The 131,275-nt window shown below is 34.3% G+C and overlaps 3 protein-coding genes and 1 long non-coding RNA gene across 6 annotated transcripts; 3 read left to right on the plus strand and 1 right to left on the minus strand.

The window, feature by feature from the left end:
- Positions 1-5,223: 5,223 nt before the first annotated feature.
- LOC132740665 (uncharacterized) lies at positions 5,224-106,905 on the plus strand. Of its 3 annotated transcripts, none has more exons than XR_009627187.1 (6): positions 5,224-5,464; positions 26,489-26,640; positions 31,193-31,308; positions 34,093-34,219; positions 94,182-94,267; positions 106,871-106,905. It is a non-coding gene; the product is annotated as an uncharacterized LOC132740665 (long non-coding RNA). The 3 variants fall into 3 exon arrangements; XR_009627188.1 differs by lacking the exon at positions 5,224-5,464 and adding an exon at positions 23,867-24,080; XR_009627186.1 differs by lacking the exon at positions 5,224-5,464 and having other exon boundaries at positions 25,927-26,640.
- Positions 52,380-61,050, minus strand: LOC132740663 (uncharacterized). The gene is made up of 10 exons (XM_060728609.1): positions 60,729-61,050; positions 60,054-60,152; positions 59,470-59,589; positions 59,012-59,212; positions 58,506-58,562; positions 57,459-57,718; positions 57,040-57,132; positions 56,315-56,495; positions 55,269-55,361; positions 52,380-54,461 (listed from the first exon to the last, which is right to left on the minus strand). Exons 1-10 carry the CDS (start codon positions 60,925-60,927, stop codon positions 54,430-54,432), a joined length of 1,335 nt encoding a protein of 444 aa, XP_060584592.1. The 5' UTR covers positions 60,928-61,050; the 3' UTR covers positions 52,380-54,429.
- Positions 61,162-66,762, plus strand: LOC132740664 (uncharacterized). The gene is made up of 3 exons (XM_060728610.1): positions 61,162-61,268; positions 63,322-63,453; positions 64,163-66,762. Exons 1-3 carry the CDS (start codon positions 61,259-61,261, stop codon positions 64,420-64,422), a joined length of 402 nt encoding a protein of 133 aa, XP_060584593.1. The 5' UTR covers positions 61,162-61,258; the 3' UTR covers positions 64,423-66,762.
- Positions 106,906-121,623: 14,718 nt separating the features above from the next.
- On the plus strand, positions 121,624-130,366 carry LOC132740666 (uncharacterized). The gene is made up of 4 exons (XM_060728611.1): positions 121,624-121,899; positions 126,594-126,754; positions 127,143-127,329; positions 128,783-130,366. The coding sequence occupies exons 2-4, from the start codon at positions 126,749-126,751 to the stop codon at positions 130,174-130,176; spliced, it is 1,587 nt and encodes a 528-aa protein (XP_060584594.1). The 5' UTR covers positions 121,624-121,899; positions 126,594-126,748; the 3' UTR covers positions 130,177-130,366.
- Positions 130,367-131,275: the final 909 nt, after the last annotated feature.

Raw genomic sequence — 131,275 nt, forward strand, 5'->3', positions numbered from 1 at the left:
CTTAAACAAGGGGAAATTTCCTTTGTTCAGTACATATATTATTAAGCCACGTAAAACACTTTTGAACAGTGAACAAAAAAATTAGATATTTTGTAATTTCTACTTTACATTATAGGGGCAAACATTCAGATGAACCAGTCTCTTGCATTACAACTATATAGACATGCGCCCCCTTCTTCCTGTGTGGTACTTAGCTGGACACTATTCCTATGTATCATAATTAATTTTGTATTGCATTACGAGTAATTGGACCTTAAATTACTATCTTTAAGCGATCATAAATACGGCATTTATCAGATTAACCACTTTATGGAGCAATTTGAAAGTTATCAGAAATTAAAAGCGGTAAAAACGGGATGGGAAGTTAAACACAGATGTTTTGATCACGTTATATGTTTATGATTAAATCGAACACATCGCGTTCTAGTATTCTCTTTCCAGGACAGAATCGATATTATATATATTATATAGCAACTGTTTTTTAACATACATGCACTGGTGTATACTCTAGGAGCTATAATATAAAGAAAATACATTTACAAGAGTACATTTAATTTATATTTAATGGGGAGACCAGTCAACCTCATGCTCCCCCATCGGCGGGGAGGAGTGTGGGACTCCAAAGATCATGTACAAGGCATTTGGAGCAGGGTATCAAAACATATCCTTTTATAAATATGCATTTATCAACATTTAAAGCCTACTATCTTCCTTTTTATGTTCATATAAAGAATCTAATATTTTTCTATATCTTTATTTAGTATCTTTTGGTAATTCCATGCTGTGCCAGTACTGGTCGCCAAAGTAAACTACCTCTCGCTACTCCAAATAAACAAATGTAGCAAGTAGTCTTTGGGCCCTGAATGTGAACACAGAGAACACTTTCACACTCATGAGATCTGAAAATGATTGTCTGCCTTGTCCCAAAATATGGTCTGCCCTGTATCGATCTACGTTTTTTTCTCTCTAAATGATACCACCTGGACTTTTTCCCAAAACCTACAAGAAATCATTTGAAACCACATAAACTACATCATGACTAAAACATATAGATAATAAGAAAAATCATTTATAACAGTACATTTAACTTAAACAATGTACTTGTAACATGATGAACATCGACACTGTCCTAGAAAAATATCATTCACCCTGTCCTTTCCTAGAACGCGATGTGATCGATTTAATCATATACATTCAACGTGATCAAAACATCTGTATTTAATATCCAGTATTTTTTTCTAACTTTTTATTTCTCATAACTTTCAAATTGCTTCATAAAGTTGTTAATGTGGTAAATCGCTAATAGAGAGTAAGTTCCAATTTATGCGGTCCGAAATAAATGATGAGTCATAGGGATAATGACCAGTTGGGTACCACAAGGGAGAAGCATGTCTATATTCATTATATTGTTGTAACGCATGCGAAAAGGGTGCATTATTGTTCTTATTTCCTTTGTTCATCTGATTGTTCGTCCAAACCTACAGTAGAAATTGCAAATTATCTACATGTATTTATTCTGTGTACTTTAATCGTAAATTTGGTAAATTATTTTCATAAATGCCACTGTATTGTTGAAGTATAAACTACAATGATGAATAAAGTATATGTAACATTTGCTACCCTTATGTTATTTTTCACATCTATTTAACCTATGAATAAATTAATCTAAATTAACAGATGTTAATTAATGTTTGTTGAAATTCGATTTTATGGACAAGTTATTCACTGATCAGAGGGATTTAAACTAAATGTATTTCCTAATTTGAATATCATTTCAGTGAAACTCCACCACTTAATCGACGAGTATAAAGATTACTAAATATGGTAAAGTTTTTTCGCTACAAAGTATAAACAATCCACAATGCAGCGAGCGTCCTTGTTATGTCCTAGCGTATGTGGTACGCATATTGAAACAGGTAGCCGACCAAGCAGGACATGCGTATTTTACATCAATACAATCAAGCAGGGCATGCGTTTTCTACATCAATAAATTAAGCAGGGCATGTGTATTCTACATCAATACAATCAAGCAGGGCATGCGTATTCTACATCAGTGCAATCACGCAGGGCATGCGTTTTCTACATCAATACAATCAAGCAAGGCATGGGTTTTCTACATTAGTACAATCAAAGAAAGTATCAAACTGTCTCAATAATTAGCTTTTATTTGAAATAAATGTTGAAAAGTTTAAGTATTGAATATTTTCGAAAATTGCATGTAAAAGAGCAATTAACAAACTTTCTTTACCGTTTAAAGCACAAAAAGTTTGTCTATAGTCGAGGTTTGCATAGAATTTTGTAAACACGGGGATTTAATATTTAAAAAAAAACATTATCCGTGTCATTTTATTTTCCCAACACGTGTATATCATATGTTGACAGCTATACAGTTTTATAATTTTGCCTTATTGTACTTTTAAACTAGTAGCTGTGTCAACTTGACACAGCTACTAGTTTAAAAGTACAATAAGGCAAAATTATAAAACGGTATACTATCGTTATCATTATTTTTTCAGGCCCCATATGGGGTAACTCCATTAATTCTTCTCCGTCACATAAACACGCCCGTTTAACTCACAACGAGTGAAAAATGTCCATCGGTAAAAATGTTGTGAGCAACTTCCGTTCCTCGTTGTGAGCACCCATCTTTGACGTGTGACACGATAAACAAGGTGAGTTTTTCATAATTTTTGAAGATTACAGACATTTATGTAAAAATATCGGAATGCAGTTAGCTAGCGATGTGTTTTCCGAGTATGCACATGTAAAGATATTGCCTGTTGGTGGACAATTTGATGGAAATACCGTGCGACGCAGTCACTCGGGATAGCTGGAAAATGGAGACAACTTCTCTTTGGACCTAATTTAACATTGAAAACGTCGATTCTGGTGACGTTTTGTGCATTCTAACATAAAACAGATGCCCACAAGTCTTCAGCGTAAATTATTATCAGAAAGTCTTCGTAGAAACGAAGATATACTCTTTTTTGCTTCAATCCTCGTTGTGAGCACCATAACCTCGTTGTGAGCAAGACAAGCGCAGTGCTTGTCTGGTTTTTATATGTAATTCAAATGGCAAGAATACAATTTTCAATTTACCAAAAGCAATCAAAACGTTTTAGTACAATAGTTTTTCTTTGTAATAGTTCTTCTTTTTCTTTTTTTGAAAATTATTCTTCATATTTACAAGTCATCAGATTAACAGAAGAACTAATCAGTGGAGGTAAATCAGGTATTTTATTTCGTATACTCTAGTGTGGCACGAGTGAACATCACGGGGTGTTTATGAATATTTCAACAATTTCACAATCTGTGTGATACACACATACATGTGTTTATCCTGAGCTGAAGACTGACCAAGTTATGTAAAACAAGAACTATCACGGTAAGTTGACAATGCCCCTGAAGTGGTGCTTTGTCCTTTGATTTATAGACCAGATAGATTATTTGTTTTTGGACAATTAGATCTTCAATGTGAAGGTAATTCAAGGTCAAGGTGTAATAAATATAGGCCAGTTGGAAGGTCTTGTCCAAAGGGGCATTGTGTCCAAATATGAATTAATTCCACTTACTTATAAAGAAGTTATGACCAATGTTAAAGATTTTGGATGTTCTAGAAGGTCATTCACGGTATAAGGTAAAAAAATACAGATCAGTTTGAAGGTCTTGCCTAAAGGGGTGTCGTTTCAAAATATGAGTAGAGTCCGTATACTTATAAGTTATGACCAATTTTTAAGTTTTTGGACAATTTGACCTTCAAGGTGAAGGTCATTCAGGGGTCAAGGTCAAAAGAATATAGGATATTTGAAAGGCCTTGTCCAAAGATGTGTTGTGCCTAAACATTATGCCAGGACATTATGGCCAATCTTAAATGTTTTTGGACAATTTGACCTTCAAGGTAAAGGCCATTCAGGGGTTAGGGTAAAAAAATACAGGTCCGTAGGAAGGTGCTAATGGATGTTGTGTTCAAATATGAATCAAATCCGTTTACTAATAAGGAAGTTATGGTCAATGTTAAAGTTTCTTCGGACAGATTGACGGACTGACAGACGGACAGTTCAAAACTAATATGCCTCCCTTTAGGGTATGCACAACGTCTTGCAAAGAAATGCTGCTGCGCAATAAACATTTTAATTGCTGTGGTAGATTGAAAATTATATTTTCACCATCTGAATTACATATTAAAACTATACACGCACTGCGCTTGTCTTGCTCACAGCGAGGTTATGGTGCTCACAACGAGGATTAAAGCAAAAAAGGGTATATCTTCGTTTCTATGAAGACTTTCAGATAATAATTTACGCTGAAGACTTGTGGGCATCTGTTTTATGTTAGAATGCACAAAACGTCACCAGAATCGACGTTTTAAATGTAAATTAGGTCCAAAGAGAAGTTGTCTCCAGTTTTCCAACTACCCCGAGTGACTGCGTCGCACGGTATTTCCATCAAATTGTCCACCAACAGGCAATATCTTTACATGTGCATACTCGGAAAACACATCGCTAGCTAACTGCATTCCGATATTTTTACATAAATGTCTGTAATCTTCAAAAATTATGAAAAAATCAACTTGTTTATCGTGTCAAACGTCAAAGATGGGTGCTTACAACGAGGAACGGAAGTTGCTCACAACATTTTTACCGATGGACATTTTTCACTCGTTGTGAGTTAAACGGGCGTGATAAACATAAGGGAAAAAACACATGCTCTTTAAGTTGGAATTATTTCTTAATACATAAACTCAAAACATTTTTTTTCAGTGTAGAAAAAGGATTTTCTCAGCTTAAAAATGTGGCTTTTTTCCAAAAAAAGGCATACATTTTCTAATAAAAACTCTAAAATTTATTAATATCATCTTTATTACTATCGTTATCATTACCAAGTTTACAACCGTTATCATCATAATCATTTGAGCCGCGTCATGACAAAATCAACATAATGCGTTTGCGACCAGCATGGATCCAGACCAGCCTGTGCATCCGCGCAGTCTGATCAGGATCCACAAGTTTACAACCGTTATCATCATAATCATTTGAGCCGCGTCATGACAAAATCAACATAATGCGTTTGCGACCAGCATGGATCCAGACCAGCCTGTGCATCCGCGCAGTCTGATCAGGATCCATGCTGTTCGCTATCAGTTTCTCTACTTGTTATAGAGTTTGTAAGGGAACAGCATGGATCCTGATCAGACTGCGCGGATGCGCAGGCTGGTCTGGATCCATTCAATTTCCTTATTATTTTCAGCGAGTTTCAAAAATCATTTCTGTGTCTAGTTATGCCAACTATCCTTGTATTTATACTATTAATAAGGGTCTTAATTTAAACAATTTTATTATTTACATTTTATATATTAAATTTTGATTCAGGGTTGTTGCGAAACTTTTCGTTTTATTTTGTTGAACAAATATTTGGTTGTAATCGGCAAAGAAAGGAGGAGAAGGAAATCTTTACTTGGTTTGAAGTAAGATTAAATGTCCTGGCTTTAAAAGAATTCTAGCTTTGATGTGTGAATAAAACTGATACAAGTATTATACTTACATGTAGGAATGTGATTATAATGTAACTGCATGAAAATATTAAATGTGGAAAGAGGGACGACCCCCCCCCCCCCTCCCCCCCCAAAAAAAAGAAAAACGAACAAAAAAAAACAAAATAAGTTTAAAAAAAAAAATACCCTACATTAAAAGCATTGTATAATCAAAATATTATATACTTATCTGGTGCCCTGCCTAAAGTAGTAAATGTAGGCAGAGAAAAAGACTATATATAAGAACCTAATAGTATAATAATGTAGTTTAAGGGGAAGTAACTCTAAGGACTATAATGCTGTTTGATTTAAGACAAAAGCATTATAGATTTGCTTCCATTGATTATCATCCTTTTACTAAAAATATTTATATTCTGCCTGGACAGGCTTATCTCATTAGGAACAGTGATAGGTTACAAAACTTATATTAGTATATCAGGGGTTGACAAGAAAACTGCAGTAACAATATATGAAATAAAAAAAGGGCTTACAACAGTCTTGTGGTTAACCCTTGTTAATATACTTTATAAGTGGTTAATTTTGGGATGTGGAAATATTTGCGGTTTTTGAGAATTGAAATTATTCACAAATATTTGATTGCGCAAAAATTATTTCTGTTTTAGGTAAATTTTCTTCTATCATTTGACAACAGGATTTCATACAGCATCTTACAATGAATAAATTTGACTGTAAAAATTATATTTTCGCAAATATTCCCACAAGCAGAAAGTCCACTTTTTTGACATTCGCAAATTTTTGTGATGCAAAATTAAATATCCACTTATACAGTAGATAAAGCATGCTCTGTTTACATGTATGATTTGCTTGTTTGCTGCTTTTAATATAACACCTTCTTTAAACTGATTACTGTACTTGTATTAATTGAGCCGCGTCATGACAAAACCAACAAAATAATGGGTTTGCGACCAGCATGGATCCAGACCAGCCTGCGCATCCGTGCAGTCTGATCAGGATCCATGCTGTTCGCTTACAAACCCTATTACAAGTAGACAAACTGATATGTCAAACAGCACCAGGATCCTGATTTTTCAGACTGCGCGGCATGGGCAGGCTGGTCTGGATTCCATGCTGGTCGCAAACCCAATTATGTTGGGGTTTGTGTCGTGACGATGGGCTCGAAGTGTAAGATTTTTATGCATGCATGTTTGTTATGTTTGACGTGTAGTATAATCAGCTACTGGACAGAGGCAGTTAAAGAGCGGTCGGAGATTTTTAACACTGATCCGGTAGCTGGAGTGCTCTACAGGAAGATTAAAAGTGATTAACTTTTGCCACCAGTATAAAGCCACTGGGTCAGCTCCAAAAAAAAAAGAAACGATCATGTGTGTAGCGAGTGAAATTTTATAGCTAAAACCATTCTGAGGGATCGTGGTTGCTTAGAGGTGGTTACACAGTATTTTCATTGTGCTGGCAGAGAGTTTTAGGACTGGCGCATGTAGACTGTACAAAGATTGGAGTATTTAGCTGGATAAAAGGGAGGGTGGAAAAATACAAAAGAGAGAGAAGACGAGACTGGAAATCAGTGGATTTAAGGGAGCTCATAATAATGTTAAGCTACTTCATTTAAAGGCCCATTATGCATCAGATGGAGTGGCGTGGGGGTAATTTTTAGTTCGTATAAAACTTTTTATTTTGGGGTTGGTATTTTGTAACTTTTGCCAAAAAAAGAAGAAAAGTAGCTCAGTTTGCCATATGACAGTGTAGGCATCGCTACGTTTGCGTCACACGGCTTTAATGGGTAAGCGACTGTTTGTTAGGTGGTAAGCGAAAGCGCAGTGGAAACCCTGCCCGATGATTTTGTAGCTATGATGAAGTGTGAATGTCCATTGAAAAACGACGATTTTGAATATCGACGGCCGAGCGGCACTAAAATGTCCGGGCCGCAAATGTACAAAAGTTTGCAGTTGATAAAGTATCTTATTAAGAGCGGGCGGGTGAGGCAGGAGGAACCAGAGTCATCCCCTACGGGCGATTCGTCACATGTGTAGATCAGCGAGTAGGTTTGATGTGTAAACAAGCAAAACAAACACATATTTTTCATGGTACATATAGTCTTAAAAGTAATCTATTAAATGACCGATCAATATAGGACCGTTCCCACAAATAATTGTCGTTTAAAAACGAATTGAATAACAATTGCAATCATTTCAAAATCGGAAAGAAAGAAACAGTTTTCCGATCGTAATATTTATTGTGACATATTTTGTCAGAGCAATAACGTATCACATGCGGTACGTTACGATACCGAAATCAACTTGATTTCTGTAAAGTTACTGAAATCAACTTTTCATTACCGAAATCAACTTGTAAAATCACAATTAAGCGTTTTATTATATTTTTTTCCATTATCACTGCGGTATACCGTACCCCGGATATTGCTCGATATTATGAGGACTTTGACATCCCATTTCGCGACTTTGAACGGGGAACGAAGGTAAGTTCAGCGACGATATTTTCCAAACTAATGGCTATTTCATTTATCTAAACGGGTTAAAATATATCTAGAGGTATTTTTGTAGCTCTAAAAAGACGTAAAAGTATTACAGGTATTTGTAAAATTGATTAAACTACCCCTAAACGATCCGCTGCTCACTAGAAAATACTGACCGCGATACTGTAGAATCGTTAGAAATTTATTACATTACCAATATAAAAAAAAAATGGAATCGAGCAATTTTTTTTTATTCACAATCCAAGTATGCCTTGTCCAAATTTCAGGCAAAAAGTGTGAAAGTACAAAAAGATACAGGCCAAAAAAGATACAAGACAGTGTACCGAGTATTGATTTTAAGTGTACAGAGTATTGCAAAATAGCCCAACTTTAGTGTATAGAGTATTGCAAAACAGAATGAGCACATTAGTATGGAAACTCGATTTTTGTCTAATTTTAACGTCTGTTTATCGATTTCAATTTCATTTTTGATAATGTAACTGTTTATATGATATTTATTCAAATATTTCAGATTCAACAGTTGCATTTTCAGTGTTATTACTGTTCTTTTCCTACGGGCAAATACAGAGATTAATTTTCAATTTGGTTGAAAAATCACACTATGGATTGAAAATAAGTGTGTGCAGGGTCGGAAGCAGGGTAGAACCATCAAAATTGATGATAAAAAAAAACTTTAAATACATGTCTCAAGACACTTTGATCAAGGAGACCCATCTCTGAAATGGACAAGAATAAAAACAAATATTTAGATGACATTAATAATAGGTTTTTACAGGGCAAGTTTGCCTTAAAAAACATATCGACGCCACTTTTATAAAATACTGGCCCGAGGGCTTTATTGCCGTCTAAGCATGCCGGTATCGTCTTAACCTTTTACTGCATGAGCATAATGCGGAAAAAATTGCTGTTTTCATTGAATTATAATTATTGCCTCTTGTTACAAGTTCAAACTGCTATGAAACTATAAAAAATGCCTCAATACTGATCAAACTGTGGCACAAATGTTGACTTGGACCATAGCCAGTGGAATAGCATGCTCAATTTTTAAATTTCCAATTATCATGGCAACGGGGTGGGGGCGTCTCAAAATTGCCAAAAAACCTATTTTGCGTTGTTTTTTACCCATCAAAAACTGATTTTCAAGGTGCACCAACTTCTCAATTGATTGAGAGATTAAGTTCTTAGGTTTTTTTTTTCGGCGTTTAATTATACGGTACCTTAAAATCTAACTGAGGCCATTTTAGCCCCCCAACAAGTCCCAAGTCTTCTCGGCGATTAGAGGGGCTACTGTCCCACTTCAAACCCCCAAACAGAAGGGGGCACATCCCCCCCCCCCCCCTGCGTAACCCCCCTTGATGTACCCTTTTTAATGGGGGTGGCGCCGAAAATTTGATCACTCTTTTGAACAACATTTCTCAAACGAAAAAACCGTGTTTGGGGCCTAAATAGCGCATGTTTTACACTATTTGAGGCCTCAAAAAGGGGTGGGGAATGTAAAGCCTTCAAAAACACGCCTTTATGAGGTAAAAAGGTTATAAGGAACATAACCTTTTTATTGCATCTGCTTGCCCTTTATCATAATCTTTATCAAAATCTATTATTCGTTTTTTTTTAGCTGTACCCGCTCGGCAGTCATACGGTAACTCATTGCTAATGGCGTAACAAAATTTCACGTGCAGACGCGTGGTCTGCCGTTTGCTAGAGTGCGGGTTAAAAAAATTCCCGAAAGTTAAACCTTTTATTTGGGTTTTTTTGGGCAAAGTGGAACCTGTTTATTGGGATATTGGAAACATTTTAAATACCTTCAATTTAATTGGAAAAATCTTGAGCCAGTTTTAATGCACTTTGGTTTCCTTTTTTTTAAAAATTTAAATTTAAAGTTTTGGTCAAAATTTATTAAAAAACGGGAAAAGGGTTTGATCCTTAAATTTTTAGAAACGAGAACTTTTTTAAATTCAAAAAATTGTTTGATTTCTTCGGCTTGGGGATTTTTCACGGGGCAAATAAAATCGGATTATTCGCAAAATTTTCCATAAAGTACCTCCGAACGCATAATTCGCCCCCAATAGTGTTAAATAAGTATAACAGTAAAAAAATATTTAAAAAAATTTAAATTGGGTAAAATACTTTGTTTTTTTACTACTTGCTTTTTACCTTAAATTGAATCAATACTCTTTACACAAAACCCAAAAACTCGGGGAAAACCGGCGGGAAAAACTCCAACGCAAAAAACTCGGTCCCCACTGACAGGGTTGTTTTTTATTTTTAAATAAAATTGCACTGTCATCTGGGGTTCTTTTGGAAAGTTTGAACATTTCCAAACTAAAACAAAATAAATCATTACCCACATTTCACCCCGATTAAAATTTTTTCTTTTAAGGAAGAGGGGAAAATGCCCCAAAAAAAAAATTCAAAATTTTGGGAAACCTAAATTCCGAGCCCCCTTTTTATCACGTGACCCCCAAAAAGGAAAAAAAATTTCCCCCAAATTTTAAACATTTTTTTAAAGCAAATTTCCCAAAAATTTTTGGGGGTTTTTCAGTTAACTAGGGGAAAATTATCGTAGTATTTGTTTTTCTCAAAATTTATTTTCAAACCAATTAAAAATTAAAAATTTCGCCCACTAAACATCCCCTTTTTTTCCCTTTTCTTTCAAGTCTCCCGAAATGGGATAAAAGCCCTTCAAAAAATTTTGGGGCAAAATCCGGGGAAAAGGGTTATACCGAAAAATTTTGATTTTAAAAAAAAATTATATTCCCAAATGGGTTTAAAAGTTTTGATTTTTAAAAAATGCAAAAAAATCAGTTCGAAAAAAAAATAAATAATTTAAAAATGTTTTAAAAAAAACAAAAATTAACCTTAAATTTTTAAAAAAATTATTTTCCCGATTTGGCCACGAACCGAAAATAATGTTTAACAATACCGAAATCGGGTTAAAATAAAACAATTAAAGGGGTTTTATTTTATTTTTTTCCATTATAAAAAAATTTCAAAAAAAAAGGTTTTTAAGTTTAAACTTTTTTTTAAAAAACCCCAATTCGAAATAAATAATAATTTTTTAAATTTTAAAAAAAAAAATTATTCCTTAATTTTTCAAAATTTCTTTGAAATTTTTTTTCCCGGGATTTGGTCCCCCCGGCCCCCCCGAAAAAAAAATTATTGTTATTCCCAAAAAGGGAAATCGGGCTTTTTTAAAATTTAAAAAAAACATTTAAAATTTTGTTTTAAAAATAATATAAAATTTCATTAAAACGGGAAAAATTTAAAAAAAAGGGGAAAAAATATTTAAATTTTAATTTTTTTTGGTTTTTTGGGGGTTTTATTGAGATTTTTTGGAAAATTTAATTGGTATTTTCACTGTGAAAAATATAAAATATAATTTTCCTTTTTTTTCCCAAGAAAATTTTACTTTAAATAAAACCCCCCCTTTGGGATGCCCAAATGAAATTTTTTAACAAACTTATTCCCCTTTTGGAACCAAATTTTAGATTTACTTCCCCTACATTTTTTTATATTTAACCAAAATAAAATTAAAATTTTTTGGCCCGGGGTTTTCGTCTGCAAAATTAATTAAAATTTGGCTGAACCCAGAAAAAAATTTCCGTTTTTTCCTCAGAAATAACTGAAAAATTTTTAATGAAAAAGAGCCCTTTTGGGGATTTTAAACGGGTTTGAAATAAAAATGAGAGTTTATTCAGAAATTTAAGATAATTTCCTTAAAAAATTTAAAATGAAAGGGCAACACTAGAAAAAAAAAGACCCAATTTAATGACAGGGAAACTTGTTAATCCCTTTCCCTTTTATTTTTCAAAAAAAATTAAAGCCCGGACTGTACAGTTTTTCCCTCCGAGGGGAAAAACGGCCATCTTCTTTTAATTTTTCTTTCCCGGGATTACCAAAAAATAGGGTTCTCAATTTTGGGGATAAAATTTTTTCTAAAACAAGGGGAGCTTTTTAAAAAAAGGAAAACCAAAAAGATTTTAAAAAGGGAATTGGAAAACAAAAGGGAAAAACCAAAAGAAAACAGAAACGTTTTGGGTTTTAAAAATGGATAAATTTGCCAAAATGAAATTGAAACCCCCGGAACCCCCTTGGGGAAACAACAAATCCCAAGAGTTTCTTCTCCACCTTCCTTGGTTGGTTTATATGTACTAAAAAATACTTGGGAAAATGGAAAAAAAGAAACCGGGAAAAAAAAAAGAAATTTCCATCAACTTTTGGCTGGGGGATTGTAAAATTTCCTTTTGGGAAATAAAAATTTCAATGGAAATTAAAAATACAAAATTTCCTCGGACCCCAAAGGAAAAAAACCAAACCAAGACCAAAGAACTGGGGGAAAAATTCCCAGAAATATAGGGGTTTAATTTAAAATTTTTTGTTCAGTTAAAAAATTTAAAACTTCCCCAATATTGATTGTCAGTTTAAATCATTGATCAAGCTGACAAACATGATATTCATTAAAAAAAAATTGATCTATAGACTATACTGTACAGTATATAAACAGGAGGAGTATTCTGTTTTTTTTTTTTTCTTTAAATATTTTGACCAGAAGTGCAGCAAATGAGAAATAATAATAAAAAACAGCTTGTGTCCAAGGTTAAATTATTTTTCCATCAAACAAATAATCTATTAAATTTAGACTTTTTAGTGGTCTTCAGTCATTTAGATCTGCATAACATCATGCTTTCTTCTTCATGATGTCATTCAAAACATGACAAAAACATTGTTGTTTTTTTAATTTTGGTACTGTAATACAGTAGATTCTAGTTTTAAATTTTACAAGATGTTGGTAAAGCAAAATGTCCCATTATTCTTTTCATCGGCAATTTTAAAAAAGTTCTAAGAGACTATCAAAAAAGTTGATTAAAGTGTTAATTCTTTCCTGTTTTTTCACCAATATTCAGGGCTGTGAAACCAAGGGCTTATGAAAAACCAAGAGAATCCAGAGAGCAATCCTGTATATATTTACAAGGTTTTCGCTTCTAAAAGGCCAGTTGAGATGTGCACTGATGACAGTCCATTTTTCTTAACACCTGGAACTAAGGCTACCAAATGTTGGTTTAAGAAGTGTGCCATGGGTATCAACTCCATATACAATATCATGAATGAAATGAAAAAAGATGCAGGAATTTGATAACCCTAGAATCACACCATACAGGTATGTAACAGTCTTACAGGTAAAACAAACCAATTGGTTTAGAAAATATTATAAATGAGTGTAGATTTACTACTGACTTTAATGAACAAATTGAAAAAAAAATATATTAGGCTAGGGCCGCTAGCCTCTGGCAAGCATAATAATTTTTTTATTTATTCAACAAGTTAGTGAAATATGAACTTTTGGTGTTCACAAGGTGAAATATATTTCGATCTTACACTAAACTAAACAAATTTTCTTTTTATTATAATTGTGCAAAGAAACGTTTTTTAAAAATATATTAAACCTAATACTCAATGAAAAGCGCGCCAAATAATAATACAACTTGACGTCATTTACGACGTCACGTCATGAAGTTGGTACCCAGTTTCTGTGCACGCAGGTATTTCACTGAAACAACGAAAGGGGCTAAAATTCAAAACAGTGAAATTATCAAAGTGGTAATTTCACTGTTTCAAACAGTGAAATTACCAGTTTTATATCACTGATATATTTCTATAAACCACCCCGGAAAGCATGTAATAAATTCTATTTATTACATACCTTAAATAAGAACAGTTAAACATTAACAGAGTGATATTGTTTTTTATTAGTCACACAATTGCCAAACACTTTGTGATGCATGTAAAGTGGTTTCTTCATTTCGAAGTGTTATGTTGTGGCTCTCCCAAGTGATTGGCATAAAATCATGATATTCATTAATTGTCAACAATGAAAAAAAGTTCTTTTCTGTTGAATTCATATTAAAGTTTGGCTACAGTGAAAGTATATTTGATTTATTCTTGCATATAAACACAGGATTATCTACCGTTTTACACCGGTGCTAGAAAAACCTGTCTTGCACCCCCATGTAAGACATTAGTTGCGTGCTTTTAAATGCTGTCATTCACATTGCTTGGCACCATTTATGAATGAATTGTGTTCTTAGGATGACTTCATTTTACCGTTACTTATAAAGTTCATAAGCTACTATAAGAAAAAAGTGCGTAATACTAATGAAAATATCAGTTTTCGCAATTTCTGTTCTGAAAATAATTGATATGTAATATGCAAGAAAAATAATCAAAACATGCGGCTGTTTGGTACAGTCGGGAATATCTGCAGTCTAAGCTTCGTTACCACCGTAAACAGTTACCCTCAAGCTAGATATTCCCATCTGTACCGGCAGCCAATGTAAAAACTTATTGTATTCTTATTATATATTATATACTTGAATTAAATATTGATGAAATAAAAAGCTTATTTTCATTTCCCATAAATTTATTTTTTCACTGTAATGAAACATATTTTTTCCGTACATGTATTTCACTGGTGTCTTGCCAGACTACTTTCTTCTTAATTCAGGCAATAAACAAAATTTAATGGAAAGTTTTTTTCAAATTGTAATGTCATAAAGGGGAAAAATGCTATACTGTATAATAAACAGAAAAATTCAAATTTTTTTTCTAAAAGTTTATGAAATACAGTTTTTATTTTCATCTTGTGGTATGAAAATTATCATATTTCACTTGTGGCTACTGTCACTCATATTTTATTTAAAATTTTTCATACCACTCAATGAAAATAAATCCTGTATTTATAGAAAAAACTTTAATATCCTCTATATACCGGTATTCACTGTGAAAAAATATCAATTATCAACTTACTGTCCACTGGATAGTATGTAATGAGTTCAAAAAAATTCTTTCCCTGTAAAATTATTCTTCATCTTGTATTTTTTTACAGTAAAATAATGGAAACAAATGACCCCTTAAAACTATTTTTAAAACTGAAAAAATGTCAATTTTATTGTATTTCCTGTTTAACAATTTAGGTAATAAAGCTTGACAAGTCAATTAAAATCACTTTCATTTTTAAGCACAATTTAGAGATTCAAATACATGTACCAAGTTATTAAGTGACTATAGGCCTACAATACAAATTTTATGATTATTTATAAACTATAAATTCTTTTTTATAATTTCAGTTCAAGAAAGCGACTTATTCAGAAATTAAGTGATGATGGTGTTTCCAGCAAACCAAAATAAATCAGATATCAGGGCATAAGAATGTAAATAGTTAAAAAAAAAAAATCAAAAAAACAGTAAACTTAACCCAGATCAAGCAGACAAATATCAGACATCCTGTCCAACAAATCTACATGTACCAATGCAATCAGTTTTGGTAAGAACCTGCCACAGCTACAGCGAGCAATCCAGCCTCAGCCGTTAGAACTTACTCATGGTGCTGCAACTAATTCGAATGGAAATTCCCAAAACCCGGTTTCTTCATAAATTCAAAATATACATGGAAATGTTATTATAAATATGGGGAAGCAAGACGGAAAGTCAACAGCTATCGCAAACAAATCATCTTCAATATTCAGGTCATCACACCCTACCCAGCATCATCAAATATTGAAAGTCCACGCCAGAGGCCATTTAAACGAATTAGATATGTTGTTAGATAGTGATAGTGACAGTGACTGAGCAGGCTTAATTATTTAATAACCCACAGTCATGACAGTTGTTTGAATAAAAGACTGACTGACAAGTTACATGTATTACTATATTCATCTGGTTACTAATTGCATAACTTGAAAGTGCTTCATGGTATGACTGTTGTAAAATGATGACTGAAAACAGTTGTTGGTTTTGTTAATAAGTTAAATTTTGTTAATTTTCATGTTTCATTGTTCAGAGAAAAATTATTAATTAAACACATTTACAGTGGAATTTTAATAAACTTTTAAATATTTAATATAACTTTCAAAAATGTTATTTAAAAAAATTAATGATCTCAGATCACAATTATATGATAAATTAAAATACTTCATATACGTTGTAAATAATATACAAAGAGAAGAAAACTATTAAAATTTTGTGCAATTGTTGAAATTGATTTGTTTGTTTTTGTGAGTTCCAGTTCAACTGTTGCAACCCTTTGGTGTTAAATAGAGAGTATTTGTTTGTTTTGCATGTAAGATTAAAATATATTTGACAAAGTGAACATCGGATGAATGCAACATTTTCACAAAAAGTGTTTCTCCCCCATATTCATGAATTTGGAAAACTTCGCCCAAAAAAACATTTTTCTAGTAGATCTAATTTCTGTAAATTCCAGAGTTAATTTGTCTTATTGTCGGTAAATTATATTTTATTCATGTTTTTATTTAAAATAAAATTGAACAATAGTTCTTCTTGAATAAATGATAGACAAAAATCATTGTCATGATGCTCTAGAGTTTGAAAGTAAAATAAAATTTAATTATTTTCACAGTGAAAAAGTGAAATTATGAAATATAATTTTCACTATTGTCATGATTGTTGGACTTTATCTAAATGCAAATGAAATGAATTATATCATTTATTACTAAAATGGAATTATCCAAAAGAAATAAATTTGTAAATATTGCTTCTTTAGAAAAAAGCAAGTAAATATCATCATACAATGTAAATTATGTTAAAAATGATATTCCAACTTTGATACTCATACTGTATGTAACGAAATCAAAATGTTTGACATGGCGCAGCAAATTCAGTAAAAATGTTAAAAATCACTGAAAAAAGCGTAAAATACTGCAGTAAATAGAAAATGTGTTTGTTTTACATGTAATATTGAAATATACTATTATTTCACTGAGTGAACACCATTGCAATATTTTCACAAGTGTGTCAGGGATTTTTTTGGCTTATTTTTATAGCCGTTTGGACCATATTCCCAATTGATTTGAAAAATACTATGTTATTTTTCCCAATCCATAGGAAAAGTTACAAAATTAAAATATTGAAAAAAAAAATTTACAACTGTGAAAATAAGGGCTTCCAAAAGGAAGTGGCTTAACCGTATGGGCCGGTACGGCTAGCTAAAAGTTCTAGATGTTATGTGAGTCACGTACGACTAGCCTAGACACACACTGTATTGGCTAGCCATATGGCACTTTTTCAAAATTATATGGAAGTCGAAAATGCATATGTTATTTTGTGTCTCTAAACGATGATTTTAAGCAAATCTCCGCATTTGTCCTAGTGTGTTTCACTTTAATAAAGATCCTCGCAATTTTGCAAAAAAAATAATATGAATACGAACAAGAGTTGTATAATCTATCTTAATAAAGTGTCAAAGTTGCATGTTATAACGTCCTTGATTTTCATGCTTATGATTTGTATGAAAGATGAATTGTTAAATCTGCTTAATTAAGCACATGGATCGAATAAATAATGATCGGAGTGGAATAAATAAATAAATAAAAAGAATATTAAAAAAAAACGGTGAAAAGGAATTTTAAGTAATTTAATAATGCAAACTTTCCTTAATGATGGACGATGGACAAACTTCTATACCGTCGGTAATTGACGCAATTATCAGAGCCCAACAACAATTATTTTCAGTGTTTTTTTTGTTTGTTTTTTTTTTTCAATTTTTAATAATTAAACTTAATGAAACAAAAAAAGGATTATTATGAAAAATTTTGTAAACTATTTCAATTGATGTTATTTAACTGCAACAAGCGCTATTTTTTTCTCGACGTCTTGAGATGACAAAGTACATTCTTTACTGTAGCCAACATGTCGATTAATCTCTAAAAAACTTTTTTTTTTAAAAGTAAACATTCTTCATGATTCTTGACTAAAATCCTCGCTTAAAGTCATAAAATAACATACGCACTTTCGCCTTCCATATATTTTTGAAAAGTGCCGTACGGCTAGCCAATACAGTGTGTCCTGGCTAGTCGTACGTGACTCACGTACGGCTAGAACTTTTGCAAGTTTTGGCTAGCCGTACGGTTAGCCACTTTCTTTTCAATATAGGTGTCAACACAAATTGTCTTTCATACATGTACATGTGTCTTCTTAAATATATGGATAAATAAACTACTTAAAAGTAAACTACTACGTAAATAAACTTACTGTCTGTTGACTGATAAGTGTTGTCCAAACAAATACAATACATGTATGATGGCACAGTCCCGCTCTAGCACTGAATTTGATTGATTTTAGGTATATTCAAGTACAGCCAAGCAAAAACTGTCAAGTACCAAATACTTCACATAACAGTATATTGCTCGGCAAGTAAACAAATACCCTAATTCTACATTCAGTGCATGAGCTACATGTATTCAACCACATGTCACGTATACTACTACAGTCGAACTTTCGGCTATCCGGTTTTAGGAACACTTTCACTTGCTAGAAATATTATAAATAGTTCAATAGATTCATGTTGACAACCAACGGGTTGTAATAGAATGCGAAATGGACTCCATTTCGCGAAATGGACTTATCGTCTACGAAATGGACATTTGTTTGCAAGTTACAGTTTAATAGAGAGAAATAATATCATTTTTAATAACTAACGTTTAACATATGACATAAAACTACAGACTGAACTATTTTTAATAGAACAGCTTTCCTTATAATTCTAAAAAAATAATCGTATCTAGTATCTACGAAATGGAGTTTTCGCATACGAAATGGACATTTGTAGGTTAAAATATGGTTTAATTGCAATAGTTAATATCATTTTTTTAAAAAAGAACATGCATTTCAAGACATAGAAATTAGGATTACAAATAATTTTTACAACTTATTTATACTCGTTAATTTAAAAATAATCGTATCTAGTATCTACGAAATGGAGTTTTCGTCTACGAAATGGACATTTGTAGGATTAAATATGGCTTAATTGCAATAGTTAATATCATTTTCTTTTCGTAGGCGAAAACTCCATTTCGTAGATACTAGATACGATTATATTTAAATATACGAGTATAAATAAGTTTTAAAAAAATTATAAATGATATAATTTCTCTCTGTTAAACCGTAACTTGCGAAACAAATGTCCATTTCGTAGACGATATGTCCATTTCGCGAAATGGAGTCCATTTCGCATTCTATTACTACCGACAACCAACCGCTCCATAACGCTAAAATCCTCCTAATTCCGTGAATTCAGTTAAAATCGCCACAGAACTTCAAATTACACTAGACTTTGACATTTAACAGTTTTTAATTTTCCATCGCTTCACTTATTTCAATATGGCGGCCGATTTTTTTTTTTTTAAGAATGGACATCCGTAAATTAATTCGCAAAATATGATTTTAAAAAGACGATTAAAACGGTACAAAACTACTGCCTATTCATATGCATACATGTATTACACAATATTTTTTCTAAAATAAATGACTATGATGGTGTTTAATTAAACCGTGGGGTAATTCTTGTCTGCTCTATTTTGTTTAGCGTATATGTAATATTTTGTTAAGTGGAAGTCAAATTTGGGGCTCCCAATGGGAGGAAATATGCAAATAAAACCCGGAAAAAGCATTTACTTCGGTAAAATAAACCGAAAAAGCATAAAATAAAAAGAAAATTTGTGTTTATTCTGTGTAAGATTGAATTTTATTTCATCTCGTGAGAATCAAAAACAGTATTCTCACTCGTGGCTTCGCCACTCGTGAGAATACTGTTTTTGATTCTCACTCGATGAAATAAAATTCAATCTTACACAGAAAAACACAAATATCCTCTATATAAAAAATGATGATGTTATAGACGGATAATTATGTATATCATATCATGATTACTTCCCTTGTTATTAATGTGTTTTATTACCGAAATCAAATCCGATTTCATTTAAAAGATGAGAATAATCCCTAAATAATTTGCATGAATTTCAGAAGTCTATTTAAAAAGGTATTTGAGTGAGTTTTAAACTTTGAATTCATATCGCTTATTTTCAATGTTTAAATTTTCCCTTTAGTCAGATAACATATAGCAGCGTATCATCTCTTTGATGTTTCTTAATGATTTCAAAATACAAGATTAAACAAAACTGTGTTTGAAGTTATCCGCCTAATTTAGATCACTATTAAAATAGTTGATTGAAAATTATCACAGTATTTAATTTAAATCCAATGATTATGATTTGATTAAATTAAAAAGACGTAGCGGTTGCCATTTATCATGTAATCATAACACCTTTTTTATAAAGAGCAAACATACACGTGCTCAGACAATCGAGGTGCTAGTTGACATTACATACTCGTTAACCGCAATTCTTTAATATACATTGGCGCATGGAAACTTTAGAAAGACTTTTTATGCCCCCGCCATATAATGGCAGGGGCATATAGTGTTACCCTGTTCCGTCATTCCGTCATTCCGTCCTTCCGTCCTTCCGTCCTTCCGTCATCATCAGTTTCCGTTCATTATCTTAATAACCCTTGCACATATTGAACTCAAATTTGACATATGGATATGTCATGAGAAAATACAGGTCAAGTTCGAAAATTGGTCATGGTTCGATGATTTTTGGCAGAGTTATGCCCCTTTTACATTGAAAATAATATGAAATTTTCAGTTTCCGTTCATTATCTCCCAAACGGTTCAAAACATTCAATTCAAAATTGACATATGGATATGTCATGAGAAAATACAGGTCAAGTTCGAAATTGGTCATGGTTCGATGATTTTTGGCAGAGTTATGCCCCTTTTACTTTGAAAATAATATGAAATTTTCAGTTTCCGTTCATTATCTCCCCAACGGTACAACACATTCAACTCAAACGTGACATATTGATATGTCATGAGAAAAATACAGGTCAAGTTCAAATTTGGTCATGGTTCAATGATTTTTGGCAGAGTTATGCCCCTTTTACTTTGAAAATAATATGAAATTTTCAGTTTCCATTCATTAACTCCCCAATGGTACAACACATTCAACTCAAACGTGACATATTGATATGTCATGAGAGAAAATACAGGTCAAGTTCAAATTTGGTCATGGTTCAATGATTTTTGGCAGAGTTATGCCCCTTTCACTTTGAAAATAATATGAATTTTTCAGTTTCCGTTCATTATCTCCCCAATCGTACAACAATTAAGCTCAAACTTGACATATCGATATGTCTAAGGAATGCGCAGGTCAAGTTCAAATTTGGTCATGGTTCAATGATTTTTGGCAGAGTTTATGCCCCTTTTACTTTGAAAATAATATGAAATTTTTCAGTTTCTGTTTATTATCTCCCCAACAGTATTAAACATTCAACTCAAATTTGACATATTGATACGTCAAAGAAATGCGCAGGTCAATTTCAAATTTGGTCATGGTTCGATGATTTTTGGCAGAGTTATGCCCCTTTCACTTTTAAAAATAATATGAAATTTTCAGTTTCCGTTTATTATCTCCCAAACAATATTACACATTCAACTCAAAATTTGACATATGGATATGATTTTGGAATGCGCAGACCAAGTTCGAATCTGGTCATGGTTCAATGATTTTTGGCAGAGAAATGCCCCTTTCACTTTGAAAATGATATGAAATTTACAGTTTCTGTTTATTATCAACCCAACAGTGTTACATATTCAACTCAAAATTGACATATGGATATGTCAAAGGAATGCGCAGGTCAAGTTGGAATTTGGTCATGGTTCGATGATTTTTTGGCAGAGTTATGTCCCTTTCACTTAAATAATATAGATACATCTTAGGAATAAGCAGTTTAAGTTTGAATTTGGTCGTGGTTCAATGATTTTAGACAAACTTATCTTTCCTGAATGTTGGAAAAAATTTTAACTTTCAGTTTCAGCACTCATACTTTTGTGGAAATGTATATAGCCATTATGTTGGCTACAAATATGCAATATGCTATTTTTAAAAGGTTAAGACTGAATTATAATTTCAGTGCCTTGAACATTACATATAAAAATGGTTTGTGTTAACATTGAAAAGTTTTAAGGGCTTTGAACTTAGAATGAAAAAAATAATTTGTGCAAACAAATTTGGAACTAAATATTATAACATTTGAAATTTTGGCTGCATGCGGGGGCATCCGTGGCATGATGACACATTTCTAGTTTTTTATAGTTTTATACTATAAATATTTCAGATCTATATTAAGCTGGTAAAAATATAATGTTATATTAAATAAATTGTCAAAAGATCTGTTTTAACTAACATGTAGGGGTGGTCGCTATACGTTTCTGTAGAAAACATTTCGGTATATGAGACAGGGTGCCTTGATATTATTATTACCAAATTGCATATCAGTTGTTCCAAAAATGTATGCATTTTTTTGATGTCCCGGATACTTTATAATATATTAATACCTACATATTCTACTTATTGAAAAAGTTGTTAAGTCATGATTTTATGTTGATCGATTCATAATCATTTTAAATTTCATATCTGTAAACAGCATACATTTATGGAATGACTGATATATAATTATTTATATGATGGAAAAAAAAGGAACACTTTATACTGACAAATTTCAATTATGAAATGTTGTAACTTGTGCGATATGACATGTTGTTTATTACTGTATATGTAAGGTGTGAAGTAATTAAGACAGGAGGTACAGTTGACATACAATGTATGTTAAAGATAAAAGATTATAATGAACCATCGATTTATTTCGCAATAAACATTTAAATAAATACTAAAATATAAAAATATTATAATAAAGAGTCCCCATAACATATGATAGCGATTTGTTAATATATAGTTTAACTGTTCAATAAAAGAAAGAGACAAACTTTCCGATTTCCAATTTTACTGCCTCATACATTATACAATGTTTATGGAAATTTTTTTAGAGCAGTTGAATTATACATCTGTATCCAAATCATAAAACATAAACATGTACAAAATTTATAATTAGATTTAACTCATATTACAGAGTATTATATTTTTCCATCATAGCTTTTTAAAAATACGATTTGATTAGAAAATTATTATGCACGATAATCACGTGCAGATTTATCACATGCTTGTAATAAATGGTTGCTGAACATACATAATTTGGGTACCAAATATCTCTAAACCTGCAATATATTTTATTGCATAATGACTTAAAGTGAATCAAACCCTGTTCGAAAGTATTAAAATCATTTCATAGGTTAGAGAAAAAAATCTTACTTCGTTCATTAATATTGTACCGTGTTAAATGAATATATATCTTTTTTTTTCATATTCATGTTCCATATTCTATTAATAATTGGTGGAAATAGAAGATAATGTTCTGTTCGTTATAAATATCGGCAAGTTCTTATGTGCCGGAATAACATTTATTTTATTGTTGTTTCCTTGTCTATAAATGCTTTACACGCATCATTGTTCTTTTAAACTCAAATAATGTACAATAATTAAACATAAGTTAACATTTTATTTACCCCTGTTCGTGCCTGTATATTGAAATTATAGCACGTGTATTTAAGCATCAGTGAGAGCGCACGTTTAGTATTTATTTAGTTATTTATTTATTTATTTATTTGTTTATTTATTACAATGTTACTTAAAAAAAAAAAAAGAAAAAGAAAAGAAAAAAAGATGGGCCATGAAGAGAGCGCCTCCCCGTGGTGTGGCCTGGATGCACTGAACAGATATTACACGCGATATCTATTCTGTTGCAACTGAACGCTATCATCAATGCAGTCGGGTTTTCTTAAATTTCAAAAACATAAATTATCTTAAATAATCACTATATATGTATTATACATGTACTCATATACATAATTTAAACTTAACAGCTGATTACGGTAATGCTAAACATTTAGAACAAAGGGAAGTAACTCAATAATTACATTTTTGTTAATAACATCATTAAAATAAAATATTTTCAAAAGATTTTTTAACTGAAAGCCTATTACACTAATTGTCATCAAATAATGAAGAAATAATAGCAATATTTTAACTAGGTTGGTTTTTACGAGTTGATTTCGGTAATGAAAAGTTGATTTCGGTAACTTTACCGAAATCAAGTTGATTTCGGTATCGTAACGTACCCTATCACAACACCGCATTGGCACAGTTTTGTCATGTGCTCAGAGTGACCTCCCTTCCAGAAAAGACGTCGGAACGAGCGAAAAAATGACAGACAACTAATAATACCGGATAAATTGAATGAGGAAATCGTGCATTGAATTGAGTCTGAGTAAATAGCAAATGTCATCGTTTGTAGTCGAAATAAAATCGTGAAACGTAGTGGACTATACATTACAGAACCGAGCCTTTCATTGCTGCATCTGATGCTTCATAAAATACATGTAGTACCCTATTAAATATGGCCTTCCGACAAATAAAAAAAAAAATTCAAGATCTCTAAAAACTTTATTGAATTTGAAATCGGGTAGTGTGAAAACTAATTGCTGCAATAAAACTCATTGCATGAAAATTATCTTGCTGATGATTTGAAAGTATGTTCAGCAGGAGATGTGTATGAACATATTAACAATATAAGACAATATGCTTTGTTTCATGGTCAAAATGACCTGTTGATAGTATTATGAGTGTAGATCACATTTGTACACAAATTTCTACTAAAAAAAACAAACACATATTGATAACTTTTTTAAAAGAAAGGCATAAATGTAAAATGAAACTGTAATACATACATAATATTGTACAGTTTTTGTTTTTATAAAAAGATGTTATTATATCTATGACTTGTAATATAAAAAAGTCTCGAATTTTCAAGAATTCTATTGAGAGACCACTTTTTGGCAGTCCCTTGAGTGGTCTCTTAATACAATGTCGACTGTAGATGAATTTTCTTTGTTCCTTTGGCTTTGTTGGCAATTGGTATAATTATGGTGAATTAGTATTTTGTATGGAAGTAAAAAATACTACATTGTTTACATTTTGCTTCCTTTATGACACTTAAGTACATAATTATTCAGGCTATCCCCATCTAACGTACCTAAATCCATTATCAAAATATTATCAAACAAATGTTTGACATTTCTGTAGAATTTAATAACTATGGATTTCTGAGGCATAATGTGCCTTTAATTATAGTCTCAGGAATTATCATAAAAATTTTATTTATTTACTTATCAAACTCTTTCTTTGAATGCCTTATTAAGCCATATAAAGTATAAAGCCTGAACAAATTGTAAACTTGTAGTGTCTAGTCCATTGTATTTTTAAAATTGCTTTTGCTAATGGTTATTAAAATGGCTGTGTAAATAACTATATACATGTTTCCAACACGTAATATGAACGTTAGTCAAATGTTGTAAGTAATTTGTATGCCAGGAATATTTGGGGGAGGATATAAAAAGTTTATAAAGTAAGTGTTTGGCTTTACTTTGTTACTTTGGTTTGGTTTTTCTAACACACTAATATATGTATACTTACATTATGTTATTTATAGCACCTTCATTTGAGCCGTGTCATGACAAAACCAACATAATAATAATAAGGAAATTGAATGGATAAGGAAATTGAATGGATCCAGACCAGCCTGCGCATCCGCGCAGTCTGATCAGGATCCATGCTGTTCGCTTACCAACTCTATAACAAGTAGAGAAACTGATAGCAAACAGCATGGATCCTGATCAGACTGCGCGGATGCGCAGGCTGGTCTGGATCCATTCAATTTCCTTATCCAGCATTATGTTGGTTTTGTGGTGACGTGGCTCATTTATTGATCTAAGCTTGATCTCTACCTTTATATTAAGATTATTGGGGTTTCCAAAGATCACTCAGAGTGAAAATTATTTTTCTTAACTTTTCCTCATGACAATTGTATTCTTAGATGCGTCAAAGCAGTAACCAACCTTATTTGAGCTTTTTGTTCTAACTTTTAATTACCTGATTTAGATATCATAGTCATTATCAAGGCCTAAGTAATTTAATGTATCAATGATTTACATGAGATGCAGGAGTAATGGGGAGTTTTATTAACTGTTAAACTATTAGTTGCATTATATGAGCCACGTCACGACTAAACCAGCATAGTGCGTTTGCAAACAGCATGGATCCAGACCAGCCTGTGCATCCGTGCAGCCTAATCAGGATCCATGCTGTTCGCTATCAGTTTCTCTACTAATACGGTTGGTAAGCAAACAGCATGGATCCTGATCAGACTGCGCGGATGCGCAGGCTGGTCTGGATCCATGCTGGTCGCAACGCACTATGTTGGTTTTGGCGTGACGCGGCTTTTATATTATCACAGATTGCTTGTAAAAATTACTGTGCCCTATACTTTACAAGGCAATCCTGCACATAAGCGTTAAATTATATCAGATATTTTATTAAGTAAAAGCTCTCATATTGTGCAAAATTACGGAGAGAAAAAAAAATTCTTATCTTTAAATGAATAAAAAAAAGAAATCTTTTATTTTTAAGGTATATAGATTTGATAAAAAGAAATGATTATTAGATATTTGTTGCTTCACACTATTATGTCCTACTTTAAGTATAGGAATCAAGATTTAGTAAGTAGTAAGTAAGTAACAACTTTATTTAATGAGGCTAACACATTCAGTTTCCTGATCTTCCATGCGGGCCTCAGTTAATTTTCTTTTTTCAACAACAGTAATTCTGTTTTTGAAACAGGGACCAAGATGCAGCGAATTCGGAGAGGTTTACGTACAAATGGCATCAGCGGTTACAAGATCTCGAACTCACCACGTCGGCTATCACTCCTAATATGCAGACAACTGTAAATATAGGGAGTACAAGCTCAACTATTATGTCCCCTAAAACAGGTACGTACACAAGAATTTTGTGTTGGGAGTTATTTATTGAACATATTTCGCAGTTAACAAGAAAAATTCCATATAAATTTCAACCATTTTAAGAAACATTTTAAGAAAAATCACTGTCATGATTAAATGAAAATTTAAGGATGTCCACCACCCAGTGGTAAAAAATGTTGCCCCTCACTGCTGTGGGTTTGAATTATGGCAGGGAGTTTGGATTCTAATTTCTGTCAAGCTAGAGTATGAAATGTCGAAGATTATACTCACCTAGTTGTCTGTTTGGCCTCAGATAATGCACAGACAAGCACCTGAGGTCTTCGTCCACCAGTAAAGCTAGAAATTTGCCATATGATATCTGCTCTGTTGGGGCTATATAACTCCAACCCCACCCACCCACCTTTGAAAAAAAAAAAAGAGAAAAATTATGGCTTTAGATTGAATATATATTGAATTTATTTTTGTAATTCTCTAACAATGGCCAGTGACAATTAGGTCAGGCCAGTGAAAATTTTAAGAAAATTTAGTTAACCCATTACTTCATATACACGCCTTTTAACGCCTTTTTCACCCCCCCCCCCCCTTTTTGTTGTCTGAAATGATGAAAAAATGCCTTATTTAGGCCCCAAACACTTGTTTTTGTTTGAGAAATGTTGTTAAAAAAAGTGACCTCTTTTTCGGCGCGGCCCCCCAACCAAAAGATACATCAGGGGGTTGCCAGAAGGGGGATGTGCCCCCTTCTGTTTGGGGGGTTTGAAGGGGGGCGGAGTCCCCCTCATCGCCAAGAAAATTTTGGACTTGTGAGAGGCTGTAAATGACCCCAGATTGATCATAAGGTAACGTGTAACCAACGCTGAAAAGCATTTGACTCTATCTCAATCCATTGAGAAGTTGCAGCACTTTGAAATCAATTTTGATGGAAAAAATCAACGCAAAATAGTGATTTTTGGCAATTTTGAGATGTCCCCTCGTTGCCATGGTAACAGAAAATTTAAGCCTGAGCATGTTGTTGCAAGGCAATGGTCCAGTCAACATTTTTGCCAAGTTTGATTAGTGTTGAAGCAGTTTTTATAGTATTATAGCAATTTGAACTTGTAACGGGAGACTTTTCAATGTAAAAAGCCATTTTTCACAAAATGCTCATGAAGTAATGGGTTAATGAAAAAAATAAAAAAATCTACAAAACAACAATTTTTCTTCAAATTTATATGACAGGCCATGTTTAAATATGAAAAAACGCGATTTAGGGTAATTTCAAGTATTTTCATCATTTTCTGTTAACCCATTACTTCATATACACGCCTTTTAACGCCTTTTTCACCCCCCCCCTTTTTGTTGTCTGAAATGATGAAAAAATGCCTTATTTAGGCCCCAAACACTTGTTTTTTGTTTGAGAAATGTTGTTAAAAAAAGTGACCTCTTTTTCGGCGCGGCCCCCCAACCAAAAGATACATCAGGGGGTTGCCAGAAGGGGGATGTGCCCCCTTCTGTTTGGGGGTTTGAAGGGGGCGGCAGTCCCCCTCATCGCCAAGAACATTTTGGACTTATGAGAGGCTAAAAATGACCCCAGATTGATCATAAGGTAACGTGTAACCAACGCTGAAAAGCATTTGACTCTATCTCAATCCATTGAGATGTTGCAGCACTTTGAAATCAATTTTGATGGAAAAATCAACGCAAAGAAGTGATTTTTGGCAATTTTGAGATTTCCCCTCGTTGCCATGGTAACAGAAAATGTTGTTGCAAAGGCAATAGTCCAGTCAACATTTGTGCCAAGTTTGATTAGTATTGAAGCAGTTTTTATAGTATTAGAGCAATTTGAACTTGTAACGGGAGACTTTTCAGTGAAAACAGCCATTTTCCACAAAATGCTCATGAAGAAATGGGTTAATGAAAAAAAATAAAAAAATCTACAAAACAACAATTTTTCTTCAAATTTATATGACAGGCGATGTTTAAACATGAAAAAACGCGATTTAGGGTAATTTCAAGTATTTTCATCATTTTCTGTTAACCCATTACTTCATATACACGCCTTTTAACGCCTTTTTCACCCCCCCCCCTTTTTGTTGTCTGAAATGATGAAAAAATGCCTTATTTAGGCCCCAAACACTTGTTTTTGTTTGAGAAATGTTGTTAAAAAAAGTGACCTCTTTTTCGGCGCGGCCCCCCAACCAAAAGATACATCAGGGGGTTGCCAGAAGGGGGATGCCCCCTTCTGTTTGGGGGGTTTGAAGGGGGGCGGAGTCCCCCTCATCGCCAAGAAAATTTTGGACTTGTGAGAGGCTGTAAATGACCCCAGATTGATCATAAGGTAACGTGTAACCAACGCTGAAAAGCATTTGACTCTATCTCAATCCATTGAGAAGTTGCAGCACTTTGAAATCAATTTTGATGGAAAAAATCAACGCAAAATAGTGATTTTTGGCAATTTTGAGATGTCCCCTCGTTGCCATGGTAACAGAAAATTTAAGCCTGAGCATGTTGTTGCAAGGGCAATGGTCCAGTCAACATTTGTGCCAAGTTTGATTAGTGTTGAAGCAGTTTTTATAGTATTATAGCAATTTGAACTTGTAACGGGAGACTTTTCAATGAAAAACAGCCATTTTTCACAAAATGCTCATGAAGCAATGGTTAATGAAAAAAATAAAAAAATCTACAAAACAACAATTTTTCTTCAAATTTATATGACAGGCGATGTTTGAACATGAAAAAAACGCGATTTAGGGTAATTTCAAGTATTTTCATCATTTTCTGTTAACCCATTACTTCATATACACGCCTTTTAACGCCTTTTTCACCCCCCCCCCCTTTTTGTTGTCTGAAATGATGAAAAAATGCCTTATTTAGGCCCCAAACACTTGTTTTTGTTTGAGAAATGTTGTTAAAAAAAGTGACCTCTTTTTCGGCGCGGCCCCCCAACCAAAAGATACATCAGGGGGTTGCCAGAAGGGGGATGTGCCCCCTTCTGTTTGGGGGGTTTGAAGGGGGGCGGAGTCCCCCTCATCGCCAAGAAAATTTTGGACTTGTGAGAGGCTGTAAATGACCCCAGATTGATCATAAGGTAACGTGTAACCAACGCTGAAAAGCATTTGACTCTATCTCAATCCATTGAGAAGTTGCAGCACTTTGAAATCAATTTTGATGGAAAAAATCAACGCAAAATAGTGATTTTTGGCAATTTTGAGATGTCCCCTCGTTGCCATGGTAACAGAAAATTTAAGCCTGAGCATGTTGTTGCAAGGGCAATGGTCCAGTCAACATTTGTGCCAAGTTTGATTAGTGTTGAAGCAGTTTTTATAGTATTATAGCAATTTGAACTTGTAACGGGAGACTTTTCAATGAAAACAGCCATTTTTCACAAAATGCTCATGAAGCAATGGGTTAAATATATAGTAGAAACTATATTAGTAGAATAAATTCAAAACTGAAATTCAAAATCTTAAACTCATTGACTGTAAACTGGTGCCAATCTTTTTTTCAGTTCCACTAGGTTAACAGTTAAAATGAAGTTTTAACACTGAATTATTTTGTTATACCGGTTTTTATTTAAAAATTTTTACATTAAAGCAACAGCAATGCAGGTAATTTACATGATATTATATTTGAGCCGTGTCATGACAAAACCAACATAGTGGGTTTGGGACCAGCATGGATCCAGACCAGTCTGCACATCCACGCAGTCTGATCAGGATCCATGCTGTTCCCTTACAAACTCTATAACAAGTAGAGAAACTGATAGCGAACAGCATGGATCCTGATCAGACTGCGCGGATGCGCAGGCTAGTCTGGATCCATGCTGGTCGGAAACCCATTATGTTGGTTTTGTCATGACAAGGCTCATTTTATTTCCCAATAGCATGACAACATCACTTAACATAGTCTAGTACAGGATCAATCTGGTTTTACAATCCTATCTATATTAAAAGTAAAGAGACTTACATTATATTAGTAGAGCATGCATATAATTATGTTTAGTATCATGTTATTTATAAGCCTCTTTCCCAGAAATGGGGATATATTGCTTTGCCCATTGACCAAACCCGTTGTCTTATCAATATGTAGAGAATGCTTTAGCCTGAAGTCCTTCTTTTTTGGAAGTTGGTCATTTAATGTAGATAAACCTTTGATATAAACTGGGTTAAAGGTCAAGGTTATAACATTCACATTGTCGTTCAGTATTAAGAGAATTTTTTTTTTTTTTTGGTTCAAACATCAAATTTGATACAGATACTGGTCATGATTTGAAGATGACCTATAGCACATTGATCTTGAGGTCAGTATTTTATAAGTTCAAGGTCACATTGATAATCGCAAACTCTTCAGAAAACGTGATTAACTTGTTGACGTCAGTGGACATGCATGCTTCTCATCAATGTCTTGTTATTTTAGTGGGGGCAGAGTCACTAATGTCGTGTTATTTTAGAGAGGCCAAAGTCATCAATGTCTTGTTATTTTAGAGAGGTCAAAGTCATCAATGTCTTGTTATTTTAAAGAGGTAGAGTCATCAATGCCTTGTTATTTTAGAGAGGTCAGAGTTATCAATGTCCTATTATTTTAGAGAGGTCGGAAGAGGATCCATATGATGTAGCGTCAGAACTTACAGACATGATGCATGACATATCAGTGCTAGCAAAGATAAACCAGATGGTCTCTACCCTAAAACTTTCCTATCCAGTAAGTTAAAACCTATTACGCAAGTATCCTGTAAGTTCTATCATATTATGTTAGTAACCTGTAAGTTATAGCCTGTTATGTAAGTAACCTGTAAGTTATAGCCTGTTATGTAGTATCCTGTAAGTTATATCCTGTAATGTTAGTTTCCTGTAAGTTATATCCTATTATGTTAGTTTCCTGTAAATTATATCATGTTATGTTAGTATCCTGTAAGTTATATCCTGTTATGTTTATTCCTGTAAGTAATATCCTGTTATGTTAGTATCCTGTAAGTTATATCCTGTTATGTTAGTTTCCTGTAAGTTATATCATGTTATTTAAGTATCCTGTAAGTTATATCCTGTTATGTTAGTATCCTGTAAGTAATATCCTGTTATGTTAGTATCCTGTAAGTTATATCCTGTTATCCTGTTATGTTAGTTTCCTGTCAGTTATATCATGTTATTTAAGTATCCTGTAAGTTATAGCCTGTTATGTTAGTATCCTGTAAGTAATATCCTGTTATGTTAGTATCCTGTAAGTAATATCCTGTTATGTTAGTATCCTGTAAGCTATATTCTGTTATGTAAGTATCCTTTAAGTTATATCCTGTTATGTTAGTTTCCTGTAAGTAATATCATGTTATTTTAGTATCCAGTAAGATATATCCTGTAATGTTATTATCCTGTGATTTATAAAATTTTATGTAATATTCTATAATTATTCATTTTAAAATTTTAAGTACCTTTAATTATTCATTTTACTTAGTTTTCCCCTGAAAGTAATTTTTTTGGTTTTTATGTTATATCCTTAATTAAAATTTTGAGGTTTAAATTTTGACCCAAAGTAAGGAATGTCCGGGAATTTTAAAATTTTATCCTGTAACTATATAAGTTTTTTATACCCCTGTTAAAAAAATCCGAAAAAATTTAAACCCTGTGTTCCTCTATCCTTTTAAAAATTTTTAAGTATCCTTTTAATTTTATAATTTCCTTGGGTTTTTTTTGTTTGGGTATCCTGAAAAGGGTTTTTTTTTTAAAATTTTTATTTAACCCTCTTATTTTCTATAAATATTATGTTAGTCCCCTTAAAAGATGTATGATTTTAAATGAAAATTTATCCTGAAAATTTTGTACCCATGATATGTTAGTAACCTGTAAGTTCTATCATGTTATGTTAGTAACCTGTAATGTAAGTAAGTATAACCTGTAAGTTATATCCTGTGATGTTAGTATCCTGTAAGTTATATCCTGTTATGTTAGTATCCTGTAAGTTATATCCTGATATGTTAGTATCTTGTAAGTTATACCCTGTTATGTTAGTATCCTGTAAGTTATACCCTGTTATGTTAGTATCCTGTAAGTTATACCCTGTTATGTTAGTATCCTGTAAGTTATACCCTGTTATGTTAGTATCCTGTTAGTTATATCCTGTTATGTTAGTATCCTGTAAGTTATATCATGTTATATTAGTATCCTGTAAGTAATATCCTGTTATGTTAGTATCCTGTAAGTTCTTTAATGTTATGTAAGTATCCTGTAAGTTGTATCCTGTTATGTTAGTATCCTGTAAGTTCTTAAATGTTATGTTAGTAACCTCTAAATTCTATCATATTATGTTAGTAACCCTTAAGATGTATGATGTTATGTAAGTAACCTGTAAGTTATACCCTGTTATGTTAGTATCCTAATTCCTTTAAATTATTCTGTTATTTTAGTATCCTGTAAGTTATATCATGTTGTTTTAGTATCCTGTAAGTTTTATCCTGTTATATTAGTATCCTGCAAGTTATATCCTATTATATCAGTTTCCAGATGAGTGTTAATTATAATCTGTAAATCCTATTTCTAAGGTTCATAAACTTTCCAGGGTCTGTGTAAGATCAGATAGTATGAAACAGAATTGTTTGTATATATATATTTGAGCATATTATGCTTAAGGTAAGCTGTTGGCATCACCCTGTGTCCATTATCCTTTTTTGTCTTTTTTCAACTTTTTTTGAGATTTATTGTTTATTTTTTCACAAATTATAGTTTATTTTTAAAAGCATTCATTAAACGTTTTAAAAATCATAATGTTTGATTATTCTAAAATGTATATATTTAATTATATATTGTAACATTCATAATTTGATAAACAATATGATTTAACAAGTGTTAGATATTTTAGAAACTAATTTTTTGTTTCTCAGTTGTTATAATAGGTATGGAAAAGTACCAAAATTTGCTGAACTTTATTAAATCTATTAATGGACAGGGTTCATACAGACCTGGAAAATTAATAATGGAAAATGAATTTTGACTCGAAAAATCATGGAATCTTGGTAAAGGGAATTTTATCATGTTATGCATCAAATTGTTATGGAATCAAGAAAAGATAACTCTTTGATTATTTTTCCATACTGGTGGTTATATTACTTCCCTTTACTTGTCATATGTAAATTGCTATGTAGTGCAATCTACTCGGTCTCTCTGATATCTGCCTTCTTACTTGAATGAATAGGACCGATTTTAATGCTTACCTATATGGTAATTATTGTAGTGGGAGGGTAAACAAACCTTAAGACACAGTTCTAGAAGTAGCATTTAATCATTTGATGCCAAGGAAGATGTAACCAAAGGCTTAAACTCTAGACATTGAAACTTAAATCTACTGTTAAGGTATCATGAAAAGTTTTATAGAATGATTGAAAAGACATGGAAATTTGGTTCCAGAACTTTGTATGAACCCTGATGGATCAAGTTCGGTAATTAAGAATGAATGACTATTTAATTGACTTTATGTGTCTACATTAATTTAATTCAGGGTTTGACAGAAGATAATTTACATAGCATAATTGCAAAGCTTCTGATAATAAGAAAGAGATACAGAGTAAAGACTATCAACTTCAGATGTTAAACTCTAGTACTATAATACTTCAGGATAAAGTCAGGTAAATATACAAAAAGGTTTTAGAAAGAGCATCAAAATGGGAGGCTATCTGATTTGTACGATAGGGCAAATCCCCACCCTCAGTATAAATAAGATTGCCAAGTGTTTTGATGTTCTTCATCTGTTATATCATAGACAAAAATAAAAAGTAATCATACTGTAGGGAAAACAAGAAATTGCAGAAATCAGCCACCATAAAGCATGTGTATATGTTTTAGCTCTAACACATTTTCAAAAGAAATGTCACCAAACTATGATACAATGATAACCTTGTGGGCCGAGATATTTGGTATCAATAAAAACCTTGTGGGTTGAGATATTTGATATCAATGATAACCTTGAGGGCCGAGATATTTGGTTTAGAAATAATGCTTTTAAAATGATAACCTTGTGGTCCAAGATATTTGGTATCAATGATAACCTTGTGGTCCAAGATATTTGGCTTACAAATAATGCTTTTAAAATGATAACCTTGTGGTCCAAGATATTTGGTATTTATGATAAGCTCATGGTCCAAGTTATTTGGTATGAATGATAACCTTATGGTTCAAGATATTTGGTTTCAATGTCAACCTCCTGGTCCAAAATATTTGGTATAAATGTTAAACTCGTGGTCCAGGATATTTGGTATCAATAATAACCTTGTGTTTCTTTGATATCTGGTGTAAATGTTAACCTTGTGGTCCATGATATTTGGTACCAATGTTAACCTCCTGGTCTAAGATATTTGGTATGTATGATGAGCTTGTGGTCAAAGATATTTGGTATAAATGTTAACTTCGTGGTCCAAGATATTTGGTATCTATGTTAACCTCATGTTCCAAGATATTTGATATCAATGTTAACCTCATGGTCCAAGATATTTGTTTTACAAATAATGCTTTTTAAATGATAACCTTGTGGTCCAAGATATTTGGTATTTATGATAAGCTCATGGTCCAAGATATATGGTATATATGATAACCTTGTGGTCCAAGATATTTGGTATCAATGATATAACGTTGTGGTAAAAAAAAATTGGTATGTAAGATAACCTTGTAGGCTGAGATATTTGGTATAAACGTTTACCTTGTGGTCCAAAATATTTGGTATGTATGATAACCTTGTAGGCTGAGATATTTGGTATAAATGTTTACCTTGTGGTCCAAAAAATTTGGTATGTAAGATAACCTTGTAGGCTGAGATATTTGGTATAAACGTTTAACTTGTGGTCCAAAATATTTGGTATGTAAGATAACCTTGTAGGCTGAGATATTTGGTATAAACGTTTACCTTGTGGTCCAAAATATTTGGTATGTATGATAACCTTGTGGTCCAAGATATTTGGTTTAAATGTTTACCATGTGGTCCAAGATATTTGGTATCAGTGATAACCTCATAGTCGAAGATATTTGGTATGGATTTTAATGTCCTGGTCCGAGCTATTTGGTATGTATGATTAACTTGTGGTACAAGATATTTGGTTTCAATGTTAACCTCATGGTCCAAGATATTTTGTGTGATTGATAATCTTGTTGTCTTATACAAAATGTTATTTATTATTCCTCTTTGGTAACTTGGGATAACTATTTTTATTATAGACTTTTATAAATAAGGTATTCATTTAGATACACCTATCTTGAGTTACATATGGCTTAGCTCATAATTTTATGCCTCAAGTTAGGTGGATATTTCATCATTCCTACCTTAGATTTATTAGATACCTAACTGTAATCACTTAATTTATCATTAGATATTTTATCCAAAGTTAGGTGAATATTATAGACATCATCATTTGATTTGAATGCAATCTGTTGATAAAACTCGTGAATTTCTTGCTTTTTTGTGATCATTAAATTAGCAAATAATGTTTCTTTTGCCTGATGAATGACGTTTGCTTGTTATCGGTGATCATGTCAATGACAGCTTGCCCTGCAAAAATGAGTTTCAAATGCTGACAATAATCAACCAAGTAATTGTACATTATGATCTCAAATGTATTGATTTCATATATGCAGGTTTCTGATATACATGTTGTTAAGCCAGATATAATGTACAAAATGCTAACATCTGGCTAAATAGGTTTTTTTTTTAGCCATATTCTAATCAAATTGTATTTTATAGAGAAAATGATGAAATATTCATATATAATAAAGTATACAATTTATTTAGTATATTTTGCATTGTTTTGGCAGTCTACATTTAATCTGAGAATAACATTTGAATTGAAGTTAAAATAAACATAGGTTGTCCCCGATAGCTAAAATTATAAGGAAGAGGATCAAAATTGTATCCAAGATTCCCTAGTGTGATCCTCTGTTGAGGCAGATTTTCTCTCTGACAACTGATCTCATGGCATCAAGTCATTTATGGCTATTTGTTTCTCACCGCTGATTAAGAAATGACGTGAGATAAGTAGTTGGTTACTAGCAAAGAAATAATTAATTACACGCTAGTTGACCAGGAATATTTCCAATTAAAAGTGGACAACTGCCAGGATCAAATAAAAAAATGTATATTTAGAGTGAAAGAAAAAGCAACAATTTTAATTTGATAATCTTTTGCAAAATAAACAACACTATTATCATCATGTTGTTGAGAAAATATAAAAAGCTATAGAAATCAGTGTGTGAAGAGTCTCTGGCATCCATTTCCGTGTTGTTATCCTTTTAGGAAAAAATAATCATGATAAATGTATAAATCTGTTTACAAAACTTTGATATTATTGCAGCTGTTGTTGAACATTCATAATGTATTTCTTGAGCCCATTTATTTGGCTGCAGCATTGTTCCCTTTGAAAACATTGTAAGAAATAAACTTAGGACTGATATTTAGGAAGCTGCAAATTTTGTTACAATTGACCTGGAGTTATTATCATCACATTTGTGAAAATGTTCATCATGTACAAAACCAAGATCAAAATCGATTGTAATATAATTATAACGTAACATCTGCCATTTCACTTGTGATATTATTTAGATACATGTTATACAATTATCTGTGAGGAGAAATTGCGTTTTAGATAAACAATTCAACATCAACATCATCTGTCGTTGATGAATAATCACATAAAACATAGAAGTTAATATATGAGCCGCATAACGACAAAACCAACGTAATGCATTTGTGACCAGTATGGATCCAGACCAGCCTGCGCATCCGCGCAGTCTGATCAGGATCCATGCTGTTCACTATCAGTTTCTCTACTTGTAATAGGGTTTGTAAGCAAACAGCATGGATCCTGATCAGACTGCACGGATGCGCAGGCTGGTCTGGATCCATGCTGGTCGCAAACGCATTACATTGGTTTTGTGGTGACGGGGCTCATATATATTATAGCTCATAACCATTTAAACCATCAAAATTTTTATAATTATCAAAACTTAATTGGGACCAGTCATTTAATGGTAGACAGAGCAAATACTGGAACAGCAATTCTTTATTCTGTTACTAAATTATAGCCCATAAGCATTTATATTTTAAATATTTTGATAATTATCATCCCTTGATAATTATTAAGAAGGTTGAAATTGAAATGGCAAAATCCATGTTGTCCATCCAGGCCATTTTTGTACTTGAGTCATTTAATGGTAGACAAAGCAAATAATTTATATACATACGTTCATCATGTACAAAAGCAAGATCAAAATCGATTGTAATATAATTAAAAAGTAACATCTGCATTACATTTCACTTAGATCATTGTACAATTCAGTGATATTATATAGATACATTTTATACATTTATCTGTGTGGAGAAATTGCGTTTTAAATTAACAATTCAACATCAACATCAACATCATTTTTTGCTTAGGGTTAGCTTTTAGGATATAAGTTGAATGTCTGTCGTCCGTCCACATTTGTTCGTTAACTCTCTAGCGGTCACATTTTTGCCTTAATCATCATCAAACTTTGTCAGGATGCTTGTCTTGGTAATTGCTCGGATGCGTTGGAACATGGGTCATCTCAGATGAAAAACTAAGTCACAGGATATAAAAACAGAAAAACCTTGTTAACACTCTAGTGGTCACATTTTTGACTCAATTGTCATCAAACTTGGTCAGCTTGCTTGTCTAGGTAATTGCTCAGATGAGTTCAAACATGGGTCATCTCGGATGAAAACTTAGGTCACAGGAGCTAAAAATACAAAAAACCTTGTTTACACTCTAGTGGTCACATTTTTGACTCAGTTATCATCAACCTTGGTCAGAATGCTTGTCTAGGTAATTGCTCAGATGAGTTCTCTAACATGGGTCATCTAAGATGAAAAACTAGATCACAGGAGTTAAAAATAGAAAAATCTTGTTAACACTCTAATGGCTACTGTTCAAATCCAAAATCCTTGTCCGCGTCCAGATTTCAGATTAAAGTTTTGGTGCAGTAAATATTTTTTCACTATAACATTGTCATTTCTTCAACTTTAAACTTCAAATATATGTTCCTTATCTTCAACCACATCTTATGTGACAAGGTTCATAACTCTAGCACCAATATTTTCAGATTTAGCTCCCCTTGAACGTAGAATTTTCCTTAATAAATACTATTTTTTACTGCCACTTCTTTATATCTTAAGGGATCAATTTCATACGTCAAATATATGTACCTTATCATCAACCACATCTTATGTGATAAGGTTTATAACTCTAGCACCAATATTTTCAGATTTATCTCCCCTCAAACTTAGAATTTTCCTCAATAAATACTATTTTTTACTGCCACTTCTTTATTTCTTAAGGGATCAACTTCATACTTCAAATATATGTACCTTATCATTAACCACATGTTACGTCGTAAGGTTTATAACTCTAGCACCAATATTGAGCTGTAAACTTGGGATAACTATTTTTATTATAGACTTTTATAATTAAGGAAATTCATTTAGATACACCTATCTAGAGTTACATATGGTTAGCTCATAATTTTATGCCTCAAGTTAGGTGGATATTTCATCATTCCTACCTTAGATTTATTAGATACCTAACTGTAATCACTTAATTTATCATTAGATATTTTATCCAAAGTTACTATGTGAATATTTTAGGTATCATTAATAATAATTTTTTTTAATGCAATCTGTTGATAAAACGCTTGAATTTCTTGCTTTTGTTTGAATATTAGATTAGCAAAAAATGTTTCTTTTGCATTACATATGGCCATATGCTGCTTATCAGTGATCTAGTCAATGATCACATGTCAATCAAATGCTGGAAATATCAACCTTGTTTTTATATTTCATGATCTCATTTACTGGGAAGGAACCAGTTCCACCCAAGACCAGTTTCTGGACAAGACAGCCGTCGAAGTATTATAACCGCTTGATTTCGGCTTTATTGATGACAATCCGTATTATGTGTCATGAAGATAGGTGGTTTGATTGTGAAAATAAACTTCCTTCCAAGTTGATACATCATTTACTTTTCTTGAGGATATCTTACCTGTGTTATAAAAACAGCCTTGCATCCCTTTGGGGCATGTAATTGTTCTGCGCATGTGCAATATTTTGTTTATTTCGGGATATAATTTGGGGTAGCAATTAATGCACAATGTACTTCATTGGGTGAAATTCCCCAGAGCTAAATACGTAATGTACCGGAAAACGGTGTTTAGCTAGTTTTACTCCACTTTCGCACTTCGTTCAGCTGCCGGTTAACAAAAGATATCTGTTTCGCTTTTGAGTCATTCTGAGACCCATCATGTGATCTTTCATCATTATTTTTCCAATTATAAACATTTTTCAGTAAAGCAGCTTAACCTTTTCCCTTATATAAGCCTGTTTCGACGGCTTTTTGCCCCCCCCCCCCTTTTTTGAGGCCTCAAACAGTGAAAAAATGACCTATTTAGGCCCCAAATACTGTTTTTCATTTGAGAAATGTTGTTAAAAAAAGTGACCACTTTTTCGGCGCCGTCCCCCATCCAAATATTACATCAGGGGGTTGCCAGAAGGGGGATGTGCCCCCTTCTGTTTGGGGGGTTTGAAGGGGGGCGGAGTCCCCCTCATCGCCAAGAAAATTTTGGACATGTGACAGGCTAAAAATGGCCTCAGTCAATCTTAGGGTAACTAGTAACCGACGCTGAAAAGCCTTTAACTCTATCTCAATTCATTGAGAAGTTGCAGCACTTTGAAATCAGTTTTAATGGAAAAAACAATGCAAAATAGTGATTTTTGGCAATTTTGAGACGTCCCCCCGTTGCCATGGTAACAGGAAATTTACCATTGAGCATGCTGTTACAGAGGCTATGGTGTAGTCAACATTTGTGCCAAGTTTCATTAGTATTAAAGCATTTTTCATAGTTTCATAGCAGTTTGAACTTGTTACAGGAGGCTTTTCAATGAAAACGGCCATTTTTCGCAATATGCTCATGGGGTAAAAGGTTAAATTATAAAGGAAAGCCAATATGTGACACAGACACTTGGGTTGAGGAGCTTAAAACACATTTAAAATCCGAATTAAATGTATATTTGTCAATCCCAGCACATGTACTGATCATATATATCAAAAAAACTTAATATAAGCTGTTTTGAAAAAAATTCATATTTCAACATCTATAATAATTTAGTATATAGAAGTTGGGTTATGAAATTCTTTCAAATATACATTTTATTAGGATTTTAAAAGCGTTTTAAGCTCCACACCCCAAGAGTCTATGATATGTGAGAAGAAATTGTGTGTTATATTAGAATAATTAACAGTTAAAAACAAATATAAAAAGCAGCTTAATGTATATCCGGAAACTGGTTCTGCAAGAGTGAACAATTTACACTTTTTATGGCCTAATTTAACCCTTCAGTTTGTACATTGCTTACGTCACCAGGTAGTATTATAAATGTGTTTTCGGACGTAGTTAGAGCTCAGGTTTTTTGTATGTTAGTTTTATTAATGTTAGTTGATGTTTATTATTAAAAAATAGACAATTAAAAAAACTTGAATTCTGTCCGGAAACTGGTTCCTGCCCAGTATATCGATTTCATACAATCACGGTTACTGATACATGGCAATCCGGTCAACTCGTCCTGTGGTCAATTCGTCACCTTTTGGGTCAAGTTGTCTCGTCCCCTACTTTTGGTCATTTAATGTCCTCACATAGTCAACTTATTCCTAATATGGTCAACTCGTCCCCTACTTTTGATTAATTCGTCATTATTATGTTATAAATCAATGTCTTTAAATAGTTCTTTTATGGAACATGTTAATGAATTTGATTGAAATTGAATTATTAATAAAATAATGTCTTTTTTATGTGCATTTTAATGTTCTTCAATATCTAAGCGCTCGTGTATTTGCCTCATAAACATCAAAAGTTGGTAAGTCCATCCGTCTGTCCATACAACGTTAACCTAGAACGGCAAGTTGGATTTTTCTTGAGTTCTACCTGTACCAATGGCTTCTAAGTTTAAACACTAACTAATCAATACAAAGTACATGATCTGGGCAAGTGACAAAACTATGGCTTTTATATTTACCAAGTTATTGCCCTTTTCAGCACTTAGAAAATGAATAATGGTTAACCTAAAACGGCAAGTTGGAAATATCTTAAGTTCCATCTATACTAATGGCTTTGTAATTTCCACACTTACTCATCAATACAAAGTACATGATATTGCCAAGTTATATAACTGTGTCATCCATATTTCCCAGTTATTTCCCTTTTTTCACTTTGAAAATAGGGCATTTCCGTCCATCTGTCCGTACGAGGTTAAACTAGAACTGCAAGTTGGATTTTTCTTAAGTTCTACCAGTCCTGTACCAATGGCTTCTAAGTTTACACACTTACTAATCAATACAAAGTACATGATCTGGGCAAGTTACATAACTATGACTTTCATATTTACCAAGTAATTGCCCTTTTCAGCACTTAGAAAATTAATAATGGTTAACCTAAAACGGCAAGTTGGAAAAAATCTTAAGTTCCATCTATACTAATGGCTTTATAATTTCCACACTTATCAATACAAAGTACATGATATTGCCAAGTTATATAACTGTGTCATCCATATTTCCCAGTTATTTCCCTTTTTTCACTTTGAAAATAGGGCCTTGTCTGGTTAACCTATTTCGGCAAGTTGGATTTATCTTAAATTTCTCCTAATTGCTTAATTTCTTTAATGATATCTTTCATATTTAGTAGGTGGATACCTTTGATGGTCCTCTAATTTTTTGTGGAGTAAGCGGTCTCTTAGTAGGGTCAAGGTCACTGGTTAAAAAAAAAACATTTTTGCTGATACAGCCTTTATTTTCTAGCTCGACTTTTTTTTTTCTTTTTTTTTAGCTCACCTGTCACAAAGTGACGGGGTGAGCTTTTGTGATCGCTTTTCGTCCGGCGTCCGGCCGTCCGTCGTCCGTCCGTAAACTTTTACTTTAAATGACATCTCCTCGTAAACCACTAAGCCAATTTCATCCAAATGTTCCTTTGGTGGTCACCTTTAAAAATTGTTCAAAGAATTTAATTCCATGCAGAACTCTGGTTGCCATGGCAACCAAAGAAAAAACTTTAAATATCTTCTTTTAAAAAACCCAAATAGCTAGAGCTTAGATATTTGGCATGAAACATCTTCTAGTGAGTGTCTACCAAGTTTGTTCAAATAAAAGCCCTAGGGTCAAAATTGGCCCGCCCCAGGAGGTCATTGATTTTCCCTATATGCATATAGTAAAAACTTAAAAAATCTTCTTTTAAAAAACCAATAGAGCTAGAGCTAAGATATTTAGCATGAAACATCTTCTAATGGGTGTCTACCAAGTTTGTTCAAATAAAAGCCCTGGGGTCAAAATTGGCCCCGCCCCGGGGGGTCATTGATTTTCCCTATATGCATATAGTAAAAACTTAAAAATCTTCTTTTAAAGAACCCAAAAAGCTAGAGCTAAGATATTTAGCATGAAACATGTTCTAATGGGTGTCTACAAAGTTTGTTCAAATAAAAGCCCTGGGGTCAAAATTGCCCCGCCCCGGGGGTCATTGATTTTCCTTATATGTGTATAGCAAAAACTTAAAAAAATCTTCTTTGAAAAAACCCATATAGCTAGAGTTAAGATATTAAGCATGAAACATCTTCTAGTGAGTGTCTACAAAGTTTGTTCAAATAAAAAACCTGGGCTCAAAATTGGCCCCGTCCCAGGGCGTCATTGATTTTCCCTATATGCATAAATTAGTAAAAACTTAAAAAATCTTCTTTTAAAGAACCCAAAGAGCTAGAGCTAAGATATTTAGCATGAAACATGTTCTAATGGGTGTCTACCAAGTTTGTTCAAATAAAAGCCCTGGGGTCAAAATTGGCCCCGCCCCGGGGGTCATTGATTTTCCTTATATGTGTATGGCAAAAAGTTAAAAATCTTCTTTGAAAAAACCCAAATAGCTAGAGTTTAGATATTAAGAATGAAACATCTTCTAGTAAGTGTCTACAAAGTTTGTTCAAATAAAAGCCTTGGGGTTAAAACTGGCCCCGCCCCAGAGGTGTCATTGTTTTTAACTATATGTGAATAGTAAAAACTTAAAAAAAAATCTTCTTTTAAAAGAGCCAATAAGCTAGAGGTTAGATTTTAAGCAGGAAACATCTTTTTGTTGGTGTCTACCAAGTTTGTCCAAATAAAAGCCCTTGGGTTTAAATTGGCCCTGCCAAAGGGGGGGGGGGGGGCGGAGGTCATTGTTTTTCATTATATGTGTGTAGTAAAATCTTAACATCATGAAACATCTTCTAATGGGTGTCTTCCAAGTTTGCTCAAATAAAAGCCCTGAGGTTTAAACTGGCCCCGCTCCGGGGGCCTATATACAGGTGAGCGACCTCAGGGCCATCATGGCCCTCTTGTTTTAAAGTAGAGGTATTGCTAAAGTTGTGGCGGCGTTGCCGTTGCCGTTCCCTTTCCCGTTCCCATCCGCAAACTTGTACCTGGATCATAACTTTTTTATTTCTTGGTGTATTGTGTTCATACTTGGCCACAACAACCCTTGGGATAAGACCTTTCAGTAGACCACACTAACCTTGACCTGCATCCATAAATGACCTTGACCTTCAAGGTTAAAAGTCCAAATTTTGCTTGTTCATGCTGTTATTGGCTGTAACTTTGTTATTTTTGAATGGATTGTCTTCAAACTTGAACAAAATAATCTTCAAGGATATCCCTTAAAAATAACCAGACAGACCTTGACCTTCACTCATAAATGACCTTGACTTTGAAGGTCAAATTATTGAAATTTTCATATTTTGTCTATTATTGGCTGTAACTTTGTTATTTTTGAATGGATTGTCTTCAAAGTTGAACATAATAATCTTCAAGGATAACCCTTAAAAATAACCAGACAGACCTTGACCTTCACTCATTAATGACCTTGACTTTGAAGTTCAAATTATTGAAATTTTCATTGTTTTGGCTGAGACTGGCTGTAACTTTGCTATTATTGAAGGGATCAACTTCATATTATAACAGAACATACTTAAGGACAAGACAAGCACTTGGGCTCTTTAATGACCTTGACCTTAAAGTTTAAATTACTGAATTTTCTCAGATTTGATGACCATATATATTTTTTGGTGTGTGTGTGTCTGTATGTATATATATCATCATCATCATCAACAACAACAACTCATGACACCATGTGACTTCACCATGCGACACCACCAAGTGACACCACCATGTGACTTCACCACGTGCATCCACCTAGTGACTCCACCACATGAATCCCCCACGTGACTCCACCACGTGACTCCACTACGTGACACCACCATGTGACTCCACCACGTGACTCCACCATGTGACTCCATCATGTGAATCCACCACTTGACTCCACCACATAACTACCATATGACACTCACGACTCCACCAAGCGACACCACCACTTGACTACCTCGTGACTCCATCACGTGACTCCATCAAGTGACTACCACGTGACACTGACTCCACCACGCAACACCGCCACATGACTCCATCACGTGACTCCACCACGTGACTTCACCACATGACAACCACTTGACACTGACTCCACCACGTGAGTTCATCACATGACTACCATGTGACATTGACTCCACCACAGGACACCACCACGTGACTACCATGTGACTCCATCACGGGACTCCACCATGTGACTTCATCGTGACACTGACTCCACCACATGACACCACAAGGTGACTGCACCACTTGACTCCACCATGTGACTCCACCACTTGACAACCATGTGACACTGACTCCAGCATGTGATTCCACCATGTGACTCCACCATGTGACTCCACCACGTGACACCACCACGTGACACTACCATGTGACACCACTTTGCTATTATTGAAGGGATCAACTTCATATTATAACAGAACATACTTAAGGACAAGACAAGCACTTGGGCTCTTTAATGACCTTGACCTTAAAGTTTAAATTACTGAATTTTCTCAGATTTGATGACCATATATATTTATTGGTGTGTGTGTGTATCTGTATGTATATATATCATCATCATCATCAACAACAACAACAACGACAACTCATGACACCATGTGACTTCACCATGTGACACCACCACGTGACACCACCACGTGACTTCACCACGTGCATCCACCATGTGCATCTACCTAGTGACTGCACCACATGAATCCCCCACATGACTCCACCACGTGACTCCAATATATGACACCACCATGTGACTCCATCACGTGACTCCACCACGTGACTTTACCACATGACTACCACGTGACACTGACTCCACCATGTGACTCCACCACATGTCTTCACAGCATGACTACCAGGTGACACTGACTCCACCACGGGACACCACCATGTGACTACCACGTGACTCCATCAGTGGACTCCACCACGTGACTTCCACGTGACACTGACTCCAACACGTGACTCCACCACCTGACTCCAACACGTGATTTCACCACTGACTACCACGTGACACTGACTTCACCACATGACTCCACGACGTGACTACCACATGACACTGACTCCACCACATGACACCACCACATCACTAACACGTGACTCCACTATGTGACTCCACAACGTGACACCACAACGTGACTGCACCACGTGACTCCAGCACTTGACTCCACCACCTGACTACCACGTGACACTGACTCCACAATGTGACTCCACCATGTGACTCCACCACGTGACACCACCACATGACACCACCAAGTGACACCACCATGTGACTTCACCCGTGACTTCACCATGTGACTCCACCACGTGATTTCACCACGTGACATCATGTGTCAACTACGTGTATTTATTTATAGAATTTTCTATTTATAGAATTGCATGTTTCTATTGAAATAATTGTATGTTTCTATTTATAGAATTTTCTATTTGTAGAATTGCGTGTTTCTATTTAAAATATATATAGACAAAATTAATGTGACAAGACAGACTGATTTATTTTATAAAAAGGAAAGTTAAGATTTTGTTCAAACATTTTTTTGTTTGCTTTCTGTAAAAAAGTAAAAAGTCTAGCATTGCCCCTGCCTGGCGGTGGCTCTTGTTAGTTGATGTCTTAGTTTAATACAAACATGCCAAGAAAAGTCCTCCTTCTTTGGGTGTAGTAAGGGGTCATTTGGGTGAAGGTCAATGTTGCCAATGTCAAGGTCACCAATGTTAAAAATAGATTTTTACATTTTTACAGGTGTATTGACCTTATTCTAAAGACAGATGTTATTTATAATTGATAGAAACATAAACTTTCATGGAGTTAGTGGTCAGTTGGGTCAAGGTCACCAGTGCTAAAAATAGATTTTTACACTTTTTTCCCATACAGCCTTTATTTATTGACAAATGTATTTTATGTTTGGTAGGTAGATAACTTATATGGTACTCTTCTTTTGGATAGAGTTAGGGGTCAGTTTGGTCAAGGTCACCAGTGCTCAAAATAGATTTTTACACTTTTGCCCATACAGCCTTTATTTGATGACAGATGTATTTCATATTTGGTAGGAATATAACTTGCATGAAGTTGAATATTTTTAAATTTCACAAGTCAGAGCAATGACTTGGCAACTTATATTTTTCACAATTACAAAATGCCATGACTTTGTCAAGCTATATAACTTGTGTTTACAATTTTTTGGCAATTTTTCTGTCCATAACTAAGTGATTATAGGTAAACATTTTTTGAAATATTGCTACTGACAAGAATCTGAGCCGGGGGCATTTGTGTTTAACAAACACGTTCTTGTTTTGTTAGCTCACCAGAGCCAAAGGCTCAGGGTGAGCTATTAGTATCAAAGGGGGATGCTCCAGCGTCCGTCGTCCATCGCCATGTGTCAACAATCGTCTTCTTCTCTGAAACTACAAGGCAGATTTACTTTAAATTTGGTCTGTAGCATCCTTGTGACAGTCACACTTGGATTTGCTTATGTCATTCAAATTGGCCCCTTTTAGGGGTCAGCAGAGCTAAAAATAGAAAAACCTTTAAACATTTTTCTACTAAACTAATTGATGGATGATCACCAAACTTTGTCTGTAGCATTCTTAGGTAGTCTTTTATCAAGTTTGCTCATATTAATTTGATTGGCCCCTTTTAGGGGTCACTAGGGCTTAAAATAGAAAAACCTTTAAACATGTTCTTCTACAGAACTAATGGATGGATGATCACCAAACTTTGTCTGTAGCATTCTTTGGTAGTCTTTTATCAAGTTTGCTCATATGAATTTGATTGGCCCCTTTTAAGGGCCGCTTAAGCTAAAAATAGAAATACCTTTAAATGTCTACTTCTACAGAACTAATTGATGGATGATCACCAAACTTTGTCTGTAGCATTATTAGGTAGTCTTTTATCAAATTTGCTAATATTATTTTGATTGGCCCCTTTAAGGGGTCAGTAGGGATAAAAATAGAAAAACTTTTAAACATCTTCTTCTACAGAACTAATGGATGGATGATCACCAAACTATGTCTGTAGCATTCTTGGGTACTCTTTTATCAAGTTTGCTCATATAAATTTGATTGGCCCCTTTTAGGGGCCGCTTAAGCTTGAAATAGAAATACCTTTAAATGTGTCTGAAATTTAAAAATTTGTCTGTAGCATTCTTGGGTAGTCGTTTATCAAGTTTGCTCATATCAATTTGATTGGACCCTTTTAGGGACCGCTAAAGCTAAAAATAGAAATACCTTTAAATGTCTATTTCTACAGAACTAATTGATGGATGATCACCAAACTTTGTAGCATTCTCGGGTAGTGTTTTATCAAGTTTGCTCATATTCATTTGATTAGCCCCTTTTAGGGGCCGCTAAAGCTAAAAATAGAAATACCGTTACATGTCTGTTTCTAGAGAACTAATGATGGATGATCGCCAAACTTTGTCTGTAGCATGCTTGGGTAGGTTTTAATCAAGTTTGATAATATTATTTTGATTGGTCCCTTTAAAGGGCCACAAAAGCTAAAAATAGAAATACCTTTAAATGTCTTTTTCTACAGAAATAATTGATGAATGATCACCAAACTTTGTCTGTAGCATTTTTGGGTAGTTGTTTATCAAGTTTGCTCATATGAATTTGATTGGCCCCTTTTAGGGGTCGCTTAAGCTAAAATTAGAAATACCTTTAAATTTCTATTGCTACAGAACTAATTGATGGATGATCACCAAACTTCGTCTGTAGCCTTCTCAGGTAGTGTTTTCTCAAGTTGCTCATATTAATTTGATTGGCCCCTTTTAGTGGCCGCTAAAGCTAAAAATAGAAATATCGTTAAATGTCCACTTCTAGAGAACTAATTGATGGATGATCACCAAACTTTGTCTGAAGCATGCTTAGGTTGTCTTTTATCAAGTTTGCAAATATTATTTTGATTGGCCCCTTTTTGGGGCCGCAAAAGCTAAAAATAGAAATTCTTTTAAATGTCTATTTCTACAGAACTAATTGATGGATGATCACCAAACTTTGTCTGTAGCATTCTTGGGTAGTCGTTTATCAAGTTTGCTCATATCAATTTGATTGGACCCTTTTAGGGACCGCTAAAGCTAAAAATAGAAATACCTTTAAATGTCTATTTCTAGAGAACTAATTGATGGATGATCACCAAACTTTGTCTGAAGCATGCTTGGGTAGTCTTTTATCAAGTTTGCTAATATTATTTTGATTGGCCTCTTTTAGGGGCTGCAAAAGCTAAAAATAGAAATACCTTTAAATGTCTATTTCTACAGAACTAATTCATGGATGATCACCAAACTTTGTCTGTAGCAGTCTTGGGTAGTAGTTTATCAAGTTTGCTCATATGAATTTGATTGGCCCCTTTTAGGGACCGCTTAAGGTAAAAATAGAAATACCTTTAAATGTCTATTCTACAGAACTAATGGGTGGATGATCACCAAACTTTGTCCGTTGCATTCTCAGGTAGTGTTTTATCAAGTTTGCTCATATTAATTTGATTGGCCCCTTTTAGGGGCCGCTGAAGCTAAAAATAGAAATACATTGTACCTTTAAATGTCTATTTCTACAGAACTAATTGATGGATGATCACCAAACTTTGTCTGTAGCATTGTTCGGTAATCTTTTATCAAGTTTGCTCATATGAATTTGATTGGCCCCTTATAGGGGCCGCTAGGGGTGTAACAATACAGCAAAAACCGTATTGCAATATATTGCCATTTTGCTGAAGCGTATTGCAATATATTGCAATACGTATTGTCGTGTATATGTTTTGATGTAAAGATGGAGTAACATTTATATATTATTATTATATGTATATATTTTTAGTAGAAACTTAATAAAAATGTCAGGAATAAATAGAAAGTAGTGTCACACAATTTGATAAACAAAACTAGTCGCGTGTGACCTTTCACATATGGGCCGCTTATGTAAATTATGCGGCCGCTTATTGACTTTCAAGTGTACTAGTTGTCGGATACTTTTATCTTACGTTGGCGCCAACAAAATTTGCCAATCAAAGATTTTATGTGAAATTTATACAAAATTAGAAGGCAATTAATTGAAAATGATGATTTTTATAAAATACCGGTTTTCCAAAAATCGTACCGCGATTCGAAATTTATTTTTTCATATTGCAATATATCGGTATACCGGTAAACCGTTACACCCTTAGGGGCCGCTAAAATTAAAAATAGAAATACTGTAACCCAACGAATATTCGCGACCAATTAATATTCGCTTTATTGCGGATGGCCACGAAGCGCGAATATTTGTTTGCGCGAATAAGTCCGCATGATTTCGCGAATAAATTGGAGAGAAATTTTTATTTTAGACGTTGTTCATGCAAAGCTACTTGACCGGATATATTCGAATTTTACGGCACCTGCTAGGAAGTAATGAATTGTTATGAATATTGCCATAAAGCAATAAAAACACAAACTAAGTAAACTACTACTATTTTATAAATATCAAAAGAACTCTATGTTAATATAGCAATCAAAATAAACAAGTGCAGTAATCTGCCTTTTGTCCTCAAGTCCAGTGACCTCGACCTGTTTGGACGCTATAAAATAAATGTTTGAATAAATCGTCTGACAAAAGTGGAAAAACTATCGAGCATCACAAAAGGCTATTGTTTTTTGGATCCTATAAGATAATTGTTTGAGTGAATTGTTAAGACAAAGGTGGTATAAACCTATCGAGCACCACAAAAGGGATTGGGTGTACATAATTACAAACAGTGAAATACAAGATGGTTTCATACTAGCATCGAATTTTACCCGTCAAACTTAACAGCCTGTATAGCTCAGTTGGTTAGATTGCGGACTCATTTAACATAATTTTCTCAGCGTGGGTTCGATCCCCGATTGGAGAAGGTATTTTTTTATGAAACGCTTAAATAACATGTTTAGAAATGAAGACGAACGATGCGTACATGTACATATATAGAGAAAATGTTTTGCTGAATTGTGATCACAATTCACTTACCAATACAATATAACAAAAATGACTTCAATTATTGAAGATTAATAGTCGACTAATGGATTTTACGGCCCAATCGGACTTTCCAATCCGCGAATATTTTTTTTTCGAAAATCAAGAAAACGCGGAAATTAATATTCGCGAATATGTCCGACCTCGGCAAAACGCGAAAATTTGTATTCGCGAATATAAATTGGGTTACAGTACGTTTAAACGTCTATTTCTACAGACTACAGAACTAACTGATAGATGATCACCAAACTTTGTCTGTAGCATTATTTGGTAGTATTTTATCAAGTTTGCTCATATTAATTATACCCCCGCACAACAAAGTTGTAAGGGGGGTATACTGGAATCAGCTTGTCCGTCTGACTGTCCGTCCGTCCGGCCGTCTGTCGGTTTTTTCTTGTCCGCCCAATAACTTAAGATATCTTTGACCCTTAGTCTTCATATTTGGCATGGAGGTTAGTCATGATTAGTAGATGACCCCCAGTCTATGCGAAAGTCAATTTTTTTTTCAGGCCACAAGGACCGAGACCCTTAGATTTATTTCCGGCCCGGATGATATTTTTCCGGCCCAGACATTTCAAGCATTATTTTATAATAACTCAGTTGAATGTAAAAATGGTTGTCTTTCTTTTAATAAGTGTGACTATCATTAGTGTGACCATCATAAGAAGATGCTGACCATATGAAATAACTTAAGCAGGGTTCTCACTAGAATTTTCAAAGTAAGAGTCCTGGGACTCCCAAGCACAAAAATGTAGGAGTTCTAGATCACTTTGAATTGTTAAGACATCTTTGCTGCACTTATGCAGTTGACGATTATGATGTATATGAGCAGAGTAAGGGGTTGGGGAGTTGGAGTTTGACCAACAAAGAAAAATCTTATTCAGGAAAAATGGTAATATGTCCCAACACTGTACCATAAAAGTGATTGAAAAGATTTGAAATATAATTTCAAAAACCTTACATCATCAGACCATTAATGCTCTTTTCTTCCAGATTCACTCGACCCCCCCCCCCCTTCCATAAGAAAATATTCATTGTATGTGACAAACACATACAGGTAAATACCTCCATTTCAACTAGAGTAAACAATATCTTTAGTAATTTCAATTCCTAAACTACATTTTAAGTGTTATGACACACATTTTAACAAAACATATCTTCCTTTTGGTTACGATTTTTTTTAATTATAAAAAGCGGCATCGCGAAAACATGTGACAATTGAAAATTTGTCTGTTTCCTGCAGAAACATTCACAAATCCACTTGTTGTTGATTTTGATTATATTAAATTTAATATTTTTTCATTATTTTAAGATTGTTACTCATCGGCTATTTCAACAGCCCTTGCAGAATTTTAGTTGGATTTCCTTAGAATTGTTAAGTTTTCTAATGTTTTCTATGTAATAAAGCCTTAAGATTTCCTTAGAATTTCTAAGAAATCCTAGGAATTCTTTGTTGGAAAACTTTGGAAAACAATGGCGGTATTGGCACCAAATTTTCCCAAGAATTCCAAAGTAATCCAAACCTGAAACTTCATCCAGTTCCTAACAAATCCATAGCTTTTCAAGTGAGAAAACAATGGAAATCCTAGGAATTCTCAGTTAGAATAATTTGGAAAACAATGGCGGTATTGGCATCAAATTTCCCAAGAATTCCATAGTAGTCCAAACTTGAAACTTCATTATATCCTAAGAAATCCATACTTTTGCAAGTGAGAATACACTGGAATACCTAAGTAATCCAAAGTGGACCAATAGCAGTATAATTAATTCATAATTCATTCAAACCAAACAAATCCATACATTTCTGATTATGAAAACAATGGAATACTTGGGAAATATGTTAAATAAAATCCAGTTTGTTTGTTCCGAATATCTGTCATAAAAAACAATGAAATGTCAATTTTACAGATGCAGAATATATTTGTTACTTTTGCCATGCATGAACTCAATAAATGTATATGCCAACAGTATTTTAAAAATGTCCAAAACTTATAATACAACATGAGGTAAGTATAGCAGGCTCAACTATTCACAATGCTCTTTGTAACTGTTATGTAAATCAAGTGGTGAAGTTGACATGGTCATTTTGACTATATATTTCAAAGAAAAACCCTTGAGCTAATAGAGGCTGGAAATGCTGCTTAGTGAAATGAAATTCACAATTGAGCTCAAATAAATTAGTATTAACCAAATCAAATTCCTGCACTTTATTTGAATAGTTGAGCCTAAAATAATTCAAAGATGATTATAATGTTACAATATGGTTGAAAATCACAGCAAAACATTTAATAAACTGTTAAGTACATGTAATCATTAAAAAAGTTGATCTTGTATTTAATCTTCTCTGAAAGACCATACAGTGGCAGAACATAAAACATATTAATAGAATACGACTTAAGACAGTATAATACAAACAAATCAATATCAAGTGTTCTTGATAATTATTAAATTATATAACTGAGAAAAAGGGTCATTTTACTTCTGACAAACTTGGAAAATAAAAACTTTGCCTGTACACTCCTGATAGAGTGTGTGCGAGAATTGAAAAATGATTGGCATAATCCTTGACTGGCATAATCCTTGACAAGGTTGACTAAACTCTTCCAGTCTTCATGATGGTAAATGGGTCTTTGATTTTTTTTTTAAAGAAAATGAAGACACACTTCAATAGTTGAAATGTAACAGAATGTACTCTCAAAACATTCAACAGTACCTTTATAGAAAATAACAAATATCACAATAATCGGTATTTGGCAAAAATATGTTAATCAAAAACATAACACTGATAATTGACATTTTCAGACAGAAAATAAAAACAATAAAAAATACTAGTGAGTAAACACAATCAATTATTTGGCACAATGAAACATATAACTAAGTTGTAATCTCATTTCAAATTGACCTGAGAAAAAAGAAGACCACAAAAAGGTATCCGCAACAATCAAGTCTTAACAAATATCACTTGTGAGTTAACACAATTCACTTTTTTGGCACAAAGAAACATATAACTGGGTTGTAATCTCATTTCAAATTGACCTGAGAAAATAATATCACAAAAAATCAAGTCTTAAAAAAAATACTAGTGAGTAATCACAATCAATTATTTGGCACAATGAAACATATAACTGGGTTGTAATCTCATTTCAAATTGACCTGTGAAAATAATAACACAAAAAATCAAGTCTTAAAAAAATACTAGTGAGTAATCACAATCAATTATTTGGCACAATGAAACATATAACAAGGTTGTAATCTCATTTCAAATTGACCTGAGAAAATAATAAGAACACAAAAAGGTATCTGGAACAATAAAGTCTTTAAAAAACAACATATCATTAATTTTCGTTATCCAAAATTCCATTCTATTGGGGCCCATCTGACAGGTGTTGTGAAAACTATGGTGTATTCTCACTGTTCTGTACAGCAACTGAAATATATAAATTGTATATGAAACAAGAAACCTTCCAACTTCTCTTAAACTTCATAGTAATTTAGTCAACACTATATAATCAAAGCAGAGTTTGAATCCCGAGCAGAGACCTTCACGTTTGTTATGATTCTTGACCAAGCAAGCATAGCCGGTTTCAAATCCTGAAATCGCGAGTTTGATTCTGAGCCAACCTGCACTCTCTGTGACAATCTGATCATGTCTTATCATCTCCCACCTCTAATTCATGTGGGAAGGTTGTCAGTTACTTGCTGAGAGAAGTTAATGATTAAAAAAACCCAGAAAAACTGGAACAGACATTATATATATTGTTGTACTACAGCTGAAAAACAGGTGTAAAACACAAACAAACAACTATTTCATAACTAGCTATATTTAAGCAAACTTATTTAAAAGAAGGAATATAAATGCGTATAAAGACAAGATTTTGAAATTTTCATTTTTAAATCTCCTTTTTTTGTCTCTGTGACCTACTTATGCAACAGACCGAAACGAACTTAACAACTTTGATATATGGAACCACCCAAGGATCATACCTGTGGAGTTTGGTCAATATCCAGTCATTTGTTGCAAAGAGATTGTTGTTTAAAGAAATTGATAAAGGCAGACGACGCAAGACAAACACAGGGCAATCACAATAGCTCACCCAGAGCATAACTTAAGTGAGCCAAGTTGGTGTAGGATAAAAAAAAAAAAAGATTTAATACATTCAATGTGTTTTAATAGAATGACATGAATCGACTACCTGTGTACCTTGTCAATAATTAAAAAAACAAACTTTCTTACTATTAGCATATTGATTTCTGAGGATCTTCAGCCGATTCCTCATCTTCATTTGTACCGCTTGCTCGCTCGCGTCGAACTTCTTCATAAGTAACACTGAAAATGAATAATGGAGCTAAGTTACAAAATAATAAAAGGATATCTTTTATGGTATGGTACCAATAAAATAGCAATATTCTGACATAAACCAAAGTTAAATCTGCAACATACAGTTTTGGAACAGTTCATTTCAAACAGACCAAAGCTCAGCAAATTTTCCGATAAATATTTTTAGTGAAATACTTGTGACGAGGTTTTATCTGACAAAGGAATTGGGCTTGACTAAAGATGCCATTTAATTACTGCAACTGCTTGATAAAATCACAAACAGCACAAAAATACAAGATGACAAGAGTTTAAACAGCAGAATCCCACTTAAACATGGTTCATACAGAACTACAAAAAAAATTCAAACACTTTTCAACCATTTTCAAGGAGTGCATCAATGTATCAAGTTTGCTTAAGAACTGCAATTTATATCTTTTAAATTGAATGCATAATTAAACACAGAATTGTAAGTTTCGTGCATCATTTAAGTTTTGCAAACCTATAACATAAGACAGCGCGAGAATATGCATGAAGCTGACACATTAAGCCCATACTTTTTAGTATAAACACACTATTGCCTTCTCCATGGTAGGTCTTGTCAAAGGTAGCACTGTCAATTTGCTATTTTTTTTCCATAGTTTTTTATTCATTTATTTGCTGTTTTCCTAGGATATATATTGGAAACAGAACAACAAATTTGCAATTTTACAAAATTTATATTTTTTCCTCGAAATTCAACAACTTTTTAAGGATGTTTTGTCCGTTAAAAATTCAAGTACTTTTAAAGGTCTGGGCATCATATCGAGGGCTTTTCAAAACCTAGCAAACCATGTTAAAAGCAGCACAATCCACTAACCAGACAATGCTTCAACAAACAGAATGGCATTTAACCTCAATTCTCAATACTGAGACCTTCCCAGCTAAACAAATTTTCTCTACCAGTATTCCTTTTAATGTAATACCTATTAAATAATCTTTCCTGGCTGATTCAAAGGGAGGCCTCTGGTATCCAGAGGACTTGCCACTTTTTTGACCTTTTAGTGTGCAAGTGGTCAGTTCCTCAATTGTAAAGACAAGTGGCATCATCTCCTTCACAGCAACAGTAAGGGACTGGCAAGTCTCTGATCTACGCTCAACTTCAGCCTGAAATTTAGAAGAAAAAGTCTGAACTGTAAAAAGATAGTGTGCTTGCACTATGAATGAAAATACTTGTTCTTGTATATTACTCTTCTCCTATATAAAATGTAAGGGTGTTTCTTCTAAGAATATATACGTATAATAATATATAATGTAACTCCATCTGTATATCAAAACATATACACGAAAATACGTATTGAAATATAATTGCAATACGCTTCGGCAAAATGGCAATTATTGCAATACGTTTTTTTCTGTATTGTTACACCCCTAATAAAAGGCGCGCTAGAAACAAAATAAAATCAATTAAAAATTTCAGGTATGAAAAAAAAAATCTTTCACATATAAGCAAGGTTCAGAAAGGAAAAGCCAGCTATCGGAAAGCTGTTTCTGCAGGGCCTCATTATACCCTTCCCTTGGCTGTATTTTCCTGTCTGAACCTGTAATATTTGTAAGATACTATAACACTGGTGGAATTTTCAATAACTGCAGCTTTAAAAAACTGACTGTGTACTGTTTGATAACCTATTAATACTTATAATCAATTTACCTTGGACTTTCCTGTTGGAAAGATTTCCTCTTCTTTCTGCATAATTGAAGCAGCTTCCGCAGAAACAGAACAATTTGCACCATCTTTAAGGGACTATGTATTAAAATAAAGTTTTAAAACTCAGTGTTAAGGTTAAATGCAACAACAAAGTGCAGGTAAACTGATGTTTTTTTTTCAGTTTATGAATATGAACTTATGTGGGATTTATGATGATGCTTAAGAACTGATTATTTAAGATTGTTTAAACAATTTCTTAAAATACTTTATTTTTCAACTTGATTGATGTTATGATTCCATCTGATAGGCACATTTCAGGCACATTTCTAATATGATTTTATTATTTAATAATTTTAAACTTTCAAAAAAAATAAAAAAAAAAATATGAAAAAATACACATCTTTTGACTGTAATCAGAATACCTTGTATGCCTTCTTTAGGGCTTTAACTTCTGCTGTCAATTGGTTTACAGTCCCTTTTAAGGTCTGAACCTCCTCATGACAAGAGCACTGTGTGGGGTACTGGGTAGGGGCCTGGCGGTATTCAAAATACTCTTGATCCCCTCCATATAGTGATGATCTTGCTGTGGAAAGCATGTCACTGAAGCTGCCATATTGTGGCGATGGCCTGTGAGGTGTCTGGGATCTAATCCATGGACTGAAGGCTGCTGCATGACTGGTCCCTATAAAGTGTTTTAAAAATAGTGTCAGGAAGAAAATAGCCTGAAAGTGACCCAAGATTTTAATAAAAAAATGTTTCTTATCAATAATTTGCTATGTAAGGGTTGCGTTTGTTTTAAATGTGTTCAAAAGCTGAACTTTTTTCTTCCTAAAACTATCACATAAATAGGTCAATGAATATCAGTCACATTGGCTGTAAATGAAAGTTACATAAACTGTTTAGCTACCAAGACCAACTGCATTGACATGTTACAATATCCATAAATGACTTTAACCTTCAGCCAACCTTATCTGTCAAAGTGTAGATTTTATATTGCAAAAATGAAAGAAAAGCAAAATTTCTTGTCCTGCGTATTTTAATGAACTAAAATATTTTGTCAAGTATCAAATTTCAAATCTTTATCAAATGCCATCCTTTTACTAGAAAAATAAAGTTTTTCTTAGCAATCATTTGGAGTAGTCACTTTAAAGTGACAATACTTGATCTTTGTTTATATATTATTTTACAACATTATGTCTCTGATGTCTCTACTATGTATCAAAATATGTAAAAAGAAAAAAATGTAAAACTAGAACTCCGCGAGTCGGATGTGTCACCTTGTGAACAATATAGTTTAGGAGAAATGGCCAGGACAAATTTTTTTTTTCAAGGCGACACAAAAATTAGCATTACTGATTTTGATAACAGATCAAAGCAGACATAAAGGCCATACCCCAGCAATCAAGCTTATGCGCTTTTCAGGTATCAAAAATTATATATTATCATATAAATATCATGGACCAACAAACCAGGATAATTCCAATTCTGCATGTGATCCTGTGTTGTTGAGAAGTTTCCATTTCCTGCTGGAATGTCCAAAACAAGGTGTCTCAATAGTCATTAAGGACATTGGAACCAAATTTTACAAATAATCTCTGGAAATGTTACAGTATGAGTAAAAATGACCAAGGTATATAAATTCTTACAAGATCCCTGCAATAAAACTTAAGGTCTGCACTTTAAATAGTTTTCAAAAGCACATTTAAGATTGTTTGTTATCGCTTTAAGCCCACTTTCAACAGAAGTACAATACTATTTTTTACCCCTCACTTTTTACGTAATGTTTATTTCCCATTTGACCTAGCCTGGACTCAGGGCCAGTGGGTATGTCCAGCCCTGGCTACACAGCACATGCTGTAAAGTAACACCCATTCACATAACCCAATTCTTTATGATAGCTACTTTTATGCAGTCTTTAATTTGTGAAAAAATTTTATGCTGTCTTTAATTTGTGAACAAAATGGAAGTTTCTTACCATTGTTTGAGACAACCAACTCTTCAGTTCCAGTTGAACATGTAGGTGTTTCTACACTTCCAGTGCTTATATCTGAGACCACATTGGTTGTGCTTATATCTGAGACCACATTGGTTGTGCTTATATCTGTGACCACATTGGTTGTGCTTATATCTGAGACCACATTGGTTGTGCTTATATCTGAGACCACATTGGTTGTGCCTAAAATACATGTTAGGAATGTTACAATATATGTTGAAAATATCGGTCAGCTTAGTGGTAGAACTTCTCACTGAACCAATCTACGGATATGATGTCATTTAAAATACGAAGAAAATTATTTTGAAATACACACCTAGTTTTAAAGCAAATGAGTCAAGTGAATTATCACAATGAAAGGCAGAGTGGCATCATTTTGAAGCCTGGCCAATTACACAAACAATATATTTTTTAACACAAGGCAAAACTATATGGTTTACCTCTTGATTTCAAGATGGCTGTATTTGCAGCCTGTCTGGATTGTAAAAGGAGCTTTTTAGGTGCTGGTGGCTGGACATCTTCATCTGTTTCAACAAACATTGAACAATTGCTCTCACTCTCTAAAAATGTATTATTTATAACTTAGGACATGATGTACCATTTCATTTTATTTATTAAAGGGCCAGTGTGTTTTATTGTTTAAAGATGGAATCCTACATTAGCAAAAGATATATATGTGAATGAAGTAACATCAAAACTATTTGACTCAACATAAATCTTCACTAAGTTGAATAGTTAATGTTGCCCATGTTTGTTTATTTATGTGAACACTTCATTCATCAACTTTGGAAAAAACTGAACAGCATTTCTTTGATCTTTACAGCCGCTATAATCCCAGTTATTATTCCTGTTAATCGATTGAACATCACGTCTTCCAATTTTATTTCAAAAGTTTTACAAAAACAAATTTTTTCTAGACTTGAGGAATGAAGTGTTTACATAATATGACAAAACCTGTGTACTGAGTTTCATTTTGCATTAATTTCAGAAATGATACCCTTTAAGAAATCAGCAACAGCCTTACCATTTGTGGCGTCTTCATTGGAATTGATAGGATGTGGGATTTCCTTTGTTTTCTTTCTTACATAATCACTAAGCTCCTTTTCAAGTACTTTTTTGCTAGCTGAAAGAAAAACATTTATAATAAAAAATTTTGCAGTAATATGGAAAAAAATAGAAAAATGTTGTCACACGTGGCCACGGATGCCCCCACATGCAGCCAAATTTTCACATTAATTATACAGATTTTTCATTTTAAGTAATGTTGGCGCAATGAATTAGATCATAAAGAAGTTATTTAACCTATTTTTTTCATATGTAACATATTTTTTAAGAACTTAGAAAATAATGTGTTATATAAACATGAAAAAGAAATAATTCTCACCAAATGGACAGTCACCAAATATTTTTCTTTCTGTTTATGTTAAACATTATCCTCAATAAAAAAACACAGGTTTCATTATTTTTCTAGAAATATGTTTTTTATGTCATAAGCCCAATCGGGCATTTTCACCAGCCTGTTTATATTTGGTGCGAAGTCTCCAAGTAGGTGGTACGAAATTTCTTGGTACGAGTTCGATTATTCCCTTATTTACAGTCGAACCATGCACAAAAAAATAGCATACTCCTAGATTATTTGAAATAAATAGCATGATAATATTAATGTGATAATGTGTGTTGTACTATCAAAAATACTTACAATTCACTGACAATATTTCAAAAGCCCACGTTCCGTCTCCATCTGGACCTTTTTTGCCGGGATACACTGCTCGACCCTTCTCTCCAGGTTTGTAGTCCGACCACAGCTTAATCGGACTTCTAATGTGCTTTAAATGATGCACCGACACGGTGTTTGCGTCCGTGGGCCATCTAAATAGTCCATATTGAATTTGAGTCATGTCTGGAGCGTTGTTTTCGTTTTCGAAATTGGCGGAATATTTTTACTCTCGCATCGTCACGTATCCGCGACCTCGTTAAACGAGATTTAGCCATATCGGCGATTATTATTATAATGTTATATAATAACTATCTAGATATATGCTTTTTAAAACAAAACAAACGAATCATTTTTATTTTTATGAAAAAATTTAAGTTTGAAACTGTCTTTTACTTATAACAATAATAATAACAATATCTTCGGTAAGCTTCGGATTTTGTCGTCGATGAAAACGAAATTGTAAACAGAAAATTATTTTGAGTATATTTCAGTAACCTCAGCCGAGCCATGAAATGGAAAAACGTAAGTTGGTCAATCTGATTTGTTTCAAGCAACATCTTCCGTAAATATGGACATTCTTTTTTGTTTATAGGCTTAGGAAATGTATATTAGCAAACAGGACCTTTCGGCCCCAAACCAAATCGGCCCTAGACGTTTCGGCCCTTTACGCGAGACGTTTCGGTAACGTCCTGATTGAAAATCTGTCACTTTTATTGTATAAAAAAATTATTTATAAAAAAATTCTGTATTGTTTGTTAGTTAGGACCAGTCTTGAAATGTGATTTTAATTGAAGGATATTGACTTATTATTAATTTATGAATGACAGACTATTCTCTCCCTTACCAGTTCCTCTCCCTGACGGTTCTCTCCCAAACCGTTTCCTCCCCTGACGGTTCTCTCCCAAATCTGAAATATGCAGACAGTTCTCCCCCCAATTTTTTATAGATCTATATAAGTTATCATTTTAGTTTTGACTTAATCTAATAATTAATATTTTTTAATGAAGATTTTTGAAAGAATGTGTTTGATATTAAGTGCATTTTATGCTTATCTGAAAAGTGTTTGTTAACACCTTTTTCAGGCATTTAATGCTATCAACACCTTCATTATTAGAGATTAAGATAATTGGACAGTGACTGATATACACCTGTAATTGTGTTAAGGTCTAGTGATATTCATGTATTTGTTAAATAGTGAATAAAGTATGTTCTAGGAAATAAATAAGCATAAACTGGTATGCAATCGCATTTCACACTTACTTTTTATACAAAATTGATTAAAGAACATGTATTAATAACGTGAAACAGTATACACATGTAATACCAAATAACTAATAAAAAAACTTATTCATCAACATCTTTTCACAGCTATTTTAATCTAATCAACACCTTGATTCTTTAGTAATGAATTAATAAAAACCTCAATTATCTCTGACAGCAAACCTAACTAACATGTGTATTGAACTCCTTTCTTCATTATACAAAAGTATGAAATTTAGCAATTAAAATTCATTAATATTTTTTCATATAAATTTCATTCTTATTTATTTAAAAACCAACAATAATTAATATCTAATGATTATTCTAATCAAGTAAATTATTCATTAATTATTTTCAATGACTAAACACATTAAAAAGTTTACATAAGATCTAATAAAAAAATCAGAATAATTAACTAATAAAGTAATAGGCTAAAAATATTTTTCTTCAATAAAATTTAAAAAAACAGCTCTAATTTATATCAATTAATAATAAACTTATCTACTTATTAAACAGCTAACTAGTTCAATGAATTTTTTTTTTCTAATTTCTATCAATTAATAATAAACTTACCAATTTATTAAACATCTAAATACTTCAATAAAATGTATAAATAAAAATGGGGAGGAACTGTCTGCTCATTTGCAAATATGCAGACGGTTCTCCCCCAAAACAGGGAGAGAACCGTCAGGGAGGAAACGTCAGGGGAGGAACTGGTAAGGGAGAGAATAGTCTGACTACCTTAATTTATTTATATATTAAAAACATTGTTAAAAAAGAATCTATAATATTTATATTTATACAAAACATTTATATTTGATACTTATTAATATATTTATTCTAAAAAATAACAAAGACAGAATGATTAAAAAAGAAGAACTATTTCAACAAACTCTTTAAAAAAACACTTTAATTTTTATGGTGAGCAATGCAATATAAGATTTTTTAGATTTACACAATAGGAGAAATGATATCAACATATAGCAGAAATTTCTGAATTTATAGAAAGTCATAGAAATCTTAAAATTCTGAACTTTTTATCATATATTATAAGGTACAAATTTATACAAATTAATGTGCTGAGGTGACCAGTGCCATGTTAACTATGGCTAGGTTTGTATAGGTCTGAGTTGACTCTTTATCTTTTCCATGTTACGATTTAAATTCAAAATTACAGTAATGTTATGGAATATGAAGACTTGATAAGGATCAAATGTAGAAACAGTTTCTCTTGACATTACTGTAATTAAGCAGCAGCATAGTTGTAATCTTATTCAATAATTTATTTTAATGTAATCATTTGCTTATCTTGCAGAAATGGTAGATGCAGATCTGGAGAAAAATTCTGGCTGTTGCAATGTTAATTATGAGTGTAATGTATGTGGGAAACAGCTCAGTAGAAAACAGCGATTGCAGTCACACTTATCAACAGTACATGGAATAAATGGTTTGTATTTCACAATGCCGTAAATACTATTTTTCTAATTTATAATCATGAATATAGACATACATTAATTTTATAAGTGTTTACAGTACAACATGCAGCTCAAATGGACCTTTTTAGATCACACAGTAGCTGAGTACTGTTAATTTAGCTCAATTTGTTCATATTAAATTTTATTCTATTCAGGCAATCATTCCCTTAGTGCACTTAACACTTGATTAAATAAATTTACATGAATATGTCATGATATCATCCTCAAACACATTATTAGAAAAAAGTTCCACTCCTCTAAACAGTGTGGCCACTAGAGCTAATGGCACTGAAACTGGGGTAAGCTAGTTATGTCTTAATACCTCAGTACATTTAGCAGGGCCCAGTTATGCAGTACAGGATAAGTTGCTGGCTTTATAAATCCGGAGGTCGTGAGTTCAACGCTCAGCCCCGCCACACACTGATTTTGGTCTCGGACAGAGTGCCTTATGTTCATTTGTCTCCTACCTCTGATTTACGTTGGGAAGTTGTCAGTTACATGCAAAGAGGGGTAAGTACTGGCTCAGAAAAACAGGAAAACTGACTGCCAGTATATAGCGATGTAGTTTAGTACTGATAAAAAAATGGTGTTACTTTAAAAACCTAACAAAAACAAACTTTTACATTTAACACTTGTTTATCTGTAGTATATTAAATTTAATAGCTCTTTTTTCTTTTCTAGATGAAAATACAGGACGCTATAAGAAGTATGTAGCTGATCCCAATTACCCAATACCAAAGCGGACATTGATAAGAATGAAAAAGGTGAAAGAACTTAAAAACACAGAATCAGCATGCTTTTCAAATGATTCACCACAATTAGTATCCACAGTAATTCAAGAGGCAGGTACTAGTACTTCAGACGAATATGATCAACTGTTAAACCATCAATATCTTGACTGTGGCAGTTCTAGTGATTCTAGTGATTCTAGTAATGTCTAAACTACTCCAAAGTATTCCAAAATCATACAACAGGGATATTTCTTATGTCCTAACTTTTCCAAAGACTTTGGAATTCAACATTGAAACAAGTAGTCATTTCCTAAGTAATCCAATGTTTTCAGATTTTGAATACATAGCAATTCTTTGGAATATCTATTTCAAAGATTTCCATACTTTTCTAATAAAATAATACATAGAAATCTTAGGAATACCTTTGAATATTCTATGCAATGTATTCTAATCTAATCCAATATGGAAAAGTTTGGAATTAATAGGAATTCATAGGAAATCAATGGAAGAAAAACAACATTGAAATAATTTTTGCAGGGGAGGCATCGTAAAACAAAATTTTCAAATTTGTATTTTACGGCAAAATTTACCATTGTTGACAGAGTTGACTGGTATTTATTTGACATGTACAAAATAGAGTTAAGGTTGGTCAATATCTTTTAGTAAATTCTTTGCATCACGGGATACTTGTTATCTATCAGGTCATTAATATTTTTAACTTTTTGAAATGTTATCTCGGACCGCATGATTTTTTTTCGGTCAGGACCGAGGACCGACGGACTTTCGCACAGACTGGACCCCTATTGATTTTGAGGTCACTAGGTCAAAGGTCAAGGTCACAGGGGCCTTGACTTCAAAAAGCTTGTCTGCCCAATAACTTAAGATTCCTTTGACCTACAGTCTTCATATTTGGCATGGAGGTTAGTCATGATTAGTAGATGACCCCTATTGATTTTGAGGTCACCAGGTTAAAGGTCAAGGTCACAGGGGCCTTGACTTCAAAAAGCTTGTCCGCCCAATAACTTAAGATTCCTTTGACCTACAGTCGTCATATTTGGCATGGAGGTTAGTCATGATTATTAGATGACCCCTATTGATTTTGAGGTCACCAGGTCAAAGGTCAAGGTCACAGGGGCCTTGACTTCAAAAAGATTGTCCGCCCAATAACTTAAGATTCCTATGACCCATCGTCTTCATATTTGGCATGGAGGTTAGTCATGATTGGTAGATGACCCCTATTGATTTTGAGGTCATCAGGTCAAAGGTCAAGGTCACAGGGGCCTTGACTTCAAAAAGCTTGTCCGCCCAATAACTTAAGATTCCTATGACCCATAGTCTTCATATTTGGCATGGAGGTTAGAAATGATTAGTAAATGACCCTTATTGATTTTGAGGTCACCAGGTCAAAGGTCAAGGTCACAGGGGCCTTGACTTCAACAAGCTTGTCCGCCCAATAACTTAAGATTCCTTTGACCCATAGTCTTCATATTTGGCATTGAGGTTAGTCATGATTAGTAGATGACCCCTATTGACTTTGAGGTCACCAGGTCAAAGGTCACAGGGGCCTTGACTTCAAAAAGCTTGTCCGCCAAATAACTTAAGATTCCTTTGACCCACAGTCTTCATATTTGGCATGGAGGTTAGTCATGATTAGTAGATGACCCCTATTGAATTTGAGGTCAAAGGTCAAGGTCACAGGGGCCTTGACTTCAAAAAGCTTGTCCGCCCTATAACTTAAGATTCCTTTGACCCACAGTCTTCATGTTTGGCATGGAGGTTAGTCATGATTAGTAGATGACCCCTCTTGATTTTGAGGTTACTGGATCAAAGGTCAAGGTCACAGGGACTTTGACTTCAAAAAGTTTGTCTGCCCAATAACTTTACATTCCTTTGACCAACAGTCTTCATATTTGGCATGGATGTTGATCATGATAAGTAGATGACCCCTTGTGATTTTGAGGTCACTGGATCAAAGGTCAAGGTCATAGGAACTTTGACTTCAAAAAGTTTGTCCACCCATTTACTTAAGATTCCTTTGACCCACAGTCTTCATATTTGGCATGGATGTTGATCATGACTATAAGGTGACCCCTATTTACTTTAAGGTCACTGGGTCAAAGGTCAAGGTCACAGGGACCTTGACAATAAAAAGCTTTTCTTCTCAATTGCTAAAGAATGTCCTGTCCGCAATGTATTGATTTTGACATTTTCACATTTGAATCATGTAGTATACATAACTTAGCAATGCACTGGCTTAGTAACCTCAGATTTGGCAGGGAGGTTGTCCTTGAGCTCTAAATGGCCACTGTTGATTCTGACAAAATGGTATGCGGGGGTATTCACGCCACGATAGTGGCAGTTCTAGTTTGATAAGCCCCTTTTAGGGGCCGCTAAAATTAAAAATAGAAATAATTTTAAACATCTTCTCCTACAGAACTAATTGATGGATGATCACCAAACTTTGTTTGTAGCATTTTGGGGTAATCTTTAATCAAGTTTGCTCACATTAATTTGATTGGCCCCTTTTCGGGGCCACTCAAGCTAAAAATAGAAAAAAACCTTTAAACATCTACTTTTAAACCAAATGATGGATGATCACCAAACTTTGTCTGTAGCATTCTTGTGTACTCTTTTATCAAATTTGCTATATTAATTTGATTAGCCCCTTTTAGGGGCCACTAAAGCTAAAAATTGAAAAAAATCTTCACTGAAATAATTGATAGATGAAACTTTGTAGCATTCTTAGGTTGTTTTTTATCAAGTTTGCTCATATTAATTTGATAAGCCCCGTTTAAGCTAAAGCTTAAATGTCCCAGGTCATGGCATTTCTTCAATTTATTGTTTAAACATATTTTATACTTAAATCTTATATTAGGAAATATTAACATTCCAACACTGAAAAGCAGTTGTTTCTAGTGAGCGACTCAGGGCCATCATGGCCCTCTTGTATTATTTTCTATACAAAAATCCGTACAATGATATTTGCAGTGGATAGTAACTGAACATTTAGCGATAAAGTAATTACCAAATATTCAATTGCTTTGTAATAATTAGTAAAGATTAATATTAAATTTCCATAAATAAATCTTTACATTGATCACAATGAGGAGCTGTAATGAACCAAGTTCTAGAATTTTTTGTATAATACAAGTCAACGTATTGAATTAAATCAACCTTTTTTCATATATTTAACCATACACCATCATAAACAAATTCGACATTTAACTGGAGAATAAAAACTTATAAAAACCTTTCGCACGATTTTCACGCGTTTGGTATAATTTCCATATTCGCATATGAAAAGCGTAAAAAATGTCCAATTCAATAATTTTATATAAAGTTTTTTAAATAGAGGATATTTGTTTAGTTCAGTGTAAGATCGAAATATATTTCACCGAGTGAGCACCAAAAGGTATATTTCACGAGTGGCGCAGCCACGAGTGAAATATGAACTTTTGGTGTTCACGAGGTGAAATATATTTCGATCTTACACTAAACTAAACAAATTTTCTTTTTATTATATGCAAAGAAACGTTTAAAAAGACATTTTAACATAGTACTAAATGAAAAGGGCGCCAAATAATAATACAACGTGACGTCATTTACGACGTCACGTCATTAAGTTGGTTTCCAGTACTGTGCACGCTTGTATTTTACTGAAACAACGTACCGGGCGCAAATATTCAAAACAGTGAAATTATCAAATTGATAATTTCACTGTTTAAAACAGTGAATTATCAGTTTTTATTTCACTGATATATTTCTATAAACCACCGAAAAGCATGTAATAAAAGTCTATAATAATTTATGAAATACTGTATATGAAAAACAATAATAATAAGATATAGGGGACGAGTTAGGGATGAGTTAACCACGGGACGAGTTGTCAACAGGACGAGTTGACCACAGGACGAGTTGACCATGGGACGAGTTGACTCTGAATCGATACACGTCAGTATCCCAGATATAATCTACAAAATGCTAACATCTAGCTAAATAGGTTTTTTAGCCGTCTTCTAATCAAACTGTATTTTATAGAGAAAATGATAAAATATTCATATATAATACAGTGTACAACATATGCTGCTTATCAGTGATGAAGTACACGATGACATGGCCTAGTTGGGAGAGTGCGTTTAAAATACTGGCAATATCAACCTAGTTATAATATATTATGATCTCATTTATATCGATCTCATATAATCAGGTTACTGATACACGTTGGTAACCCATGTTTGAAGTACAAAATGCTAAAATTAACATCTGGCCAAATAGGTTTTTTAGCCATCTTCTATCAAATTGTATTTTATAGAGAAAATGATGAAATATTCATATATAATAAAGTATACACTTTATTTATTATATTTTGCATTGTTTTGGCAGTCTACATTTAATCTGAGAATAATATTTAATTTGAAGTTTAAATAAATATACTTTGCCCCAAATAGCTAAAATAGGAAGAGGATCAAAATTGAATCCAAGATTCCCTAGTGTGATCCTCGGATGAGGCAGATTTTCTCTTTGACAATTGATGTCATGGCATCAAGTGCAATGGTTATTTGTTTCTCACCGCTGATTAAGAAATCAGGCGAGATAAGTAGCTGGTTTCTAGCAAAGAAATTATTAATTACTCCCTAGTTGACCAGGAATATTTCCAGTTAAAAGTGGACATTTACTGCCAAGATCAAATAAAAAAATGTATATTTCGAGTAAAAGAAAAAGCAACAATTTTAATTTGATAATCTTTGCAAAACAAACAACACTATTATCATCATGTTGTTGAGAAGTATAAAAAGCTACACAAGTCAGTGTGTGAAGTCAGTCTCTGGCATCCATTTATGAGTTTTTATCCTTATAGAAAAAAATAATCATGATACATGTATAAATCTGTTTACAAAACTTTGATATTATTGCAGCTGTTGTTGAACATTCATAATGTATTTCTTGAGCCCATTTATTTGGCTGCAGCATTGTTCCCTTTGAAAACATTGTAAGAAATAAACTTAGGACTAATATTTACATGTAGGAAGTTGCAAACTTTGTTACAATTGACCTGGAGTACGAAACTAGGATCAAAATAGATTGTAATATAATTATAATGTAACATCTGTCTGACATTTTACTTAGATTATTGTAAAATTCAGTGATATTATAAAGATACATGTTATACATTTATCTCTGTGGAGAAATTGCGTTTTAGATAAACAATTCAACATGAAAATCATCTGTCGTTGATGAATAATCACATAAAACATAGAAGTTAATATATATATTATAGCTCATAAGCATTTAAACCATAAATATTTTTATGCCCGCTAATGGTGGCATATTAAAATCGAACTGTCAGTCCGTCCGTCCCGCTTTATACATATAGCAGTGGTGGTCGTGCCCGCTCTAAAACTTCAGTATGCATGACAGGATTTTAATTTTTCTTTCATATATGAAATCCTCATAGATGTATGGTGTGTTGTGAACAAGACTTGGGTTCCTATGATTAAGGTCAAGGTCACTGTGGGCGTTCAAACTTTGTCATTTTTATGTTATATAAATATAGATGGTGGTGGTCGTGTCCACTCTGAAACTTCACTATGCATGGAAGGATTGTAATTTTTCTTTCACATATGAAATCACCAAAGATGTATGGTGTGTCGCGAACAAGACTTAGGTTTCTACGACTAAGGTCAAAGTCACTGTGGAGGTTCAAACTTTGTCATTTTTGGCCAGGTTGCATTGGTGCAAATCCGGGTTATAGTATGGTGAATGTCAGGCGGCGGACAGGCAGGCGGGCAGGCAGGCGGGCAGGCGGGCAGGCAGGCGGGCGGGCGGGCGGGGAAAACATTTTCGTAACAGTTTTCTCAGCAACTACTTATCACAGCCTCTCGATATTTGGCATACAGCATAGACACATGGTCCCATGCCGTGGGAATTGAATTTCAGGTCTGTTGCTCATCCACTTCCTGTTTAACCACTTAGTTAAATTAGTTAATTTTTTTTACATTAATGGTCAATGGTAGGAAATTTCCGTAACAGTTTTCTCAGCAACTACTTATCACAGCCTCTTGATATTTGGAATACAGCATAGACACATGGTCCCATGCCGTGGGAATTGATTTCAGGTCTGTTGCTCATCCACTTCCTGTTTAACCACTTAGTTAAATTAGTTAAATTTTTTTACATTAATGGTCAATGGTAGAAAATTTCCGTAACAGTTTTCTCAGCAACTACTTATCACAGCCTCTTGATATTTGGCATACAGCATAGATAGATGGTCCCATACCGTGGGATTTGATTTCAGGTCTGTTGCTCATCCACTTCCTTTTTATCCACTTAGTTAAATTAGTTAAATTTTCGACATTAATAGTCAATGGTAGGAAATTTTCGTAACAGTTTTCTAAGCAACTTAACTTATCACAGCCTCTTGATATTTGGCATACAGCATTGACACATGGTCCCATAGCGTGGGATTCGTTTTTTGATGTGTAGCTCATCCACTCCCTGTTTATCCACTTAGTTAAATTAGTTAAATTAAATTTTCGACATTAATGGGTCAATGGTAAATTTTTATGCCACTGCAGCATCTGCGATGCGGTGGCATATAGCGATTCACCTGTGTGTATGTGTGTGTGTTTGTGTGTGTGTTATATAGATTATATAGTGAACTTAAAAAATCTTCTTGTGAAAAACCACTAGTCCAATTTCAACCAAACTTGGCAGGATTGTTCCTTGGGTAAAGGGCTTCCAAAGTTGTTCAAAGAATTTCATTCCATGCAGAAATCTGGTTGCCATGGCAACCAAAAGGAATTATAAGAATAAATTAAAAAAATCTTCTTGTAAAGACCCAAAAGGCCTAGAGCTTAGATATTTTGCATAAGGCATTGTCTGGTAGACCTCTAACAAGATTGTTCAAATTATAGCCCTGGAGTCAAAATTGGCCCCGCCCCGGGGTCATTGATTTTCACTATGTACATATAGTAAAAACTTAAAATACCTTCTTGTAAAAACCTTAAGGCCTAGAGCTTCGATATTTTGCATAAGGCATCATCTGGTAGATCCTTACCAAGATTGTTCAAATTATAGCCCTTGGGTCAAAATCGGCCCGCCCCGGGGTCATTGATTTTCGCTTTATGTACATATAGTAAAAACTTAAAACACCTTTTAAAGACCCGTCCCATGGGTAATTGGTTTTCCTTATATATATATAGAGTAAAAACTTAAAAAAAATTCTTCTAGCAATTGACAAATGCTAAAGGTTAGATATTTTGCATGAAACATTGTGTTGTAAAACTCTAGCAAGAGTGTTCAAATTATAGCCCTGGGGTCAAAATTGTCCCGCCCTGGGGGTCATTGATTTCAATATATACATATAGTAAAAAATAAAAAAATCTTATTGTCTGAAGGTACAAGGCTTAGAGCTTTAATATTTGTTAAATAATATCATCTAAAGGTACTTTACCAAAGTTGTTCAAATTTTGCCTCTTGTGTCAAAATTAGCCCCGCCCCTGGGAGCCATAGGTTTATCCTATATGTATATAGTTAAAACTTAAAAAATCATCTTCTCTAAATTTACAAAGGATAAAGTTAAGATATTTTGCATGAAACATTGTGAAGTGAACCTCTAGCAAGATTGTTCAAATTATCGCCCTGGGGTCAAAATTGGTTCCGCCCCGGGGGTCATTGATTTTCATTATGTACATATAGTGAAAAAAAAAATTTTGTCTGAAGGTTCAAGGCATAGAGCTTTGATGTTTGATATATAATATCATCTATAGGTCCTCTACCAAAGTTGTTCAAATGTCAATAATTGGCCCTGCCCGGGGGCAGTGATTCTCATTATGTACACGTAGTAAAAACAGAAAATAAAACAAATGTTTTCTGAATGGGAGAAAGCTATAGCTTAGATATTTGACTTGAAATGTTGTTTGGTGGACCTGTATCAAGATTGTTATTAAACCCTTGGGTCAAAATTATGCCTTGCCCAAGGGGACAGTGACCTACTTTCTTGTCCTTTGATGCCCAGCAATGACATTTTGACCATGTGCACAGTTTTAGTTGTAAAATTGAACTTTGACCTAGAATTTGATGATGTGACCTACTTTCTTGTCCTTTGATGTACAGCTATGAAATTTGAACCATGCGGTGGCATAGAATTTTTCTCAAATGCAATCTTGTTTTCGTAACATCACAGCCTTATGATATTTGGTGTACAAATGCAACCCAGCCTTTTCTGTCTTTGACCCATTTTTAGCTCACCTGTCACAAAGTGACAGGGTGAGCTTTTGTGATCGCTTTTCGTCCGGCGTCCGGCCGGCGTCCGTCCGTCGTCCGTCTGTCCGTAAACTTTTACTTTAAATGACATCTCCTCATAAACCACTAAACCAATTTCATCCAAACTTCACAGGAATGTTCCTTTGGTGGTCACCTTTAAAAATTGTTCAAAGAATTTAATTCCATGCAGAACTCTGGTTGCCATGGCAACCAAAAGAAAAAACTTTAAATATCTTCTTTTAAAAAACCTAAAGAGCTAGAGCTTAGATATTTGGCATGAAACATCTTCTAGTGAGTGTCTACCAAGATTGTTCAAATAAAAGCCCTGGGGTCAAAATTGGCCCCACCCGAGGGGGTCATTGATTTTCCCTATATGTATATAGTAAAAACTTAAAAAATCTTTTTTTAAAGAACTCAAAGAGCAAGAGCTAAGATATTTAGCATGAAACATGTTCTAATGGGTGTCTACCAAGTTTGTTCAAATAAAAGCCCTGGGGTCAAAATTGGCCCTGCCCCGGGGGGTCATTGATTTTCCCTATATGCATATAGTAAAAACTTAAAAAATCTTTTTTTAAAGAACCCAAAGAGCTAGAGCTAAGATATTTAGCATGAAACATCTTCTAGTGAGTGTCTACCAAGATTGTTCAAATAAAAGCCCTGGGGTCAAAATTGGCTCTGCCCCAGGGTGTCATTGATTTTCCCTATATGCATAATTATAGTAAAAACTTAAAAAATCTTTTTTTAAAGAACCCAAAGAGCTAGAGCTAAGATATTTAGCATGAAACATCTTCTAATGAGTGTCTACCAAGTTTGTTCAAATAAAAGCCCTGGAGTCAAAATTGGCCTCGCCCCAGGGGGTCATTGATTTTCCCTGTATGCATATAGTAAAAATTTAAAAATCTTCTTTTAAAGAACTCATGGAGCTAGAGCTAAAATATTTAGCATGAAACATGTTCTAATGGTTGTCTACCAAGTTTGTTCAAATAAAAGCCCTTGGGTCAAAATTGCCCCGCCCCAGGGGGTCATTGATTTTCCCTATATGTATATAGTAAAACTTAAAAAATCTTCTTTTAAAGAACCAAAAGAGCTAGAGCTAAGATATTTAGCATGAAACATGTTCTAATGGGTGTCTACCAAGTTTGTTCAAATAAAAGCCTTGGGGTCAAAATTGGCCCCGCCCCAGGGGGTCATTGATTTTCCCTATATGTATAAAATAAAAACTTAAAAAATCTTCTTTTAAAGAACTCAAAGAGCTAGAGCTAAGATATTTAGCATGAAACATGTTCTAATGGGTGTCTACCAAGTTTGTTCAAATAAGAGCCCTGGGGTCAAAATTGGCCCCGCCCCGGGGGTCATTGATTTTCCTTATATATGTGTATATCAAAAACTTAAAAAGTATTCTTTGAAAAAACCTAAATAGCTAGAGTTAAGATATTAAGCTTGAAACATCTTCTAGTGAGTGTCTACAAAGTTTGTTCAAATAAAAGCCCTGGGGTCAAAATTGGCCCTGCCCTGATGGTCATTGATTTTCCTTATATGTGTATAGGAAAAACTTAAAAAAACATCTTTGAAAAAACCCAAATAGCTAGAGTTTAGATATTAAGCATGAAACATGTTCTAGTAAGTGTCTACAAAGTTTGTTCAAATAAAAGCCCTGGGGTCAAAACTGGCCCCGCCCCAGGGGTGTCATTGTTTTTAACTATATGTGTATAGTTAAAACTTAAAAAATCTTGTTTAAAAAAACACAATGAGCTACAGCTTAGATGTTTAGCATGAAACATCTTCTTATGGGTGTCTACCAAGTTTGTTCAAATAAAAGCCCTTGGTTAAAATTGGCCCTGCCGGGGGTAGGGGAGGGCAGATCATTGTTTTTCATTATAAGTGTGTACATCATGAAACATCTTTTTATAGGTGTCTTCAAAGTTTGTTCAAATAAAAGCCCTAGGGTTTAAACTGGCCCCGCTCCGGGGGCCTACATACAGGTGAGCGAGCTTAGGGCCATCATGGCCCTCTTGTTTATGTTAATATATAAATATATATGGTGGTGGTCATGTCCTCTCTGAAACTTCAGTATGCATGAAGGATTTTAGTTTTCTTTTACATATGAAATAACCATAGATATATGGTGTGTCTCAAACAAGATTTCAGTTTCTATGAGTAAGGTCAAGGTCACTGTGGGTGTTCAAACTTTGTCATTTTTTATGTTATAAAAATATAGAAGATGGTGGTTGTGTCCGCTCTGAAACTTCGGTATTCATGAATGGAATTTTGATTTTTCTTTTACATATGAATTTACTATAGAAGTATGGTGTGTCGCGAACAAGACTGGGGTTTCTACGACTAAGGTCAAGGTCACTGTGGGGGTTCAAACTTTGTCAGTTTTTTGTTATATAATTATAGAAGGTGGTGGTAATGTCCACTCTGAAACTTCAACATGCATGAAAGAATTTTAATTTTTCTTTCATTTATGAAATAACCATAGATGTATGGTGTGTGGCGTACAAGACTCGGGTTTCTACGACTAAGGTCAAGGTCACTCTGGGCGTTCAAACTTTGTCATTTTTTATGTAATATAAATATAGGTGGTGGTCGTGTCTGCTCAGAAACTTCAGTATGCATGAAAGGACTTTAATTTTTCTTTCACATATGATATAATCGTAGATGTATGGTGTGTGGCGAACAAGTTCTGTGTTTCTTTGACTTAAGGTCACTCTAAGGGTTCAAACTTTGTCATTTTTAATTTTTATGTTTTTAGCTCACCTTGCACATAGTGCAGGTGAGCTTTTAGGATGGCCAATCAAATGTGTCCGGCGTCTGCCACATTTTATTCAAACGACATCTTCTATAATACCGCTTGGCCAATATTAATGAAACTTGGCGGGATTACTCTTTGTATGAAGCTCTATCAAGATTGTTCAAAGAATGCCATTCCATGCTAAACTGTGGTTGCTATAAGAAAAAACTTAAAAGTTCTTATACTTCAAAATGGAAAGGGCTAGAGCTTAGATATTTCTCACAAGGCATTAGCTTGTTCAGGTTTCTACAAAGTATATTCAAATTATGGTCTAGAGTTGAAAATTGGTCTCTGTTTTGGGGGTTAAAGAGGTTTTTTATTGCAAGGTTATATAGACTTTCTTTGTAGGGATAAATTGAGATAGTGTATCTTGTATTTTTTGTCTCAACAGACATTGTTACGAAGATTTTTCTGTTAAAGCATTAGAAAGATGAAAAGGTTGTTGAATGTGACTGTTCATTCAAAACAGTCAATCAGAATAGCACAAATTTGAGAGCTACAGTGAAGTTGATTTCCCCATTTAATAATGGATTCTTCCATTAATGTCATCAACACCATCAGAAAGGAGACTGTGTCATTTCCGAAATACAAAGTAAAATATTTTGGTTCTTGACATTGACTTGCACATTTTATTGTGTAAGATATTGCACAAAGAAACGAAAGTGAACAAAAAATGTTGTATTTTTTTCACAGAAATTAGCTGATTAAGATAAAAGTTTAATTTACAGTACGGATATTACTTTTATTATTCCTTCCCGTCTGCTTCAACATTGTGTACACCGGTCTTACTGATGAACTATTATGTCATAATATTTCATTCTGAGAACAAACATACAATTCAAATCATTAAATTATGCATATCAATTTCAATATCAACCATTTTTAACTCAGAAAACATCTGTATCAATCTGACCTCGAGTTGAGATTATAAATTATACTAAACCGGAAGTACATGACGAAACGTCCGCCAATCAAGTAAATTGAGAAATTTTGTAACATAAACTCGTATTTCATAACAAAGAAGTGAAGATGAATACAATTATCGGTGTGCGTCGTTGAAATAGGTATTTTGTTAACTATTTGTGAAGTATTAATTAAGGCATGACATTCAGTATTTATGTAAATATCACCTCCTGACGTCCCGTGTTATGATTTCTAAAATTATACATGTACACGTGTTATTGACCTCAATAAATGTAAGTTAAAATGGAACAATAATTATGGTAATTATCCATGGTGCTGGTAATACTTAATTATTTTTATCATATTGTTAACTAAGCTAGAAGCTTACGTGATTTAAAAATTACCTAACCTCACAATATTATGCCGGCTCGCCACGGCGAGCCGGTATTACGATAGGATTTTACTTAGAAACAACCTAAAACTCCGAATCCATCCAAAAATTTAATCTAAGCTTGGCTTCCAGCTTTCTACAAAATTTATCTGTCTGGGCTGGAATCCAAAATAATTAAGCCAATCAAATTTGATCTTACATAGCGTCAAAAAACCTTCAATTTTCACGCCATTTTTAAAAAGGAACAAGTATTGCTTTGAGCGCAAAGATGATAATGATGATAAAATATTTGTTTTCATGAATTCTTTTCAATAAATCATATTTACACTGACTTTTGATTTAGCGATTTCACCTGTTTTCTCTGTAGTAAGTTAAATAATTAACAATTAATTGGTTAATTAACATAAGTGTACATCTGGTTCTGTGCATATTTTCTTTTTCTTTTTTTCCGGTAATTTTATCCTTTCCGGTATTTTGTGTATGTATTTACTGGGATATACTATTCTCCGGTCCGGTCGCTTCCGGTCTCTCCCGGTCTATTTTGACCGGGATTTACGAGACTTGAGAACTTGTACAAATCAAATAATCATGCCCCATGAATCTAAATTCGCCCACACCCAAGAGAGTTCTTCAGTAATATATTCCTGTATAGGACTTGTGTCTGTCACTCATTCAAATACTAAATAACATATTACAACTTTGTATAAAGAGACATCTTTATGAAGTCTACCTATCTAACATTTTTTGGTCAAGGTCAACAGGCCATATAGAAAATGTGCATAGACATAGGGACTTCATTCTATCTGTTTACATGCATCTTCATATATACTCATATTCCCCTTTGTTAAACTGAGAGAACTGGCTTCCGTAACTTTATATGTCACTTTTATTTTGATGTTCGCTGAAGTCTCTTCAGGTACAGAACTGTCATTTTACATTTAAACACACCCCTGTAATAAAATTACGAAGCGAGTCGCTACTAGCTTTTTTAAAAGCTAACCTTGTCAATTTAAACTTGAAAATCTACTCAAAAATGACTTCCCAAACAGTTATTTTTGAAACATGAAAATGATTCATGTGGAAAAATAACACAAGAAAAAAACTGTTTTGACTCATGAAAATTTTGGCCAAACAGTCTGCCACATGAAATTCTGACCCTCCTGAGATCCCTGCTGTTTGTTGTTGTTTTTTTTATAACATTTTACAAGATTTAATTTTACAATTTACATATTTAGAATACAAATTTACACATTGTCCCATACCATGGGATTTGATTTCAGGTCTGTCGCTAATCCACTTCATTAAGGGTGTAACGGTATACGGTACTCCTGGTATACCGTACTGTTTTCACTTGGTACGGTTCACAGTACGACAAGATTCACCGGTACGGGATGGTACAGCATTTTAAACAGCATTTTAAAAAATTTTCAAGGGGAGTAATTAGTTCAGTGAAAATTAAAGATGAATTTAAATCAGGGTCAGTGTCTTTTTAGTCAAAATATAGAAGCATTTTGGATTTAAGGTGAAAAAATAATTGGGAAAATGTCTTCTTTGACTGCTATTTCAATGTGCTGAATTTATATTTCTGATATTGTTATTTTGTTAAAACTGACCATCGGCTGAAACTGCCATTTCGGAAACACTTTTTGGCAAGCTGAAATTTGTGAATAAATGATAATACGATATCTTGACACATTTGCAAGTAAACCCCACATTGTTGAATCCAAAATATTGTCAAAATACTGCAATAGACGACTAGTTGTGTAGAGTTATGGCTAGGCTATTTTGTTGGATATTTTCCATATGTTCCATATTGTCAACAGATATATATATGTAACTGTTAGTAAATACGTTATAACGGTTATGAATGTGTTATAAGTGAGTAAAGTAAAATAATTTTTGTGTTCAGCTTATGCTCATTATTACACGTAGTCCGCAAATTGTCTCATCCAGTACATCTAACTGTTGAACATTTTAATTTTTTAGCTCACCTGTCACAAAGTGACAGGGTGAGCTTTTGTGATCGCTTTTCGTCCGGCGTCCGTCCGTCCGTCCGTCCGTCGTCCGTCCGTCGTCCGTCGTCCGTCCGTAAACTTTTGCTTTAAATGACATCTCCTCATAAACCACTGAGCCAATTTCATCCAAACTTCACAGGAATGTTCCTTTGGTGGTCACCTTTAAAAATTGTTCAAAGAATTTAATTCCATGCAGAACTCTGGTTGCCATGGCAACCGAAAGAAAAATCTTTAAATATCTTCTTTTAAACAACCCTAGGAGCTAGAGCTTAGATATTTGGCATGAAACATCTTCTAATGAGTGTCTACCAAGTTTGTTCAAATAAAAGCCCTGGGGTCAAAATTGGCCCCGCCCCGGGGGGTCATTGATTTTCCCTATATGCATATAGAAAAAACTTAAAAAATCTTCTTTTAAAGAACTGTAAGAGCTAGAGCTAAGATATTTGGCATAGAACATCTTCTAGTGAGTGTCTACCAAGTTTGTTCAAATAAAAGCCCTGGGGTCAAAATTGGCCCCGCCCCGGGGGGGTCATTGATTTTCCCTATATGCATATAGTAAACACTTAAAAAATCTTCTTTTAAAGAACTGTAAGAGCTAGAGCTTAGATTTTTGGCATGAAACATCTTCTAGTGAATGTCTACCAAGTTTGTTCAAATAAAAGCCCTGTGGTCAAAATTGGCCCCGCCCCAGGGGGTCATTGATTTTCCCTATATGCATAAAGTAAAAACTTAAAAAATCTTCTTTTAAAGAACCCAAAGAGCTAGAGCTTAGATATTTGGCATGAAACATCTTCTAGTGAATGTCTACCAAGTTTGTTCAAATAAAAGCCCTGGGGTCAAAATTGGCCCCGCCCTGGGGGGTAATTGATTTTCCCTATATGCATATAGTAAAAACTTAAAAAATCTTCTTTTAAAGAACCGTAAGAGCTAGAGCTTAGATATTTGGCATAAAACATCTTCTAGTGAGTGTCTACCAAATTTGTTCAAATAAAAGCCCAGGGGTCAAAATTGGCCCTGCCGGGGGGGGGGGGGGTCATTGATTTATCCTTTATGCATATAGTAAAAACTTAAAAAATCTTCTTTTAAAGAACTGTAAGAGCTAGAGCTTAGATATTTGGCATGAAACATCTTCTAGTGAAATTCTACCAAGTTTGTTCAAATAAAAGCCCTGGGGTCCAAATTGGCCCCGCCCCGGGGGGTCATTGATTTTCCTTATATGCATATAGTAAAAACTTATAAAATCTTCTTTTAAAGAACCCAAAGAGCTAGAGCTAAGATATTTAGCATAAGACATGTTCTAATGGGTGTCTACCAAGTATGTTCAAATAAATGCCCTGGGGTCAAAACTGGCCCCGCCCCGGGGGTCATTGATTTTCCTTATATACATAGCAAAAACTTAAAAATCTTCTTTGAAAAAACCCAAATAACTAGAGTTTAGATATTAAGCATGAAACATCTTTAAGTAAATATCTACAAAGTTTGTTCAAATAAAAGCCCAGGGGTCAAAACTGGCCCTGCCCGAGGGGTGTCATTGTTTTTAACTATATGTGTATAGTAAAAACTTAAAAAATCTTCTTTTAAAAAACCCAATGAGCTAGAACTTAGATGTTTTGCATGAAACATCTTCTTATGGGTGTCTACCAAGTCTGTTCAAATAAACAAATAAAAGCCCTTGGGTAAAAATTGGGCCGGGGGGGGGCTATATACAGGTGAGCGACCTCAGGGCCATCATGGCCCTCTTGTTTAGTTAAACTTGAGTAATTTATCCAAAATAGTTATCACCTTACATATGACAATACAAATGTGATGTTTCTATCTCCTGTGCTTCTATATTGAATGATATTTTTATTGTAGGTATTTTACTTCTCCAAGCTTCAGTAAATATTAATTTAAATCTTTTAGCGTTTTACTTGAAGTTTAACTATCAAAATGTCAATAGAAAACATAATGTTGTTACATCACACCTTTAAATTAATTTTGCTGAATACATCTTTGTGAAAATATAAAGTTTAAATGGATAAAAATACAGACAATTTTCTTTAGTCAACCCGTATGGTGATATGTATCGTATCATGGGCACTGTGAGGTGAGCGTATCGTTACACCCTTACACTTCATGTTTACTGACTTTAAGTTCAATTCATAATAATGGTCAATGGTAGGAATATTTCATAATAATTTTCTCAGCAACTCACAGCCTCTTGATATTTGGTATACAGCATTAACATGTAGTCACATACCATGGGATATGATTTCAGGTATGTGGCTCATCCACTTCCTGTTTTCTGACTTAGTTAAATTTTCGACATTAATTGTAAATGGAAGGAAATTTCCGTAACAGTTTTCTCAGCAACTACATATCACAGCCTCCTGATATTTGGTATTGTGACTGCATTTACACGTGGTCCCAAGTTCAGGACTGTCGCTTATCCACTTCCTGTTTACCGACTTAGTTAAATGTTCGACATTAATGGTCAATAGTAGCAAATTTTTGTAACATCACAGCCTCATGAGTCATGTTATTTGGTATAAAAATGCAACCCAGCCATTTTTGTCTTTGACCCATTTTTATTGAAGTATTATCCAAATTTGTACTTCGTCTTGTTAATTATGATGTCATTGTTAAAATTTTTATGATGTAAACACACTACAGGGAGTGTATTTTTAGCAACCTGTACTTTAAAGAAAAGAAAAAAGAGGTTTCTATACACTTAATTGCATTCCTGTTGCTGTTGGCCAAAAATACTTTACATTTGACACTAACCTTTAAATGACACTAAAGAATTTTATAAACCAAAAAGAAAAGTACTTTTAAGATCTATTCCTTAAGGTGAGCGCTAAGGGCCATCATGGCCCTCTTGTTTAAATATAGAAGGTGGTGATTATGTCAGCTCTGAAACTTTGGTATGCATGAAAGGATTTTAATTTTTCTTTCACATATGAATTAATCATAGATGTATGGTGTGTCGCGAACTAGACTCGGGTTTCTACGACTCAGGTCAAGGTCACTGTGGGGTTCAAACTTTGTCAATTTTGATGTTAATATACATATAGGCAGAGATGGTCGTGTCTGCTCTGAAACTAATATGCATGAAAGGATTATATTTTTCATTTCACATATGAAATAATCATAAATATATGATGTGTTGCCCTTAAGACCCGTGTTCGAATGCCTTAGTTCAAGGTCACTGCTGGGGTTTAAACTTTTTCAATATTTATATTATATACATATAAATGGTGGTTGTTGTGTCCGCTCTGTAACTTCCATGAAAGTTTCAATTTTTATTTAAAAATATGAAGTCACCATAGATGGACATTGTGTTGTGAATAAGACCCAGGTTTCTTTATCTAACTTAAAGGTCATTGCTGGGGTTCGAACTTTGTCAATATTTACCACCACACTTAACATGTAATAGGTGGTTTATAGCTAGAATTCTTTGGGGGCATTTGTCACTTTCTGTGACAGCTCTTGTTATTATAAATTATCAAAATGAATTGGGACCAGTCATTTAATGGTAGACAGTTTAAATACTGGAACAGTAATTCTTTATTCTTTTACTAAATTATAGCCATAAGCAATTTATATTTTAAATATTTTGTGAATTATCACCGCTTGATAATTATAAAGAAGGTTGATATTGAAATGGCAAAATCCATGTTGTCCATCCAGCCAATTTTTGTACTTAACTGAATTTGGACCTAAGTCATTTAATGGTAGACAAAGCAAATATATACATACCTCAATCATGTACAAAACCTGGATCAAAATCGATTGTAACATAATTAAAAAGTAACATCTGCATGACATTTCACTTAGATTATTGTAAAATTCAGTGATATTATATAGATACATGTTATACATTTATCTGTATGGAGAAATTGCGTTTTAAATTAAAAATTCAACATCTGAACATCATCAAGGATCGTTGAATTTAACGTCCGTCGTCCGTCCACATTTGTTCGTTAACGCTCTAGCGGTCACATTTTTGCCTCAATCATCATCCAACTTTGTCAGGTATTATGCTTGTCTTGGTAATTGCTCAGATGAGTTCAAACATAGATCACAGGAGCTAAAAATAGAAAAACCTTGTTAACACTATAGTGGTCACATTTTTGACTCAATTGTCATCAAACTTGGTCAGATTGCTTGTCTAGGTAATTACTCAGATAAGTTTGAACATGGGTCATTTCGGATGAAAAGCTAGGTCACAGGAGCTAAAAATAGATAAATCTTGTTAACACTCTAGTGGTCACATTTTTTACTCAATTGTCATCAAACTAGGTCAGGATGCTTTTTAGCTCACCTGAGCTTGCTCAGGGTGAGCTTTTAGGATCGATGAATGTCCGTCGTCCGTCCGGCCGTCCACAATTGCTTGTGAACACTCTAGCGGTCGCATTTTTTGCCTCAATCATCATCAAACTTGGTCAGGATGCTTATCTAGTTGAAAGCTCGGATGAGTTCGAACATGGGTCATCTCAGATGAAGAACTAGGTCACAAGAGCTAAAAATAGAAAAACCTTGTGAACACTCTAGAGGTCACATTTTTGACCCAATCATCATCAAACTTGGTCAGGATGTTTGTCTAGGTGATAGCTCGGATGAGTTCGAACATGGGTCATCTCGGATGAAAAAGTAGGTCACAGGAGCTATAAATAGAAAAACCTTGTGAACACTCTAGTGGTCACATTTTGAACCAATCATCATCAAACTTGGTCAGAATGCTTGTCTAGTCAATTGCTTGGATGAGTTCGAACATGGGTCATCTCTGATGAAAAAACTAGGTCACAGGAGCTAAAAATAGAAAAACCTTGTGACCACTCTAGTGGTCACATTTTTGACCCAATCATCATCAAACTTTGTCAGGATGCTTGTTTAGATAATAGCTCGGATGAGTTCGAATATGGGTCATCTCGATGAAAAACTAGGTCACCGGAGCTATAAATAGAAAAACCTTGTTAACACTCTAGCGGTCACATTTTTGCATCAATCATCATCAAACTTGGTCAGGATGCTTATCTAGTTGATAGCTTGGATGAGTTCGAACATGGGTCATCTCGGATGAAAAAGTAGGTCACCGGAGCTAAAAATAGAAAAACCTTGTTAACACTTTAGCGGTCACATTTTTGCATCAATCATCATCAAACTTGATCAAGATGCTTGTCTAGGTAATAACTCCGATGAGTTCGAACATGGGTCATCTCGGATGAAAAACTAGGTCACAGGAGCTAAAAATAGAAAAACCTTGTTAACACTCTAGTGGTCACAATTTTGACTCAATTGTCATCAAACTTGGTCAGGAAACTTGTCTAGGTCATTGCTGGGAATAAATCGAACATGGGACATCTCGGATGAAAAACTAGGTCACAGGAGCTAAAAATAGAAAAATCTTGTTAACACTCTAGTGGCTACTGTTGTGATCCAAATATTCTGTTAATTGGTCTGAAAGTTTGTTTTGATGATTTCTAAGTCAAGATCGAACATGGGTCATCTTGGATGAAAAACTAGGTCACACCGCCCAAATATGGAAAAACCTTGTTAACATTCTAGTGGTCACATTTTCGACTCCATTATCATCAAACTTGGTCAGAATGCTTGTCTAGGTAATTGCTTGGATGAGTTCGAAATCGCATGTGAAACTAGGTCACCGGAGCTAAAAATAGAAAAATCTTGTTAACACTCTAGTTGCTACTGTTTTGATCCAAGTATCCTGGAAATTGGTCTGAAAGTTTGTTTTGATGATTTCTAGGTCAAGTTTGAATATGTGTCACCTGGGTAAAAAACTAGGTCGCACTGCTCAAATATGGATAATCCTTGTTAACACTGTAGTGGTCACATTTTTGACTCACCTGTCATGAGACTTGGTCAAAATGCTTGTCTAGGTAATTGTTTGGATGAGTTTGATAATTCAGGTGAGCGATCTAGGGCCATCATGGCCCTCTTGTTTAGGTAATTGCTCGGATGAGTTTGAACATGGGTCATATTTGATGGAAAACTAGGTCAAAGGAGCTCAAAGTAGAAAAATCTTGTGGCTACTGTTTTAATCCAAATATCCTTGAAATTGGTCTGAAAGTTTCTTTTAATGATTTCTATGTCAAATTTGAATATGGGTCACCTACGGTCAAAAACTAGGTCACACGGCCCAAATTTGGAAAAACTTTGTTAACACTCTATTGGTCACATTTTTGACTTAGTTGTCATTAAACTAAATTAAGTTGTCAGGATGCTTGTCTATGTAATTGTTGGGATGAGTTCAAACATTGGTCATCTTGGTTGAAAAACTAGGTCACAGGAGCTAAAAATATAAAAAAATTTATAATCACTCTAGTGGCTACTGTTTTGATCCAAATATCCTTTAAGTGGCGGCATGGCCGAGTGGTTAACCGTCGGACAAGTAATCTAATGATGGCTTGAGTTCAGACCCCGTCAGAAATATAGAAGAACCTTGTTAACACTCTAGTGGTCACATTTTTTCACTCAATTGTCATCAAACTTGGTCAGGATGCTTGTCTATAGGTAATTGCTTGGATGAGTCCAAACATTTGTTATCTTGGATGAAAAACAAGGTCACAGGAGATAAAAATAGAAAGATCTTGTTAACACTCTACTGGCTAATGTTTTGATCCAAATATCCTGGAAATTGTTCTGAAAGTTTGTTTTGATGATTTGTAAGTCAAGTTCGAATATCGAACACTTCGGGTCAAAAACTAGGTCTCGCTGCCCAAATATGGAAAAACCTTGTAAACACTCTAGTGGTCACTTTTTTTACTCAATTGTCATCAAACTTGGTCAGGATGCATGTCTATGTAAATGCTTTAAAGAGTATGAACATGGGTCATCTTGGATGAAAATCTAGGTCACAGGAGCTAAAAATAGAAAAATATTGTTAAGTCTCTAGTGGCTACTGTTATTATTCAAATATCCTAAAAATTGATCTGCAACTTTTTTAGCTCACCTGTCACAAAGTGACATGGTGAGCTTTTGTGATTGCTTTTGGTCCGGCGTCCATCCATCCGTCGTCCGTAAACTTTTACTGTGAACGACATCTCCTCATAAACCACTAAGTCAATTTCATGCAAACTTCACAGGAATGTTCTTTTGGTAGTCAACTTTAAAAATTGTTCAAAGAATTTAATTCCAAGTATAACTCTGGTTGCCATGGCAACCGAAAGAAAAAACTTAAAATATGTTCTTTTGGAAAACCATAAGTGCTAGAGCTTAAATATTTGGCATGAAACATCATCTAGTCAGTATCTACCAAGTTTGTCCAAATAAATGCCCAGGGGTCAAAATTGGCCCTGCCCGGGGGTCATTGATTTTCCTTATTTGTTTTATACAGTATATAGTAAAAGCTTAAAAAATCTTCTTTAAAAAAACCCAAATAGCTAGAGCTTACCTATTAAGCCTGAAACATCTTCTAGTGGGTGTCTACCAAGTTTATTCAAACAAAAGCCCTGGGGTCAAAATTGGCCCCACCCTAGGGGGTCATTGTTTTTCCCTTTATGTATTAATTAAAAATCTTTTTTTAAAAAACCTTTAGAGCTAGAGCTTAGATATTTAGCATGAAACATTTTCTAATGGGTGTCTACCATTTTTGTTCAAAAAGGGCCCTGGGATTAAAATTGGCGCCCCAGGGATCATTGATTTTCCTTATACACATGTATGTATATAGTAAAAACTTAAAAAATCTTCTGTTAAAAAACCCAAAGAGCTAGAGTTTAGATATTAAGCATGAATTATCTTCCAGTGAGTCAGTATACCAAGTTTGTTCAAATAAAAGCCCTGGGGACAAAATTGGCCCTGCCCAGAGGGGAGGGGAGGTCATTGTTTTTCCTTATATGTGCATAGTATAAAAAATCTTCTTAGAGCTGCTAGAGCTTAGATATTTATTATGAAACATCTTTAAATGGGTGTCTACCAAGTTTGTTCAAATAAAAGCGCCTGGGTTAAAATTTGCCCCGCCCCGGGGCCTATATACAGATGAGCGATTTCAGGGCCATCATGGCCCTCTTGTTATGATTTCTAGGCCAGTTTAGAATGTGGGTCACCTGGGGTCAAAAACTAGGTCACACTGCCAAATATGGAAAATTCTTGTTAACACTCTATTGGTCACATTTTTACTCAGTTGTCTTCAAACCTGGTGAGGATGCTTGTCTAGGTTAGATGCTTGTGGGATGAGTTTGAACATTGGTCATCTCCGATGAAAAACTTCATTGTATGTGACAAAGTTTATAACTTTAGCACCAATATTGTCAGATTATCTCCCCTTAAACTTAGAATTTTACTTAAAAATATAATTTCTTACTGTTACTTCTTTATTTCTTAAGGGGTCAACTTCATACTTCAAATTTATGTTCCTTATCATCAACCACATCTTATGTGATAATGTTTATAACTCTACTGGTTGGGGACCATCAACCGGACACTTTTTGAACATTTTTCCGTACAGATTTCATAATGCCAAACCTAGAAACCTACAAATTTGACACAGTACAGCTAGGTTCTTCTCCAAACTAACAAACTAGTTTGTTAATTTTTAATTTTATTGACACTTATATCTAAGGCTCGTCAAGGAGAGTATCAAAATTACCTAAATTGTCTACACTACAGTACCATGTGTCCGGACAGATATGTACATGATGTGATTTAATTCAGATAAAAGCTTGGGTGTTTTAATTTTTTATTTTTAAGATGATATACAATATTTCAGCAACAAATGCTGAAGTTTTGAATATTCTTTTGTTTACTCTGCAAATGATTACAGCTTGTATATGAGGTCAGGCATTGCTTTCTTGATGCCTAAATTTATTTTAACGTCACCGTTTATGAAAATTAATAGACATTAAAAAATTATCATTTACGAAGGTTGAAATAAATTTATTTACACAATTATGGAAGAAACATGCATTTATCGTTGATAAAATAGTGACTGACAACCACTAAACATAAAAAAATACTAAATTAAGCATTTTGGCGATCATGGTTTTGGTGGTCCCCAACCAGTAGCACCAATATTTTCAGATTTGTTGCCCCCTCTTGAACATTTTCCTTAAAAAATATTATTTTTTACTGTTACTTCTTTATTTCTTCATTCTTCAACTATATGTTTCTTATCATTAACCACATCTTATGCGGCAAGTTTCATAACTCTAGCACCAATATTTCAAGAATTATCTCCCCATTTACTTAGATTTTTTACTTGAAAATGTTATTTTTATGCTCCCCACCTCTTGTTTACTAGAACTTCTTTAGTTTGAAAGGTATCTACCTCAAACTTCAAATACATATTCCCTATTATCAACCAGACCTTAAATGCAAAGGTTCATAACTCTTGAAGCAATATTTTCAGATTTATCTCCCTTTAAAAATATTAAAACTTCTTTACTTTTTAGCTCGACTATTCGCAGAATAATCGAGCTAATGCAGTCACCCATTTGTCGGCGTTGGCGTCCCTGTGGTTAAGTTTTTGTATGTAAGCTGGTATCTCCATAACTACTGAAGGGAATGGATTGAAACTTCACACACTTGTTCTCTGTGATTATCTAAGATGATTGGCACAAGTCCCATAACTCTGATTTGCTTTTTTTCATAATTATGCCCCTTTTTCGACTTAGAAATTCTTGGTTAAGTTTTTTAGTGTAAGCTGGTATCTCCATAACTACTGAAGGGAATGGATTGAAACTTCCCACACTTGTTGTCTGTGATTATCTAAGATGATTGGCACAAGTCCCATAACTCTGATTTGCTTTTTTTCATAATTATGCCCCTTTTTCGACTTAGAAATTCTTGGTTAAGTTTTTGTATGTAAGCTGGTATCTCCATAACTACTGAAGGGAATGGATTGAAACTTCCCACACTTGTTCTCTGTGATTATCTAAGATGATTGGCACAAGTCCCATAACTCTGATTTGCTTTTTTCATAATTATGCCCCTTTTTTGACTTAGAAATTTCTTGGTTAAGTTTTTGTATGTAAGCTGGTATCTCCATAACTACTGAAGGGAATGGATTGAAACTTCACACACTTGTTCTCTGTGATTATCTAAGATGATTGGCACAAGCCCTATAACTCTGATTTGCTTTTTTTCATAATTATGCCCCTTTTTCGGCTTAGAAATTCTTGGTTAAGTTTTTGTATGTAATCTGGTATCTCCATAACTACTGAAGGGAATGGATTGAAACTTCACACACTTGTTCTCTGTGATTATCTAAGATGATTGGCACAAGTCCCATAACTCTGATTTGCTTTTTTTCATAATTATGCCCCTTTTTTGACTTAGAAATTCTTGGTTAAGTTTTTGCGTGTAAGCTGGTATCTCCATAACTACTGAAGGGAATGGATTGAAACTTCACACACTTGTTCTCTGTGATTATCTAAGATGATTGGCACAAGTTCCATAACTCTGATTTGCTTTTTACATAATTATGCCCCTTTTTCGACTTCGAAATTCTTTTTAAGTTTTTGCGTGTAAGCTGGTATCTCCATAACTACTGAAGGGAATGGATTGAAACTTCACACACTTGTTCTCTGTGATTATCTAAGATGATTGGCACAAGTCCCATAACTCTGATTTGCTTTTTTTCATAATTATGCCCCTTTTTCGACTTAGAAATTCTTGGTTAAGTTTTTTAGTGTAAGCTAGTATCTCCATAACTACTGAAGGGAATGGATTGAAACTTCACACTCTTGTTGTCTGTAATTATCTAAGATGATTGGCACAAGTCCCATAACTCTGATTTACTTTTTTGCATAATTATGCCTCTTTTTCAATTCATAAATTCTTGGTTAAGTTTTTGTTTGTAAGCTTGTATCTCCATAACTACTAAGTTATGTAGTAAAAAATTGCATAAAATGATGGAGTAAAAATCATTTCCGCACTACTCCTCTGCAACTACTGGCTGGAATTCAAGAGGAGATGCGCATATCGTCGACTTGTACCGGTCAGACTCTTTAACTCAGAGTTATGGCCCTTGATTAGTTATGCAGTATGCATATGGAGAAAAAAATCGTTTCCACGCTACTCTTCTGCAACTACTGGCTGGAATTCAACAAAACTTTATTGCAACCTTTAATACCAAGAGGAGATGCGCATATCGTCGGCTTGTTCCTGTCAGATACTTTAACTCAGAGTTATGGCCCTTTATTAGTTATGCAGTATGCATATAGAGTAAAATTTGTTTCCGTGCTACTTCTCTGCAGCTACTGGCTGGAATTCAATGAAACTTTATGGGAACCTTCAATACCAAGAGAAGATGCGCATATCATCGACTTGTTCCGGTCAGACACTTAAACTTAGAGTTATGGCCCTTGATTAGTTATGCAGTATGCATATAGAGTAAAAATTGTTTCCGTGCTACTTCTCTGCAACTACTGGCTGGAATTTAACGAAACTTTATGGGAACCTTCAATCCCAAGAGAAGATGCACATATCATTGCCTTGTTGGGGTCAGACACTTTAACTTAGAGTTATGGCCCTTGATTATTTATGCAGTATCCATATAGAAAAATACTCGTTTCCTCGCTTACTTCTCTGCAATTACTGGCTCAGGAATTCAATGAAACTTTATTGGAACCTTCAATACCAAGAGGAGATGCGCATATTGGTGCCTTGTTGGGGTCAGACATTTTAACTTAGAGTTATGACCCTTGATAACTTAGGCAGTATACAACCAGAGCAATATTCGTTTCTGTGCTACTTCTCTGTAACTACTGGCTGGAATTCAATGAAACTTTATGGGATACTAAGAGGAGATGTGCATACTATCGTCGCCTTGTTCCGGTCAGATACTTACAACTCAGATTTATGGCCCTTGATTTAGTTATGTAGTATGCATACATTTCATTGGCATTTCCAGATATTACTATTTAACACAAAGTTATGGCTTTGTTATTGCCCTGAATATTCATCAAGTTCAAAGATTATTACTGTTTATGCCATGATAAATAAAGCCTTATGTCTTTTAGTTGTTGTGTTAATAATAACCAGTACTCGGCGGGGGATATAAATTCAACGAATTTGCTTGTTCTATTCGTTTTCATACTTTAGTCTTCCTAACTGAGTCCAGTATTTAATTAGTTGAGCTTCACTGTCTCCTGTGACAGCTTTTGTTGACTCATTTGTCACCAGACTTGGTCAGGATGCTAAGTAATTGCTCAGATGAATTTCAACATGGGTCATAATGAATGAAAAACTAGGTCACAGGAGCTAAAAATAGAACAAGAGGGGCAAGATGGCCTTAGATCGCTCATCTGACTCATCAAACTCATCTGAGCAATTATCCAGACAATCATCTTGAAGTTTCATGACAGTTGAATCAAAAATGTGGCCTTTAGAGTGTTAACTAGGTTTTTCCATATTTTAGCAAACAAACAAAAATTACCTAGACAACCATCCTGACCAACTGAGTCAAAAATGTGACCACTATCTAGAGTGTTAACAAGGGTTTTCCATATTTGAGCAGTGTGATCCAGTTTTTGACCACAGGTGACCCATAGTTGAATCGTCAATTTGCTTTCCCGAGCATAACTTAAGTTCCATTTGGCCCACAATATTCAAACTTCATAGGATGATTGTCCGTATTGAGTAGAAGACCCCTTTTGATTTTTGGTCACAAGGTCAAAGTCACTCTACCTTAAAACTGAAAACAGTTTCTGCTCAACAATTTAAGTATTAATAACCTTCAGCTGTCAAATTTTATAGAATGAGCAGCCAGTCCAATACATAACCCCTATAGATTTTAGAGTCATAAGGACAAAGATGAAGGTCACAATGATCTTTACACTGAAAATTGTGGTTTCTGGAGCAAAACTTAAGTTCCATTTGGCCCACAGTGTTCAAACTTCATAGGGTGTCAGTCAATATTGAGTAGAAAACCCCTATTGATTTTTGGGTCACAAGGTCTAAGGTCAAGGTCATAATTACCTTAAAACTGAAAACAGTTTCCACTCAATAACTTCAGTATTAATCAACCTACAGCTGTAAAATATGGACCAACAAATGATCATAATTCTACAATTGATCTTGTATTCACTAACATAGAGACCTACAGCTGTGGTACCTTAGAAACATATTACACTTACCACAAGATGTGCTGGATTGTCTGGAACAAAATGCATTCTCAAACAGAAGATCCTTTAGAATCTGTCCGTCCAACACCACTTACATTTATACATTATACATTACAACTGAGTGACAAAGTTATGCTCATCAGGAATAAAAGGAAGCATTCTAAATGGTATCTTTTATCTCTACTTCATTTTCCACAGTTATTCATAATATGATATTCTTATGAAATATTCCCATGTCTTACAAAATGCTTCATCGACCTTACTTAAAAAAACCAACACTTTTCGGGCATATAATGCTCCACCTGGCAGTGCGCTTATTTTAACACAGTTGTTGCCCCTTTATAGTATCTTGATTTTCTGCTTGATTTTTGTTTTTTGCACAGTTTAATGATGGCCCCTTCATGTTCAATTTGCGTGTGAAATAAGCTTGTCAGTGCTCCATTTCTAAAACCTCTGGGGGGGGGGGGGATTTTTAGTGAAACTTCACAGGAATGTTTGTCACCAAGCATAGTTTGTGCATACTCTTGATATTCTGCTTGATTATTTTTTTTGGGGGGGGGGGGGCAAAAATATGGCCTTTTAATGGTTTATTCTGAGTAAAATAATATGTCCATGATAGATCTCCAAAATTGCGTTTAAGGTAAACTTATTGAGTAAAATAAGATTTTCCGTCCTTCATCACCAAAACTGTTGGGGGTTTTTAAAAGGGGAAAATTTGAAAAGATTTTTTTTGACCCCCAACCCTATTTTGGTGCATACTTTTTAAATTTTTTCCCTTGTTTTTCGGGCAAAAAGTTAGGGACCTTTTTTTCTCTTTTTGGTAAAAAAAGTTTTAAACCCCAATCCCAAACTCCCCAAGGCCTTGTTATGAAATTATTTTACCTTGTTTTTTTTTGCTTGTTTATTTTTTTTGGCACGTAAAACCCCTTAATGTTAAAATTTTTTGTGTAAAGAAAAATTTTGTTGGGGGCTAATAAAAAAACCCATGTGGGATTTCAGTGACATTTTAAACAGGATTGTTTTTCCCCAACCCTAGTTGTGTATACTTTTTGTTTTTTCCTGCTTGTTTTTTTTTGGGCACTGCCTTTTTTATGGACTTAAAAATTTTTCTTTTTTTTGAGTAAAAAAAAGGTTTGGGCCACAGTACATCTCCAAAACGGCTGCAGGGATTTCAGTAAAGCTTCACAGGATTGTTTGTCACCATGCCTAGTTGTGCATAGTATCTTCATTATCCACTTGAATATTTTTTGCACAGATATGGCCCCTTTATGGTTCATGAGTAAAATAAGATTTTCCGTCCTTCATCACCAAAACTGTTGGGGGATTTTAGTGAAACTTCACAGGATTGTTTGTCATCAAGCCTAGTTGTGCATTGTAAGTCTCTTGATTTTCTGTTTTGAATATTTGTGGCACAATAATATGGCTCCTAAATTAACTATTTTCGAGAAAAATAACCTAGTCCATGCTACATCTCTGGAACCAATGGTGGATTTCACTTAAACTTCACAGGATTATTTGTCACAGTGTGTAATTGTGCAAAGTGTCTTGATTTGTCCATATATTTTTGACACAGTTATGGCTCCTAAATACTGGTCAATCTTTAAGTAAAATAAGCTTGTCCACCTTAATGGTCAGTTTACAAGTAAAATACGTTTGCTCACACGTCATCTCCAATAGCTGGGGAATGGGGAAATTTCAGGAAAAGTAAACAGTACTTGTTTGTCACCAAGTTGTGCATAGTATCTTGATTTTCTACTTGAATTTTTGGGCACAGTTATAAACCCTCCATGGTAAATTTTCGGGTAAAGTTAGCTTGTACATGCTTCATCTCCAAAGCGGCTGTGAGGAGGTGGGAGGCATTTCAGTGAAACTTCACAGGATTGTTTGTCACCAAGCCTAATTATGTATAGTATCATGATTTTTCAGTAAATTAACTAACTTTGTCCATCCTTCACCTCCAAAACCAGTAAGGAAATTTCAGTGAATCTTTATGAAATTGTTTGCATAATGGTGTCATGTATTGTCCAAGCCTAGTTGTGCATAATGTGCCATGATTTTGTGCAGGATTTATTTTCACACAGTTATGGACCTATGATGATGAATTTTGTTAGTAAAATCTGTTAAGACTATTTCTCCTACACTACTAATGGAATTGTATTGAAATTTTAGGAATGATATTTATCAAAGGCAGTCTGGTTTATATTATATATTGCTGATTTTATGTCAAAGTTTCCTTTTGTGAAGTCTTTTTTCAGTGACAGCTCTTGTTCATTGATGGATAAATTTTGAAACAATTCTGCATATTATGTCAGCCACATTTAGACAATGTGCCACTTGCTAGACACTGGTTTAAAGGTCAAGGTCACACCTCTAACATAATATTTTTTCTTAAAGGGCATGAATGGTTTTTCTTCCGTGAAAATCTTACTTATTGGGTGTTGATGTCAAAATTGAATGTGAACCAAGCAAGATCACATAATTTAATGACCTTGGTTCTCTTTGAAATGAGTTATAAAAGTTTATTTACTGTTTTACAGGAAGAGGAAGTATGTGTTCAGTGCATCCAGTGCTAGTGTGAAACAAGAATGGTGTGTAGACTTCCTACTGGCAAAATATGCTCAAGGTGATTAATCTTACTTTAATTTGCTAGCTTATTTGACATTTTTACACACATTCAGTTCCTTTGACCTCAAAGTATTTTTTCTTTCTTCATTTTATGTATTTCTTTTTATGCCACTGAAGGGCAGCATATAATATGATAATTGCACTGTCTGTCCGTCCTACAAACCCATAGGCACTTGTGTGACTAAGAAAACAATAGGTAAAGTTACATTTTTGTGCCCCCACTATAGGGGGTGGGGGGCATTTAGATTTACCCTTGTCTGTCCCTCCATCCATCTGTCCGTCTGTTCTCTTTTTGTGTCGCACGTAGCTCAAAAAGTAATTAACCTAGATTCATGAAACCTTACAGGAATGTTGATCAGCATGTGTAGTTGTGCACCTGGGTATTTTTGTGTGGATATTTTAAGAGTTATTGCCCTTGACTTAGTAAAAATTTACAATTTTCAACTTGTGTCGCATGTAACTCAAAAAGTTTATGACCTCAGCAGTAGGCCTGAAAGTTTACGAGAATGTTAGTCAGTCAGTTAAGAGGGGGAATATAGGAGTCACTCGGTGATCTGTTGGTCGGTAGGTCCAGTGGTTCATTGCATTTTCCTGGTCCAGAGCATAACTTGAAGACTAATGGTTGGAATTCAATACAACTTCATACAATGGTCAAGCACATTTAGAGGAAGTTCAGTGCATAAGAACCATAAGTCCATCTTGACTAATTACAGAGTTATTGCCCTTTGTTACTTTTCCTTGTCTGGAGCATAACATGAAAATTACTGGTTGGAATTCAAAACAACTTCATAAAATTGGTCAAGCACAATAAGAGGAAGTGCAGTGCACAAGAACCATAACTCCATCTAAAGTAATAACAGAGTTTTTGCCCTTTGATACTTTCCATTGCTTTTTCTTGTCCGTAGCATTACTTGAAAACCACTGGTTTGAATTCAATACAACTTCATACAACGGTCAAACACATTGAGAGGAAGTGCAATGCACAAGAACCATAACTTCATTTGGACTAATTACAGAGTTACTGTATTCCTAGAAAAGATTTCACGCATTTTAAGTTAGCGTTTTTCGCGGTAGGCATGATTCCGCGAATCTTTATAGCCGCGAAATATGTCAGTTATAACAAATCCGGGAACGTTTCTAGCTTCAACCAAATATAAACAAAAACATGCAGAATTTTTATTATAACATAACATAACCTAACATATTCTTTATTTGGCATAAAATGACAATATACATTTATAGCCAATACAGTAAACAATCATGTAATGTAAGAACATGATATACAATATAAATACCTTAACGAATTTTAATGCTTTACAGAGAAAGTTCTTGTTGCTACAAAATTTGAATAAATTTAAGTTCCTGTTATCTTACAATGGAAGAACATCATTAATAATAATATAAAGACCTTGACATTTATGATTATAATCTTGCTTGTGGATACATACGGGGTTTAATATGCAATGACAAAATTACAATACCAATAATGCACATAACAAAAAGACCCTGAAAGAAAAAATGTCAATTATAAGTAATTATCATGTTTATTGACGTTATTCGCTAGTCACGGCGTATTCAAAAGCATTTACAGTTTGCGTACATTGAATGACTTGGATTTAATTTGCTTGAAGTAGGTGTAATCCTTTGTTAAAAATACAAAAGCGATCAAGTGCAAAATTGATAAATTATAATGAGAGCGATGTACAGTCGGATACTGTTAAAGTAGCACGACATTACCGTTATATAAATCCAGACGTCTGGACCGAAAAATAAACCGGTAAATTTCCAGCTACTTTTAAGTAATACACTCGTTCTAGTTTATAGATTTTAAGGTCAATCATGAATTGCATGAATTGCTGAATCATTAATGTGACATTCATAATTGGAAAATAGGCTATACTGCATGCGCATATACCAGGGCGGAGACCGGGAATAATTTTATTTTGATATTATTTGTTTATGTTTTGGACATAATATACATGAAGGTTTATACCTTAGCCTCCAAAAGCTGTAATTTAGGCCGTAGCGACTTAATATTCGCGGAATTCACGTTAACTACAAATCCGCGAAAGTTTGTCTCCGCGAAAATGCCGATGTTGTGAAAAACGTGAAATATTGTATCCGCGAACATTTCTAGGAATACGGTATTGCTCTTTGATACTTTTCCTTATTCCGAGCATAACTTGAAAAGTACTGGTTGGAATTAAAAACAATTTCATACAATAGTCAAGCACAATAAGAGTAAGTGCAGTGCACAAAAAGCATAACTCTATCTAGAGTAATTACATAATTATTGCCCTTTGTTACTTTTCCATTGTTTTTTCTTGTCCACAGCATAACTTGAACACCACTTTTTGGAATTCAATACAACTTCATACAGTGCAGTGCACAAAAAAACATCACTCCATCTTGACTAATTAAGGAGTCATTGCCCTTTTCCTTGTCAGAAGCATAACTTGAAAAGTACTGGTTGGAATTCAATGGTCAAGCACAATAAGAGGAAGTGCAGTGAATAAGAACCATAATTGTTTCTAAAGAAATTACAGAGTTATTGCCCTTTGTTACTTTTTCATTGCATTTTTTTTTGTGTTCCCTGTACGTATGTCCTGAATTCATGTTGACCCATAACTTTGTGAGATTTTAAACTGTTTCACAGAAATAATATCCATATTGAGACAAGGTGTTGTGGGCAACATTTGGGTCGCTACCTTGAAGGTCAAGGTCACAGCATGATCTTGAAGCAAAATCGTGTCCGGCCCATTACTTATTTGAAGTCGGATTTTACAACTATTTCACAGAAATGATCACCATATTGAGACAATGTGTCTCAAGCACTATTTGGGTCGCTACCTTGAAGGTCAAGGCCACAGTATGACCTTGAAGAAAAATTGTGTCCAGCTCTTAACTTGGTTATTTGAAGTTGGATTTTACAACTTTTTCAAAGAAATGATCACCATATTGAGACAACTTGCGCACACAACATTTGAGTCGCTACCTTGAAGGTCAAGGTCACAGCATAACCTTGCAGCAAAATTATGTCTGGCCCATATCTTTGTTATTTTGTTACGAGCCAGGCGTAACGAGAAAGAAAAGCCAGCAACAAACTTGTAACAAGTAACAATAACAAATTTATTACAGAAAAATTATCAAAGAAAAATAAAATAACAAATTACGTTTACAAATACCTGAAGTCCAAATAAAAATGAAATCTTAAATGTCTAGTCTGATCCTGGAATGATCCTTTTTTGAATAGCACACTTAAATCCAAGTAAAATCCAAGAACACTTTAGAATAGATTCCCACAATAAAATCCACAAGAATAATTTAAACTATTTTAAAAATAATCCAAGCTCCAATAAATCACTTAATATCCAAGTTGAAAAATACTCCAAATATACTGATGACTTAAAAGGGTAACTGATGACTTAAAAGGTAACTGATGACTTAAAAGGTCCCCCAAATGAAAAATATCCCGTATTATATAATAAACTAGGAACATTCCAGAAAAGTCTATTATGTTCTATCATAATCTAGCAACTTCAACAATAAAGACCACTCCGGTCAAATTTCTATCTTAAAATAATGCATGAGTTTTCTACAACAGTCAAGAAAGCTCTAGCACACACATGTAGTTTACGTTCTTAAAACAGAACAACGACAATACTGGAAACACCAACTGGTCAGATATAAATTATATACATGCAATATGCTGCATACATAACACTTCCCCTCTTCAAGAAAAAGAAATATGAATGAAATGAATATTTCTTTTACATAAATCCAAACAATGTAACTTACAAATAACATAGGAGAAATGTTAAACAATTTTATACATTCATATATATGTGTATTACAAACAATAGCAAACAACAACAAAAAAAAATAATCAATCATATCATATAAATGTTAAATTTAAAATACTGCAAATAACAGTTTTAGACACGTGAAAGTGCATCAGGGATCAAATTATCTTTCCCTTTAATGTGTCTAATGTCAAGACTATATTCTTGCAAAAATAAGCTCCACCTCAACAACCTTTGATTTTTGTTTTTAAGTTTATGCAAGAAAGTGAGGGGATTGTGATCACTAAAGACAACAACAGGCAACTTTGAAGAAGTTAGATAAACTTCAAAATGCTGAATAGCAAGAATAAGAGCAAGGCACTCTTTCTCTATAGTAGAGTAATTTTTCTGATGTTCATTAAACTTTTTAGAAAAGTAACAAACAGGATGGTCAACACCATTCTTGGATCAATACACTTCCAGCACCTATGTCACTAGCATCTACAGCTAACTTAAAGTTTTTATTAAAATCTGGTGCCAAGAGAACTGGTGCACTCTTAAGTATGGCTTTAAGGCTGTCAAATGCCATTTGACACTTGTCATTCCAAATGAATTTGTTTCTTTTCTTTAGCAAATTTGTCAATGGTTCTGCAATAACCGAAAAATTATTACAAAATTTACGATAATACCCTGCCATACCAAGAAATCGCATCAGTTGTCTTTTACAAGTTGGTATAGGAAATTCAGAGATAGCTTTGACCTTAGCTGCTATTGGTTTTACTTTACCCTGTCCCACTACATGTCCTAAAAATGTTAAAATTGCATGACAAAATTCACTTTTTGCAAGATTAACTGTCAATTTAGCATCACTAAGTCAGTCGAAGAATGCTCTTATTGTTTTGAGATGTTCCTCCCATTCATCAGAGTAGATGATTGCGTCATCAATGTATGCGTCACATCCGTGTAGACCAGATATTACCATGTTTATAAGCCTCTGAAAAGTTGCTGGTGAGTTTTTCATACCAAATGGCATGACTTTATATTGATACAAGCCGTCTGGTGTTACAAATGCTGATATTTCTTTAGCTCTATCAGTAAGTGGAACTTGCCAGAATCCTTTTAGAAGATCAAACTTTGTTACATACTTTGCTTTTCCAATTTTGTCAATACAGTCATCAATTCTTGGTATAGGAAATGAATCAGTTTTTGTTACAGAGTTCACTTTACGATAATCTGTACACATTCTATATTTTCCATTTGATTTCGGTACAAGAATACATGGAGAGCTGTAACTGCTTTGACTTGGTTCAATAAAGTCATTATCCAATAAATACTGAACTTCTTGTCTTAGGTACTTTTGTTTTACAGGATTTGTTCTATATGGATGTTGTTTAATTGGTTCAGAGTTTTCAAGAATGACGTCATGATGTATTTTATCAGTCCGTGTGGGAATATCAGGAAATAAGTGTTCATATTCATAAATAAGCTGTTTCAGTTCATCTCGTTTTGACGGTTCTAAGTGAGCAAGTTTTTCATCCAGATTTTTCAGAATATCAGAGTTTTCAAGCTTTGCTGAACCAGGATCAGACTTTTCAAAACTTTCATAACTATTAGATTCAACTGAACATTGATTTTGTGGAACAGAGTTTACAACAGATATAGGTTTACTAATTGTGCTATCTCTGTCAAAATATTCTTTTAACATATTTATGTGACACATTTGTTTTTGCTTTCGCCTCCCAGGAGTATTAATAATATAATTAAGGTCACTGACTTTCTTTTCAATAGTATAAGGACCAAAGTATCTTGCCTGTAATGGTTTTCCAGGTATAGGTAAAAGAGCAAGTACTCTATCACCAGGGTTAAAACTTCTTTCCTGAGCATTCTCATCATACCTTGATTTCATTTTACTTTGTGTTGATTTTAAATTAAGCCTAGCTAACTCACATGCATTAGTCAACCTATTTCGAAAATCTGATACATACTGAAGCAAATTTAAAGATATGTTATCTTCAGACAGGAATTTCTCTTTTAGAAGTTTTAAGGGTCCTCGGACAGTGTGACCAAATACTAATCCAAAAGGGCTGAAGCCAAGAGATTCCTGAACAGATTCTCTTACAGCAAATAACAATAAATGGATGCCTTCATCCCAGTCTTTTTCAGTGTCAAAACAATATGACCTTATCATATTTTTCAGAGTCTGATGAAATCTCTCTAATGCACCTTGACTTTCAGGGTGATAGGCTGAAGACCTATATTGAGTAATTCCTAACTCATGCATGACCTGCTGGAAAATACCAGACATAAAATTTGACCCTTGATCAGACTGTACTGATTTAGGTAAACCAACAAATGTGATTTCACAAGAGCCTTGACAATAGTTTTGGCTTTAATATTTCTTAAAAGGAATAGCTTCAGGAAGCGCGTAGAAGCACACATTATAGTTAATAAGTACTTGAGAACCTGATTTAGTTTTTGGTAATGGACCTACACAGTCAATAATATCTACTAAAAGGTTCATCAAATGCAGGAATAGGCCGTAAATGAGCTTTAGGTATTGTCTGGTTTGGTTTTCCAACCATCTGACAAGTATGACAAGGTTTACAGTACCTAGATACATCGGTGCTTTAAGGCCAGGCCAATAAAAATGATTGAGAATTTTATGGTAGGTTTTATTAACACCTAAATGACCTGCCATGGGTGTTTCATGAGCCAAGCTTAATATTTCCTGGCGATATGATTTAGGGACCACAATTTGGTGATTAACAGTCCACTCCTCTTCAGCAGGGACATCGGGCGGTCGCCATTTCTCATTAAATCCCATTCTTTTCATAATAGCCAAACAGGGACTTGTAAAGCTTCATCTTCACTAAAAGCCTTTTGATAAAGGACTGAAATCTCAGGATCATTTTTTGTTGTTCCTGGATAAGCTGTGACCTTGACAGCGTATCATGACCTTGATCTTTAGATCTTGGTGTAGAGAAGTCAGATATTGAAAAATCTGTCTGAGTTTCAGGCAGAGTAGGAGTGAGAGAGAAATTTATTTCATTATCAAAAGACTGACCTATAAAAGTATCAGCTAAGTCAATATCTGAACAAAAATTGTCTTCTAGAATGGCCTTCTTAGCCATAGCTCGAGTAACTGCACATGAAAGGTAAAGGTCAGGAATTTCCTGCTCAATGGGGTCAGGTATCTGATCCACACAAGGAGTGTCAGTTACAATTGGATTAACCACTACCTTATCTCCAGCTAAGTCATTACCTAGCAATAAATGAACACCTTTAAAGGGTAAGAAAGATCTTATACCTACAGCCACTGGCCCCGGTTACCAAATCTGAGGACAAATATATATTATGGAGAGGGACATTAGAAAAACCACACTCTATACCCTGAATAAGGACACTAGATCCAGAAGAAGTCTTCTCAGAAAAAGGCAGTGTATCTGCTAAAATAAGAGATTGAGAAGCTCCTGTGTCTCTTAAAATTTTAATAGGAGTAGGTGGGCAAGTATCACCGATAAGTGACACGGAACCTTCCGAAAGGACAATGGTTCATAAATCTCCATTATAGAATCAGACTTTGGTTCTTTGACCTTCAAAATTGCATTATTATCAATACAAGACTGAGGTTCAGACCTTTGAAGTGGTAAAGACCTGTGGGTTTGGCTCATCACGTTGCTGTTGCCTCCTTTTTAAGGTAAAGCAATCAGAAATAAGATGTCCAGTTTCTTTGCAATAATTGCCATGTAGGACGAGATAAAGGATTATGACCTTTATGTTCATCAGATGACTTTGGTTTGGGAGTATTTGACTGACTAGATAAGCCAGATATATTACTAGAAATGAACTTGGAATTAAAATGTGAGGGTGTGGACTTCCCTTTATTTATAAATGAGACTTTGTGGGTTAAAGAATAATCAGCTAGACGGGCAGCTTCTTCTAAAGTTTCTACCTGTTTTTCATCTAAAAAAGATTTAACATCAGAGTGAATACAACGTTTAAACTCTTCAACTAACATGAGCTGTCTGAGCTTTTCATGATTTTTATTTATTTTCTTAGATAGACACCACCGATCAAAAAGTTGTTCTTTTTCTCTTGCAAATTCGACATGGGTTTGACCAGTTTCTTTCTTAGAATTTCTGAATTTTTGCCTGAAGGCCTCTGGTACTAACTCATAACCTTTCAGAATTAATTCTTTTACATTATCATAATTAGAGCTTTGTTCAACAGTAAGTTGTGTATAGATCTCACGAGCTTTACCAATTAAGACGCTCTGTAAAAGTAATGTCCAGTGCTCTCTTGGCCATTTTAAATTTTCAGCAACCTTTTCAAAATGAAGAAAATACTTATCAACTTCTTTTTCTTGGAAAGGTGGAACAAGCCTAATGTTTTTAGTGACATCAAATTTTGAATTTATTCTATGTTCAAACTGATTTGCTCTCTCTTTGATTTCTAATTCTCTCATTTTCTTAACTGAAATTCTCTCTCTTCTGCTTTCTTTTTCTAATTTTCTCTCTTCCCTTTCTTTTTCAAAACTGCCTTTCCCTTTCTTTTTTCTTCCCTTTCTTTTTTCTAACAGTAACTGCGCTTTCTTCCCTTTCTTTTTCTACAGTAACTGCCTTTCTTCCCTTTCTTTTTCTTCTCTTTCTTTGTCTAACTGCATTTTCTCTAATTCAAAATTTAAATTGAAGTTCAAGCTCTCTTATCTTTATGTTCAGAAATTTCAGAGTGTTTTTCAACAATGTGAGAAAGTGCATCTTCTCCAAAATATCTTCATCCACAAAATAATGAATCAGAAGATTTTTAATTTCTTGTTTACGCATTGAAGATTTAATTTCTAATAAATTATACTTTTTTTGCAAGATTCGAGCAAAATCAGTTTTCTTAGCCAAATCTAATACCACCTGAGAAGGTTCTAGCTACAAACTTTTCTAAATTAAAAGACATGACTGCTTGCTGCTGGTTTTTAAACTCAGAAAAGTGATGTGTTTCAAAAAATTTTAAAATGAAAGGTACACTTAATAGAACAACTATGATATCAACTCAGATGAGTAAATACGGTAATAATAAAATGTAAAATAAACAGTAATAATTTCCAATAATGTAGCCAAAAAGAAATATTCAATCCCGGACGAGCCCCCAATTTCTGTTATGAGCCAGGTGTAACGAGAAAGAAAAGCCAGCAACAAACTTGTAACAATAACAAATTTATTACAGAAAAATTATCAAAGAAAAATAAAATAACAAATTACGTTTACAAATACCTGAAGTCCAAATAAAAATGAAATCTTAAATGTCTAGTCTGATCCTGGAATGATCCTTTTTTGAATAGCACACTTAAATCCAAGTAAAATCCAAGAACACTTTAGAATAGATTCCCACAATAAAATCCACAAGAATAATTTAAACTATTTTAAAAATAATCCAAGCTCCAATAAATCACTTAATATCCAAGTTGAAAAATACTCCAAATATACTGATGACTTAAGGTAACTGATGACTTAAAAGATCACTGATGACTTAAAAGGTCCCCCAAATGAAAAATATCCCGTATTATATGTATAAACTAGGAACATTCCAGAAAAGTCTATTATGTGCTATCATAATCTAGCAACTTCAACAATAAAGACCACTCCGGAAATTTCTATCTTAAAATAATGCATGAGTTTTCTACAACAGTCAAGAAAGCTCTAGCACACACATGTAGTTTACGTTCTTAAAACAGAACAACGACAATACTGGAAACACCAACTGGTCAGATATAAATTATATACATGCAATATGCTGCATACATAACAATTTGAAGTGGGATTTTACAACTATTTCACAGAAATGATCACCATATTGAGAAGATGTGTCGCGCACAACATTTGGGTCCCTACCTTGAAGGTCAAGGTCACAGCATGACCTTGCAGCAAAATCATGTCCGACCCATAACTACTTTATTTGAAGTCGGATTTTAAAACTATTTCACAGAAATGATCACCATATTGAGAAGATGTGTCACGCGCAACATTTGGGTCCCTACCTTGAAGATCAAGGTCACAGCATGACCTTGAAGCAAAATTGTGTCCGGCCCATAACTTTGTTATTTGAAGTCGGATTTAATAACTATTTCACAGAAATGATCAACATATTGAGATGACGTGTCGCACGCAAGTCGGTAGAACGATCTAATTGAGTAGAATTGCAGTGCAAAGAACTGTAACTCTGCATTGCTTAAGTTTGGAATTATTACATTTTGAACTTTGTCTGGAACTACAGAATATATATTTTTCTGTGTCCAAATCCTAGTCAGGGAGCTTCACCCTGTTCAACTGGCTCTTGTTTTGTCCTGAGCTTAACTTGAAAACTAGTAGTTGGAATTCAATAAAACTTCATACAATGGTCAAGCGCAGTGAGAGGACATGCAGTGAACAATAACCATATCTCCATCTTCAATATTTGCAGTGTAATTGCCCTTTGTTTAATTTCCATGTCAGGTGCATAACTTAAAAACTAATGTTTGAAATTAACTTCATACAATGGTAAAGCGCAATGAGAGGAAGTGCAATGCTCAAGAAATGTAACTCTTATCTTGACTTAATTCAAGAAAACTCATCAATGGTTAACAACAGGGAAAGGAAATGCAACTATCTTTATTTGCCCACAACCTCTATTTCAATACTTTTACAATGTGTTCTGTAACTATTTACGCCCTTATTTTCGAAGCAGTCTTGGGGGGGGGGTGGGGGTATTAATCACATTTAGAGATAGTTTTAGTTTGCACAGTTATGACCCCTTAATGGTTTATTTTATGAGTAAAATAAGCTTGCCCGGGTTGCATCACCAAAACTGATGGGAGAGAACTTCACAGAATTGTTTGTCACCAAGCCTAGTTATGCATTGTTTAGTATGACAGTTTTCTGATCAATAACTTGACAACTAATGGGTCAAAATGCATAGGTGCACTGGTCTCAGTCAGTAAATGATCCCTATTGATATTAGGGTCAAGGGGTCAAAGGTCACATTGACCTTGAAAGTTAATACAGTTCTTGTAGGTAAAAACAGTTTCTGATCAATAACTTGACAAGCCATGGGGTGTTTGGCCTTCACTTTTGTAGGTGCACTGGTTTTGGTTAGTATATGACCCCTATTGATTTTAGGGTCAAGAGGTCAACGGTCAAGGTCATATTGACCTTTGTAACTCAAAATTTTTTCTTTATCAATAACTTGCCAACCCATGGGCCATTGACCCTCAAATTGCATAGGTGCATTGGTCTTGGCCAGAAAAAAACAATCCCTGATCAATATCTCAACAACTCATGGGCCCTTTACCTTCACAGGTGTTATGGCTTGAAATTTGTATTAGGGGTGTAATTTCTGATGCTAAATTGAATCAGCTGGCCCACTTTTGAAAATTTTTACATTGTTTGACCTATTGTCATTTTTATGCCCCCGGGCATATAGTAATTGAACCGTCCGTCCATCTGTCCGTCCGTACAAACTCAGGGGTACTTGTGTGACTTTGGGAACAATGGGTAACAGTAAGTTCTCTTTGATCCTATTCATTTCCTTTTTACTTGTGTGTGTTTTTTTTAAGCCTTGTGTGACTAAAGATGGCCAAAAAGATCAAAGGAAAAGTCACATAAGTACCATTTTATTAGTACGTCTGTCTGTACGAGGTTAACCTAGAACGGCAAGTTGGTTTTTTCTTAAGTTCTACCTGTACCAATGGCTTCATAATTTACACACTAATCCATACAAAGTAAATGATCTGAGCAAGTTTACATAACTATGGTTCCCATTTGCACCAAGTTATGGCCCTTTTCAGCACTTAGAAATTGAATAATGGTAGAATTTTGTCTTCCACTTCACTCTCTATTGTTAAATTGTTGACAACAATGAGCGCGGGGGCATTTGTGTTTATCAAACACAGATTCTTGTTTTTTCTTGTTACCATATAGAATGTATAAAGAATTTGCTGTCCCAAACAGTAAACTGCAAACATCTACACCCTACATATTTTGCATGTGACATTTTGTGTATTCACAAAAGTCATAAAAAATGTCCAATCAAAATTAACCCTGCTCTAGTGTTCATTTATTCTGCATTTATTCTACATAGTCTCATAGGAACAAACTTACAGCATAGATAATTTTAACAAAGCCTTTCCAAATTAATAGGACAAAATATTTCAATTTACATAGTTAACAATGAAATTATGGGTTAGATTGATCTGCGGCCATCTTGGCTTTATTGTTTATAATGAAGAAAACAAATCAATAAGTGATGTGAAAGAATATAACTAGAGGGGCAAGTTTAACTTGAGCTGGACGTACCTTCCAGTAAGTTCATTTGAAAAATAATTTATAATTCTGGTAAGTGACTCAGGGGCCATGATGGCTGTCTTGTTTTTAGTTTTACAGTATTATTTATTCCTTGTCATGGAGAGTTTTCATATTCAGCTGTGAGCAATTCAGAGGCCAGCATGGCCTCTTGTTATGTTCTGGTCTGTATTTGTGATACATGCTGAGGGAAGTGAAATTACTTGGCAAAAATGTTAACCATATGAAGTGATGTGCAGAGCCTAGATCTTCCTCAGATCAAGGTCACACTTTTGTATAAATTTAAAATTTGTTAAACACTTTCAGTTTAAGCAGCAGGTCAAAGTTTAATAACATCTAATAATAGGTAGTCATACATAACTTTTATAGCTTTAATGCTGCACAGTTTGATTGGTTATCATACGAACTGACAAAAACCTTCCCAAAAATACATCAGGAAATCAGCTGTTTGAAGAATGATTAGAATGAGTTCCATGTTGTTGTTTTTTTCAGACATTATAAATATACCAAGTTGGCATAGACAAGATTGACACAGATAATGCCTCAAGCCCTGCCTTTACTTATGAAACAGTATTGTCTGTAGATATGCACGAGGACATTCAACAAGCGGTATGTAGTATATTAATCAAATTTTTAACCTGAGAGTAAAACAGTAAGAAGGAAAAAAGAAAGTGCCATTGCCATATTTCTGGATCATTTCATCTCACTAGGGCACAACTTGCTCAAGGTTACTCAACATCATAAGTCCAGTCTTAGTGCGTCGTCCTCAGTTCTTGAACAATATTTCATAGGTAAAACTCAGGTGGGATTTCAATGAAATTTCACAGAAGTGATCAGTACCATCCCTAGTTAGGCATATTGCTGACATATTACGCTCTGCTGTACAAAATGGCAGCCAGAGCTATTAATAAAAGAATCTTGTCCGGCTTTCACAGGTCTAACTGCTGTTTTACGTTTGATGAACTAGGTCACAGGAACTAAATATGAAAAATTGTGTTAACACTCTATTGGCTACTGTTTCGATTCAAATATCCTGGAAATTGGTCTGAAATTTTGCCGGAAAAAGGTGGGATTATATCCCACACATAGATTAAAAAACTGTATTTAAAACTTAAACTTAAATTAAAAAGGGGGGAAGACACTTATACGCGTACACCTTCTATATTGGGACCAAAAAAAAAACCCCCTAATAACTATGTTTATTGACTGATTTATTTATTGCAAATCCTACTTGTAATATAAAACCTAGTTTTAAACGGGGGAAGACGCTTATAAGCGTACGCCTTCCTATAGCAGGCCAACGCAGTAAAACACTGTAATTCTTTGTTTTTAAACATTCTTATTTCACATATGAAAGGTTTATTAATATAAACCTTAGTAACACGCCTGAGAACATAGTTTTTACCTATCAATACGGCCACCATATAGTAAAACTTTTTGATTAGGGAGAACAATGCAGAAACGAATTTTGACAGATAGCGCCAAACCACGTTTTAAAGGTGAATTTTGATTGGCCAAAAAATTATGCGATTTGTATGGCTAATTTGGAAGAAGTGAAGAGATATTATTGGTTGTTATCAAACAGATTTCATTGGCGCATTTACTATCCGATTTTGCAGCTTAGCTTGAAGAATTTTGTGATCTAAACCACGTGGTCTGTGTATTGACATTTCTGCACTGTCTCCCTTATAATGTTAAAAATAGTAACAACTGTGTCTATTTAAAGGCCAAACTCGACACCGCTTGAACTGTAATATAAAACAAAGGAGGGGAATAGTACTGAGTTGTAATTGGTACATGATCTTATAAGAATAACAATGATATTCAGTAATTTTATTGTTATTCGAAACTCTCTATAGACCTATACTAAAAGAATATATAGAGAGATACGAAAAATTTACAACCCTTAAATGGCTAATAATAAATTACTTGGTTACCTACAATGTGATGAGTGCAGCTTTTTAAAGAAGAAAAAAGCTGGCTCATACTTTCCCTACTCAATGAAAAATTAACGTGTGCTCCATTTTTGTCATTGAGTAGGTAACAGTGTGAACTGTTTAATGCATGAATTTGTGTATATAGGTACAATCTGATATGGAGTCTTTGCTAACATTAAGGTTGTCTTAAAGTAAAAAGAAATGCATTATATTGCAACGTATATATATTCTTAAAGAATATATAATGCTTAATTTTAATTATAGAAATAGTCAGCCTTAATGTGATGAAGTCCTCTTGATAACATAAAATAAAAGAGGAATTCATACTTGATTGAGCCCTATATAGCATTTGCTCCATATTGTTTAAACACTCACTCACTGGGCTCAATATCAACATATAGTATGTTATAGATTGTACCCTATATAAGAAAGAATAAAAGGAAAAGAAAGTTTGTTTATTTACAAGCAGACCAGCTGTTTATTATTTACAAGGGATAAAAATATAGATAAAAGATGAAAAATGGCGTCATTATAATACATTGTATGTATCATGTAGCCACAACCCAATTTTGATTGATCATGTACCAGGGACAATAAAACTTGGTGATAGTGTACAGTCAGTATTTAAGAAGATAATTATGTATTAAAATAAAGTAAAAATGTAAATAAATAAACAATAAATAGTTATCTCACCGTTTCACGGCCACTTTTTAGGACCACTTTTAAAATTAAATTACATGTAAAAATTTGAATTTCTTCCATAGATTAGCCAAGGTGCTTTAAGGTAGTCTTACTATAATGCTTTCCCGCCCCCAAAAATCTAACATTGGTCATATGATGGAGCTCTTAATTCATGTTACAAAAGGAACAATAGAGTTGTATTGGCAACACCCCTTGGCAGGTAATTGAAAAAATACATATAGCTACTATATATAATTATGTAGTTTAAACTGATGGAGCTGTCTCTCATGGACAGTTAAATGATATCAAAGTAAAAAGTTTTTATTAAGTAAAATTTAGCAATACAAATTAATATTATGCATGGAGGAGATGCGCACGGGAGGGAGGAAAACGACCAAAAGTTACTAAAAATAAATTTTTTTTTAAAGTGAAACTACAAGAGTATGTATTAGATTAGAATTAAATTAAACTACTTATTGTTTATCTGTGTCTCTATTATATGGAAACAATTAAGAATAACTAATTAAACAGCTTGGGAACAGGTTTTTTCCTGGGGTATGGCCAGTCCACACGCTCAGGTCAACCTGTCCCAAACCTGTTTTTATCAAAATTTATTTCAAAATGACACTTAACCTTTAAATTATGGTCTGGCACCCAGAATGGTAAATAATTTATAACAGAATTCAGTACTTTTCATATAAGGTGTATGTTTCCCCTCTGACAGATTATAATTGGTGTTTTATATATAGAAATTCCTTTATTATAGTCATTTGAGGACATTTTACAACTAATTAACATAACAAATATCAATTGTAATACATTCTTTATGTTCATAAGTATCTAGTTTGGGTAAGTTTACAGAGTGGTATCAATCAAACCACAAATAATTAAGTGGGGGGAAGACAACTCATACTATTACCAGTAATTTTCCTTTAATAGGTACAAATCTTATTATTTTCTATCTTATTATCAAATATTATATGTGATACTTATTAAAACTACATAATTCATATTCAAAATAAGTCATATTGTAACCATTTTATGTTAATAGAGCTATTTTTTAAGTAAATTCAAATTGCATATTGAAAAAAACAGTATTGGTCCATTTTTGAGTTACTTCCCTTGTACTATGCCATTATCTGAAATTATGTATTGTCTTTATTGGATTTATGTATCATAGGAAAATGGCCATATCCTTCTTAATTTTCAATGAAATTTGATGGGATTTTCTTTATTTATTCAATGAAAGATTGCTCTTAATTAATATAACTATGTGGCATTTGTAAACAACGAACATTTTCTTGTGGGGGAGTTTAAGTTTGTGTAGTTTTTCCTTGTTTATTGTTAAATTGACTATTTATCTGATAGTTGATGTACTGTATAGGGAAATAACTATAACTTTTTTAGTAGAACACAAAACTTGATGAGGATTTTTTTGTTAAGACCCTTAATGATGTTTGTTAATTGTTATTAAATAGTTATATAGGTTTTTTAATTCCATTTGGGTTTAATTTATGATTTTACTGAGTCAAATTATGTCAATTTATGGAGATTTCACTGGTTTTCATACAAATCTGTAACATCTATTTATTTAATACCATTATATGAATATTATACATTTGTTTTAGACGAAGTAGCTGTTAACCAAGTTGGTATTTGGTGTTGTGAGTTATCAATTGGAATTTAATGCCAAAATGGCGGATTATTTACTACATTTCGAGCTTATCAAAACTATAAATCCAGAAAAAAGAACCGGTGTTAAAGGGGACTTTAGTATACAAACTGGGTCCCATAAACCTCTGTGTTAAATTGAAGTAGAGGTAAACAAATATTGTGGTCTATAAATTAATGTCAGAGGGGAAGAGAAATAGGATTATACATTAAAGACCAGTCATGACTTCTTATTATACCCCCAAAAACGAAGTAGGAGTCACCCAGTGGTCGCTTGTTCGGTTGGTTGGTCGGTCGGTCCAGCGGTCCGTTGCATTTTCCTTGTCTGGAGCATAACTTGAAAAGTAATGGTTGGAAGTCAATATAACTTCATACAATGGTCAAGCACATTGAGAGGAAGTGCAGTGCACAAGAACCATAACTCCATCTTGACTTATTACAGAGTTATTGCCCTTTGTTACTTTTCCTTGTCCGTAGCATAACTTGAAAACTACTGGTTGGAATTCAAAACAACTTCAAACAATTGTCAAGCACAATAAGGGGAAGTGCAGTGCACAAGAACCATAAGTCTATCTAAAGTAATTACAGAGTTATTGCCCTTTGTTACTTTTCCATTGCTTTCTTTTGTCTGGACCATAACTTGAAGACTAATGGTTGGAATTCAATATAGGTCAAGCACATTGAGAGGAAGTGCAGTGCACAAGAACCATAACTCTATTTGAACTAATTACAGTTATTGCCCTTTGTTACTTTTTTGTCCTGTGCATAACTTGAAAACTTTTAGTTGGAATTCAATACAACTTTATACAATGGTCAAGTGCAATGAGAGGAAGTGCAGTGTACAATAACCATAACTCCATCTTCAGTATTTAAAGAGTTACTCCCCTTTGTTCCCTTTCCTTGTCTTTCTGGACTTACTGCAGAGTAATTCAATAAAACTTCATCAATGGCCAACCACATTGAAAGGAAATGCAACATACAAGAACCACAACTATCTTTAATTGCCCACAACCATAACTGTATTTCAATTGTTATGCCCCCCTTCGAAGAAGAGGGGGTATATTGTTTTGCTAATGTCGGTCTGTCTGTCGGTCCGTCGGTCTGTCCGTCGGTAGACCACATGGTTTCCGCTGATTATCTTGAAAAGTATTTATTACAAAAGTCTTCATATTTCACATAGTGATTGGTGCCATAACTAGTAGATGACCCCTATTGATTTTTGGGTCACTAGGTCAAAGGTCAAGTCACAGGGACCTTAAATGTCAAAATGGTTTCCGCTGATTATCTTGAAAAGTATGTATCACAAAGTCTTCAATATTTCACATAGTGATTGGCTCATCACTAGTAGATTGACCCCTATTGATTTTGGGTCACTAAGTCAAAGGTCACAGGTCACAGGGGACCTTAAATGTCAAAATGGTTTCCGCTGATTATCTTGAAAAGTATGTATCATCAAAGTCTTCATATTTCACATAGTGATGGTCAATCACTAGTAGAATGACCCCTAATGATTTTGGGTCACATAAGTCAAAGGTCAAGGTCAAACAGGACCTTAAATGTCAAAATGGGTTTCCGCTGATTATCTTGAAAAGTATGTATCACAAAGTCTTCATATTTCACATATGATTGGTAATCACTAGTAGATGACCCCTATTTTTTTTGGGGTCAACTAGGTCAAAGGTCAAGGTCACAGGGACCTTAAATGTCAAAATGTTTTTTTTTTTTTCCGCTGATTATCTTGAAAAAGTATGTATCACAAAGTTCATCATATTTCACATAGTGATTGGTCATAACTAGTAGATGACCCCTTTTGATTTTGGGGTCACTAGGTCAAAGGTCAAGGTCACAGGGCCTTAAATGTCAAAAGGGTTTCCGCTGATAATCTTGAAAAGTATGTATCACAAAGTCTTCATATTTCACACAGTGATTGGTCATAACTAGTAGATGACCCTATTGATTTTGGGGTCACTAGGTCAAAGGTCAAGGTCACAGGAGCCCTTAAAAATGTCAAAGGGTTTCCGCTCATAATCTTGAAAAGTATGTATCACAAAGTCTTCATATTTCACATAGTGATTGGTCATAACTAGTAGATGACACCTATTTATTTTGGGGTCACTAGGTGAAAGGTCAAGGTCACAGGGGCCTTTAAATGTCAAAGGGTTTTCTGCTGATTATCTTGAAAAGTATTCATCACAAAGTCTTCATATTTCACCTAGTTATTGGTCATAAGTAGTAGATGACCTCTAACGATTTAGGGGTCATTAGGTCAAAAGGTCAATGTCACATGGGCTTTAAATTTCAAAATGGTTTTCTGTTGATTTTCCATAATTGAACACTTCCATGAACCCATTTTTGGCAAGTTTCTGTAATAAAATTACCAATTATGTGAGTCAATTGCTAGAAAGGGGGGTATATGTGTCGTTCGACATTCTTGTTTTACAAGGTATTCTGTTACTAGTAACATCCTCATTTCCGAAGCAGTCTTGCGGGGGTATCAATCACATTAGTGATAGTTCTAGTATTTATATTACTATTGGGATCAAGGTCACAGTTATATTTTATCAAATAAATTAACATTAAAGTGCCACCACTATTTTACTTAAAAATATGGATTTTTATTTATTTAAATTTTATCTGTTAAGCAACAGTTTAATAGGAATAATACTAAAGCCTTAAAGATGTGTGTTGAGTATTTTTTGGGTGGACTAAGTATATTTTGTGTGCTATATCCCAAGCCTACGGCATCAAGTGCGGACCGCAGCTCATTCCTATGGTCTTTGAACTGGTCGCACTCATGCAATAGGTGGGATATATTGTATCTCACTGCACATTGGGCACAATTGGGGTCATCTTGCTTGATATATTGGCCCATATCCCCTTGTAACAGGGTTGTGCCCAACCTCAGTCTTGTTATAGCCTTATCTATTTTGAAATTGTTTGAATATTGAATTGGGCGACTGAGCCCCACTGAGTTATTGATATGTTTTTAGCTCACCTGTCACAAAGTGACAGGATGAGCTTTTGTGATCGCTTTTCGTCCGGCGTCCGGCCGGCGTCCGTCGTCCGTTGTCCGTCCGTAAACTTTTGCTTTAAATGACATCTCCTCATAAACCACTGAGCCAATTTCATCCAAACTTCACAGGAATGTTCCTTTGGTGGTCACCTTTAAAAATTGTTCAAACAATTTAATTCCATGCAGAACTCTGGTTGCCATGGCAACCGAAAGAAAAATCTTTAAATATCTTCTTTTAAACAACCCTAAGAGCTAGAGCTTAGATATTTGGCATGAAACATCTTCTAATGAGTGTCTACCAAGTTTGTTCAAATAAAAGCCCTGGGGTCAAAATTGGCCCCGCCCCAGGGGGTCATTGATTTTCCCTATATGCATATAGTAAAAACTTAAAAAAATCTTCTTTAAAAGAACCCAAAGAGCTAGAGCTTAGATATTTGGCATGAAACATGTTCTAATGGATGTCTACCAAATTTGTTCAAATAAAAGCCCTGGGGTCAAAATTGGCCCCGCCCCAGGGGGTCATTGTTTTTCCCTATATGCATATAGTAAAAACTTTAAAAAATCTTCTTTTAAAGAACTCAAAGAGCAAGAGCTAAGATATTTGGCATGTTACATCTTCTAATAAGTGTCTACCAAGATTGTTCAAATAAAAGCCCTGGGGTCAAAATTGGCCCCGCCCCAGGGGGTCATTGATTTTCCCTATATGCATATAGTAAAAACTTAAAAAATCTTCTTCTAAAAAACCCAAAGAGCTAGAGCTTAGATATTTGGCATGAAACATGTTCTAATGGATGTCGACCAAGTTTGTTCAAATAAAAGCCCTGGGGTCAAAATTGGCCCCGCCCCAGGGGGTCATTGATTTTCCCTTCGAGGGTTCAACGCGAAACTAGTCTATGTGCATTTTTTAAAAATGTTCAGGAGAAGGAAAAAACTTTCTCAATTGTTACATTTTCAGAAATTTTCATATATAGTATATGCATATAGTAAAAAATTTAAAAAATTTCTTTTAAAGAACCCAAAGAGCTAGAGCTAAGATATTTAGCATGAAACATCTTCTAATGGGTGTCTACCAAGTTCAAATAAAGGCCCTGGGGTGAAAATTGGCCCCGCCCCAGGGGTCATTGATTTTCCCTACATGCATATAGTAAAAACTTAAAAAAATCTTCTTTTAAAGAACCCAAAGAGCTAGAGCTAAGATATTAAGCATGAAACATCTTCTAATGAGAGTCTACCAAGATTGTTCAAATAAAAGATCTGGGGTCAAAATTGGCCCCGCCCCAGAGGTGTCATTGTATTTAACTATATGTGTATAGTAAAAACTTAAAAAATGTTCTTTTAAAAAACCAATGAGCTAGAGCTTAGATGTTCAGCATGAAACATCTTATGGGTGTCTACCAAGTTTGTTCAAATAAAAGCCTTTGGATTAAAATTGGCCCTGCCAGGGGGTGGGGGGGGAAGGTCATTGTTTTTCCTTATATGTGTGTAGTAAAAAACTTATACATCATGAAACATCTTTCTAATGGGTGTCTTCCAAGTTTGTTCAAATAAAAGCCCTGGGGTTTAAACTGGCCCCGCTCCAGGGGTCTATATACAGGTGAGCGACCTCAGGGCCATCATGGCCCTCTTGTTTAATATTACTGTCATTAATCCAGCACATGGCATTTCTAATTGCAAGGACCCTGGCGGCTGTATAGATGGAAATGTATTATTGGTTAACCTACTCAATTTTTTCAAATTGTAGGGAAGGGGTATAACTACCTCTGAGCCACCCTGCCGAGTCCGGGTCCTTTGATCCATCCATATAATCATGTAGTATTTTGACTATATTTTGTTTTTCTTGTATTGTGCGAGAATGCAGTAGATGCAGATTTTTTCACTTTATGTTGTAACGTGTGTCGACCTCAGACAAGGTCATGGTCCACGGTCAGAGACCTCCAATGGGCCGCTTCTCAATTCAATTTGTTGAATCCTTAATACCGCAGTCCTTCCGCTAGGCCTGTGTGACAGCACCAAAGGGAGGAACTGGGTCTTTAAACCTATTTAATATGTAGTGACCTGATCCCATTAGCACGACAGGGTTATCTACCGCTACCGTTATCTACCCGGGTGTAATATTTTAAAGTTTTGGACTGTCTCCTACTTGATAAGGATAATATACCGGCCTCCACCTCCAGGTCCCTAGCAGATGTGGCATGAAGGGCCCCCAAAGCCAATCGGAGAGCAGTATTTTGAACGGTGTCGAGTTTGTTTACATGTGTTTTCTTAGCACAAGAATCAGTGCCTTTTAACATCCTCATGACATTTAAATCCTTCTTACATCTGTTGACCAAATCATTGATATGCGGCCCGAATGTTAATTTTTTATCTAAAAGTAAAGCGAGGAATCGGACCGTTTAAACAAAGTTAATTGGAGTACCATCTAAAGATACGTTCAAATTGTGCTTGTTTCGATTGCCAAATACAATACCCACAGTTTTAGTTTCAGATAAATTAAAAGCCCCATTTTCGTGCCCATCCCCTTAGCGAGTCCATACCAGCTTGTGCATCCTTTGCTAGCTTAACCAAATTGGACCCTGATTTCCAGGTGCTGGAATCATCAGCAAACTGGCTAATGACAATACCGGAACCTGAGAGAGATTCTGGTAAGCCATTAATAATGATAGAAAATAGTAACGGCAAGAGGATCGAGCCCTGGGGTGTGCCACACTCCACTGGCTCTGTGTCAGACATAGTACCCTCAACTCGAACCTATATTTTCCTGCCCTCCAAGAAAGACCTTAAATACTGGAAGCTGGCACCTGTCACACCATGTTCTTTTAATTATGCCCCCACTTCAAAGAAGAGAGGGTATATTGCTTTGCATTTGTCGGTCCGTCGGTCCGTAGACCAAATGGTTTCCCAGTGATAACTAAAGAATGCTTAGGCCTAGGAACTTCAAACTTGGTATGGTGATTGATCATGACCAGTAGAAGACCCCTATTGATTTTGGGGTCAATGGGTCAAAGGTCAAGATCACAGTTGACCTTGTAAGTATAAACGGTTTCCGATCAATAACTAAAGAACGCTAAGGCCTAGGAACTTCAAACTTGGTATGGTGATTGGTCATGACCAGCAGATGACCCCTATTGATTTTGGGGTCAAGGGGTCAAAGGTCATGGTCACATTGACTGTGTAGGTAAAAACGGTTTCCGATCAATAACTAAAAAACCCTTAGGGCTAGGAACTTCAAACTTGGTATGGTGATTGGTCATGACCAGCAGATAAGCCCTATTGATTTTGGGGTCAAGGGGTCAAAGGTCAAGGTCACATTGACTGTGTAGGTAAAAACGGCAGGTGCTTGAACATCTGGTAGGTAATTCCATCCTTTCCTGCGGCGGAATCACGCCTTTTATTTAAACATGACCAAAATTCCGAGATTGTAGAAGGTAAATTTAAAGGCTTGTCATTTTCCCTTGGCTCATATAATTATGTTTTTATTTTGTGACTCAAACTCGGCCTGGTATCTTAAGGTGTCTGTTAACATGTTTGAGTCACTGGAGACCTGTTTGTAGTGCTTTACTAGAAATTGAGCCTTTTCAAAGGGAGTTTTAGCATAATTTTGATTTAATTTTAATAGTGGTACAGGATTTGTAGCAGAGCCTTTAATTCTTTTAATTTTTTGCCAAAATATTTTGCACTACATTTTTGAGTAGACTGTCACAGACTCACAGAATTCTGAACAGTTTTCCTTTTTAGATTCTAATATAATATGTTTACAATTGGCTTCTGCTATTTCATAAGTTGTTAAATTTCCAGGGCTTGAATTTTTTTAAAATTTATTTATAGCTTTTTAGCTCACCTGAGCTTGCTCAGGGTGAGCTTTTAGGATCGGTGAATGTCCGTCGTCCGTCCGGCCGTCCACAATTGCTTGTGAACACTCTAGCGGTCGCATTTTTGCCTCAATCATCATCAAACTTGGTCAGGATGCTTATCTAGTTGAAAGCTCGGATGAGTTCGAACATGGGTCATCTCGGATGAAAAAACTAGGTCACAAGAGCTAAAAATAGAAAAACCTTGTGAACACTCTTAGAGGTCACATTTTTGACCCAATCATCATCAAACTTTGGTCAGATGTTTGTCTAGGTGATAGCTCGGATGAGTTCGAACATGGGTCATCTCGGATGAAAAAGTAGGTCACAGGAGCTATAAATAGAAAAACCTTGTGAACACTCTAGTGGTCACATTTTTGAACCAATCATCATCAAACTTGGTCAGAATGCTTGTCTAGTCAATTGCTTGGATGAGTTTCGAACATGGGTCATCTCTGATGAAAAACTAGGTCACAGGAGCTAAAAATAGAAAAAACCTTGTGAACACTCTAGTGGTCACATTTTTGACCCAATCATATCAAACTTTGTCAGGATGCTTGTTTAGATAATAGCTCAGATGAGTTCGAATATGGGTCATCTCGGATGAAAAACTAGGTCACCGGAGCTATAAATAGAAAAACCTTGTTAACACTTTAGCGGTCACATTTTTTGCATCAATCATCATCAAACTTGATCAAGATGCTTGTCTAGGTATAGCTCGGATGAGTTTCGAACATGGGTCATCTCGGATGAAAAAACTAGGTCACAGGAGCTAAAAATAGAAAAACCTTGTTAACACTCTAGTGGTCACAATTTTGACTCAATTGTCATCAAACTTGGTCAGGAAACTTGAATAGGTCATTGCTTGGAATAAATCGAACATGGGACATCTCGGATGAAAAACTAGGTCACATGAGCTAAAAATAGAAAAATCTTGTTAACACTCTAGTGGCTACTGTTGTGATCCAAATATTCTGTTAATTGGTCTGAAAGTTTTTTTTGATGATTTCTAAGTCAAGATCAAACATGGGTCATCTTGGACGGAAAACTAGGTCACACACCGCCCAAATATGGAAAAACCTTGTTAACATTCTAGTGGTCACATTTTCGACTCGATTATCATTCAAACTTTGTCAGGATGCTTGTCTAGGTAAATTGCTTGGATTAGTTCGAAATCGCATGTGAAACTAGGTCACCGGAGCTAAAAATAGAAAAATCTTGTTAACACTCTAGTTGCTACTGTTTTGATCCAAGTATCCTGGAAATTGGTCTGAAAGTTTGTTTTGATGATTTCTAGGTCAAGTTTGAATATTGTGTCACCTGGGTAAAAAACTAGGTCGCACTGCTCAAATATGGATAATCCTTGTTAACACTGTAGTGGTCACATTTTTGACTCACCTGTCATGAGACTTGGTCAGAATGCTTGTCTAGGTAATTATTTGGATGAGTTTGATAATTCAGGTGAGCGATCTAGGGCCATCATGGCCCTCTTGTTTACTTTCCTGTACCGCTTTTTTCTTGTTAACACTCTAGAGGCTACTGTTTTAATCCAAATATCCTTGAAATTTGACTGAAAGCTTGTTTTGTTGATTTCTATGTCAAGTATAAATATGGGTCACCTGAAGTCACACGGCCCAAATATGGAAAAACCTTGTCAATTGGTCACATTTTTGACTCAATTGCCATCAGACTTGATCAGAAACCTTGTCAAAGTAATTGTTGGATGAGTTTAATGGGTCAGGTGAGCTATCAAGGGCTGTCTTGGCCCTCTTGTTATTGAAAAAGATGCAAATCAGTCAACCAACTTATAATGCATATGAATTAGTATTTGGTCACTTGTAAGGAAAATTGTCAATTTCTGATTTGTTTACCAGAATAGTCAGATGGGTCAGCTGCCGGGATTTGACCAAATACTTGTGTTGCAATTGGCATTAAAATTCATAGTAACCATTGGTTTTCCATATCAACCAAGGTCTTTTGTTGAGCTACCTTAGTAACCAATGAATTGACTTTCCTTAGAAACCAGTGAATCTCAAAATAAATATTTACTTCCCTAAGCCACAACTAACTTTAAACACAGCAACCATTGGCTTATCTTAACAACTGACTTCAATAGAAGCCTTTACCATCAATAGCAACATATGACTTAAATAGCAACTGTTGACTTCCCTAAGCCACAACTGACTTCCATAACAGCCTTTGACCATCCATAGCAACATATGACTAAGTTAGCAACTGTTGACATTAAGTACCGCTAAAGCCCGTGCTAGGGGGCATGAGGGATGTTGCACTTATTAATTATCCCTCATGTACAGACTCAAACAGAGTCTGCAATTTTCATGTTATTTTGTTGTGATTAATGCTTCCAATAGATCACTTTGCTTCCGGATTTTTATGCTTCACAAAAGCAGGTGTCAAGTGCCATGTGGAAGCTATAAAAAGTTGCCCTGTACTTCACTTCAGTCTGGTCCTTCGGGATAATTGATGGCATTGAGAATTGATTACCGCTCAAGCCGGTGCTAGGGGCATGAGGGATGTTGCACTTATTCATATTCCTCATGTACAGACTCAATCAAACCCAGTCTGCAATTGTCATATTATTTTGTTGTGATTAATGCTTCTAAGGGATCACTTTCTTTCCAATTTTTTTTCCCTTAGCCACAACTGACTTCCAAAGCAACAGACATTGGCTTTTTTCAGCAACAGCTGACCTCCATAACAGCCTTTACCATCCATGGCAACATGTGACCTATATTATAAATAGCGGCTGTTGACTTCCCTCAGCCACAACTGATTTCTCAAACCATCCAATGGCAACATCTGACTTAGATAGCAACCATTGACTGTCCTTAACTATTAGTGATTTCCATTACAACTATTGACTGCCTTTAGCAACCAGTGACTCTCATAGCAACCATTTCCCTTCTTTGGCTAGCAATGACTTCATTAGCAACCATTTTCCATAGCAATCAGTTAAATTTTTAGCTTTACTATTAAATCATTATATCAGACATATAGTAGCTCACCAAGGTGTCCCAGTGGTGTTGGCATCCGCATCACACTTTTTGTTAAGTTTTCTTACCACCCCACCTATTTCCTATACCCTTTGAGGTATTGCTGTGAATACTTGTTTGTAGTCATCTTCCCCACTTCCAAGGAAGAGGACATAACTGTCATGGATTTTGACAAAATTAAGCCCCTTTTTACATTTAGAATTTTGAATAAATTTTTTGTACCAACACACTTATTTTCTATACCTTTGTAATATTTTGCTTTGAAACTTTAAATACTTTTCAGTGACCATCATTCCCACTTCTAGCCAAGTACTTAAAATAGTGGAGTAGACTGTTTTATTAACAGTCCTTTAAGCTACAGTTTTTATATTGTCCTATGTGAGTTATACAATGATTTTTGGTGGCAATACATGACGCTATATTCCGATAAATTCTGTAATCAGTTGACCCAGTGACCTTCTTTTTTATTGAGTGCTAAAGGTTTGAAATTTTGAAAATCTGAGCTCAAACCCTGCGTTATTCTATAATAAAACAATTAACATAAATATCTATGATTATAAATAGATTTTGTAAATATATTCATGTATACATTTTTATATTAAAACCTATAAATTTTCAATTATGCAAGTGCCTGCATTTCTCATAAGGGATTTAACCATTTAAAAAAACTATTAAAGGAACGTCACTGAGGTCAAAAAGCATAAAACATGAAATTTGAAACTCTTACAAAGATTAGTTTCGGCACTTAAGTCAGAAATATGTGAAAAAGGAAACCAAGAAATCAAATCATAAATAAATTGAGCATTGTAATGCTTTTTAATTTCATGTCATTTTTTTCCCTTAATAAAATAATTCTTCTGGAAAAACTGACTGCAAATTGTGAGCCAAGTCTGAAATGTTGCACACAAGTTTAATCTAGACCTACATAAAATGGGTTTTTAGAAATGGTGATGTTATGTTAGCCCAAGTATTAGAATTTGTGTTTTAATGTTGACTGAATGCTGCTCACAATATACATGATACATTATAATAATATTCTGATAAAACTTGAAGTTACAAATATTGTGTTATTTTAGAGTCATGCTTTCATTTACAATCAGGTATCATGTGGTGTGAAGGTGTACTTTCCAAAGAAAAATGAAGGTTCTATGGAACATCTGTGGATATGCTCCTCTAATGAAGGTCATGGTCAAGTGTCTGTTGTATCTCTTCATACAGACAAGCCATCTCTAATAGAATCATTTCAGGCTACTAAATGTATGATTATATGTGTCGAGACTGTGCCAGGTTATGCCAGGGTCAGATCAAAGGCAGCATTTGAAGAAGACACAGTCTGGATGAGTACATCAGACTCAGAGTAAGTTTTTGAAAATCTTAGAACAAATCTGAAATTTCCTAGCTTATGATCAGCTGTTATAAACACATTTTTTATGCCACCGCAGCATCTGCGATGCGGTGGCATATAGCGATTCACCTGTGTGTGTGTGTGCGTGTGTGTTTGTGTGTGTGTTCTATAGATTATATAGTTAACTTAAAAAATCTTCTTGTGAAAAACCACTAGTCCAATTTCAACTAAACTTGGAAGGATTGATCCTTGGGTAAAGGGCTTCCAAAGTTGTTCAAAGAATTTCATTCCATGCAGAAATCTGGTTTCCATGGCAACCAAAAGGAATACAAGAATAAATTTAAAAAATCGTTATGTAAAGATCCAAAAGGCCTAGAGCTTAGATATTGTCCAAGATTGTCCAAATTATAGCCCTGAGGTCAAAATCGGCCCCGCCCTGGGGGTCATTGATTTTCACTATATGTGTATGTCCTTATAGTAAAAACTTAAAATACCTTCTTGTAAAGACCCAAAAGGCATAGAGCTTAGATATTTTGCATAAGGCATTGTCTGGTAGACCTTTACCAAGATTGTTCAAATTATAGCCCTTTGGTCAAAATCGGCCCCACCCCGGGGGTCATTGATTTTCATTATATGTACAAATAGTAAAAACTTAAAATACCTTCTTGTAAAGACCCAAAAGGCCTAGAGCTTAGATATTTTGCATAAGGCATTGTCTGGTAGACCTCTACCCAGATTGTTCAAATTATAGCCCTGGGGTCATAATCGGCCTTGCTCCTGGGGGTCATTGGTTTTCTTATATGTATATAGTAAGAACTTATAGTAGAACTTTAAAAAAATTTCTTCTAGCAATTGACAAATGCTAGAGGTTAGATATTTTGCATGATGTATTGTGTAGTGAACCTCTAGCAATTGATTGTTCAAATTATAGCCCTGGGGTCAAAATTGCCCCCCGCCCCAGGGGTCATTGATTTTCAATATATACATATAGTAAAAAATCAAAAAATCTTATTGTCTGAAGGTACAAAGCTTAGAGCTTTAATATATGTTAAATGATATCATCTATAGGTACTCTACCAAAGTTGTTCAAATTTTGCCTCTAGTGTCAAAATTAGCCCCGCCCTGGTATCCATAGGTTTTCCTTATATGTATATAGTAAAAACTTAAAAAATCATCTTCTCTAAATTTACAAAGGCTAGAGTTAAGATATTTTGCATGAAACATTGTGTAGTGAACCTCTAGCAAGATTGTACAAATTATAGCCCTGGGATCAAAATTGGCCCCAACCCCAGGGGTCTTTGATTTTCACTATGTACATATAGCAAAAAAATTATAAAATCTTCTTGTCTGAAGGTACAAGGCTTAGAGCTTTGATATTTGGTATATAATATCATCTATGGGTCCTCTACTAAAGTTGTTTTAATTATGCCCCTAGTGTTAAAATTGCCCTGCCACAGAGGCGATAGTTTTCCTTATATGTATAAAGTTAAAGAAAAACTTGAAAAATCTTCTTCTCTAAATTTACAAAGGCTAGAGTTAAGATATTTTGCATGAAACATTGTGTAGTGAACCTCTAGCAAGATTGTACAAATTATAGCCCTGGGGTCAAAATTGGCCCCACCCCCAGGGGTCTTTGATTTTCACTATGTACATATAGCAAAAAAATTATAAAATCTTCTTGTCTGAAGGTACAAGGCTTAGAGCTTTGATATTTGGTATATAATATCATCTATGGGTCCTCTACTAAAGTTGTTTTAATTATGCCCCTTGTGTTAAAATTGCCCTGCCCCAGAGGCGATAGTTTTCCTTATATGTATAAAGTTAAAGACAAGAGGGCCATGATGGCCCTGAAGTCGCTCACCTGTATATAGCCCCCCCCCCCTCCCGGGCCAATTTTTACCCAAGGGCTTTTATTTGAAACAGACTTGGTAGACACCCATAAGAAGATGTTTCATGCTAAACATCTAAGTTCTAGCTCATTGGGTTTTTTAAAAGAAGATTTTTTAAGTTTTTACTATACACATATAGTTAAAAACAATGACACCCCTGGGGCAGGGCCAGTTTTGACCCCCGGGCTTTTATTTGAACAAACTTTGTAGATATTTACTTAAAGATGTTTCATGTATAATATCTAAACCCAAGCTATTTGGGTTTTTTCAAAGAAGATTTTTAAGTTTTGCTATACACATATAAGGAAAATCAATGACCCCCGGAGCGGGCCAGTTTTGACCCCAGGGCTTTTATTCGAACATACTTGGTAGACACCCATTAGAACATGTTTTATGCTAAATATCTTAGCTCTAGCTCTTTGAGTTCTTTAAAAGAAGATTTTTTTTTAAGTTTTTACTATATGCATATAGGGAAAATCAATGACCCCCCGGGCCGGGGCCAATTTTGACCCCAGGGCTTTTATTTGAACAAACTTGGTAGACACTCACTAGAAGATGTTTCATGCCAAATATCTTAGCTCTAGCTCTTTGGGTTCTTTAAAAGAAGATTTTTTTAAGTTTTTACTATATGCATATAGGGAAAATCAATGACCCCCTGGGGCGGGGCCAATTTTTGACCCTAGGGCTTTTATTTGAACAAACTTGGTAGACACTCATTAGAAGATGTTTCATGCCAAATATCTAAGCTCTAGCTCTAACGGTTCTTTAAAAGAAGATATTTAAAGATTTTTCTTTCGGTTGCCATGGCAACCAGAGTTCTGCATGAAATGGAATTCTTTGAACAATCTTGATAGAGCTTCATACAAAGAGTATTCCTGCCAAGTTTCATTAACATTGGCCTTGCGGTATCATAGAAGATGTCCTTAGAATATTTAAAATGTGGACGGACGACGGACGCCATTTGGTTGGCCATCCTAAAAGCTCACCTGCACTTGTGCAAGGTGAGCTAAAAAACTTGAAAAATCTTCTTCTCTAAATTTACAAAGGCTAGAGTTAAGATATTTTGCATGAAACATTGTGTAGTGAACCTCTAGCAAGATTGTACAAATTATAGCCCTGGGGTCAAAATTGGCCCCACCCCCAGGGGTCTTTGATTTTCACTATGTACATATAGCAAAAAAATTATAAAATCTTCTTGTCTGAAGGTACAAGGCTAAGAGCTTTGATATTTGGTATATAATATCATCTATGGGTCCTCTACTAAAGTTGTTTTAATTATGCCCCTAGTGTTAAAATTGTCCTGCCCCAGAGGCGATAGTTTTCCTTATATATGTATAAAGTTAAAAAAAACTTGAAAAATCTTCTTCTCTGAATTGACAAAGGCTAGAGGTTAAATATATGGCATGAGACTTTGCGAAGTGTATCTCTACCAAGATTGTTCAAATTATAGCCCTGGGGTCAAAATTGGTTCTGCCCAGGGGGTCAATGATTTTCATTATGTACATATAGGGAAAAAAAAATGTAGTAAAAACAGAAAATAAAACAAATGTTTTCTGAATGGGAGAAAGCTACAGCTTAGATATTTGACTTGAAATGTTGTTTGGTGGACCTGTATCAAGATTCTCTTGAATTAAGCCCTTGGGTCAAAATTATGCCTTGCCCAAGGGGACGATGACCTACTTTCTTGTCCTTTGATGTACAGCAATGAAATTTGAACCATGTGCACAGATTAAGATGTAAAGTGAATTTTGATATCAGCTGACCTAGATTTTGATAAAGTGTCTTACTGTGTTGTCCTTTGATGTAGTCATGAAATTTAGGCTGTGACGAGCCTAATTTCTGTTACGAGCCAGGCGTAACGAGAAAGAAAAGCCAGCGACTAACGTGTAACAATTACAAATTTATTACAGAAAAATTATTAAAGAAAAATTAAATAACAATTTATGTTTACAAATACCTGAAGTCCAAATAAAAATGAAATCTCAAATGTCTAGTCTGATCCTGGAATGATCCCTTTTTTGAACAACACAGTTAAATCCGAATTAAATCCAAGAACACTTTAGAATAAATCCCCACAATAAAATCCACAAGAATAATTTTAACTATTTTAAAATCAAAGCTCCAATAAATCACTTAATATCCAAGTTGAATGATACTCCAAATGTTAATTGATGACTTAAAAGGTAACTGATGACTTAAAAGAACTAACTATGACCTTCACCAAATTCACTAGAGTAGACTCAAGTGCATTGATATATTCCTACTCTGATCTTTTATTGGATTAACAATAAATTTAACCACTAATCTGATAATAAGAATTAGATAGGTCAGGGATCTATGCATTATGACAATCTTCAATTGTATAGAAACAAAAAAAATCTGTTCCAACACTACTATTTAGTGTTGTATTAATGCGGTGGCATAGCATTTTTCTCAAATGCAATCTTGTTTCCATTTTGTAATAAATTATGTAAGCCAGTCTAAACCTTTTAGCTTTTCATTGACTGTTTATGATCATATAGTTAAATTTTGAAATGTTTTTTTTTTCTTTTTATTTTAAAGGAGAAATCTTAGTTTCTAATTGGCAATTTGTAATGAAATCTCTTAATTCATTGAGAGCCAGTCATACTTTTTATTCTAACTTTATACTTTATTTTACCTTTATGCTAACTTTATTTTTCTAACTTTTAATTTGCTATGACTATGTGATCACATTTTTGATGATTTCAAGAGAATATGAAGCACCTTCTTTCTTTTACTTTAGTAATTTCAAGGGGCAGACACTAGAACTTAAGAACTTTTCTACTGTAATTACAGGATCCAAGTATTTATGCTAAGTGAAAGGCAAGCAGACTTACATAGACACTGTATTTATACATTTGAAGTTGGCTGTATAACTATCTCTATGAGATACATTGATGATCTTATGTTTTGTGGAAATAGGAATGGGAAGGTGATCATTTTCTGCAGAAATGATGGTTTGTATTAATAATTATTATCTTATCTTATGCTTTTGTTGTGATGTGACAGTGAGATCAGTGAAATATATATCATATCACACTGTTTTAAATGAAATGAAATATAGAATATCAGTTTGTGTAAACATTGAAAGATATAACAAAGTAGATTACACAGCAATTTAATTTATAGCATGCGTAAATGAACGCAAGAAATTTCAAATATGGTGCATTGTTAGTTGATTTTGAAGCGTAAAATATGCCGATACGCACGTTATCTGGAACTCTGATATGCCATTTATCTATATCTTTTGGTACTATAATATATAGCAATGTATATACTATTTATATCTTTTACTACTATATATAGATCTGTATATTAGAACAGTGTAATCGTTTTTGCTTCTAGGACAATGTGGAGCATCAGCTTACAGAGAAAGATGACCAAACAATACATTTTGAGTATTTAGTGAAGACTGGTGTTGGGGTATGGGCATCTTTCATTGGTCAGCCAAATATCTGCCTGTACCACAGTGAGAGCAGGCGACTGCTACAGGACTTCAATATCTGCACTGCTGTCCATGAATTCATTAAAGGTAAACTTACGTGTTAATCTCAATTGTTCACTATTGAAATATGTACTATGCTCATGTTAGAGTAAAATATTTCTATCTCAGAAATCTATGTAATTCATTCTGAATACGTCTTATTTAAATAAAAGAATGTACAAACTGTACATGGCAAGCTGCATAGACTATTACATGTCAAGTAAAGTTGGTCCTTTCTTAAAAAACTGTCAGGTTTTTTTTTTAATGACACTAGATATTCAAATTGTGTCCACCTATAGTGTGTAGGGTTTAAAACATAAGATATATACTTTGTGTGTCTTCAAAACATGATTATTCTATATCTACAAAGAGACTGTTTAGCAATTATCAATATTTAAAAATATAAAATTTGTGCATAGTATATCTGTATGACAATTTTGATTTTATTGATTCATTTTATGTGTAGTTAAGATAAAATAAAACTAATGTAACACATGTGACAACTTTTACCACTCCTAAACAACATGCGGATGATTTAATTACTTGAAGAATAAGGACAATAATATATATATATCTCTTTCTGGGGGTACTATAGAAATGGCCATCATCTCTCCGTCCATCTGTTCGTCTGTCTCTCCATCCTTAACACTTTCATGTCTGCTTCATTACTTTTGAACCACTGAAATTTTTATAAGCCTGTTTGTTCACCTTTGTGAGGTGGAGTTTGCGTGCAAAATTTAGGTCCCTGTGGCCAAGGTCACACATAAGGGGTCAACCGGGGACTACCGGTGTGAAACATGTAATTAAGGTTAACATATGAAAGGTCAAGGTCACAAAATATGATAAAATATAGAAATTTTGTCCAGAGCGTATCTCCTCCACGCATGGTGGGATTCTTCATAGAAATGTTCACCACTATGAGAAGCAGTGTCAGGTGCATGAACCATGTCTGTCAACTAAAGGTTAAGGTCATTTAAAAATGCTTGTTCGGTGCCAAAATTCTACATTCATCGGGGGATTTTAATGTAACTTGGCACAAATGTTCACCATTGTGAGGCTTATTGCAAACATAATCCAGGTCCCTGCTACCAAAGTCAAGGTCACATAGAGAGGTTAAAAATTCTGTACTTGTTAATATCTGCTAAATTGATATTTATCATGCCCCTGTGGTCAAAATTGATCTGCCCCAGGGTCACTTGCACTTGATAATAGGAAAACAAATTTAAGTCTTATTGTGTGAAACTACAAAGCACAGAGCTTAGATATTTGGCATGTAGTATAAATTTGTTAATTTCTACAAAAGTTGTATTAATCATGACCCTCAGGTCAAAATTGGACATGCTACATGAGTCACCTGCTTTATGTTATGTACACTAAGGAATTTTTGTGGATAAAAACTAGGCCTCTATATTTGGCACATAGCATTGCCGAGTTGGCCTCTATAATAGTAGCCAAATGTCCGTATACAATTTCTAACTGCATAAACTGCTATACTTTTCAGTATATTCTGGAATAGAGGAAAGAAAGAATTTTCAAGTTACTTGTTTAATGGCAAGTCTTGGGCTGCTGTGGGTTGGAACTAATGTTGGAATAATACTGGTATATCCTCTTCCAAGATTACGAGATGGCGTCCCAAGAATTAACGAGCGTCCACAAGTAGCTCTCCACAGTCATAGTGGAGCAGTAAAGTTTCTATTACCGATGCATTACGGGCCAGTTAGTGGGGCACCTATAAGAAGAAGGATGGAATCTGTCCTTAAGAAATACAAAGTTGATGACTCTGTAATAAGACATTTATCTATTGTTGATGAAAACGAGACAGCTGACAGTAGACCAAATTCTTATATAAGTTTGGATGCTGTTGGCATGGTGACAGGTGATAATGTGTATGAAGATGTTGATTTCCAAGGTTATAAAAGAGATACTGACAGTCAGATTTATGAAGAAATTCCAAGTAAAGTGACGGAAGTTAAAGGTAGTGCTAATAAAAATCCTGCAGTAGTACCTAAAGGGGATGACCAGGTTGAAGACAAGGAATCAGATCTGATTCAATCTGATGAGCACAAATATTTCATTTTAGAACCTCATTGTAGAGAAACTAACAAAACTGATGAAAAGTCAAGTGCAGTAGGTGAGAGCAAAGTTGAGATGGAAGGTGGTTCAGATATAACTGAAACCTCCGATGATGTATTCCTTAGACCGAAAAATAAGAACAAAAATATTTATGTAAGAAAGAAAAGGAATTGTGATATGGACCGGAAATCAATGACTTTGTCTTACGATGCATCTTTACACGGCAAACAGTCTAAAGTATTTCATTCAGAATTAAAAAATGCGTTAAAGCATAGAAAGTCTCTGGAAGACTTGACTGATAGAGATGCTACACAAGATGAAGTTAGTAATTTATATCCAACTTTAGTCAGGCCAAAAACAATTTCAAATCCGGCAAAATCATTACGAGACAGTGGCCTTTCTTCAAGTTTACCGGATATTAGGGACGAGTCTAAGAAAGAGAAAGATAAAGACTCCCTGTACTTCCGACCACGAATGAGTAGTGGAATAAAAGCGAAAAAACCGGAACTCTCTCCTCCAAGTAAAGACTCGACAAAAAAGGAGAAAAAGCCGTCTCGGTTTTCTAAGCGAGATTCTACACCGAAAGAAACTAGACGTTCTGTTTCCTTTAACAAGGATGACACAATGGAAAATAAGAGAAAGTCGGCAGTTGGTACCAGTTTTTCACAGGGCTCATCAGTAGATACTCTCAGAAAGCAAGACACTAATACAATAATGGTAATTAGTGGAGGTGATGGTTATAAAGATTGGAAGAAGAGGCAAAGTTTACCAAATTACAGACCAGAAGAGCCATGTCTTATGTTTTGGATGTACAAATTCTAGATACATTATATTTACTTCTGTTTAATATTGATGCAATAAAAAAAGCATGTACTAGATGTTTTAGATATATATTTTATAGTACATTACAGTAAAGCTGGACTGTGATTTACATGCTGTACATTTCTGAAAAAGCAGTTTGATATGAAAAGAATGTTGTTAATTTGTTAAATATAAATAATTTATTGAAATATATATTTGTTTTGAGAATCAACCTGTAATAAGAGACAACATTTTTAATTTTTTTAGATTGTTATTTTTAAGTTTCATTCCATATGTACCAATAATTCATTCCATGTTCATGCATAGCATTATTGTCCTCTGCTTTTTGCTAAGAGTCTGCAATACTCTCATTCATGTGATTATTCTACAATATACAGGTATATTATACATAAAGGTTGACATTTCCTTTTTTAGCTCACCAGTCACAAAGTGACAGGGTGAGCTTTTGTGATCGCTTTTCGTCCGGCGTCCGTCCGTCCGTAAACTTTTACTTTAAATGACATCTCCTCATAATCCACTAAGCCAATTTCATCCAAACTTCGCAGGAATGTTCCTTTGGTGGTCACCTTTAAAAATTGTTCAAAGAATTTAATTCCATGCAGAACGCTGGTTGTCATGGCAACCAAAAGAAAAAACTTTAAATATCTTCTCTTAAAAAAACCCAAGAGCTAGAGCTTAGATATTTGGCATGAAACATCTTCTAATGAGTGTCTACCAAGTTTGTTCAAATAAAAGCCCTGGGGTCAAAATTGGCCCCGCCCCAGGGTGTCTTTGATTTTCCCTATATGCATAAAGTAAAAACTTAAAATATCTTCTTTTAAAGAACCCAAAGAGCTAGAGCTAAGATATTTAGCATGAAACATCTTCTAGTGAGTGTCTACCAAGTTTGTTCAAATAAAAGCCCAGGGGTCAAAATTGGCCCCGCCCCAGGGGGTCTTTGATTTTCCCTATATGCATATAGTAAAAACTTAAAAAATCTTTTTTTAAAGAACCCAAAGAGCTAGAGCTAAGATATTTGGCATGAAACATCTTCTAATGAGTGTTTACCAAGTTTGTTCAAATAAAAGCCCTGGGGTCAAAATTGGCCGCGCCCCAGGGG

The sequence above is a fragment of the Ruditapes philippinarum genome, unplaced genomic scaffold (assembly GCF_026571515.1).
Source record: "Ruditapes philippinarum isolate M1 unplaced genomic scaffold, ASM2657151v2 ctg5443_1_1_1_1, whole genome shotgun sequence".
Taxonomy (NCBI): Eukaryota; Metazoa; Mollusca; class Bivalvia; order Venerida; family Veneridae; genus Ruditapes; species Ruditapes philippinarum.

What these genes read in the sequence shown, in the direction of transcription:
- LOC132740663 (XM_060728609.1), bottom strand. Translation starts at nt 60,927, where the DNA reads ATGACTCAAATTCAATATGGACTATTTAGATGGCCCACGGACGCAAAC. An exon ending in CAATGAAGACGCCACAAATG is followed by an intron (nt 59,590 to 60,053) that starts GTAAGGCTGTTG and finishes ATACATTTTTAG; the next exon opens with AGAGTGAGAGCAATTGTTCA. An exon ending in CAGAAATCAATATGCTAATA is followed by an intron (nt 54,462 to 55,268) that starts GTAAGAAAGTTT and finishes TATATATTTCAG; the next exon opens with TTGCTGTACAGAACAGTGAG.
- LOC132740664 (XM_060728610.1), top strand. An exon ending in AACAGTACATGGAATAAATG is followed by an intron (nt 63,454 to 64,162) that starts GTTTGTATTTCA and finishes TTTCTTTTCTAG; the next exon opens with ATGAAAATACAGGACGCTAT.
- LOC132740666 (XM_060728611.1), top strand. An exon ending in TGTCCATGAATTCATTAAAG is followed by an intron (nt 127,330 to 128,782) that starts GTAAACTTACGT and finishes TATACTTTTCAG; the next exon opens with TATATTCTGGAATAGAGGAA.